This window comes from Malania oleifera, chromosome 6 (genome assembly GCF_029873635.1).
Source record: "Malania oleifera isolate guangnan ecotype guangnan chromosome 6, ASM2987363v1, whole genome shotgun sequence".
NCBI classification, from domain to species: domain Eukaryota; kingdom Viridiplantae; phylum Streptophyta; class Magnoliopsida; order Santalales; family Ximeniaceae; genus Malania; species Malania oleifera.
This window is the reverse complement of record NC_080422.1, coordinates 44,506,400-44,650,578: the sequence shown is the minus strand read 5'-3', so window position 1 is coordinate 44,650,578 and position 144,179 is coordinate 44,506,400. Positions and strand designations below refer to the sequence as shown.

The following is a 144,179-nucleotide window of genomic DNA, read 5'->3' as shown; positions in this document are numbered from 1 at the left end:
GGGTCCAAAACTAATTCAGCAGGCCTCTGCCAAGGTCAAGTTGATTAGGGAGAGAATCAGGACAGCTCAAAGTTGGCAGAAGAGTTATGCTGATACTTGTCGACGAAAGCTGGAGTTTGAGGTAGAAGATATGGTGTTTTTGAAGATTGCTCTGATGAAAGGGGTGATGAGGTTCGGAAAGAAGAGAAAGCTAAGTCCTCAGTATATCGGGTCTTTCTAGATTCTGAAAAGGATAGGTTCGGTAGCTTATCGAGTGGCTTTACCCCCAACACTATCCAGAGTCCATGGCGTGTTCCACGTGTCAGTGTTGAGGAAGTAAGTGCCGGATCCTTCCTACGTGCTGAGTTACGAACCTCTAGAGATCAGTAATGCCTTATCATATGAGGAAGTACCAGTACAGATATTAGATCGGAAAGTTTAGCAGTTACATACTAAGGAAATACCGCTAGTGAAGGTAGTGTAGGGGAACCATGCAGTGGAAGAAACTTCATGGGAGTTAGAAACTGAGATATGTCAGAAGTATCGTTAGTTGTTCAGAGGCGGTTAAGTTGGTCAGGTAAGTGAATGTATGTGTGTTAGTATATTTAGTAAGTAGATATGATCTTCGGGAGAGTTTTGTATGTATATTGTAAGCTCTCGAAGCTTTACGTTATAACCATGATATTCCTCTGTCATAAGTGAGCGTAGGTAATAAATTCGGGCCAGAGCTGCTTTATGAGTAGCTGCTGACTTTTCTGTAGGTCTCCGACATAAGGTAAAGTAGGTTTGGTATCGGTTGGTGAATTTCAGGGACGAAATTTTTATAATGAGGGGAGATTGTAGCGACCCGAATCCGAAAAATAAATAAAGGAAAAAATAAGAGAAATTAAAAAGGATAAAACAATTGAGCTCGTCGACGGGGCTTCATTTCTCGTCGATGAAGTCTCTTCTGTGGTTCGGCGATGAGACGTAGGGACCCATCAACGAGAAGATACTAAGGGATTTTCAGAGATTCTGAAATCTCAAGCTTATCGACGAGGTCACTTTCTAGGCCACGAGCGACCTTCTTCGGCTCGTCAATGAGAACTTCAACTTGTCAACGGGACTGGCCAGGTCAACCTAATTATAAATAGAATATTCATTTCTTCCATGCTAAGTTATCTCCATTCCCTCTCCCTCTCTTTAGAACTTGAACCAACCCTTTCTCTCTCTCTCTCTCTAAGATTTCATGTCGTATTCTGTCGGAATCAACGATCCGACGTCGCTATGTGGATTAGGAGGAGAATCTATACAGTTATAGTGGATCAAATTTACGATTTAAGGATTTTTGGGTTTTTCCCTAAATTGAGGTAAGGATTTGATTTCTTTTTTGGTTTGGTAGATTTATAGTAGTCGAGATTACAGTGAAGTATTGTTCTTCTATTTTTAGGTTTTGGGGATCCCGTGTTGTTGTTTTGGATCGATTCGTTCATGTTTCGATTTTTGGGATTAAGGTAAGGGGATTTGTTTGCATTAGTATTTTTGAAAAACTAAACCGCTAGAAAGTTAGCTTATGTCTTTATGTACGTTTTGACTACTTATTTGCAAAGTTTTATCGGGTATAAATGTTGTTTCTTACGATTTTACGGTTTTGGAAAAAAATGAGATTTTGGCACATGAACTCCAAACTTTCCAAAGCTACTTTATTTTTTAAAAAACTAAAGTAGGAGCTGATTTTCACCCATGTTTGCGGTCCAAATGGTATTTGTTAGAAGTCCCAACCCAGAGTATATAGTCTAGAAGGGGGGTGAATAAACTCTTTTCGCGGAATACGTATTTTTCTACAAAATAAAAACTCTTGGCAAGATACAAGAAATTATATCGCAATATAAATATAAATCATGCACAAGATATAAACTAAAGAGTGTAAGGAAGAGAAAGAACAACACCGGTATTTTTACGTGGTTCGGCACCAAGCCTACGTCCATGCCTTAGCACCAAGTCAAGGATTCTACAATCCACTATAATCGCTACGTCCATGGTGGAGCAAGCCTTACAAATTCGGGAACAAATCCCTACCACTCACAAAGAGTCTTTACCGATTCGATTCACAAAGAACCTTGGTTCACAAATAACCTTTCACAAGAAGATGGAAGATTACAAATAATGCTCCTTACAATGAGCAAATATGATTTACAACTCAAACCTCACACTATTCTCTCAAGAATTGAATCAAACATAATAAGTGAGCAAGAGAGAATGAGCACATATAATGAAGAACTAATATGCAATGTGCTAGGTTTTGTATAAAATGATGTTTTTTTACTAACAATGATCAAAGACCTTCAAAACCATGTTAATACAAGTCTAATAACTTGTATTTATATCCCAAGAGCCAAAGGAGCCGTTAACTAGCCTTTGGGGGGAAGAAAAAATATTTTATTTGGTAAACTAGCCTTTTTCAGCCCGTTGGAGCGGTTCTGCCCGTTGAATTCGTCAACTAGGCCCTGCACTCATCGACTAACCATACACTGCGCCTCATCAACGAATCCCCTGTTTTCGTCAATGAGGTCCCTAAATCAAAAAAAGTAATCAACATGAAAGTTGTGGAATTTTGTCTTAGCTTTCCAAGGACACCAAGATCGTCCTATTTAGACTTTTCTAGCAAAAGTTATGCCCAAAATACCAAAGGGTGTTTAGGACTCAAGGCTGCACTACGGTAGTGACGATTGCTTTCTTTTTCCTTGTCAAAAAGCGTTTTAATGACTTAAAACATTCTTGGACAAAATTATACGAAATATATTGAGTTTAATGAAGAGTAAAACTTGTCCAATTGAGTTTCCCCTTAAATATAAGATATCTTGTTTTATGAAAACATATTTGAAAACTCGTTTCGATATCTTATATCCTTAGTATGTCCTTTATTAAAAATACGCTTGACTTTTAGGACTTTAGGACGTAGAGGTAATTTTGTAAAATCGGGACCAAGTTTTGAAAATGTTTATAACTCATATATTACTTAACACATGTCCCATTTTGAAAACTTAATTGATTATAGGATTATTTTGACAACCTCTTTGTTTTTACTTTGAAAACTATGAATTGTGAGTTTGTTACTTTTGTGCAGATCCTATATGCTCATGTGTCCTAGTATGCTTATGAAATGGCTCTACTCTTACTCATAAATCATGCAAGACACACACCACAAGAGTTATAATACGCACTCACTCACACAACCCTTATTACAATTAATTTATACACAATAAAAACTCCGAGATGTGCTTTGGTGCTTCTGAGTTAGTGTCCTTCCGATCTTTTCTATATGATGTCTACTAGGTCCGATCTTTGCTTCTGATTTGGTACCTTTATGTATCTGACATGTTGTACCTATACTAGATAAGATCTGCAAGGATGGAAAATACTAAAAACAACTAATAGGTTAATATCATCAAAACATATAAACCAAGATAGTGTAGCTGACAGGGCTAACATTCTCCCCCTTTTTGATGATGTCTAACCTATTAAGAATCTACTTAATCTTTTCATTTGTGTTTGTTCTTACTAAGGCTTATTGTGCAAAGATAATCTTACTTAGAACCACTTATGGGTTGTTATCATTAAAACAAGACAATTAAGCCTACGTAACCTCCAAGGCTAACATTCTCCCCCTTTTTGATGATGGCAAACCATTGGTGTTCTATATAGGGTATGTTTTAAAGCTACCTCTGTGTATCTGACACGTTGTACCTATACTAGATAAGATCCGCTAGGATGGAAAATACTAGAAACAATAAATAGGTTAATATCATCAAAACATATAAACCAAGATAGTGTAGCTGACAGGGCTATCATTCTCTCCCTTTTTGATGATGTCTAACCTATTAAGAATCTACTTAATCTTTGCATTTGTGTTTTTTCTTACTAAGGCTTATTGTGAAAAGATAATCTTACTTAGAACCACTTATGGGTTGTTATCATTAAAATAAGACAATTAAGCTTACGTAGCCTCTAAGGCTAACATTCTCCCCCTTTTTGATGATGGCAAACCATTGGTGTTCTATATGGGGTATGTTTTAAAGCTCTCCCTTAATTTATGCGCTCCGCCTTAATTTATGCATAATGTTAAATGATATTTATAATTTGCTCCCCCTTACTATATGCATATGAGGCATAAAAATAATTCATATTCATTTGAACTTTTAACATGCATTCCATATTTTCCCCCACACATACATCATGTTTTCCCTCACATATATAACACCATAAATCGTATCCCCATGGATAACTTCAAATATCTTCTCCCCCTTTGATCATCATCAAAAAGAGAGGTGCTAATCATTTATCTTAAAATACTCTAAGAGCTTATTAAGACTAGCTTCCATGGTGGTGAGGTGAATGTGTGCTAAACACATATACCAAAATTTTGGGTGCTAAACCATAATATTAGAAAAGCCTAGATTGGCTTCCTTCCAAACTCATGAATGATGATTTAGAAGTTAAACCATTTGTTGTAGATCAATCATTCAATGATCATTCAAGAATGGACATTTTCAAAATAAGCACAAAATATTCATGCTTATAATTTAAGCATGGTAAATGTGTCCAAACAACTTGGTAAAGAGCAAGTGTATAATTTAGAACATTCTAGGAAAATTCAAAGGATCATTGAAAATTTTGCATGTTTTTCAATATAGCATACAATGTTCAGGATTCAACATGTACCACTACCTATTCAATTATTCAGCATGCATTATAAAAAATTCATAAAGTTCAACCCACATGCAATGGATTTCAAGCCATGATCATTTAACATGCAAAGACTTATAATTACCAATGAATCTTCATGCAAATGATATTTTTATCATGCATCATTTATAAATATTCATTAATGACAATGTACATGAACCAGTCTAAGTGACCACTTAAGGTTAAAACACTAAGTTCAACTTGGTCACCATACTAATACTACATAAGACTTTCAAAAGTATTTAGAATTTAAAAAATAAGTCTTATGAAGTCATAATTTCAGTTGACTAACTAGCATGTATGTCTAAAATAGATCAATGAATTCAACATGTCAGACCCTAGTCAATTACTAGCATGCAATGCACAAATCTGCATCAACCAAGTAGATTATGTTCAAATCAAGCATGCAGTTCAGTATATTCAATCAATATAAACTATTCATCGAATAATATAACATTTAGAAAGTAATGGATAGTAAGCATTCAGTTCACATGAAGCATCCAATATAAAAAAAAGATATTTCCAAAATTAGCACAATACACTGAAGTATTTATTGGATGAACTTTAAATTTGCTACTTCCCTTCAATTATACAACCCAAGCACAAAAATTTTATGATCTTTTTGAATATATTAATCATTTAAGCTTCAAGATGAATTTAGGATTATATGTGCAAAGTCTATAATTAATTCGCAAAAGCTCAATTTTGTATGATGGACAAAATATACTATATTTTAAGATATTCATACAAAAACATATGTATATAGCATTTAAAAAATTATTTAACTAGTTAAGATCCTTTGTCCATTTAGGGGGTTTACTTAAGTATGCAATAACCAATACTACCATATAATAACTAATCATAATGATATATATATTAAGCGATATAGATTGGATGTTTCACTAAAGTTCTCATATTGGCTTGATTTTCCTAAGGTTATTAGTATAATAATAACACAACAACAACAACAAAACCAAGCCTTAGTCCCACTAAGTGGGGTCGGCTATATGAATCCTTTTCTGCCAATTTATGCGATCATGAACCATTTCTTTTGATAGATTCAAAGATATTAAATCCTTACTCACTATCTCTTCCCAAGTTATTTTAGGTCTACCCCTACCCCTTCTACTGCCCCCCACAGTAACTAAGTCACTCTTCCTCACAGGTGCACTATAAGGCCTACGTTGCAAGTGTCCATACCATCTGAGTCGTCCTTCCCTTATCTTATCTTCTATAGGAGTTACACCTAACTTACCATGAATATGTTCATTCCTTAATTTATCTTTCAATGTTATACCACTCATCCATCTAAGCATCCTCATCTCGGCAACTTTTACTTTTTGGATATTATGTTTCTTCGTCTCCCAACATTCTGATCCATATAGCATAGCTGGTCTTATAGCTGTTCTATAAAACTTCCCTTTCAATTTTAAGGGTATTCTACGATCACATAGAACACTTGAAGAACTTCTCCATTTTACCCAACCTACTTTAACTCTATGCATTACATCATCTTCAATTTCTCCTTCAGCTTGCATAATAGATCCAAGATATCGAAATCTACAAGTGCTATTTATTTTTTCATCATCAAGTTTAAATTTGTCTCCAATATTCCTCCTATCATTACTAAAATTACATTTCATATATTCTGTTTTATTTCTACTTATCTTAAAGCCTCTAGATTCCAAAGCTTCTCTCCATAATTCTAACTCAGCCTCTACTCCATCCCTAGTTTCGTCAATTAATACAATATCATCTGCAAACAACATACACCATGGAACCTCCTTTTGAATACTCTTAGTCAATTGGTCCATCACTAAAGCAAAAAGATAAGGACTCAAAGCAGATCCTTGATGTACACCTATGGTAATTGGAAATTCTCTAGTTTCTCCATCTATAGTCTTTACACTAGTCATTACTCCATCATACATATCCTTAATGACATCGGTATACCTACAATATACACCCTTTTTTTCTAAAACCCACCATAGAACTTCCCTAGGTATCCTATCATATGCTTTCTCAAGGTCAATAAATATCATATGCAAGTCCCTCTTCTTTTCTCTAAACTTTTCCATTAATCTTCTTAAAAGATAAATAGCTTCTGTGGTAGATCTCCCAGGCATAAAACCAAATTGATTTTCTGAGATCTTCGTTTCTAACCTTAATCTTTGTTCAACTACTCTTTCCCATAATTCATCGTATGACTCATAAGTTTAATTCCACGATAGTTATTACAATTTTGAATATCTCATTTATTTTTGTATATAGGTATTAAAGTACTTTTCCTCCATTCATCTGACATTTTCTTAGTTTTTACAATTGTATTAAATAAATTTATTAACCATATAATTCCGTTATCACCCAAGTATTTCCAAACTTCAATTGGGATGTTATCTAGTCCCATAGCTTTCCCATTTTTCATCTTTTTTAGTGCAAACTTAACTTCGTTAACTCTAATTTTTCGAATAAATCTTATATTTTTAGTCTTTTCCTCATTTGACAATTCTAAATTTAAGTCTTCTATTTGGTTTTCGTTAATCAACTTACTAAAGTAACTTCGCCATCTTTCTTTAATATCTTCGTCCTTAACCAAGACAATATCATCCTCACTTTTTATACATTTTACATTTCCTAAGTCCTTGTTCTTCCTTTCTCTAGCTTTAGTAAGTTTAAATATATCTCTTTCCCCTTCTTTTGTACCTAATCTATCATACAAACTATTAAATGTTCTATATTTTGCTTCACTAACGGCCCTTTTTGCATCTTTTCTTGCCTCCTTATATTTTTCAAAGTTATCGCTGTTTCTACATTTTTGCCACATTTTATACCAAATTCTTTTTGTCTTTATGATTTTTTGTACATCTTTATCCCACCACCAACTTTCTTTGTTATTTGAGAATCTTACCCTTGATTCGCCTAAAATCTCTTTTGCTATCTTTTTAATAGAGCTAGCTAATCTATTCCAAAGAGTATTTGAATCTATCCCATCCTCTAAGGTCCAATCCCCATCTTTGATCAATTTATCTTTAAATTTTATTATATTTTCTCCTTTTAAGTTCCACCATCTAGTTCTCCTACACTGGTTTATTTTATCTTTTTTCTTCCATTTTTTAATACATATATCTAACACTAAGACTCTATGTTGTGTGGTTAGACTTTCACCTGGAATAACTTTACAATCCTTGCATGATACACGATCTACCCTCCTAGTTAAAAAAAAATCTATTTGACTTCTATTTTGTCCACTTTTAAAGGTTATTAAGTGTTCTTCTCTCTTCTTAAAGCAAGTATTCATTATACTAAAATCATATGACATAGCAAAGTCTAAGATCATCTCCCCAGACTCATTTTTGTCTCCATATCTATATCCTCTATGTATCCTTTCATAATTTTTATTATCTCTTCCAACGTGTCCATTCAGATCTCCTCCTATAAATATTTTTTCAGTCCCTGGTATGCCTTGTATAATACTATCCATATCTTCCCAAAATTGTCTCTTAAGATTTTCTGCTAAGCCAACTTGAGTAGCATAAGCACTAATGATATTTATTATCTCTTGTCCTAATACCATTTTGATTTTTATAATTCTGTCCCTTACTCTAATTACATCCACAACGCTATCTTTTAAGTTTTTGTCTATAATAATGCCTACTCCATTCTTATGTTTTTCTTTTCCAGTGTACCAAAGTTTAAAACCTGATTTATCGATTTCTCTAGCTTTCTCCCCCACCCACTTAGTTTCTTGAAGGCAAATCATATTAATTCTTCTTCTAATCATTGTATCCACAATTTCCATGCTTTTACCCGTAAGTGTCCCTATATTCCAAGTTGCTAATCTAATCCTAGTTTCCTGAACTAACGTCTTTACCTGCCCACGTCCAAAATGATGTAAAAACCCTCGCATATTTGACACCGTACCCGAGCGCCGACATGGCGCGTCGCTTTGGGGCGACGACCTAGCCCACCCTCGCCCACTTTTCGCTACACCCGGGTGGTTCAAGTGCAACGCGTCGCTCGTAGGGGACGCCCCAGCAAATATTCGGTAAGGATTCATATCATAGTGATCTAACAAATTTTACGCTGGCTGTCAGCTACCTAACACAACCCTCCTCCTTAACTCGGGCTTGGGACCGGTTGTGTGTGAAAAAATTAGGACATTTAAGTGCATCACAGGCGGAGTTTCTTAGTATAATAATAATAAACACTAAAATTTAAAATTTTAAGCACAAAACACTATTTAAGCTTTTAAAACATTACTACCCCTTATAGCCTAACAAGAATCTTATGAGTAAAAAAATTTCTTTTAAGATATCTCATAAGATATCATGCAAATATAACCCATGATTTGTTAATGAATTTAACATAAGATGTAAATCATGAATCATGGCATGAGATAAAGTAGAAGGAGGAAAATATACCTTTTCAATTAACTTGGTTTTATTTGACAATGCTCTTAGAAAATGGGAGACATGTTCTCATAATTTGCCACAAATGGGAAGGTACTCCTCAAACATATGATATCACAAATAAATGCTTCATTTTAGAATGACACTTGTTGTTATGATTATTTTTACTAAAACTCAATTTATGAATGTTATGTTTAAATATTCTACTATGTATTCAAACAAGAGCATATATCATCAAAACAAATTATGTGACTAAGAAATACATCTCTTTTCCATAAGAGATGGATTTACCTATCATAGCATGTCTTTGAACTTAAATTCAAAATCTTAGAAACTTAAATGAGAAAAATAAGGTATTTCCATTTAATAAACTTAGAGCACATGCTATTTATCCCATAAATAATAGCCAACATTTTCAAAAAGGAACCATTTGATAATGACATATACAATTAAAGCATCACATTGGTTTTATAATTTGAACTCATCAATATTGGCATGTTTTTCAAAAGTTCCCAACAAAGTAATTTAAACAATTCAAAATTTGGGATTTTTCGCTCATTAAATACTTTTACCTAGGTGGGGTTTAAATCTACCTAAACCTAATTCCTAATCCTAGGTCCTAAGGAAACAATTCAAAGAGCTCATGTGTTTCCTTTTGGTACCCATTCCTCCTTGGGTTCCAATGGATTTTCCTTCACAACCCATTTCATTTTTCTTTCTTTGCCTCTAACTCCTCTAAATGGGCAAAAATATCTACATAACCATTTATTTCACAATATAGACAAATCTTGTTTTCATGTGAGGGTCTTGACTTATTTGCATTATTTTTGCTTGTTGAGGCATAACCTTATGATTTATAAAAGGTTATGTTAAGCAACATGGAAAGGGGTGGTGGATTTTATCACTTGTATTGTATTTACATATTAAGTTATACATGATTATATGAAAACAAATTTTCATAATATTGTAACTCATTTGCCACACACTAGTAATAGCATATTTCGTCTTATTGAGCGTTGACTCATCCTAGTGTTGAATCATTTTTCAAGTGATCCAGGTAGGCGAGCAGACCACGCTCGCAGATAGAGGGGCTTCAATAGTGCCCTATCAGTGAAGTGAGTATTGTGGAGGATTTTTGTTTATCCCAACATAGTTGAGGGTATTTTGGGGAACATATATATGTGTATATTTTGGAAAACATGTTAGTACTCTGGTATTGTATTGTATATATTTACATATGGTTATGTTTATTTGATTTATGCTTCTGGCTACTTAGGTTTATGGTTGGGTTTACCCCATTATGGTATCAAAGCATGTTAAATGTCATAGTATAAAAATATAAAAAAAAAACATAGAAATTAAGCAGGTCGTTACAGTTTGGTATCTGAGCCTAGGTTGCTAGGTTCTGTAGACTACAGAGTGCAGCAGAAGCAATACCAGAATATAAGAAAAGGATTTGGGGTTTGTTCTGTGTCTGGGTAAAGGATTTTCGTGGTGGTTTCTGTGTTTTTCCTAGGGTAGCGATTTCAAGAAAACCATAGTAAACTATTGTCGGGTCGTGTGTCTAGGTGACAAAACTGGATATCGAGTTAAGGTTAGGGAAGGTAATTAGTTTTGGAGTTGGTACGGGATAGGTTCGTATAGGAGACAAAGTGCTTAAGTGTGTTTCTTGTTTTCAGGATGGACCCAGGAAGTAGCAGCACGAATGTTGGGGAGGATAGGCCAGGACCTTCCAGCATAGGTGGAGGAGACACTGATGCTGTGCTGCGTAGCGTCACTCAGCAGGTGATGGCTAAGATGGCCAGGAGTTCTGGGGAGCGTGGCTGTTCGATTGAGCAATTTACGAGTATGAAGCCCCCATCCTTTGCTATAGGAGATGACCCGATTGTAGCTGAGAATTGGGTCCAAGATATTGAAGAAACATTGGCAGTGCTTCCATGTACGGATGAACAGAAGGTAGCATTTGCAGCGTTTAAGTTGACAGGGGAGGCGAAGCGCTGGTGGAGAGCAGCGCATCTAATAGAAGAGCAGAGGCCGGTTCCAGTTCCAGTGACGTGGGACTGATTTAAGGATCTATTGTTCGAGCGGTATTTCCCTGTTATCGTTTGGAGTGCGAAGGCAGAAGAGTTTCTGCATTTGGTACAGGGGCAGATGACTGTATCCCATTACGCGGCTCAGTTTGTCAAGTTGTCACGTTTTGCTCCACATCTAGCACTTGATGAAGAGAAGAAGGCAAGGAAGTTTGAAGAGGAACTGAGGCAGAATTTTTTTGAGTAGGTGATTGGTTTCAAGGCTCAGACATTTACAGAGGTTGTAGATAGAGCTGTGATCATTAAGAGTGGTATTCAAAGGGGTGTAGCAGCTCAGAGCCAAAGTAAGAGGCCTGCGCCTTAGGGTTTTCAGGCTAGCTCCAGTAGGGGTCCTTGGAGAGGAGGTCGTGATAGGGAGATCAAAGGCAGATGGTAGGACCTCGTAGGAACCAAGGTGCACCGACCTACCCGTTGTGTCAGACGTGCGGGAAATATCATTTGGGAGTGTGCCAGGTAGGCAAAGGTGTATGTTATCGTTGTGGGAGACCCGGTCACGTGGTACGTGAATGTCCAAGTTAGCCGGATCAAGTCCCAGCTCCCAAGCCCTATCAGGGAGGACATCAGGCAGCTCGGGAAGGATACCAGGCGCCCCGCGGTGGCTAGCAGAGGAATGTGGCCTCAGCGCGAGTATACACTCTAACGCCAGGAGATGCAGAGGTTGCTACAGATGTGGTGACAAGTACATTTACTGTTTCATCATATCCAGTTATTGTTCTCTTTGACTCAGGTGCTACTCATTCATTCATTTCTGCATCTTATGTTAAATTATCTGAGAGTGAGACCCAGTCATTAGATATAGCGCTATCGGTAGCTACACCATCAGGATCAGTGATCAGATGTCGGAGGGTACTTAGAGGCTATCCGATAGAAATTCAGGGGAAAGTACTACCAGCAGATCTTATTGTGTTTGATATGTGTGAGTTTGATATAATACTGGGTATGGACTGGTTGACTGTCAATCACGCCAGCATTGATTGTTTCCAGAAAGAAGTAATTTTCAGACCACTTGGACAGCAGGAATTCAGATTCGTTGGTTCATAGGTATGTGCTCCAACACAGTTGGTATCCGCCATGCAGGCGAATGGATTACTCTTGGATGGAGTTCAGGGGTTTATAGCATTTGTGAAAGAAGCATCTGAAAATGAATTGAAGATTGATAGCACTCTAGTAGTACGAGAATTTCTAGATGTTTTTGTGATTACCCAAAAATATATATATATATATATATATGATTAAAGCACAATAATAATAAAATAATAAAAATGGTCATTAAGTTAATATCAGTACAGAAGTGTTTTTCTATAGGATCCTTGATTCCATGTTTGATGCCTAAGAAAAACCTTGTCTTAGCGAGTGCTCAGAGACCATTGCGGCTCAGTCACTCCCTGGAGGTCGGCCTAGTCAAAATGGAATTTCATAGGATAAACAGGGTAGACACTGTTTATATATGTAAATAAGTACATAAAATAATGTTTTGACTGACATAATTTGTAGAAATATATGATAAAATAATAATAATATAAGTATCATATGCACGGCCCACAAGACTGTGTGGGACCCACTTGAGTTCCGAAGTCGTGAGGAGGTTTACACGAGTTTCGAAACTATGTAGGGCTCATAAAATCGTATGAGGATTATTGGAGTTACGTAGGATCCGTTTGGGTCTCGAAGTGGTGTGGGGCCCACATGAGCTTTCAAAATTTAAATTTAATTCTTATTCAAAAATAAATAGATACTAAAAATGGTTTAAAATTAATAACAATGATAATAATCATGATAATAATGATTAATAAAAATAATAAAATAATAAAATAATTAATTAACTAATTGATTAATTAATTAGGTAAGTGATTAATTAAAAATTTATTTAATGGAAATGGTGGCAAGCACTCCCACATGGCTTCCATCCTCATCCCATACCTTGCCTATTCTTTAATTTTTAAAAATTTTAATTTCACCCATCTCCCCCACACTTTTACAAATTCCATTTCTTCCCCAAAATTTTCCTATAAATAGAGAGCTCTCAACCTTCATTTTTCACAACAATTTTCTAAGGAAGAGAAGAATTAGTGAGTGAAAGAAATTGTGGTGGAGAGAGAATTTTTGAGTAAGTTCTCAATCACCCACTCTTTCCGATTTCATTTCTTAGAGATAGTTACAGTATTCGTAAGGAAGAAGGTAAGTAAATTTGATTATGTTAGTTTATTTTTATTTAAAATTCATACCCGAGTTTATTTGTAAATAAATTTCGTTTATGTTACTTAGTTTCGTAAAATTTTCCTGAGTTTATTTTTATGCATATTTAATTATACTAGTTTTAATTTTAATATTTTTGTATTTATTTTTGGGTTAAGAAATATTCTAATCCACTTGGGTAATTTTCAACATTTCTTTCTATTCAAAAATAAATAAATAAATATTTTTAACACAAAAATTGTGTGGTATGAGTTTATTTCTACGTTGCATGTATTTATGAAAATATGAGTAAAGATGAGATTTTCACAATATTATTTTAAATTGCATAAATTATAATAAGATGATTTTAAAACCCCTTATGGCAACTAAAGTTCAAAGTTACAGATGTTCGGTACCGCAACTTAAAGTTTAAACGGATCAGAGTGCACCCACACTGTTTACAGAGTGGTTATTTATGTTAGTGGATTTCTCCTGAGTGCACACTTGGTTCCGGACCAGGACTTAATTAGGAAAATCTCACTTAAAGTTTACGTACGTTGATTTAGTTTGGTCGGCCAGCCAGTTAAGTCCAGTCTTCGGACCGCACAACCCAGTCATAGGGGTAAACAGGACTTACGACAAACAGGCTTAAGGGTGATTTTTACAATATATGTTTATACATATTTAATTACGTGTACAAAGTTACTGATGATTCGAAGGAAAAGTATAAGTTTACATTAAAATGATCATTCTAGTGCTTAAATGACGATCTAAAGAAAACGTATAAGGAAAAGTATATGTATATTTATCATTAAATATTTATACAGTTTTAAAGTTAAAAGTTTAATTTAACAATTATAGTATATGATTATAAAATTTTACTGTTATAGTTGATGGTAAAAGTTTTATGTAGAAATTTTTAAATTTATATTTATTCTAGAGACAGTTTTGAAGTAATAATATTAAATATTATTTTACGAAATTTTTAAAAAGCTCATTTTGGCCACACACTAATAATAATCTTATTTACTTACTGAGCGTCGTCTCACTCCAATCATATTTTTATTTCAGATAACTCTAAAGAGCATGTTGGAAATCAGGCTTAGCAAGCATGCGGGTGGGGATAGAAAAATAAAGATTGTTTAGAAATATTAGTATGATGCCAGATATTTATGCTTATGTAATTTTTCTTCTTTTGAAATAAATGATTATAATATGGATAATTAGTGCTCTGGTTTAATAATAATTGAGTTTATTTGCTTCCGCTGTAAATCAATGGTAAAAAGTTAATATCCCAGGCCCTTCGGGGTTGGGGTGTTACAGTTTTTCCAGAGGAGCTACCAGGGCTGCCTCCTGTGCGCGAGGTGGATTTTCCTATAGATTTACCTACAAAGACTGCGCCAATTTCTAAGGTTCCTTACCGTATGGCTCCAGCTAAATTGGGAGAATTAAAGGAACAATTGTAGGATTTGCTGAACAAAAGGTTTATACGACCCAGTGTATCGCCGTGGGGAGCTTTAGTGCTGTTCGTAAAGAAGAAAGACGGGTCCATGAGGATGTGTATTGATTAGAGGGAAATTAACAAGGTTACTATTAAGAATAAATATCCTCTACCCCGTATAGAGGATTTGTTTGATCAGCTCTAGGGTACACGGGTATATTCCAAGATCGACCTTAAATTCGAGTATCATCAAGTGAGAGTAAAAGCGGAGGACGTCGCGAAGACAGCCTTCAGGACCAGGTAAAGGCACTATGAATTTCTCGTTATACCGTTTGGTCTGACCAATGCCCCGGCTATGTTCATGGACTTGATAAACAGAGTTTTTCACCGGTATCTAGATCAGTTTGTAATAGTTTTCATTGATGATATACTGGTGTACTCGAGGAGTTTTGAGGAGCATGAGGTACATTTGAGGTAGGTGCTGTAGACACTCAAAAAGGAGACGTTTTATGCTAAGTTTAGCAAGTGTGAGTTCTATCTTGAGAATGTAGCATTTTTAGGCCACGTGATCTCAGGGGACGGTATTTCAGTGGATCCCAGCAAGATCGATACAATGGTAAATTGGGCCAAGCCGAGGAATGTGCAGGAAGTTAGGAGTTTCTTAGGACTGGCAGGTTATTACCGTCGCTTTGTTGAGAGGTTTTCGGCTTTGTTAGGACCTCTCACACGTTTGACCAAGAAGAATGCTAGATTTGTGTGGGATGAAGAATGCGAGCAGAGTTTCCAAGAATTAAAGCAGCGGCTCGTCACTGCACCAGTTCTGACGATTCCATCGGGAGGCGATGGGTATGTTATTTACAGTGACGCGTCTTTGAAAGGGCTCAGTTGTGTACTAATGCAGCATGGTAGGGTGGTGGCGTATGCGTCCAGACAGTTGAAAGAATATGAAAAGAACTACCCTACTCACAATCTGGAATTGGCTGCGGTTGTGCATGCACTAAAGATCTGGAGACATTATTTATATGGTGAGAGGTGTGAGATATTTTCTGATCATAAGAGCCTCAAGTATTTCTTTACACAGAAAGAATTGAATATACGACAGAGGAGGTGGTTGGAACTCATTAAGGATTACAACTGCACCATTAGTTACCACCCAGGTAAAGCAAATGTGGTAGCCGATGCACTGAGCCATAAATCAGGAGACACAGCATAGCTAGCAGTAGTAGTTCAGCATCTGTTCTAATGGACTTAGAGAGACTCGGTATGGAATTAGAGGAAGATGATTCCCAGGCGCTTATTGCCAGTTTGGTTGTACAACCCATATTATATGAAAATATTAAAGCTGCTCAGAGAAATTATCCAGAGTTAGTGGAGGTGATAGTCAGAGTACAGGATGGTCAAGGGGAAGAGTTCAGTATTTCTGATGATGGGGCTTTGAGATTTCGCACCAGATTGTGTGTGCCTGCAGATGATAGCATCAGGAGGACGATTCTAGAGGAGGCATGCAGGTCTCTATACACTGTTCATCCTGACAGTACAAAAATGTATAGGGATTTGCGAGATTATTTCTGGTGGGGTGGCATAAAGAGGGAGATAGCAGAGTTTGTGCGGCAGTGTTTGATGTACCAGCAGGTTAAAGCTAAGCACCAGAGGCGGACTGGTCAGTTACAGCCACTTTTTATTCCTGAGTGGAAGTGGGACCACGTGTCCATGGATTTTGCTACTGGTTGTCACCAACGTCGCATGGTCAGAATGTCATCTGGGTAATAGTTGATAGGTTGACAAAGACAGCGCATTTTCTGCTTATTAAGGTCAGCTACCCTATGAACCGGTTAGCAAAGATATATATACAAGAGATTGTTCGATCCTATGGAGTGCCGATATCCATAGTCTCGAACCGTGATCCACGTTTTACATCATGGTTCTAAAGGAGTTTACAGGTGGCACTAGGGACTCAGCTAGCATTTAGCACAACTTTCCACCCTCAAACCGATAGTCAGACTTAGAGAACAATCCAGGTATTAGAAGATATACTTCGTGCTTGTATACTAGACTTTGGAGGTAGCTGGATTCAGTTTTTGCCACTAGTTGAATTTGCTTATAATAACAGTTATCAAACTAGCATCGGCATGACACCTTACGAGGCATTATATGGTAGGAGATGCCGATCTCCTCTTTTCTGGGATGAAGTAGGCGAAATGCGAGTTTTGGATTTAGAAATAATTCAGCAAGCATGTGATAAAGTCTGACTTATTCATCATAGGATCAGTGCAGCACAGAGTCGGAAGAAAAGTTACGCAGATACTCACTGCCAAGAACTAGAATTTGAAGTGGGTGATCATGTATTTTTGAGAATATCTCCACTGAAGGGGATCTTGAGATTTGGGAAGAAGGGTAAGTTGAGCCCTAGGTTTATTGGCCCATTTGAGATACTAGAGAAGATTGGGTCAATAGCCTATTGGTTGGCTTTACCACCATCTCTATTTCGAGTCCATGACGTATTTCATGTTTCTATGTTAATGAAATACGTCCCAGATCCTTCCCATATCATCAGCCATACAAAATTGGAAGTCAGTGATGCTTTAGCATATGAAGAACCTCCAGTACAGATTTTGGATAGAAAAGAACAAGAATTACGCAGTAAAAGGATACCACTAGTGAAAGTTCTATGGAGAAACCACGCGATTGAAGAAGCCTCATAGAAGCTTGAAGATGAAATTAGAAGAAAATATCCCTATTTATTTGATGAATTATAGTATTGATGTATATGCTTAGATGGTAATTTTATTTTGTTGAGTCCAGTGTAATTGTAATGTAGAGTATATGTTAGGTAGTATTTTGGTTTTGCGGGAAATTTTCTTTTATGGTTGTAATCTCCCAGAACTACTCACGTAACCATGGCATTCCTACGCCATAAGTGAGGGCAAGTAATAAAATAAGTAGACCATTTTCCTTTACTGAATGATGAAAAGTATAGATAAAGATATAGATAGTAAATTTCAAGGACGAAATTTTATAAGGAGGGAAGAATGTAGTGACCCGAAGAATAATAGTGTTTAAATAATAATGAGGGAAAGAAATGAAAATAGAAACAGGAGGAGGTAGTAGGCTTCGTCGATGAATACAGGATTTCGTCGACGAAGGTCTTCAGGATTTTGTCGACGAGGTCCCGTTTCGTCGACAAGAAAAGACCAAGCAAAGGTTTTGGACTGCTCTGAATTTTGTCGACAAAGGGCAAGGTTTGTCGACGAATTTACTGAAAGACTCGTCGACAAGGTGACATGTCTTGTCGACGAATCTGGCCCTATAAATAGTGTAAACTCGGATTTTTAACCCATTTTCAGTGCTCTCTCTCTCTCTCTCTCTCTCTCTCCTCTCCTCTCTCTCTCTCTCCTACGGTCTCTCTCCCTTCTCTTTTCCATTTCGGCCCCGCCAGTTGCCGGATTGACGATCCAAAGCCACCAAGCTCTTGGCCAAGTTCTTTACAAGTCTACCGGAGCGGATCGTTGGTGAAATAAAATTGGATTTCATCCCAAATTCAAGGTAAGACATTTTAGTCCATTTTTTGCCTTCTGACAGTTATAGGAAATGATGTAGGCGAAGAAATACTAATATTTTGTTCTGACAAATGTTGTTTTCAAAGTGTTATGCAGGAGGCCCTACGGGTGTTAGGCCAGTATACCATATGGGCTTTTCAATAGTCGGATAAGAGAAATATGCTATGTTAGGTATTTTTAAAATATTATACAGTTTATTAAATTATGAAAATTATGTATTAAAGTATGGTGTGGCTTGAGAATATGAATATAGTACGGAGATATGTTTTACGAATTTCAGTACCATGATTTTATGGATTTTAGTACCATGATTATATGAATTCTAATACCATGATTATATAAATCTCAGTACCATGATTATACGAATCTCAGTACTATAATTATGCAGTTTTCAGTGTTATGATTATACAGTTCTTAGTACTATGACGTATGGAATACAGTTACAGTTTATTCAGTATCATGGTTATTACGGTTATTTCAGAATCATAGTAAATCAGATAGTTGTATATAGAGATATATTATATAGTATCAGACCTTGTTGGACCCTACAGCAGAGCATAGTACCGTTGCTACAGATATTATGTTATGTTATGAGTGCAACCACCTATTTAGATAATACGTGGTAGTAGGTCGATCACCTAGGCCCTTGACGTGGACAAACTCCCCATCAGATATGGGTTGAGGTGGGCAGATCAGACCGATGGAGTATAGTGATTTACCCTGATCGGCCAACCAGTGTAGATCCTGCCTACGGGCCACACAACCCTGTTATGAGGGGTTAAATCATGACACACAGTTATCCACAGGGAAAGTTTTCAGTTACTATTACGTATATACAAATTTACAGAAACAAGGAACATATGTATATACACTAGAAGTATTTTGAATAGTAACCTACAATACTATTATGTTAAACAACATGAAAAGGGGTGGTGGATTTTATCACTTGTACTGTATTTACATATTCAATTATACATGATTATATGAAAACAGATTTTCATAATATTGTAACTCATTTGCCACACACTAGTAATAACATATTTCGTATTACTGAGCGTTGGCTCATCCCAGTGTTGAATCATTTTTCAGGTGATCCAGGTAAGCGGGCAGACCAGACTCACAGATAGAGGGGTTTCAGTAGTGCCCTGTCAGTGAAGTAAGTATTGTGGAGGATTTTTGTATATCCCAGCATAGTTGAGGGTATTTTGAGGAACATATATATGTGTATATTTTGGTAAACATGTTAGTACTTTAGTATTGTATTGTATATATTTACATATGGTTATGTTTATTCGATTTCTGCTTCTGGCTGCTTAGGTTTATGGTTGGGTTTACCCCAGTATGGTATCAGAGCATGTTAAATGTCATAGTATAAAAAATAAAAAAAAACATGAAAATTAAGCAGGTCGTTACATAACCTATGTATGGTAGCACTCTGGGTTCGTACAAAGGGTCGGGGCGTTACATTAGAACTCACTGCCAAATGGATAAACACTGTCATGCTTCCCCCCATGACGAGTTGTGTGACCCGTAGGCTGGACTTAATCCTGCTCGGCGTACCAGAGTTAAATCAATAACAACCTCTTCAGTCTGTATGTCAGATTGGCTGTTCCCATATTGGTCTAGACTCTAGAGGGACTCTACCTTCTTAGTACAATTAACCATCCCGTCTCCACACTCTCTCTAAGATGTGTGGGTGCACTACCTCTTCAGAAATCACGTGCGATAGTACTATGCCTACTATGGTCCACCGTAGTTCTCAAACCATAACTTGTAATTTAACATTCACACTTAATTCTGTTTTAAACAATCACACACAATATATATTCTCAACACATTTCAATATTTCCAACGTCTCATAAATATATCATAATTCAACACAGTATATTCACTTTACTCATGCCACACGATTTGAATAATACGCATAATTATATAATCTGAAATAATAAGGCAACCCATGTTCATCATCTATTTTACTGAAAATACACATTAAATTATCTCCACAATTTATCTAGAAAATCCATTACTTTAATCATTCCATTTTCGCAAATAATAACTAATAACACAACTCTAAGCTCAAAATCACAGTTCAAACGATTGACTTTTCAAAACCCACATGATAATTATACACACACACACACACACACACACACATAATTTCCATTTTAACCGGTTGAATTACAAAATTAATGGCTTAATCTATTCCCCTTACCTGGTTTCTTGAACTACGCCTATAGTAATCCAGAAATTATACCCATGACGCTCACCCGAATCCTGAATTCATGAACCCTAGTTTATCAATACCACCCCAAATAAAATACCATTCTTTTCCACATTTCCTAAACTCATAAACTTCAAATAAATAATTAAATTTCAAAAAACTACAAATTTGCTTAATTCTCATAACCTTACCCTAACTTTAAAGTGGTGCCTAAGAAACTCAAATTGAAAATCTGCTCCAGCCAACATGATGAGGATTGGAGCTAGGACCCCATGGTGGTGTCCAATCATCAATTTGGCTAAAGATTTAAGGAGAAATTGAGGAAAGAGAGAGAGTATACTTTACCCCAGGAGTGGTGCCTACGTCGCTCCTACGACAAATCCATTCTAGTAAAAATGTCGGTGATAGAGATAGGATCTCAACGGTATTTTATGTTTTTCAATCGACTGAGTATTGGAGAAGAAATTAAGGAGAGAGGGAAGGAGGGATGGAGGAGAGACTGGCGAGTAGAGAGGGACGGTGAGAGAGAAAGGGGGTCTTCTGTTCGCAATTTTAAAATCAATTCCAAGCTTCTTTGAAGCTTTAGGTTGTATATCATTATATATACAATATTATTATATTATGTTATATAATTTAATTATTAATTATTAATTAATTAATTTTAGGATCACTATAGACTTAGCCACGGTCGACCGAACACGTGGCAATATAAATGCCATGGTCGACCGAACCCGTTAAAAGTCAACATTTTGACTTCGCGCGGTCGACTGTTCTAAAAAGAACGTATCTTCCTAGGTCGACTGAACTAAAACGTGTCAGAGCCCTAACTGTTCAACCGACCAAATTTGTAGTTCATTTTGGCCACGATGGACCGAACCAGATGAACGGTCAACCGAACCTTGGCCACGATCGACCGAACCCACTAAGGGTTTCAAAATTGCCTTGAGACGGTTGACCAAATCCGTAGTTCAAAATTGACACGGTCGACCGAACTCGGAATACGATCGATCGAACCTCTCGGGTTGGCGAGATTTTTACTGAGAGTAAACCAAGTTATTTTTTTTTAAACTTAATTTAAAATTTTTAAAAATACCCATTAAGACTCAAACGGTTATAATTTTTGGAGTGTCTATATATACTCCTTCATTTGTTCGGATTAGCATTAGATTAGCAAACTTAATTAACAAAAATCCTTTGAATTTCCAAATATACTCATGTTTCCTCCTATAATATAAAATCCCATTCTTACTTATCCTTCTTGCTAAAATCCTTTGGTAAGAGTGGTCTAAAGATTACCCACATAAGCTTACACTCTCATACTATTTGATTGAGATTGATTTTTACTGAGTAAGCTTGAGTTTTCCCTTGTGATTTAATTCACAAGTCTTCTTTGGGAAAACTCTTTAGGGCATATGAGTCTTGCATTCTTGTTGCAAGATTCATGGGCTTGTATTGTACTATTGTGAAAAATATTTTTAACAAGCTTGATAGGAATGGTGTATTCCCAAGAAGGGGGTGAATTGGGTATTTAAAAATTTCTTCCTAGGTTAACTTCAAATCACAATCAATATAGCCCAACTTAAGGTCTTTCTAAGAGATAACCAATTCGAATATTAATATTTGGAAGTATTTAAATCATGCATAACATTCACAATAAATCAAATTTAAACATACATGTGCGGGAAAGATAAATAGTGAAGAGAAAGAGAGACACAACATTTATTATCGGGGTTCAACCAATCCTGCCTATGTCCCCGCCTTGAGCCAGCAGCCCAAGGATTAGCTTACTTAATGGGTGGAGCGACACCAATTACAATCAAGTCAATTAGCACATGACTGACCTTAACCTTTACAACCAGGTCAATTAGCGGGGCTGACCACAACCTACACCTTACCAGGATGGTGCACCTAGCTTTCCTAACCGAATCTAAGCAAATCTAGAACTTTCTTAACTGGGTCTAAGTCTATCCGAGACTCTTCGCAGGGCGAGTCTCCCTTTTCAAGCCACGCCTGGAATACAAATATATTTAATAGAATTTGCATACAAACAAATGCTTCTAAACTAAACAAGGGTGTACAACATTAAAATCTAATATGCACTCTCATATGATTTTGAAATGAAGCTCATGTAGAGTATGAGTTTTCTCCCAAAATATTTTTCAAGTAAAACTTGAGAGTTTGGAAAATGATTTTCTTTTCTAAAATGATTGACATTTTCAAATTCAAATCAAAAAGGCTACCAAGTAAAAATGAATATATGCTTTAGCCTTTTTTCAAGAAGCTTTTCAAGCCAATATATATTAATGAATATATACTCAAAGCACTTGAATAACTCAAAGAGCTTCTCCGAAAATATACTTCAAGATAAGTAGGAGAAACTAGGATTTTGCTATCAAAATGATTGACCTTTATAAAATAAAAGGGGAAGCCTCTCAAGCAAGTATATATTAAATTGATATATGCTTAAGGCTCCCTTTTGTATAACCCAAAGAAATTCTCCAACAAATATATTTCAATATAAGAGTAGGAGAATATTAGGGTTTTCTTTAAAATGATTGACCTTAGTAAAATTAATCCCAAGAAGGCATTCAAGCAAAATATATGAACAAGAATATTAGCCCAAGCCTTCAAGACATTATTCACAAGAAATTTCTCCAAAAAATATATTTTTCCAAATAAAAGAATATGAGAGAAATTTAATCTTTGAAAACATGAAACATAGAGAGGCCTTCAAGCAATATACATATAGAGAATGTTATATGCTCAAGCCTCTTCAAATATAACCCCAAAAATATTTTCCCCAAAAATAGTTTTCAAAAGAAGAGTATAGGAGAAATTTTAATCTTTGAAAATATATCACAAATGAAAGAAGAAGGCCATCAAGCAATATATATGTATATGATATATGCTCAAGCCTCTTCACATAAAACCCTAAGAATATTTTCTCCCAAAATGATTTTTAAATAAAAGAAGGAGAAAAATGAGAATTTAAAGAACAAATGGGGTATAGAACTATGGGAGAATCAAATAATGATAAACTAAATTAACAAAGGGATTCTCCAACATTTTTCAAGTGTTTTGAGGTTGTATTTATAGGCAAAAACCCCTTGTGACTGTTATATAGCCGTTGAGACCTTAAAATATATTTTTATTTTGAAAACTAGCCATTTTTCGGCCGTTTGGACGCTTTCCTGAGAAATTTGGTCGACCAAGCTCAAGGTCCGGTCAACCGAGGCTTGAAATCCGCGAGCTTCGGTTGACCGTAGTGAAGGTTTGGTCGACTGGCCTTGAGTTTTTTGCGTGGACACTATTCAATGTTTTGGCCATAACTTTTTCTATACAATTCCAAATTAGATGTTCTTGTTATCAATAGAAAGCTAAAAAAAATCCCACAACTTTTATGTTGAACACATTTTAAGATAAGAAGTTTTGGATTGAAAAAAATATCCATCAATGATATGGAAGAAACATGAAGGGAGTTTTTTCTATTACAGACACCTTTCAGTGTTTTAGTCATAACATTTTCTATGTAACTCCAATTTAGACGTTCTTGGCATCAAACAAAAGCTAAGGGAAAATGCCACAATTTTCATGTTGAACATAGTTTGAGATGAGATCCAATTGAGTGAAATTGTTCATTTCTAACGTTCGATCAACTAGCCGGTTGACCTACCCCTTTGAAAAATTTAGTTTTTACATTCTTTTAACTTTAAAACCATTTAAAAACCTTTGTATAAGTTAGACATTTTATGAAAAGGGTTTTTCATGTTACTTGGAGGTCTTATGGTCAATCTAAGGTCAGGAAGAGTTTCAATTTAAATCATGTAAGATGCATGCACATTCAACCCTAATTTCTATTACAACCTAGGAAATAAATAAAGTCTTTGTGTCTTCTGCTCCTCAATGCTCCATGGAATACGCCGATTGGTGTTCTTCTTAGTGCTTTTTACAACTTTTATTTTGCATTCATTACTTGTGCTTACAAAAATATAAACCTATTCACACTCAGTTACACAAGTATACTGTGGTTTGTCATTATCAAAATAGGGATCAAACTCAAAAAGTCAACAAAGCTAAATTCGAATATTTCTCATACTTATTTGAAATTTTTTTTTTGAGATATTTGCTTGTACTTTTGAGATATTTGAGTTTGCAACTTGTGATTGGTACATACATACATATCTTGACTCAAAGGTTCATTCATAACACAGTCTCACATATTACTAGATACATTGACTTTATCTTAAGAGTAGTAATATTAAACTTTATTGAGCTTATAAATCCTATCAATTTGAAGTGCATTGATTGTATTGGTACATACTTGTTTATTGGAGAAGCATTGATATTGTATACAAAATTTGTATTGTTTATCTGTTGTATTCTAGGCGTGGCTTGTGAGGGTGTTGATATAGCCCATAAGGATTGTTTGTAAAGGTTGGGATCAACTCTGTGAATCTGACTTGGGATTTCCCTTATTTAGTAAGGAAAATGTATTGTATTCGGTGTCGCTCCACCCACAAGTGAGCTTTAGTGGAATCCTAGGGCTTGCGAGCAAGAGGCGGGGTGTAGGCACATTTGCCGAATCTCGATAACACATCTGGTGTCATTTTTACTTTACCTGCTTTGCTATATTGTGCTTGCTTGTTTAAATTTATCTGAAGTAATTTAATTGTAACTACTTCTATTTGTCTTGCATTAGATTGACTCTAGGTTTGTGAAATACTGTTGTTGGATAATCGACCTAGGCAGAAATATCTTAAATATCCAATTCACCCCCCTTTTGGGTTTACACTAAAGTCAACAATTCTCTGTCACGCTATTCGATTACAGTCCAAAGATGAGCACAACTCATTAGGCAAAGAAAAACTAGCCCAACTGATGAGCAATGCTCATGAGATCTGAATACAACCCAAAAGATAAGCACAACTCATTAGGCAAAGAAGAACCGGCCGAAATGAGGCCCAAAGACGACCCAAAATATGAGCACAACTTATTAGGTAAGAAGATGACCCAAAAGATGAGCACAACTCATTAGGTTAGAAGACAACCCAAAAGATGAGCACGACTCATTAGGTGAAGAAAAGTAGGCCCAAAAGATGAGCGCAACTCATTACACCAGAGGAAAAGCCTTGTGAAGAGTTGCTCTACACAAAAAAAAAAAACTCATAAAAAGCTGCTCAACACAAAGAGTCTCACAAAAAGCTGCTCAGCACAAAACAGCTTTGAAGAGCTACTCGGCACAAAAGCCTCGCGAAGAGATGCTCGGTGTAAAAGCCTCGCGAAGAGCTGCTCGGCACAAAACGCCTTTGAAAAGCTGCTCAACACAAAAGCCTTGCGAAGAGCTACTCGGTACAAAAGCCTCATAAAAAGCTGCTCGGCACAAAACATGCAATGTCTTTGACTCAACAAGTCGTATAAGCGGCTCTGGCCAGACATTGGCTCGGCAAGTCGTATAAGCGGCTCGAGGCAAACATCGGCTTGGAAAGCCGCACACATGACAACATTAGCTTGGATGAGTCGACAACACAACGACTTCGGCTCGACAAGTTGTATAAGCGTTTTGGGATAGACATCGGCTTGGTAAGCTGCACAAGCCATGACATTGGTTCGAATGAGCTGACAATGTAGCGACTTCGACTCGACAAGTCGTATAAGCGGCTCGGGGCAAACATCGGCTCGGCAAGTCGCACATATGGCTACATAGGCTTGGATGAGCCGACAATGTAGCGACTTCAGCTCGGCAAGTTGTATGAGCGGTTTGGGGCAGACATCGTCTTGGCAAGCCGCACACACGACTACATCGGTTCGGATGAGCTGACAACATAGCGACTTCGGCTTGGTAAGCCATATAAGTAGCTTGGGGCAGACATCGGCTCGGCAAGCCTCACACGCAGCTACATCGAGTCGGATGAGCCGACAATGCAGCGACTTCAGTTTGGTAAGTCGTATAAGCGGCCGCACACGCGGCGACATCGACTCAGATGAGCTGACAACGCAGCGACTTTAGCTCGGCAAGTAGTGTATAAGAAGATAGCTCCAAAAAATAAATAATAATAATACTATAACTTTTGAACTTTGGAAGCTATCTTCAAAAATTTGAAACTAGAGGGGGGGGGGGGGGAGGCAACTGATATACACCAAATATATCACCTACCATAAGTCAAGAGGAGACCAAAGCATATCATTAACAATTGTCCGGTTGGAGCAATTGACGCCTGCTCTATGATGGCTAGAGTGATCCACGCCAACGCTATAATGACAGGAGTGATCCACGTCCGGCGCCATAATGGTAGATCTCCCTAGGGTCAATCTTCATCAATATAAAAGGGGGCACTGCGAAAAGGCTAAGGTGTCTCGTTCTAACCCAAATTTACTGTTACTTACAACCTCTCAAACCATTCCTTTACTTAGGCATCAGAGAGATCCCCCATAGTACACCCCAGGTCCTCCAAGCCACCCTTATTTTCGTCCTTTTTAGGTGATTAGGATCGGAGAGTCCATCGGAGGTCATTCGACATTTTTATTCCGCAACAGTGTTAATATAAATCATGTATGACACTTGACTTAGTTTTAAAGAGGGGGTTAGGCTAATTGACATTCTAACAACCTAAGTCACTTAGTTCATAGTAATTGAAAATGTGTACTTTTTGACTTATTTTTTAGGAATTGCAAGTGTATTACGAAATGTGGGTGAAATATTATTCGTATGATGAATTAAGCTCCAAACAATGATTGTTAGTGATTTATAATAAGGGAATTAAAAAAGGTCAAATTCGTCCTTTTAATCAGTATCTGAATGCTGAAATATAATGCCTATTTTAGATTTCAATTATTAGATAAATAATGAAATAATTTTAATGGATATGTTTAATAGCGTAAATATAAATCATGTACGCAGGGGAACAACTATCATAAATTGTATTTTAACTTAGGATTATGTTATGCATATTAGGTTATTTGACTTGCAAATATTCTTTTAGGTGTGGTCTTGTGGATAAAATGATTAAGATAGTATTTCGAAGATGAATTTTGAGCCTTTGATTTGAATTTGTGTGAATTTTAAAGAAATTTAATACAATTTTATGTTATATGCTTTCTAAATGCATACAAATCCAAATGTAAAAGTTCGAAATCTATACTCCCAAATGCAAGATATGCGGAATTACATATATATTTTTATTATGCAGACTAAGAGAAAAAGGAAGAAAACCTTGAAATAACTATAAAATTTTTATAGATAATAAATTTAAAATTTGTAATGACATTTTGATGTGTGAAATCATGTGTCACAAATTATCTTTCTCGATAAAATTGCAAGCAAAATTTTCCTTTTTTGAGGAAGATGACAATTTATTTTTTTTATGATAGTATGAAAGGCTTAATGTTTTTAAATTTTTTTTAACAAACTATTTTTACAATTTCATGACAGAAAATTTATAAAATATTAATTTTACTTTCCTAGTATACCTCTGGCTAAATTTGTAATGTCATTTTGGTAATTAAATACTTACACAAGTGGGTCATATTAATGTTTCATCATTTTGCTGACATGGCTTTGTCTCATTGGAAAGGTTGAACCCCTGCAATTGCGTGGCAGAATCTAATAGGATGAGGCACACCTAAGATTGTAGACGTCCAGATGGCAGTATAAGAAAGCGAGTAGTAAGCGAGCTTTAGACGAGAGAGTAGGGATGTTGCTGCTCAACAGTCAATGCACCCATACAGTGCCGTTATCGTATTGGTGATTTCCAGCAGCGTGGCTCTCTGCGCGCAATGAGCAATCAGCATAGTAAATTCTCTCTCTCTCTCTAAAAAATTCTACAAATTCTGGGGAGAGCTGTTGGAGCCCTAGCAAGGTTTCATTCATGGCGGTTACGGGAGCTTTATTCATTCATTGAACGGTAAAGTAGCGATGAAGTTGAACTCTCATTTTCGTTTTTGCACCATTGATTTCATTTCTGTTCTTTACTATCCAGATCTTCCCCGAAAATTTTCTATTCGGATGTGGCTGAATTTGTGCTGAATTTGTAGTGCCGAATATATGACCAAAAGCTAGTTATGAATGGAATAATTAAGTAGTTTCTTAGATCTTACTATTTTGATTATCTGTTCCTGCCGGTTGGAACCAGAACTTGCAACGCATTTAATTTAATCCCCCCAATCATAATAAAAAAAGATCTTAGGGCTTTGGTGCATTCGTGAATATATGAATCCTAATGTCGATATTGTAAGTTTGTTTATTTTATAAATTTAGTTACTTGGTGAATGGTTTTTTTGTTTTTTTTGATTGAAAAAGAAGAGGTTTTTGTTGAGAAGAAGAAGTATAACAAGGAGCATAAGAAATCCTCAAAATATGCAATAATAAAAAACGAAAAAAGTCAAAATAGATTAAAAAAGCATAGCCAGCTGATCGCCATAAATCAGAAAAAGAAAAACCTTTAAAACATCCTGCTGCAAAACCCACAAGGAGGCCAGATACTGAATCCTATCCCAAAGCATAATTGAAGACATCCACTTCCCCATAAAAATACAAGCATTTTGCTCCAACCATATCCCCTACAAAACTGCAAAAATTGCATGCTAAACCATATGTACCCCATCCAAAACCTGGAAAAGAGATAGCCAACAAATCCTTCACCTACTCGGCACACACTCAACTCTCTCCAAATAAGATGAAAAGATTGTTCTACATCCTCCAAGAAAGGAGCGAGGAAGGAACAGGTGAGAAGCAGATTTTGAATTTTCAAAACAAAGAGTGCGTATATCTGGAGATAAAGCCTTGAAAAGCCTCCCACCTTGCAGCAGATTGTTAGTGTTAACTCTATTAAGAACAACCAACCAAATAAAAGCCTTATTCTTAGAGGGAACATAAACCTTCCAAAAGAGATCTATGAAGTGGAAACAAAAGTTTTTATTGGTTAAATGCTAAGAAAAAACTTGCAAGAATACTCCCCAAAAGAATCAAGAATCCAGGATTGATAGTCTAACAAACTTAATAAGGAGGTGAGCTCCAACATCTCCCTATCATTAAGAGCCCTATGAAAATGGAAATTCCAATAGAAGCCAGCACAATTAGAAGTAAAGAAAGAAGAAATAGATTCATTGTGCTCTTTTAAATGTATATGAAATTGATTTTGATTTCAATTTTGTTTTTCCGTTTTTATTCAACTTGCCATTCTTTAATTTTTTGAGTGTATTCTTATGTTGTCTCTGGGAGCATGGAGTTTGAGCCTTGGATTTGGCATTGTGTGAAATTTGACAATATTCAAAACAACTTTGAATTGTAGTTCGTTCAAATCAACAAAATTCCAAATCCAGGGCTTGAACTCCATCCTCTCAAACACAAATATTCCATGTAATTTTTCTGTGTTCATGACTACAACCTTTGGACTTTCTTCTGCTAGTCAGTATGCAGTGCAGGCAGCTGCCTCGTGCTGACTCTGTGCATAAATTGCTACTTCAAGCAATATGACTCTCTCTTTAGACAAATATTATTTCCCTTTTTTTGATGTAAAATGATATATCATTCTTGGTTTTATTATGTGGGAATTTTGTGATCTTGACATTTTGCAATTTTTTCCCCAAAAAGGTTGATTGGTGCTGGGGGATCCCAAGAAAAAATTTCTTTACATATTTCTAAATTTTGAGAGGGAAAACAAGAGCCAAAAGAAGTTGGGGAGCATAGGCGATACTGAGATATCAAGGAGCCAAAGATACAAATTAAGGATTGATGGTTTTTTTGTCTCTATGAGGATAAAGTTAAGACGGATTTACAGTCTGAATAAGAACATTCAAAATTCAGCGACCAGGTTCAGGGGGTGACTTGCCCAAAGTTGGCGAGTTCAACCCTTTCCCAGTAGCTCGGAGGGCAAATTCCTCCCATGCTATGATGGATGATGACATTGAGAGTGGTGCTTTGGGGCCGCCTTACCAAGATAGGCCAAGGACGTTCCCCAACATGCGCAGTAAGCCTTATACCCCATTGGTAAGAATCCCTTCGGTCATCTGTTTCTAGCAAACTTCATTTTCTTGTATGCATGCTGTTTTTTTTTTAATTTTTTTGGAATGAACAATGATTGCCTATATATCAGTAGAAACATGTTGCTGTCCCTTGTTATGGATTTGATCGTATTTGCTTTTGGTTGTCCAACTGTTTATTAGCAATAATTTTGGGGACTGTTGAGGTTATGTTTGGTGCATGAATTATTGTAGAATTTCTCATTTCTAAAGTCAATATCAAACTTAGTTAATTTAATTTCTATTTTATATTGTCTGTGTGTGTGTATCATTTTTGGCACCTTTGCCTATGTGTGCTCTCTGAATGTGATTGATTCATATATCGCAGTGGAAACATACTGCGACAGATGATGGGATTTGATGATATTGAATGTTGGCTCCAGTTAATAATTTGCTACAATATCCTTGTTGACACCAAGAGTGTCCTTGTGCATGATACAGTGGTGAGCAGCAACTTGGTAAAAAAACTTAAGCAATTAGATCTTGTGTCTGCCATGTATATAAGCCACTCCTCCAGCCTCTTTTCTAATGTGGAACAACTCACAAGTGGGTATTTCCAGCACACTTGCTATTGAGTATTGATTATTGAGGTAGCATTAATACTTGGAATTAAAATTATGATAAAATTTCACATTTCTAAAATTTTATCTACTTAAACTTAAAATAACTTATATTATTGATATGCTTACCTAACTAAGTCTAAGATTCACATAATGCAGCATTTTTAGATTCTAAATTTGATATGTGAACAAAAACATAAAATTTTTTTCTTTGAATTCGTCGATAACTGCAAGAATCTTATAAAGATTTTGCGAACTAAATGGTTCCTGAATCTATTGTACTGATCATGTTATGACATGCAAGGGCTCTAGGAATGATTCATTTTTACCATAATTGTTTTAATGCTTTCTAGGAATGGAATCTGGGACAGTTTGGGCATCGGTACCCTTCTGCCCTACTTTTTGCTGAAGCGTCTCAAACCTTGATGTCATAGGATTCCTGTCCCTGTCGATTAGTTCAAACCTGTCCCGGCATATCGGATCCATATAGAATCACCACAATATCTAACCTAAATACTTACTCTGTTTGAGGTCCACAAGGATTGGCAATGAGATTGTAAATTGCTGGTAGCATGATAAATATGCACTGAACCCAGAGACTGAAAATTTAAGTTTGTGGATTTACAGGCAAACTGATTGTTTTTTGATAAACAAAAGATATATTAGGAGGAAGGAATTACAATCGAGATAGGACAAGAAATCTTCAGGAAGATAAAAAACATACAGAGAAATAGGGAAAAAAAATTAACCGAAGCTAACCGAGGAAACCTCTTTTCAATCCCTTGCGTCATAATTAATAGAGCACTGCAAATTCGCCAATTCCCACTGTCCCTTCTCTGCCTTACTTTTACAGCCATTCAAACACATATGGGTGATCCATATTCGTGATTTTTAGTATGAACTATGAACAGGAGAGTTCAAGGAGAATAGAAGTAGAACTAGAACCATGACTGTTATATGGAGGTAGGTATATAATTGAACTACGCATGATTTTTTCAATGTCGCTGTACCTTAAGTACTTCAAATTTGTTAGCTGGCAATGGATAATTTGTTCTGATTATAATTATATGTAAATGCTCTGAACATGCTCTGGGCTGTATTATATTTACAGGATTGTTGCTCTCTTATCTTTGGTCTTGCTCCAATTCTTGCTTTTGCTCCTGTCTAGGTATTCTAGTTTCTAATAATTGCAACTAAAGCTAGAACTTGTTTGGAACAGTGAAACTGATTTTTTTTTTTCCAGAAATTCATCAAGTATTTCTCCCATCTTTTGAACAAAAAATGGGTTTAAATTTGTTACTATAGTCAAGCTAATTCCTTCCTGTACGAGTTCAGTGATCTGAAACGTAAAATAGCAGGGTTTTAGTTCATTAACCATATTAAAGAGCACATTCAGAAACTTGAATACGATAGTGCAGATATGGGAGATACCACTACACAGGGACGATTGGTGCCAAAGGTGATCTCCCTATCTAATTGTGCAAATGGGTTTTCACCAAATGTTTGAATTTTGAAGTTGATAGGAAATTTTCCTTTATATATATATATATATATATATATGTATGTATGTATGTATGTATGTATTCTATTTGCTCATTTGTTTTCAATTTTGATTTAGGTAATGCTTCACCTACACTATGTATTACTGATTTTTCTGGTTGTAAATCCTCCTTTCTGTATGTGGAGGAGGGTAAATATAGATGACTGTTGGAACCATTGAAATTGTTTTCTTTGGGACCATACGGTAATGGGGAAAATCTTTGGGTGAAATCCATAAAGGTAACATGTTTTTTCTTTCTTTCACAGCTGATGATGAATAATAAGGGTAGATTTCTCTTTCTCGAGAAGTTCAGAGTCTTTGCTAGGCTGCCATTCTATTTGTAAAGGGGTAGATGCATCAGGTTGGTGGTCAATTTATTTGTCTTTGGAAGCCTTGATGGTTGACATGAAGAGCAAAGCAGATGTTCTTAAGGGCAGTGCATTGGCGAAATGTGCTAGTTTGCAATGCTAAGTGTCTAGTTGGGGGAAGTAGGGAAGATGGAGTTCCTAGCATCTGTTAGTTTCGAATCAATCTCATGGTGCTGAATAGGATAAAGACAAATCCTTTTGCTGCATGTTTTTGGTTCGAAGTCAATTTTTTTTTATTATGAGAATTTAAAATTCATTTCTAACAGTCATGATGCATCTGTGAAGCCAAAATTTGCTGTTCTTTTAAAAGATGGTGGTGCACCAGTGCAAACATGGAGTTTTACTGGCCAGCCTGTCATTCAGAAATCATAATGTGCGTGGTCAACAAGGAGGGATTTTGAAATGGAAGATGGAATTTGTCTGGGCACTATATGGAAAGTGGAATTTGTTTGGGCGCCTTCTTTCACTCAATATTCACAAGAGAGATGTTTCTTAAGATTATAATTTTTATTCAAATTCGAAATTGTTTGGGCCAAAAAGAAGGGGGCCTCAGTCCTAAGGTTTCTACTGCCTATGGGTCCAAGAACTTGTAAGGGCGCTATGATTCCTAGTTGCTTAGAGTATTGTGAAGAAGATATTTTCTCTTTGTTTTTTCTTTTTTTGGGGGGGGGGGGGGGGGGTGGGGGGAGAAGGTGGGAGTAGAGGGATTTGATTAAGAGGCTTATCAAAGTAAGATGGGAAGTGGGTGATTGGATGGATCACTTTGACCCAATTTGGAAACCAATTTCAAATAATTGGGTCAAGGAATTGTTGGGTCTTAAACCCAAATGTGTTTAGTTAATTAGTAGCACACTTATGTGCATTTGGGGTTTGTACTAAATGTTTCTTTTAGAGGTTTAGTTGCAATATCTTGTTTCGTAAGGGGTGTATCTGCAGTTTTTCTTTTTCTTCCCATCTCTCCTTATTTCCTTCTGGGCGGTACCCGTGCTGTTCTACATCTCCCCTGTTGCTGTTTCTGCACTACTTCTATATCTATGTTGCAATCATTAGGAGATGGAGGATTTGGTAGGTGGCCTACTAAAGTTTGAGAAGGGCTGCCTCATTGATCAGTTGATGGAGGAGTATGTCTTTGGGGATCTCATTGCTTCGACAAATAGAAGCGTCACACCAATTCATGGACTTGGGCAGGCTGCAAGGCTTCTTGGTAATAGGTCTTGGTTTCAATTCAGTGTGAAGGCCAATCCTTGACTTATTAGGAGGGAGCTGTGGGGTTGATGGCAGCTTCCCTCGGTTTGGAGCCAGGTGGGGGGGGGGGAGGGCTGTGTTCCGAAGGGCCCATCTAAGTTGATTTCAGGTAAGAACTGGAAGAAAAAAAAAAAAAAAAGAGCATTTGACTGAATTTGCCAATTCACCTAAATGCCAAAGGGAAGAAATCAGCAGTGTCTGCTTTTGCGATTCTATTTTCTCTTTTATCTTGATTGAGGACTTCTTGTTCTCCTTCATTGTATTTGTTTCTCTTTCTTGTATCAATAAGTCTTCTATTTCAATTAAAAAAAGGGTTTTTGGGGTGGGGCGGGGTGTGTGTGTTATGAACCATTACCATGAACTTATTGTGTGTGGCAAAGACAATAGTGACCTTCAAGCTCTCCTTGAGGGTATGGTTATTAAGTTAGTTGGTCCTCTGGGACAAGTGATTAGGGATTTTGTTACTCTTATGACTTGTTTAGTTTGCAGAATAGCTATTACTTGGAATAAGATAGAAATATAGTGAAAATTTTGAGAATGTAGGTAATATTATGTTCCTTATTATTTGATTCAATATGTAAGACAAAAGGAATATAAATTCCCATGGTGAAATATTCCTTGTATATTCCTTGTTATGGACTCATAAAAAGTTTCTCATTTTTATTTGCTATATGGTATCAACATAATTTTTTGTATAACTAATTGCAACTAACCTATTTCTACTAATCTATTCTTAAGAATAGACATTCCATGAACCAAATGTAGCGGTAGGATTTATGGAAGGAAAGAAGAAAATGGTCAAAAAGCTGATGCTGAAATCGGCATGTAATATTAGGTTTTTTTTTTTGGTGGGGTTTTCCCATTTTCTTTCCTTTTTTCTTTGGGATAGCGTAGAGGAAGGAATAAGGTGGGTAAAAATTTTATGGTATAAGGATTCAATTGGAAATGTCTTAGGGTTAGGGGATCATAGGAAATTGAAAATGATTTGGGAAGTTTTTGTTAGGTTTTCTCCAACGTTTTTTAATGCAAGATACACTGCTTGATCGGTTGAAGGGATGTGGTGGTCAAGGGTATTGGTATTTGGGTTTCAATGAACGGTATTATCTCCCATCTTCTAGTTTTCTTGGAGAATAGTCGGGGATGCTTAGTGTGCTTCTGGAGTTGATTGCTAATTTGCTAGTAGTGGTTTCCCAGTCCATGGTTCTTATAGGCTTGCTTCCCTTTGGGACAAGTTGTATGCTATGTATGTTTTTGCTCAACTATGTAGTAGGTTCTATGGGGGATTCTAATGTTGTTAGGATTCTTGAGAAACAAGAAATGTTCCAAGTTTAATTCTAGTTTGTATGGCTTTAGTATGTTTTTTAAGGAATGTGGGTTATGGGAAATCTTGTTGGATGACACTTTGTTTACTCGGTTGACTAAATGAGTGCGATTTGTGATTAATTGTTTGGATCGTTCCTTTTTCTTGTGGGGAATGGGAGGGCGAGTTTCCTAATCTCTATTAGGAGGTGCTTTTTGCAGCTGTGTAACATCATTTTCCTAAAACTGTAGAGTCCTTTACAGTTTGGTGGACCTACTTTAACATGACACTTTTTTCACGATTACTCGGAGACGGTATAGAGCGAGTCGATGAAGGTCTTTTAGGAGTTTTATGGTAATGGGGTTGTTCATAGGAGCATTAAATATTTTTTTGTTACTTTCATTCTAAAAAAGAATCTTTCTATCACGATGAATGACTTTTGGCCTATTAAGTTGTGACTAGTCTGTATAAGATTATTTCTAAGTTTCTTGCTCATAAGTTGAGTTTGGTTTTGAGTGATACTATTTCTTATTCTCAAGAGTGCTTTTCTTAGGGTAGGTAAATTTTAGGTGTTTTGGTGATGAATGGGTGATTGAGGATGTGTGTAGGAGCCATGGTTGTAAATTTCTGCGAGATTGTTGAAATTTCTGCTTTCTATCACCTTTACAATCGAAATGGCAGTCGAATTTTGTCTTACAAAATTTCCATCGAAATTTCAAGGAATCATCCGAAATTTATTGAAATCTCTAAATTTAAGTGCAACTTGCCAAAATTTAACTCTAGAATGAAAAATTATTGGAATTCAAATGTGACATTTAAACACAAAGTGAAATTGCTCTCTCAATTTATCCTTTTTTTATCTAAACAAAATATTATTAATATTAACAACAGCATTTTTTATTTAACTATCTATGTTTAAATTATCATTATTTTTATAATAAATAATATTTAAGTTATTTAGGAATTTCATTTATGTTAATTGAAAATGTTTAATACGAATATTACAGTACAACTATTGCACTTCATATAGAACATGTCTTTCATTGATGTATTTAATTTATAGTATATTAGTTCTAAAACTTGCATTACTTTGTATACTAACAATTTCTTAATTACATAAAAGAATTCCATGCTTTACTACTAATTTCCATCATTTTTAAAAATTGAAATAAAAATTGTCACCTGAATCAAAGGTTCCATCAAAATTTCTGTGCTTTTGAAGCTTCGAATTTTAATTGAAATCTAAATTTAATACCTTGGTAGGAGCAAGAGTAAGGAAGTTAACCTTTAGTTGGGTTTTTGAGAAGCATATGATTGAGTTAGTTGGAGTTCTCAAAAAAAGTTTTTATTAGGAAGAGCTTCGATTATCGATGGAGGAGTTGGATTAGGGGCTTCTTGCCTAGTTCTTTCCCTGTCATTATTAATTTCTTTGTCATTAATCATTATTAATAGGGAACATATTAACCTGAATAACCTGAATAAAGCCATCTTCTACTTTTCCCAATAACCCAAAATCTCACCAACAAAAAAATCATATGCAGTTTGTGGGGCCAGATCAGGCCTCCTTATCTGTAGCAAGGCATTCATATCATATGCAAGGAATTCATGTCATGGTTTTGAAAACAGGACCGGTGACTGCCTCAATTAGTTAACTGGGTCAGTTGGACTGGTTGGTGAACTGGCTAGTTGAATCCAATTTGGGCTGGTTCGCACTGATTCATTGTTTAGAAAGCAAATGATGAAATGGGAAGAGAGGGAAAGGAAAGGAAAATGGGCAATTTGTGGAAGAATTATCAGAGTTCCTCACAAGCTTCTCTTGCGCAACTGCTAAGGTTGAAATTAATAGATTAGAGGCTACTTGTTGCTGACTCATAAAAAAGAGACATTCTAATAGGAAAAGTAAAAATAACATATTGTCTTCTAACAATATTCAAAAACACATTTTGGGTGTTTTGCATTAAACTTGCGTGCTGCCTAACCTATATGCTACAGGTTTATGAATACATCTGATCCTCCAAGATGTGCAAGGAGATCATGAAACATCTCACCATCTCACCTGGAAAAGTAGTGCTCGCTAAAGCTCACTGCCATTCCGAAAATCCTGCTGTTCAGTCATTCTTATTTTTCACATTTTCTTGAAGACATTAAGCTTAAGCCTCATGAACAGAGGAAGAATTTACTACAAAAGTCAAACTTTGGACTAAGATTTGTGTAAGAGTTTGACTGATGATACACTGCCTAATTTTGAAGGTCTTGCAAAGTTCTCCTTGCTTTAAGATGAACTATGGACGAGTTGCGAAGATACTGGAAAATATTTTTAGTAGTTTTGCCAATTTGCTGGTGATTTTCGAAGACAGAATAAAGCAAAATGGAAAATGTCATATACAATTGTTGAGTTGCTTTTGAGTAATTGGATCTAGGTTTGGTTACCTGAATTGAACTAGCAAGTTAACTGCGATGGCTTGTTTGTGGGTCTACTGTTATAGAATTTTTTAGATATGGTCTCATAAGCACTCTCCACTGTCATAATGATTGAGATTTCCTAATGCATTGTGGTTTTATTTGACCTAGTACAAATGGGAGCATGAATATATGATTTGAGAAAATTGGCAGAGGCACTGCTTTCTTATGTCACCAAACTTTTCAGTATCACCTCTGAATGGTTCTTGCAAAATGCTGTAGCAGATCAATTTGAGATTAGCTCCTTCTTTATCTTCCGATAAGGGTTGATAATTTCACAACTTTAGAACTGAGTATGAAGCCCTCATGATCAAAATATCAAATACTTTTGTCTTGAAAATGATTTTTTTTTATCCAATCTCTCTCTCTCTCTTACATTTAATTTTTTTTTTGGTTTGGAACTAACTGCAATCTGTCATTTTCAAAGTTACATGGGCTGACTATAAAAACTTGGGGGAAAGCAGTTGTTGCCGAGTAACTTGAAGCTCTAGTTGCAATGGTTCTGTTAATGCTTTTCAACAAAAAAAAACTTTCGTGTGATAGGCTTGTACTGCCTTACATGCCTTAATACACTTTGCTTTTGCCTGTCTCTCTGCTTCTAGTTTATCTTCTAATGTGTGCATTTCTTTCTTATCTTCTCTATCAGTGTGCCCATCTCTCTCTTTGTACAAACACCTGTGTGCACGAACATACATACACAGCCTTACTTGGATAGGACTGATTAGTTGTTTTGTGCAGATTTTTCGAATTCTGATGGGGATAAATGTTCGTGTTCTTCTTATACTTCTCCTCTTGGGCCTTGGAGTTGTCTTTTATATTGGAGCAAGAACATCTCCAATTATTGTGTTTGTCTTCTCAATTTGCATTTTCAGCTTCCTTCTATCTATATATCTTACTAAATGGGTGCTGTCAAAGGATGAGGGACCTCCTGAGATGGTCCAGGTATGTCTATTTCAATGTTTGGAAGTTCATATTTTTTTTTTATTTGTTCAATGTAAACACATACTGTTAAATTGCATTGTTCTTCATCAATTGTACTTTGATTTCACGTTCTTTATTATGCTATTGAACTATCTATTTATAAAAAAAATATTTTCCTTTTGGTTTTTCTTGCCGATTTTTGTTAATAATTTTTATGGCATCAAATTGTCATCTATTTGCTTTCTTATATATAATCTTGGGTCATAGTTATAGTGTAGTTGAGGAAACAATGAGAAGGTACAGAAATCTGTAAACAAGACAAGTTTCTTTCACTTTTTACGCAGTTGTGTGCTTCTGGAAACTTGCTATAAAAGCCCTGTTCACCACAATGCATGTTTGCCTGGGATCTGAGGTAGCATTGATGGATGGAATAGCATGAAATGATTAATGCAGCCACTCCCATGAAAGTGTTCCTCCCCACCCCACCCCCCCCCCCCGGCGCAGTTATTTTAAGTAAAGAGGAGAAATACAAATGCTAGGGGACAAAAATTCGAACGACTAGCAATAAACTATTACAAAGGAGATGCTGCCCAATCCTTTTGTGGATCTGTTAAAGAAATAGCCAATAGCCAAAACTCTGCAGAAGCCAGAGCCAAAGGAGAAGGAAGAAAGACAAGTCCATCCTGCAACAAGGAAAGCTTGATCGTTAAATATCATCCACAAAGCCCACATAATTGCAGATCTCGTGTAAAGCTACAGAAGTTCCCCTTTTTACTCTGCCAAAGTCCTAATCCTCAATGTCAAGATGGCATCGACAAAGACAACCTGGGGAGACGCCCAAGTCTCACCAGCGAGGATGAAAAGATTACGCCAAATCTGTCTGGCCACTTGCCAACAAAGAAACAAATATTTGCTTAATTCATTAGAATTGAAGCACATGATGGAAATATATCAGACTAATTGCATTATTAGGCCTCCTCAAATGTAGAATTGAGGTAAGACTCTGTACATCGTGCTCTCCCTATATATTTGGTTGCCATGGGAGCCTTGAGCTTTGGGTGTTACACATGCCCTTTCACACAAAAGTCCAGATGAAAGCTTGAAACTTAGAGGGAACCTTGGCCTTCCAAAATTCAGATCACTTTCTCCAAAGGAAAAGGAAGAGAAATTGCATCTTTCTTCAAATGAGTCAAAAAGATTATGAAAAAAAATACAAGAATTATACCTAAGCCAAGAACGACTATCACTCTTGAGCATAAGGATCAAAAGAATCAAGAATCACCACCAGTTAACGAGTTCATCCGCTTCTTTCATTAATATTATGGAGAAATTGGAAATCCCATGAGAGAATTTCCCTCCAAAGTTAAGCAAATTACTTCTCCCTCTCCCTCTCCCTCTCTCTCTCTCTCTCTCTCTCTCTCTCTCTCTCTCTCTCTCGTGGGAGGAGATGAGAAGTGCACGACAGTGATCAAAAGGAAGACTTTTGACCTGGTTCTTGAAGGCGGGAGTGTCGACCTCCTTAGAATTGCGGAGCATAGTTGTTAGAATCATATGATTCATGATTATATTCATATGATTCGTATCAATTGCACTCCAAATCAATTCAAGACTTACAAGAGAATCTAAAAACAACTGAATTGTTGCTGAGTCTATCAATTACCTTGTGAATCTTTCAAATAGATCCAAATCCGTCAATTCACTCGATTCTAGACTTTTCATATCCCACAGTCCTAACTAGTCTAAAATCCTTAAAACAACATTTTTTTTTTTATTGGTTTTACATTTTATTATACACGATTACCTTCCATTCCTTGTCTACATCAGTTCTGTGCTAAAAAAGAGGAGAAAATAAAACTTTGCCTTATGTTGCGTTCAAAAAACCATTCTTCACTCTTGGAAGAGTATGGTTTTCACTCATGAGTAGTGTTCAACCATTGAGAAGAAGGGGTAGATACTCTTTGGCTAAGGCGGTATTAATGTTTCATTGTGTTGGTAAGATTCAAAAGTTGTTTTTTTTTTTCTTTTCTTTTTAGTAGTTTGTTCAATTATTATCAATTTATAAAGCTATTTTTTTTTTAATTCAAGAAAGAATACGAATGAAAATATTATTTTTTATGAAAATATTATTTTTAAATTGTCGATAAACACTAAAATTTCAGTTTTTTTTATTACTTTTTCTTGATTCCTTCCCTTAAATAGCGTAAGGTTCATTCTTTTATTAATATTTCTTGATTCATTCCCTTTTCATTTGTCTAGGGAAAGCATACACATGAATTATGATTTTTTTATTGTCAAAATTTAAATGTATTTTACTAATTTTCTTGTTTATGTAACAATATATGCTTTTCATTTAGATTTGATTTTGGAAATTTGTATTGAATCCTACGATTCAATTTGTTTCTTGATTCTCAATTCCAAAATTGGAATATTTCTTGTCATGATTCAAATCTCAATTTGACTACTACGTCGCAAAATGTTGAGGGCTAAGAGTACTTCAATAATCATGGAGATAGGCTAGAATGATCAAGTGGTTCCTTGCACCTTGGGAGCACTTTTGGGTGTTGAGAAGCAAAAGACCCACCATGATGCCTTGGTATCATCAAGTGAGGAGCAAGGACAAAACCTTGTTGTTGCAACTGAATGTGAACAAACATTGTAATTACCTTACCTTAACATAAACAAACAGTGGCAAATGGAGAAACATCACCTTTCCAAAAGGTTGCGACTCGAAGGGTTTGCAATATCTTGCCTTCAGCATTTAAGCTTGGTTGACAAGTGATTCTCTCTTCAAAGAGGAAGTCCAATGCCTCTGCACACCGGGAAGGATGATGTGAACCAACTCACAAATGGAGAAGAAGAAGGTGCCCTTCTCTCTCAAAGCTGTCCTGACTTTGACTCGACAAGAAATTGTGTGTTCCTGCCCCATTTTGGTAACTCCATGGGGATCTCCTTGGTTGTCAAATAGAAACATGATTGTAAGGGTTGGGGACGATGGCTGGAGTTATGTACTGCTCTTCTGACCATTGGTTTTAATTTTCTGGGCCACAAGTCAGGCTCAAATATTTCTCTGCCTTTGGAGACCTTGGAGCAAGCTTCAACTCGAGGTTTGGTAGCATGACTGTTGGCTTTTCTATTTGGTTTCTCACCCCCTCAAGCATCTAACCCTGGGCCTCTTCTCGACCCCAACCCACTTCCTTCACCTCTTTCAAGCTTCACACATGCCTATTTTGTGCTGCGAAGAAGACGTTCAGTTTTGGGGAGGCTGCTACTCTACAGGAACCCCTCACACAACAAGATGGAACTCAGGAAGATGAGGATGACTTGAAGTTGGAGTCCACCAATTCTCAGGCTGGCTATGAACCAGGTGTTAAATTTTCACAAAATTGTTGAAATTTCCGCTCTCCATCACCCTCGAAATTTTCATCGAAATTTCAACGAATCATCCGAAATTTATTGTTATTTTTAATGAAACAAAAGATTATTACAAGGGCTTTTGTAATTAAACTTACAATAACATTTTATTTAATTATTCATGTACAAGTTATCTTTATTTGTATAATTAATATATATAATTTATTTATAAATTTGATTTAATATTAATATTTAATGCACATATTATAATACAAATATGTTTAATACTCATTATTTTACAAATATGTTTAATACACATTATATTACAATTACAACTATTGCACTTCATACACAACATAGATGTATTTAGTTTGTAACGTGTTAGTTATAAAACTTACATTATTATGTCTATTAGCCATTTCTAAAGTTTCATAAAAGAATTCCATGCTTTACTATTAATTTACATCATCTTTTAAAATTGAAGTTGAAATTGACATCGAAATAGAATTTCCATCGAAATAGAATTTCCATTGAAATAAAAATTTCCATCGAAATTTTCATACTTGAGCTTTGAAAGTTTAATCAAAATTGAAATTTAAGACCTTGGTTATGAAGGCGTTAGCTTCAGCCTCCAGCACTTGCTTGGAAGTTATGCAGGACAGCCCCCCTTCACCCAACTTTGAGATGTTGAAAGGTTTAGACTTAGAGATCACTTGTTTTAAGGAGCATGTATCTGATTGGGTTTTCCAGAAGATGAAGTTGGTTAGTTAAACCATTGGAATGTCCTTTATGAAACTGTTCGATGAAATTGAAAAAGGAGAATTATCCTAAAAAAACCATGGGCAGTAATAAGACGATGGTCACCAACAGGGAGTTAAAACGATTGTACATTTAATGAATTACAAAAAAGTAGGAGGATACAATGATATGGCAGATGCCAGCGGGGTCCTATGGTGAACTCATGTTAAGGAAGCTCATCTCATGGAAGGGGTCTCAATTACAGAAAAAAGGGACTTTAATCATGTCCTTTTTTCAAAGACTGGAGAGATCACATTGTCTTCACTATTTGATTGATGGTTGCATGCAAGTAGCTTCTTTGATGACCTCCCTCAACCTTCCTCTCCCTCTGACTAGTTTCTCTGATCGGCGGCTGACCTTTTCTCCACTGTATCGACCCTCAAAGATTCCATTGTGTTTGATTCTCTCCAGGATGATGTTGTGCAAGAAGCGCAAAGGGCTGAACTGTTAGAATTTGGGTCATGCGAAATTTTCTTGGACTTCTTTGACCCTCTCAAGCAGCATGCTTTATCCTTATTGGCTGGAAGAGAACCCATTAGTAATGTTATTTCCTTGGAAAGGCACGTGGCTGTGGCTTTTCCATTTATAGGCAAAGACAACATGAGTTATATGAATTGGAGTTTTACATTTTTATATAGATGATTTCATGATTTATATAATAAAATTTATTGTTTATGATATGTAAAAATTATTTCTATATATTTTAAAACAATGTTTTAAAAGGTGTTCCTGCCTTGATGCGTTTTAGGCATAAAACATCCTAAGGCGTAACTTAAAATGCAGGACTCTTAAAATGCGTTTGCCTCTAGGGCTTGAGGCGTACGCCTCTGGCCAAAAGGCGCGATTTTTACACCTCAGAGGGGAATATGTATGCCTTTTGGGAGCAGACATAATAATGTTTTAAATATTCAAAAAAAAAAAAAAAAAATCAAATAAGATCTGTTAGGGCTTGACGAGCGTCAACCCCTCCCCCTTGATGACTGAAGCTTTTGCACAGAGTTCTTCTCTCTTCCAACCTTTCATCTGTCTTCGACAATTCCCTCCAACCTTTAGTCTCTCTCCGACGACTTGGTACAACCTTTCATCTCTCTCTGGCGACCCCCTACAGCCTCTTAGCTTGCGCAGAGGTCTTCTTTATTCCAGCCTTTTGTCTGTCTTCAATGACTCTTTCAAGCCTTTTGTCTCTCTTCGAAGAAGCTTCCACGGACGAACGATCCTGTCTCACGACCTTTGAAAACATTTCAGATGATCATCTTCGCGACTTCTATTTCATTCCATTAGCGACAACTGTTTGAGGACCTATCTTCCACTGCATGACATCTCTCCCATTTCATTTGATGATTATTCGACAAAAGGAGATCACGGTGTCCGAGAAAAAAATATGAGAGAGAGAGAGAGAGAGATGAGAAGATTCAAGAGATGCTGAGAGACGAGAGTCAAGAAAGACAAAAGACCAGAGAGATGTGGGACTGGGAGCTGTGGAGTTTATATATAATATATATGTAGGGACACGTGGTTCTTTTGAACGAAGAAAAGCACACATGCTGAGATCTGAACTTGAAATACTGACTTTAGCCCCACTTTAAGTTATATAGAGTTTAAAACTATATAATTTTTTTATTAAAATAAATTTTATATAAAGATTAATATTTATAATTTATTTATATATATTTTTAATAAAAAAATAAATTCCCAAAAATCTTACGCCTTAATGCCTTGCCTTATCAGGGGTAAAACGCTTCGCCTTACGCCTTTCCCTTTTAAAACAATATGTTAAAATAGAAATTAAACTCCCAAAAGGCTTATGCCTTGCCTCAAGTAAAACACCTCGCCTTATGCATTTGCCTTTTAGAACACTGCCTACCACTGACTCCAAAATTTCAACAAATCTATGCTAGCTCTCCTATTTCAAACTTGTTGGTATGAAGATAGAATACCTTTTCTTATTCGAGCGTACTTCCAACTCCAAGAACTTTCCTTTGTGGTTCATTTTAATTGCCACCCAACATTTATATATATAATTTTATTGAATAAAATGCTCCAGCCTATAGAAGATCAAGGACAAAGTACACCCCATCTCACAGACAATACAGTGCGGTCCGCTAACTTTTATGTTAGTATCCCTCCTTTCATGAACAATACCCCCTTTGTCAACCTTTTCCAGACGTAGATTGAAAGTCTTGCTTAGTCTTGCTTTCAATCCGCATAGACATGAAGAGATTCCCCTCCATGCCTACCATTGATGAATTCCATGGGAACAAAAGAGGAAAGAACAAAGAAGAGAGCAAGAGTGTGTCATTTCTATGGAGAGAGTTGGGTATGCTCAAACTTGATAGAGGCGTTCTTGCTTATACTTTTGAGGCTTTGGGAGGGGCAAGGTCCATAAGGATGCTTACATATTGTGGAATTATTTTTTTTTTCGCTTTCTTTTGGGGCATATCGTTGGAAAGGAATGGATGCATTTTTTGTGGATGCTCTTTGACTTGACATTCATTTTGCTTTCGGATATACGTGATTTCTTGCATCACTTCAGGCTTTCTCCTTTGGTTGCTTCAAGGGGATTTGTTTTCTAGGTTTTCAAAGAGATTGGTTCTTTGTCTACCTTTTCTTTTTCTCTAAATATTTTTTGCCCTATGATTTTGGAGGATATCTTGTCATTTTTATTTTTATTTTGTTTTTAAGGATAATTTGACCTTTCCTAGGTTGTATTCTCTTATTATTCTTTCTTTCATTGTAAAAAAAGTATCAAAGGGCTTAAATAGAATTTGAAACAATCAGTCAATTAGAAGCTTGTTGATTTGAAGTATGTTATAGTTCTTCATCATACCTTGTGGTGATTTCCTAAATTTTTAGCAATTTCTAACTAAATAATTTTTTCATTGGAAAGATGCCCATGTAAATATATGTTGTTTTCAAAATACATGTTAGAAAACATTAATTTGTGCTGGATTTGGGAGTATGGAGTTTGAACCATGGATTTAGTATTCTCTGAATTAAATGAAGTACGCAATTGTTTTGAATTTTGTTGAAATCTACATTAACCCAAATATAAAGCTTCACAATCACAACCATGCTCCTAAATGCAGCAGAGATGTATTTTATCCCAAAACATCAACATACAACTGATACATTAAAAAAGGTATTGGACATGTGATATGTCATTAACATGTCAAGCTACCTGCTACCTTACTGAAGTATGTGTCACATATTCAATGAGGATCTGACATGTGTTGCTATATCATACGATAATACCCTTTGGAATTAATGAGCTTCATAGCTATTCTTGCACTTGTCCTAAGGTTATTTTAATGTGCTAGATATCAGATGCTATACGCGATGGAGCTGAAGGTTTCTTTAGGACCCAGTATGGGACGATATCCAAGATGGCTCTTTTGCTGGCATTAATTATCCTAAGCATATACTTGTTTCGTAATACAACTCCTCAACAAGAATCTTCTGGCCTCGGAAGGTGGTAACAAATTTTAATTTCATATTTAAAGCAATCTTCCCAATTCTGAAATTCTGTCTGATTCTTTGTTTTGATGGTGCTGTTGCAGGTCGACATCTGCATACATTACTGTTGCTGCTTTTCTTTTGGGGGCCTTATGCTCTGGTATTGCTGGATATGTTGGGATGTGGGTGTCAGTGCGTGCAAATGTTCGAGTATCTAGTGCTGCAAGACGATCTGCAAGAGAGGCATTGCAGGTTTTATCTCTTTCAAGTTCTTCATCAAGTGGAAAATGTTCACTATGCCAAAATTTATGATAAAAAAATTATTTGCAGGTGGCTGTTCGTGCTGGTGGTTTCTCAGCCATTGTTGTTGTTGGCTTGGCTGTGTTTGGTGTTGCAGTCCTTTATGCCACATTTTATGTTTGGTTGGGGGTTGATTCACAAGGTTCCATGAAGGTTACTGATTGTAAGTATTGCTTTTTCTATATTCTATAATTTATTATTTCTGAGACCACCAATTTTGATATAGTAAACAAATTTATGATTTTTTCTTTAGTGTCATATATTTGTTAGCATTGATTATTTTTAAAATAGGTCTTATGAAGTTGGTGATATGCCAGAATTGACTGTATTGTCTTTATGAATGGAAATGAAAAACTCAATTAGCGAGGCATGTTGCTGCACTTAGAGAGTTGTTTAATCATTTATTGCATATTGACTGAACTTTTGACTGAGATAACTAAAATGTTATGTATAGAAAACGAAACTTTATTAAGCGAAGGAGGAATGTACAAGGAGCAAGGACTAAATTTTTGAGATAGATAGGAATTTTTAGGGTTTCAATTTATGGAAAGTTCAATTTTGATCTGATGAAATATTGGAAACTCATAATATATTATGGGAATTATGAATGAAACAATGGTAAATATTGGAATGGATGATTGTGAATAATTTAGGACAAAATAAAAAAAAAGCTTCCAATTTTGCTTCTTTTCTTTCCAATTTTTATTTCCCAAAATTTGGCTCGTGTTCACAGAATTTCACATTCCAGAAAATTTATGAATAGGCTGAAATTTTTGCAAATAATAGACAGAAACCCAATTTGTTTAAGGCTATGACAAGGAGGGAGAGTATTCTTCCATGAAAAAACAAGAAGGAAAACAATACCTCAATGAAATACGAGAAATCAGTAATAAATCCATCCAATCACGCTGAACATAGAGAAACAAATGACACTAAAAATACCAGAAGAAAATGCCCATAACACTGCAGGAAAAGAGCAAATCTTCTCCCAAATCAAATGAACATGTAAAATATGATCCTGAAAAATGTGAGCATTCTTCTCCAATTAAACCACTAAAAAACAGCAAAAAGTGCACATCGTCGTAACCTCTGAAAGATATCAATAAGAGGGCCTCCACAAAACTAGGGCACACAGTGTACTCACCAAACAAACCAAATAGTTTATTCCATAAAATTCCAAGCCATGGAACAATGCAGAAATAAGTGAGGACGAGACTCATCACTAGCATAACTCATCATACACTCAAGATATGAAACCTTGTAAGTTCTTCTAATCTGCAGCAGATTGCCGGTATTAACTCTATTTAGGATGGCCATCCACACAAACCTTAAACTTGGAGAGTGCCTTAGGCATCCACAAACAATTAGCTATTTGAAGATGATAATTGAGTAACTCCATTGTGCTTTTGACTGCCTTTAATTGGGACCATAATACATTTAAGAAGTATTTGTTGGCAGTCTTTATGTAAGTTGAAAGAGAAGGAAAGAGTTAATAGTTTATCCTTTATATTCTTAACGGAACTTATGGAGATGAAATTATGTTACATACGTGATACAAGTCATAAAATTAGTCCTGTGAGAGCCAAAGTTCTCATGAAAGTCCTGATCTTGATAGGAGCCTTAGTCTTCCAAATGATAACTATATTAGCGAAAATATTTTATGTGACCTTTTATGCGTAGAATAGTTTTATTTGCATAATAATTTATATTTAAATGATCTATGAACTTCATTTATGCTAATTCAAATATGTTTAACTTGATTATTGTTTCGTTATTGCACCTTATATACACATACTTGTCATTGATATATTTTACTACAATATTTTAGTTCTAAATCTTGCATTATGATATTTGTCAACAGTTTCTGAAATTTCATAAAAAATTTCATGCTTTACTACTAATTCCATCATTTTTTAAAATCAAAATCAAAATCGAAATTGAAATTGAAACTGGCATTGAAATTTTCATCCAGATTTTTGCACTTTTGATTCTTTAAGCCTTGAAAATTTAGTCAAAATTGAAATTAAAAGCGGGATAGTAACTGCTACAGTAATTGGGCAGTAAATCTGTCCTAGTTGGCCTTCGATTTTTTTTTTTTGGATTTGGATGCTTCTGCTTCACATGGACAATTATTTGTTAGAAAATATGATGGGGCTCCTATTCCACTTAGAGATTCCCATGGAAAGTCTTGCATTCAGAAGTACCAGATTCTAATTGAAGAAATTTTCTCAGGTGTGCCTAGGGGTGCAAGTTGCACCCAGGCACCTGAGCTAGTACTTCGGGTATCATTAAGCTATGCAACCTGCATTAGATGCATGCCTTTGGACTAGATGTCAGTGGATAAAAAGCATGTCTGATGCATATTGCCCTTTTTTTTGTTTTTGTTTCTGTATCCAGCAAAATGATTAGATTTACTTGTAAAATCATTCAAATAACATTTCGTTGAGAATTTACATGTAAATAAGGAAACACTTCCCATTTAAGCTTAATGAAAATACCTAAAAAAGTCTCTATCTAATATACCTTCTTTTATTATTAAAAAAAAAACTTAAAAAATTTCCCAAAGTATAGAAAGTTTTTCCTTTCAAGAGCAAACTTAAAATTTGGAATTTCTAACTCTCAATTTCAAGTTTGAGGTATCCTTAGGCTTTAGAAAAATTTAATGTTCTTTAAAGTGATTAGAAATTAAATGCTTAAAAAAAACAATAGTTCTGAAGGCCTTTGCTAAACTTTGGTCAACTGCACATGTCAGTATGTTACGAAAAATTTTGGAGTTTGGATTTGGTCAATCCTGCAGATTTTGGTGCCAGCCAGAGCTCTGGCATGTGTTGAGCGGCTTGAGCCTGGTGCTGTGGGTGTGAAGTCCTGAACTGCATCAGTAAGCCAGATCATGCAAAATAAATTTATTTGAAGGCTAAAGCCAAGAAAATTTATCATTACATTATAAATTAAGAACATGATTTTGGATAGACAAGCTAGTCATCATTGTGCACTGATCTAAGTGATTGCACATAGCTAGAGCATAGTGTGGTAGAATTCGAATGTATCATTTATATAGATATTTTGTTAATTTTTTATGGATTTGAAATTTATTTTTTAGGTGTCATACACTTCTAGAATAAATGTGCACCTCTATGCATGCTTCTGCCTTGTTCCCGACTCCTAGGCCCCCAAAACCCTTCGCGTGGAATGGTGGGATACTCTCAAGGCTGTCTCACATTGTGCATCATAATATTGGACCTCCGGGGCCATAGGAAAACCATCATTTAGTTTTAGTTTACTCAACAGGTTAGGTTATGTGAGCTTCCTACATTTCCCATGGTGGCTAGCCTACATTGTGTCATGCTGTAGTACAAGGTCTTAAATTTCGATTTCGACTCAAATTTTGAAGCTCCAAAAGTACAGAAATTTCGATTTCAATGTCAATTTCAATTTCAATTTAAAAAAATAATGGAAATCAGTAGTAAAACATGGAATTCTTTGTGAAACTTTAGAAATAATTAACAAACATAATAATGTAAGTTTTAGGACCAATATATTACAAGTTAAATACATGTATGTTGTGTATGAGGTGGAAAAGTTGTAATATAGTATGTGTATCAAACATATTTGTAAGATAATATACAGTAAACATATTCATCTAATACAAATAAAATTCATAAATCATTTAAATATTATTTATTACACAAATAATGATAATTTAGACATAAATGGTTAAATAAAATGCTGTTGTAAGTTTTTTTTTTCATATAATTTCAAAAGCATTTGTAATAATATTTTGTTTTGATAAAAATAAGTAAAATAAATTAAGAGAGAAATTTCATTTCACTCCAACAACAACAACAAAACCAAGCCTTAAGTCCCACTAGGTGGGGTCGGCTATATGAATCTTTTTCCGCCAATTTATGCAATCATGGACCATTTCTTTTGACAAGTTCAGGATATTAAATCCTTACTCACTATCTCCTTCCAAGTTATTTTAGGTCTACCACTACCCCTTCTACTGCCTCCCCCCTATAGTAATTAACTCACTCTTCCTCACTGGTACATTATGCGGCCTACGTTGCAAGTGTCCATACCATCTGAGTCATCTCTCCCTTATCTTATCTTTTATAGGAGCTACAACTAACTTTCTGCGAATATGTTCATTCCTTAATTTACTTTCAATGTTATACCACTCATCCATCTAAGCATTCTCATCTCAACAACTTTTACTTTTTGGATATTATGTTTCTTCGTTGCCGAACATTCTTATCCATATAGCATAGCTGGTCTTATAGCTGTCCTATAAAACTTCCCTTTCAATTTTAAGGGTATTCTACAATCACAGAGCACACTTGAAGCACTTCTCCATTTTACCCAACCTGCTTTAACTCTGTGCATTACATCATCTTCAATTTCTCCTTCAGCTTGCATAATAGATCCTAGGTATCGAAATCTACAAGTGTTATTTATTTCTTCATCATCAAGTTTAACTCTGTCTCTAATATTCCTCCTATCATTATTAAAATTACATTTCATATATTCCGTCTTATTTCTACTTATCCTAAAGCCTCTAAATTTTAAAGCTTCTCTCCATAATTCTAACTCAGCCTCTACTCCGTCCCTAGTTTCATCAATTAATATAATATCATCTGCAAACAACATACACCATGGAACCTCCTTTTGAATACTCTTAGTCAATTGGTCCATCACTAAAGGAAAGATAAGGACTCAAATTAAATTTCGAGGAAATTTCATTGTATAGTTAAAATTTCAACAAGTTTCACCAAAATTTCGAGATTTCGATAAATTTCGGGATGATTCATTGAGATTTTGACAGAAATTATGCAAGATGGAAATCAACAGCCATTTCGATTTCAATGGTGACAGAAACCAGAAATTTTGACAATTTCGTGGAAATTTAAGACCATGCTGTAGTATGTATGTGTTCAACCAGTTTGAGAAATCCCTTATTGTGTTGCAGGTTTTTCTTCTTCGCTGAGGTAAGGGAGGTTTTATAAACAGTTTATACCAGTGGGAAGGGTGCATTTGGAGCTACTTGGTAATTGCTATTTTCGTATAATAAAAACTGACAATAGAAATGCATGTTTTATGTTTTCTCCTTTCCTCCCAGGTCAGTCATTTTAACAACTGGGTGCAAGGCTCCCCCTCAGCAAGTTGTTTTCTGAAATCCAAGCGACTAATGATGGTAGAAGCCTTGGCTTCAACCCTTAGCTTCATTCTTCACAGACCCTAAAACCATTAACTCTCCTAGGAAAGAAATTGAATATTTTGAGTAATATACTTTACCTTTACCGATAAAAAAAGAAAGAAAGTGAATATATATATATAGAAAAAATAAAGAAATTTATTAGAAACAGTGAAAGAATACAACAAGAAAAAAAGGATAATGGCAAGGAGCAGGGATTGTTTGGGGCTACTTATGGAAAAAGACTTCCCTGAAAATATTATGGAATTGGGGAAGTGCTGATAGTAAGTATTGAATTGGAAAAATGCTGAATGGCACAAGTACTATTTGCTTGTGTCAAAAAATTAGTGTTGATTACAAGTACCCACAAAATACGTGGTGTTTGGATGCTCACTTTTATTATAGGTGCTGTATGAATTTATTGTAATATTTCAACATATAATTAATATTATAATACATAACTAAAAAAATAATAATTATTATATTTTGTTAATAATATTATTAGCAAATAAAATTACATTTGTAATTAGTATTTTTTAATAAATGTTTTTCTTTAAAAATTTAATTATTTCTAATTAAAAAATTAATTAAGATTTAAACTAACAATTTTAATTAAAATTACTGTCTAATTAACAATTAAAAATTTTAATTAACAACATTTAATTAATTTGGTAATCAGTCAAATTGACGAATCTAGTAGACCAACCAGATTTGACACATAGATCTGGTAGGAGGTTGGCGAGGGTGGAGGAGGCCGGCTAGGGTGGAAGCAGTGGTGGCCTGAGGATGCTGGCAATTTGGTAGGCTAACTAAATATGAAGCGAGTCTTCTGACAATTTGTGGTGGTGAAAGTTAGGAAGAAGCCGTGCGAGGCGGAAAGGCAAAGGCCATGGTGAAGGGGGAGGCAATGATGGAGGCGCAGAGATGTGTGCAGGATGTGTGCAGGAGCAGAGTGGGAGAGGGGCAGAGACGACAATAGCTTAGAGAGAAAAAAAGTTCCATCATGCTCATAAGTTCTTAAGATTTACAAACTTGCCATCGCCTTTGAACAATAGCTACCTGTAAGTAGCCAAATTGCTTTTGAAAAGTTACCTTTTCTTTTTCCCCAAAAAATGGCTTCGAAAAAGTACTTTTTACCAGTGTTTTAAAAGGCTCGATCGAGGCTTACCTCAAGGCAAGGCATGCTCAAGACGCCTTGAGGTTCAATCTAAAATACCAAATTCCAAAAAGGCTAATGTGTTACATACTGAGGCTTACACATTTTACAAAAAGCACGCGTTTTGCGCCTTTTTAGTTGAGGCTTACGCATTTTGGGTGTGTGATTCTCAAGTTAGAATTGGTTAGAAAATTTTAACTACATATTTGTACAAAAGGCATGTCATAATATGAGTTTATTTCTAAAACTCTTGAACATCAACCTTTCCAAAATAACTGGACTTGTATCTTATGTCATGAAAATTGTTTGAACTTTGTAATGGTATAGCTATCTCTTGTCATGATTTAAGTCATGTATTCAAGTTAGCAATTTCTGAATGGGCAACAAGTATTTTGCGAAGTACATCTAGTTCTTCTTTTTTACATTAGATTTGTGATTTTATAAATTTTTTACTTTATTTTAAATATATATAATTTATTTAACAAATTTTTATCTTAAAAAGCAAATTCTCAAAAGGCGTACGCCCCAAGGCCTTAAGGATTATGCCTCGCCTTTTGAGGGTTAAAACGCCTCACCTTACACCTTCGCCTTTTAAAACATTGCTTTTTACAAAAAGTACTTTTTTGTGCAAGCCAATGATACTTTTTTGAACAAGTATTTATTTTAAGTCATAAGCACTGTTAGTGCTGTTGTTAGACTGGTTTCAAATGGGTGCTAAGATATCCTCTCAAAACAACAGAAAAAGTACAAACCAGAAAAAAAAAAGTTTACAAATCATCTGAGCAAAGCAACCCAGTCTACTCCATAGCAAGTTAGGAGGAGCACCCAAGTTCTTAAAGATTCTGATATTTCTCTCCATCCAAATGCATCAAAAGATGACAAAAAGTGAGCATTGCAGCAAAGACTATCTCCTTCCCATCCAAACTCCAAACCCCTTAAAATGTCAAAGCATAGAATGCCTCTAAGGAGGGATTATACACCCAATTCTCTCCAAAATACCAAAAACTTCGCTCCAAATTATCCTTGAGAAATGACCATGTAAGAACAAATGTGATCTGGTCTCTACTCTTAAAACAGAGAACACAAACACTAGGTGATAAAAACTCAAGTCTGCATTTCAGAAGCAATTCATTGGTATTTATTTTTTCCATGATCTCTGTCCACAAAAAGGCCTAAACCTTAGAAGGGGATTTGGTTTTCCAAATGAAAAAGTAATGGGAAAAAAGGAGTAGCATTAGGAACATGAGTCAAATAAGAAAAGAAAGATTTACAAGAAAAATCCCAGAAGAATCTAAAGTCCAAACGACTGTTTTGTCACTCCCCAAGTTGGAGTTGAAAAGCCTGAAATAGATGAAGCACATTGAGCAAAGGGGAAAGCATGTAGGTTTCTCTCTCAGTAAAGTTCATGTCAAAATGAATCCCAAAATGCCTACTCTCTTGGGGGTGTAAGTGCAAATGAAAGGAAGTAGAGATTGGGGAATTGTGAAGAGAAGATAATTTTTAGAGACAGGCATTTGTAATAGCCAAAGGAGCCTCCCCTATCCAATGATCCTCCTAGAAATTAGATTTTCTCCCCATCATCAACAGAGTGTTGAAATGAAGGAAAAAATCGTGATAGCTCGACACAAATTTTCAAGGACTAGAATAGGTAATATTAACCCAACTTTAGCATCTCACCCATTTTGAGGCAGTCCAAATGTACTATGAATTACCTTGTGCCAAAGACAATGAGATTCTAAAAGGAAGCACCACAAGATTTTCCCCTGCAAGGAATTGTTTTTAAACACCAAATCTCTACCTCCATCCCCTTTGGATCTACTAGTAATCGCTCAGAAAACAAGATGATCTCTATCACGCTCATTGACTCCCTACGACAAGAAACCCCTCATCAATTTCTCTAATCTATGAGCCTACCCTCACAGGAATTTGGAAAAGGAACAGGTAGTGTAGGTGGAAAGTAGAAACTAGAAAGACAAGCATGAATAAGAGTAATGTGGTCCCTAGTTGTACTTCTTTTTCTTCTTAATAAAATCTTTTCTTTTTGGATCAAAAAAGAAAAAGAGTAATGCGGCCCCTAAGAGTGAAAAAGCCTCCTTTCGACCAATCCAACCTCCTAGCAACTCCCTAAAAAATCTGGTCTCAAAAAGGATCAGGAGCAAGGTTACCACCTAAGGGGACACCCAAATAAGTGAGATGGCAACTAAAAAGACTAGAGTCAGCTAATCTAGCAAAAATGACTTGGGTTGATTCCATTACCCACAATGCCACTGTTAGAGAATTAATCCTAAGACTGACACTTTTTCAAACACTTGCAAAATAGTTAAAATATTGGAAAAGCTACCATATCTTCCGAAAGAAAGAGTGGTGTCATATGCAAATTACAAATGTGATATTAGAAAATACTTGTGGCCTACATTAATTCCTTCCACCAAGCCTCTATTAATCATTCTACTCAAAGCATGAGCTTTAATAGTGAAAAGGGGAAAGAGGATTTTTCTGGTTTATATCCCTAGAGGGCACTAAACCAGGGTTTTGCCTCCCTGTTCACTAGAACAGAGAGACCATAGGCGAAAAGCTACCAAGATGATCTTTCTCATAGTCACCGACTCCCGACCACAATAAATTCGTCATCAAGTTCTCTAATCTATGAGCCACTCTCACTGGCATTTTGAAAAGGACAGGTAGTACAAGGGGATGGAAGAAAGACAACAGCGAATAATGCAGCCCCCAAGAGTGAAAGAAGCATCCTTTCTACCCATCCAACCTACTAGCAACTCTCTAAAAACTGGATCTCAAAAAGATTCAGCAGTTTTCAGTAGGTTTACACTTACACCAGTTACCACCATCTAAGGGTACACCTAAGTGAGGCCAACTCAGAACAGCACAATCAACTAACAGCAAAAGGAATCAGGTTGATTCCAATACGTACAATGCCACTCATGGAGAAATTAATCCTAAACCTGACACTTTTTTGAACACCTGTAAAATAGTTAACATATTGGAAAAGCTACCATATTCCCCAAAAGATATAGAAAAGGTGTCATCTGTGAATTGCAAATGTGATATGGGTATGTTCTTGAGGCCCACTTTAATTTCTTCCACCAAGCCTTAACAACCCTTTTATCAGTCGTTCTACTCAAAGCATCAGCCACAATAGAGATGGAAAGAGGATCCTCCTGTTCTAGATCCCTAGAGGCACTAAACCAGGGTTTATCCTCCTCGTTCACTAGGACAGTGAAGACTATGGATGAAGGCGCTCCATACCCTCCTAATCCAATTCTTCCATCTTGCTCCAAAACCTTTTCTGTCCAGCACTCTATCCTAGAAATCCCAACTAACATGGTCATAAACTTTTCAAAATCAAATTTCAAAATTAGTCCCTTCTTATTTCTTCATCTTCAACAACCTCATTAGCTTCTAGAGCTGCGTCTAGAACTTGTCTATTGCCAATGAGTGCACTCTTATGAGAAATAGTGTCCACCAAGACAGTAGACAGTCTCTAAGATAATACACTTCTGCAAGGATCTTATACACACTAGTAACCAGACCAATTTGTTTGAAATCCTTGACTCTAATAGCAAAATATTTTTCAAGAACCAAGGTAATTAATGCGGAATTAGTGCCCTACATACGATCTCATTATGGAAAACTCATGAAAAAATTTGAGAAGACCATCCTTCAAAAAATTCCAACCATTCTGAAAGAAAGCCATTTGTGGATCCACTTGGACCTGGAGTCCTCTCTCTATCCATATTGTATAAAGTGCTTCTAATTTCATCCTCCTCAAAAAGCCTTTCAATCTGCACTGCTTTCTCTATAGAATAAAGTCCAACCCATCAATCACAGACCTACCTCCCTCCTTAATCACTCCTGTATCTTGTTCTAATTCTTTCATAAAATTTCTCCCCCTCCCCCCACCCCACTTGCCACCCGATGAAAGAGTCTCGTATTACAGCCTCCCTCCTTTACCCAATTCAATCTTGACTTCTACTGCCAATTAAATTCTCTCCTCAGAAGAACTTGCTTAAACTCATTAGACAACTGAACCCTTCTCCCCACTAAGTCTTCTAAGAGAGGCCCCTCAGCTAACTGATTTTTAACACCAAGATCCTGTAAAATGTCATTTTTTTTTTTTTTATTTCTTCTTTCTTTCTTCTTCTTCCCTAGAATGCTCACCAAACACCCTCAGACCCCAAGTGTTTGTCGACATGGCGACAATGATGATAATGTGGTGGTGGTGAAACAGTGATAGGGGTAAAGTTAGGGATGTCAAGTACAGGGGAGACATAAATAATGCTGAAATGAGATTTGTTAACTTGTTGCTCAAACCATTGGCATCATTATACCATTCATTTTTCTGATTGCCTGAATACACAATATAACCAAATGAAAGCTGATTCAATGAAAACCATCTAGGTGAATATGATTGAGAGCTTTGAAAATGTGAATAAATCATCTGCCTGCTACATATCTCAAATTGGTGAAACTTAATCTTTAGAAATTTACCCCAAATGGTATATGCATTCTGAATTTGATCCCCGAGTCAAATTTAAGAGATTTCAGAGTGCAACAGAAGGTGTCTAGGAACTGCCTACAACTTTCTATTCAAAATTGAAGATGGTGGGGGTATGAAATGTTTGTGTTTATAATTTTATTAAAATCGCTGAGGCTGAGCTAAAAAGCTGGTTGTACTGTATTTCCTAGATTGGTTTATCTTAACTATTTAATTTCATGCAAATAAATGAGTATGTAGCATGAGTTAAGGAGGTTTGATATATTTATTTTATTTTTTAAAGTTAATAGTCAGGATAACATTTTGTATTAGACAATGAGGTTTGTTTAGGCTTTTGATGCTCAAGTGAGATGCACGGCAGTAAGTTTGCATGTACATATGTATGGATATGCAGACATGTTGGTTTCTATGTCAATATATGCACAAAGGAACATGTGACAATTATATATATATATATTGCTAATTGTCAATCTATGTTTTGACAGCAACCATTTGCTTGAACTAGCATATTTGTTGCACCATTATGTGGTGTACGATTCAACTAACCCCTGCTGTCTTGATTTTATGTGGAGTTGTGCTTGACATGGGATTATTTTTCTCGTAGTGCCTCTTCTTCTTGTGGGATATGGCTTTGGAGCTTCATTTGTTGCCCTTTTTGCTCAGTTGGGTGGTGGAATATACACAAAAGCAGCCGATGTTGGAGCTGACCTTGTGGGAAAAGTAGAGCAGGGAATACCCGAGGATGATCCTCGGAATCCTGCTGTTATTGCAGATTTGGTACGTTATTTATTAATTTTTTTCTCTTGACTTGTCTAAGAGCTGGTGCAGTAACCTTGTTGTCTAGCATGTGAATTGATCTCAATTCCCACAATATGGTCCTCACTACTTGATGCAGAATTTTGCGAGGATATTACACAAGTTAACATTGAAGAGTATAATACACGAGTTAACATTGAATAGTATAAGTAGTATAATATTTTGTTATGATATCCATCAGGATTAATTATTTTTTCTTTGGTGAGGAAAGATTGCAGACTGGATCTAGCATGTGATTGCAGTTGATTAAGGAACTCTTTTTTTTTGACACAAAAGTCATCCTATAATTGAGCCTCTCTCCCTCCATCCATCCATGTCCCTGCTATTTCAAGGAATTAGGTCATGCTCATATCACAAGTTTCCTCAGTTTGTCCTTTCCTAAGTAGTGGAATGTATACCTTCGTTTAACCTCAAATTTGAGGCATCCATGATAATCAGCATGCAATCTCAATTTATGTAGACCAATTTTGTTGTTTGTTGCAACTTTTCTAGTTAACCTTGCCGGGGAAAAAAATTAATAACTTTTCCTTCGTTTTCTGCCCTTTATTTATCTCCATGACCAAATGAATTTTTTAATTGGATACTCAATTGAATCTATGTATAACAGAGTTCACTGGCCAGAGAACATTATTTTTTACACTGGATGTAAGTATACAGATGGGTGGCAGAGCAGTTGAGGGCTTTTTGGACATCCGAATCAGGGAACCCATGGATCAAAATACACAGGGTCTGAGGCTACTTATTACTTGTCAGGCTAATGACAAATAACATCGGTCATCTCTTATCTATAGGGCTACAAATGAGCCAAGCCGTTCACGAGCTACTTGGTGCTGTGCTCAATAATAGCTCATTTGAGCTTGTTTGTTTAGATAAATGAGCCAAGCTTGAACTGAGATTTTGACCTCGAAAACTAAATGAGCTGAGCTTGAGCTAGACCATAATCGGCTCACTAAGCTTGTGAGCCAGCTCATTTACCTAGTTCGCAACTTAAATTGTTTAAAAAATTCAAATAATAGGATTGTCCTACTCAGGAGTTAACTAATGAAGTAATTTCATTGACTTCTCAGTCTGTAGGATAAAAAATAGACTGGTCTATTTGCATGTTAGGAGGCTCATTAATTTATAGATTTGATTTAGAGTTTATTTTAAACTTACATTATTTTACACATATATATTTAAAGTATTTTCTATTTAATCATCACTACTCACGTTGTGTTTTATCTTCGAAAAATTTTTAATGACATAAGATAGTAAAGCACAAATTGAAATAAATTTTTAATATTTCAATAAGCAATTTTTAGATTTAATTTTAAAGTTCATTAATGATAATCACAATTTTAACCATATTATTCTTGGCTCATTTAGGCTCGTTTTAAACTCGATTAGTAAATGAGCCAAACATGAACAAGGCTGAGCTCGGCTCGTTTAGTTAATGAGTCTAGCTCAAGCTCGGTTTTAAGAGCTCGTTTATTAAACAAGCCAAGCCTAAACATGCTAAAACTTGGGTCGTCTCGATTGCAGTCCTACTTATCTATCTGGAAGTTTCTGGGATCAGGTAATGCTCAATTGATAAAAATCCCAGATTAGAATGAAGCAACAGGATGGTGGCTATTATTCAACCCTCTGAAACTCTAATCAAAGGGAACCCAGAATTGTGGGTCTGAGAATGAGGTACAAAATAATCAGGAAACAATGGAAGTAGGCTGGAGGTTAATTTTTGAGAGATTGGCCAATGAAAATGGCCGAAATATGCTCATATTTTGATGCAAGATGTGTACTCTGAGCAAAATTGGATATTTTTTGGTGACCAGGGCTGGAGAGATCAAGTAATGGATGGGAAAAAGATAATTTTGGTAATAACTAATAGGAGATTTCATGAACATCTTTATTGACCTGAAATGAGCAATGTGTCTATCTTGACTTTGAAAAAAATAGGCTTTATAGAAAGTGGGTTGTAAAATTTTGAGTTTAATCATATGGTTGGCTCATATTGGCCTTCAAGTTTTTGGGTCCAGCCTGCATATCAAGTTAAGCAAAGTGGGCTTATTTTCACAAAAGGAGGGCTCAGTTGATAAGGCCAACATATCTTTCCCTATGCAGCAATGCTCTAACTCAACAAAGGAGAAAAGCTCAGAATAGAGAAACAGCCAAATGACAGAGAAGCCCATGGCCACTACTTTGACACTTCAACTCTTGCTTCGATGGTTGTAGATGGCTCTTCTATTTCTCTTCACAAATTCCTGCACTATCAAAGGCTCTTTTGTTCCAGAAGGACATCTAGACTTCCAGTTAGAGCTGGGAGTGAAAAGGGAGATGTATACTGTTTGATCTGAATCTAGAAGTGTGGGTAGGTGGGGTAATTTGAGAGAAATAAGAGAGGGATCCTTGACCACTTCCAAGGCTTGTGAGAGGCTTTGGGTCAGAAATCTTAAAGTTGGCGCAGATGTAATCAGAGGCCAATTCTGAAGTTGATGATGAATATGAAGTTTATGATATAGAAGATGATGGACTTTCATTAGTGAATTGACAGAACATTACAACATAAATAATACTGTTGGGACTTGCCAATCGTTCTTTAAGGCTGCAAATTTACTGAAAACTGAGATGTGGGACACCTTAATGAGAGGGAGCCGAATGATTAGTCCTTTTGTTGAGCATTTTTTAATCTTTTCATCCTTATTTTGGGGGGAGAGAAGAAATTTTAGTTTAATTCTTCTTGGGAGTTGGGAGTATAGTTGTCAAATTGAGATTCGAATCATGAATTGAAATTCCAATTTTGGGAATCAAGAATCGAGTTAAATTGTAAGTTTCTGTGCACATTTCCAAAATCAATTCTGAATGACATGCATATATTGATATATGAACAAGCAAAATATAAGACACATTTAAATTTTGACAATAACAAAATCATATTTCATGTGTGTGTTTCCCAAAACAAATGAAAAGTAATGGAATGAGTCAAAAAATATTAATAAAAAATTAACTTTATGCTATTTAAAGGAAGAGATCAAGAAAAATAATAAAAAACTGATCTTTGGTGTTTATCAACAATTACATAAACTAATGTTTCATGCTTATTCTTTCTCAAATTAAAAATAAAAAAATTGTTAACTTAAAAAGTGAAAATATTGAACGAATTGCTAAAATAACAAACTTTTGCGTCTTAACAACACAATGAAACATGACTACCACCTTAGCCGATTAGTGTTATGCTCCTTTTTTCTATTGAAGAACAATATACTCCAAGAGTGAAGAATGATTTGTGAAGGCAACACAAGACCCGAAGTTCCATTTTCTCCTTTTTTAGAACAAAACTGACATAGGCAAGGAATGGAAGGTCAAACAACAACAAAAAAACCAAGCCTTAGTTCCACTAAGTGGGGTCGGCTATATGAATCCTTTTTCGCCAATTTATGCGATCATGGATCATTTATTTTGATAGATTCAAGGATATTAAATCCTCACTCACTATCTCTTCCCAAGTTATTTTAGGTTTACCACTACCCCTTCTACCGCCCCCCCACAGTAACTAAGTCATTCTTCCTCACAGGTGCACTATGTGGCCTACGTTGCAAGTGTTCATACCATCTGAGTCGTCTCTCCCTTATCTTATCTTTTATAGGAGTTACACCTAACTTACCACAAATATGTTCATTCCTTAATTTATCTTTCAATGTTATACCATTCATCCATCTAAGCATTCTCATTTCGACAACTTTTACTTTTTGGATATGATGTTTCTTCGTTGCCCAACATTCCGATCCATATAGCATAGCTGATCTTATAACTGTCCTATAAAACTTCCCTTTCAATTTTAAGGGGATTAATTTTGTAAAAATAAAAGCAATAAAAAAGGGGAAAAAAAGGAATGATGTTTTTTGGGGCTTTAAACCAATTGGGTATCTTAGGATATGATAGATCTAATATCATGTGAATAGATTTTTTCAAATGGACTTGTTAGATTCATGAGGTGGAGCTATAGATTTGACAATGTATCGGTTGTTTTTAGATTTGTTAGTAAGATTTAAATTGATTTTAGCATGAAAAATTGATATGAATCTTATGAATTGAGTTGTGAATCATAAGATTCTAGCAACTATGCTTGGGAGATTTTTTTCAGAAGTCCTTTATTTTTGTTTATTTAACTTAGGTTCCTAAAGCCACTCCTTTCTTTTTACATTCTTTTATTTGGAAAGCTAAAGTTCCTTAAAAAAACAGCTTTTACTTTGGCTTTGATCCTTAACAAAATCAATGGTAGCGGTTTGCTTGAGAAGCGAGGACTAAATAAGACCATATCATCAGATGCTTGTTTCTTGTGTTTTATGAATGGAGAATTGCTCACATTTGTTTTTACATTGTTCTTTTGCATGGATTATTTGGAATAATTTGTTGGGAGTTCTTGTGGAGAATTGGGTGTGCTGTTCATTGCTTGTTGGTTTTTGGGCTATTAACTTGAGAGGTTTTGGCAGTGGGAAAGAGAGGAAAGCTTTGTGGAGGTGTACAGTTGTTGCCATCATTTGATGCATTTGGCTAGAGTGCAATGTCAGAAATTTTAACCGAACTTCTGGAGCAGAGTATTTTTCCTTTCCGCATCACTTTGGTGTTCAGAAAATGGATTATTCTGAAACATGTTTTTGGAAAATTTGCAGAGAGATTAGATGATTTGCTTCACTGGAGTTGTATTGTAGATTTTTTTTGTTTCTTCTTTTGTTCTGTTCTTTGACTTGGAGGATGCCTTGTTCTCCATGTGGTCTTTCTGTTCTTTTCATGTAATTGTTTTATCTTGAGAATAATTTCTTTTATTATATATATATTAAAAAATTTCCTTTGCCACCCTTTTTGTTTACTTCAGTTGTCAATGTCTTGAGCAGGACACACTCTAACTGTGGAACTTTAGGTTTTGTGGAGGAGCTTGGTGTGGGCGGAGAGAAGCTTGTGTCTCATCTTCAGTTTTCAGATGATGCTGTTTTTTTATTTGGAGGAGGGCGATGAGGATTTTAAAAATGCTTTATTTGTTTAACAGATTTTTAAGATTGGTTGGAGTCTTAGGATTAGCCTAAGTCTAGTTTGGTTGGTTTGAGTTGAGTTTGCAGGATGTTTCTTGTCATGCCTCCTTAGTGACTTATGTGCTGGAGTGACTTATGAGTTATTTCAGGTCTCCTTCTTTTGGGGAGCGGTGGGGAGTGGGGGTGGGTAATCCCCTTGCTACTTTTTGGGATCCTGTTGTAGAGAGAGGGTGGTAGCATAGGTATATCTCTTTAGGTAGTTGCATTTATTCTTTTATTAGCTTGTTTGTTTGATGTTCCTATTTATTTTTTCTTTTTTCAGTATCCTTGTTCATGTGGCTTAGAGATTAGAGAAGTTGATGAAGGTTTTCTGTGGTTTGGGGTGGGGAAGGGGGTAGGAATGATCATTTAATTGGGAGCTTGCTTGGAAGCCTAGTCTAAAGGAGGATTCAGTGTAGTAAGTTTAGTATCAAAAACCATCTCTGGAGGGGATTAGTGATCGCAGCATCTCCCTTTGGCATAAAGTAATCAAGATTAAATATGGGCTCAATTGGAATGGTTGCCATGGTAAGCCATTTTTTTTTTTTTCCATTTTTTTTTTGGGGGGGTGGGATGTTGCTCGTCACCCATGCTAGTCCTTGAAAACTCATCTGATTTATCATTTTCTGGCGTGCTATGGGTTGGGGGATGGTTCTAAGATCTGGTATTTTGGGGGGATATTTGGCAAGGGGATGTTCCTCTCTCTGTTACTTTTCCATGTTTATACTGTCTTTTAACTATTCAGGACAGTTCCTATTACCGATTTTTTCGTTGGGGATGACTCTTACACATCTTGGAATCTTCACTTCAAAAACCTATTATAGGGAAATGATTGAGTTAGTTTTTTGAGTTCCATTCTTGATTCATGTCAGGCTCTCTTTTTATTCACAGGTCAAGAAACTGGTTTTCCAATATTATGGTAATTTTCCATGCAAATCTTTATATTATTCTAATCTAATCGACAGAGAGTCCGTCCCATTTGGAAAAGTTTATTTGGAAGGCCAAGATTCCTTTTAATCTTAAGTTCTTGGGTTTGGTGCATGGTTCTCGACTGGATAAATACAAATGACTGTTTGTAGGCAAGGAGTCCTAATAGGGTGATATCACCGGTTACGATGTTATGTGTAAGCAGGGTAGTGACACTATTGCTCACTTTTCCTGCACTACCCTTTTGTTTGGAGGTTGTCAAATCATTTTTTTAGTATGGGGAGGCATGTTGGGTGCGTGTAATTCTGTAGCGGAGCTGTTTCTTTGGAGTTTTCATGGTTTAGGGCATGGGAAGGACTGAGGAGTTTTATGGGACCTTGCTTTGTTGCTATGGTGAGGTGTATTTGGTTGGAGAGAAATTTGAGCATCATTAGGGGTGCTTATCTTTCCCCTTTATTTGCTCTGGGATAGGGTGGCCTTCTTTGTTTCACTATGGTCTTCAGTGGCTGGTGCTTTTGCTTCAGAGATAATGGAGCTGATTTATCTTTTGTTATCTGTATTTGAATTTTTACTTTTGGTTTTTTGTGTGCGCACCTCTTGCCCTCCATCTTCTGTATTATTTCTCTGAATAGAATCTTTATTTTCTTACTGAAAAAAAAAACTCTTACTGTATTGGAAGGTTGGGGACAATGTGGGTGATTGTGCGGCTCGAGGAGCTGATCTATTTGAAAGTATTGCAGCTGAAATTATCAGTGCTATGATACTTGGGGGAACGATGGCGCAACGTTGCAAAATTGAAGGCAAGTTCAAGATTCATTTGATATTTAATTTGTATGTATGAAAATCCAATGTTTGGTGTCTATTTATCACATATCCCTGTATATCTTTCAGGCATTTTGTAGTACAATTTTGTGTAGTTATCAGAAGTAACTTGTCATATGTAACTTTAAAGGATCTGGCAAGAGCTGGTAGCGCCACTGCATGATGTTACTAGAATGATACTATTTAGGACCTCATGCTAATAAAAACAAAAAAAAGAGTCTCCGAGCCATAAGGCATCCTGCTTTACAGGGGTAAGGGGAGGGTTGTCACGTTGTACACAGCCTTACTCCTGCTTAGGACCTCATGCTGATACATACATAAAATGAAAAGATAAAAGAAAAGTTAGGAAAAATTATATTAATATTTCTCATTGCCCATTGTCCGGTTAAGTGTTAACAGCCATGACTCAACTGAAATTCTTGAAATTCACTGCATAGGTTGACTAGGTGTGGGGTGTGGGCTATGTATCAATCAAAATCAACAATATGATCTTGTCAGCTGGAAAAAATGTTATTATTTTTATTTTTATATTTATTTTTATGGTGGGGTTTTTCTTTCCCAAAAGAGATGATTTGTAATTACTTTTTCTAATTTCAATGTAGTCCAATGCCAATAAAAGCAGAAGTATTTTCCCTCCAGACAAGTTATCAGTGAGTGGGTGAATGCCAAGGAGGCATCATCTTTCTCTCCAGTGAACCAAACACACGATATTCTAGCAAGAAATTTAGAATGCTGTCCTCTCTGCACCTTGTTCTCTGGGAATGAATCATGTAACGCAATAGGGAGCAGGTTGATCCATCTAGGTCCATTATGATTGATGGGAAAACCTTAGATTTGAGATTGGACAGGTTCAAAGAATGTAAAAGGTTTCATGCTTATTGCAAGGTGGGAAAAATTGTGGACTGATGAATTTGCATTCCTGTTACTGCAACAAAGCAGATGCTTCTGTTGGATTTGAAGGGTTGGAGGGTTCTCATGAGAGGAAGTTTGGCATTTCCTTCACAGATGGTTTTCTGTGATTCTTGGGGTAGTTTTCTTGAGTGAGAATCAGACTAAGGAGGGGAAGGGAATTGTAATTGAGTTGAGCATTTGGGCCCAATCACTGCTAATGCCCAAGAGATATATGAAGTGCAAGAGAACAAGCACAAGCTTGGTCATCGTTAAGGAGATTAGAGATCATTGATAGTGAAACTGGTCTGAATTGAAGAACAACGATGTTGATGGTGCTGAGTGGTTTAAAGAAAGTAGAATTTTATCTAAGTGATTTTATATTGAAGAAGATTGTTTGCTTACAATTGAATGATTCATTTGCAGGAAGTTCAATGGGAGGTTCAGGTAAATTTCTCTGGCTAGAAAGATAATCCCACCTTCTTTCAATGATGATTGCTTGCAGTTGGAGAAAGGGAATTAGGTAGTTGTTTTTGGCTAGTGGGCGACCAGCTCTGATAGGTGTGATGTGCATGGCTCTGATTGTGCTGCTTCTCAGCTGACTGTGGTCCATGTATAAAAGAGATTTGTGTCATCATTTTGTGCAGAGGAATAAGCTCATAACTTGGTGTGTGCATAAGGATTTCAAGAGAAATGTTGATGGTAGTATTTCTATTATGGATGCCCAATCTGCTATGGTTGGTGGTTTATCTGGTGTGAATACAGGGGAGTGGTAACGCTGCAAGTGAAAAAATTGCAGCAATGAATCTGAAGAGAGTGATTTCGCGAGTCTTATCAGCTTTATAGGGGGTTATATCATTGGGAAATTTAGGAGCTGATTGCGGTTATAATGAGGAATCTTCTATAGCAAAGGCTTTTCATGTTTCTGAAATTCCTTCAGTCTCTGTGGAATGAGCCACTATTTTTTAATGATGAAGATACTCCTAGTGAATGGATTAAGGCAAGTATGGATGAATTTGGAAGCATGTAGGGCGCTGGGAATCCGCAAAGCTTTAGAGGTGATGGCCATCTTCCAATTCCTCCTTAATTTTAAGAGAATTCCTCTGTTCATAATTAGACCAAGTAGGGGAACGGAATTGGTGGCACGAAATTTCAGGATTTGTTGGACAAGATGGGTTTAGAGTTGGTTTATCTTGCAACTAAGAAGTTAGAATCAATAACATGCAAAGAAATGCACTAAGAAGTGGAATTTGCAGGGGAAACTAGCGTAAAGTGGGCTTTTTGGTTTGATCTAAAGAAGAGTTTCAATAAAAAGGGAAACTATGTGATTGTGGTGCTCTAATTTGCAGCCACAACCACCATTGCAGACTGATACACCCCCAGGTTTTGCATTATCTAAAATAGTTTTCAATTGCATTCTTTCTCCAAACAATTTCAAGCTTTTAGAACTTAAAAATAATAATAAAAATTTAACTATATTAATCACACTTTGTGCTTAAAAATTCTAACATTAAAACTCTAAAGATTGAGATTAAAGTGATGTCATTCAAAATCTTTTGTTGGTCATAATTAAAAATAGTATTTTTCATTATGATTTTCTTTGATTTCATTTAGGTGCTAGTTTTGCTTTTATTTACAATGTTATTGCTTGCCCTGGTTTTTTATATATGTGTGTGTGTGTGTGTGTGTGTAATCTTCACTTTATAATGAAAAATGGCATTAAAAATCGAGGGAAGGAACCCAAGTGGAGAAAAAATCAATGCTTTCTAGCCAGAAAAAAGAACATCAAGATTTGCATGAGGAATGAGTGAAAGGCTTCCAAATTATATAAGTTTCCTTGTTAAAGGAAGAAAGTAGAGCTAGGCTAGGTCTTCTATGAGTGAAAGAGATGTGAATTGGCACAGTTTAGTTACCCCAGGGTAGGATTTTGCATTGTAGCACTTTCCCCTCTTCCATCACACGCGGCAAGCAAAGTCACTTAGCAATTGATGAGAGGAAGCAGTGCAGCAGGAAGTATGGTAGTATTGATTGTTGTGCTCAAATCAATGGCATCAAATGCAAGCTGTTACTGAACCGCCTTACCATCTGGAAGTGAAGGCTTAAATTTCGGCTGAAACATTGAAATTTTGGTCTTCTTTTTTGGGAAATTTTGGTAAATATCGAAGAAAATTTCAGTAAATTTCAAAAAATATCTCAAAATTTTTAATAAATTTGGCACTGTAGCTCAATTTTTGATGGAAAAAATTGGGAAAAAAAATGAATTTTGAATGTTATTGTTATTGTTGTTGCTGCTGTTGTTGTTGTTGTTGCTATTATTATGTAATTAAAATGCCCTCTCACATTTGTTTTACTATTTTGTCCCTCCCAATTCCCAATTAACCCTTAGTGAATTACATCACTTATCCAACTACTTAATTTTTGATTATTATTATTGCTTTGAGATATGCAATTTATATACCCTGTACACTAAAAGCATGTCATGTATGCATCTAAATTTATTTTGATTCCAAATTATGCATAATCATCTATTTTAATTTTTCCCAAAGTTTCATCGTAAATTTCCATTATTTACTCCGTCATTTCTTTAAATTGAAATTGAAATTTCCGTCGAAATTGAGACCATCGAAATTTCCATCAAAATCGAATTTTAAGTCCTTGGTCTCTGGTAGGTAAATCATTAGGAATAGGCAGAAAATATCCAATAGGGTCTTTGGCTGTTTCATAATATGTCGAATGGTGCTTGACAAAGAATTCTACATGGGCTTTTGAGCTGCCTGCTGTCATCCCTTGCCCCATGAGGTATGAATCTATAACCCTTCAAGGAATAGACATCTGCACGGGGAAGATTTTTCTTAATGTCTCTCTCTCTCTCTCCCGCCCCCCCCCCCCCCCCCCCAAAAAAAAGATTTTGCTAGTGGGGTGCCAAAAAATTTTAAGAGTGTAGATAAATCTAGAATTCTAAAAGTTGAAGTTTGTAATCTTTGTTTCAAATGATGAGTTACAGTAGCACTCACTAGATTTGGATTATAATTCGTGGTATTACTCATGACTTTGTGGCGTTTACTGCTAGTGGTAAGGATTGTAGCTTTCTCAAACTAATACGGGTCACTATTTATTTCATTCATGCAGATCCATCCGGCTTCATACTGTTTCCTCTTGTTGTCCATTCTTTTGATCTCCTTATATCATCAGTTGGAATATTTTCAATAAGGGGCGTCCGAGATTCTGGAATGAAGGCTATAGAGGATCCAATGGCAATTCTTCAGAAAGGATATTCTATCACAATAGTTTTAGCTGTTCTGACATTTGGTGTGGTAATAATTTTTTACACTTGTAAATTGTTGATGTTCCTTTTGTAGTTTTGTTGCAGCTGATATTTGTAATCCATGATCTCTTATGAAGTCATCTTTGCATCTCTAATTTGATTAGGAGTTGGGACCTGCAATTCTTTTTTTAGCTTCCGATTTATTGCATACTGATACATGATGTTTATTGGTGGCTATTTGAATTGCTTCTGCAGTCTACCCGATGGATGCTTTATACAGAACAAGCACCTTCTGCTTGGTTGAACTTTGCCTTGTGTGGGTTGGTTGGAATCATGACAGCCTATGCTTTTGTCTGGATCACCAAGTACTATACTGACTACAAGCATGAGCCTGTAAGATCATTAGCTCTTTCTAGCTCCACAGGGCATGGCACTAACATAATTGCAGGCATCAGTCTGGGTCTGGAGTCAACTGCTCTTCCTGTTCTTGTCATTAGTATATCAATTGTTTTGGCCTTTTGGCTGGGTCACACCTCAGGACTGGTGGATGAGGCTGGAGATCCAACTGGTGGGCTGTTTGGGACAGCTGTAGCAACAATGGGAATGCTGAGCACTGCTGCCTATGTTCTCACAATGGATATGTTTGGTCCAATTGCTGATAATGCTGGTGGGATTGTGGAGATGAGTCAGCAGGTAAAACTCATCTGGTCAATTCTTCAAAAATATTGTCCCAATACAACGGAGATTTTTCTTTCTTCGTTTTTTATTTATGTGTATCAACTACATTGCCTCTTACAGCCTGAAAGTGTTCGGGAAATCACTGATGTTCTTGATGCGGTTGGAAACACTACAAAGGCAACTACAAAAGGATTTGCTATTGGATCGGCCGCACTTGCATCTTTTCTTCTCTTTAGTGCTTATATGGATGAGGTAGCGGCATTCGCTAGTGTGCCTTTCAAGCAGGTTAGCTGATACAATATTTCTGAATTGAATATTTCTGACTATTAATGGGGGTAAACTCAATGTAAAAATAAAATCTGTTGAGGGAGAGCTTAATGCGAGAGAGACCAACTGGAAATCACCATTGATTCTGACAAGTTTCTTTTGTCTCCAATTGATCAATTGACTCAGAAGTTTTTTAAGAGGTGAGAGTGAGGTGACAGGAGGATGAAGCACGATAATCACACTGGAAACCCCATTTCTTTGTGGTGTATGGTGTAATCTGGATAACCCTTTTGAATGTTATAGGTTGTAATGTTGCGGAAGGAAGCTATGCAGGTCTTAAACTTGATTAAGTTAATATGGGTTTCCACAATTATTTTAAAGTTTAAGGGAAAATTTTTAACTTGGATAATTTGGGTATATCAGAGTTTGCACTTTGCAGGAAGGCACACTTTACCTGCTTCTGGTTGCGAAGGAACTTCAGTTGCTCTTAATCAAATAGATGATCTTTGGTCTGGACCTTGTGAATTAGATAAGGGTTCTGCAGGCGGGGCAGGTGGTAGTTTTCAGGAATGAAGGAGGGTTTTTTATTGTTAAATTTCTGTTCAAACATAGGAGTTGTTTCTTGTGCCTGGAAAAAGTGGAGGAGATAGGAGCAACTAATTCTGTAAGAAATAGAAAGCAGCATTGGTTGGTGGAATTTTTGAAAGGCTTTGGTAGATGTTCCAACTGGTGGGGGAGGGGAGGTTAGGTGAAATTAGGGGAATGTCTCTTTCTGTTTTGGTTGTAGCTTGAGGAACATCAGCAGCTATGAGGAATGGAAAAAGCAGACTGTCTTTTAGTGTCTATCTTACGCCAATGCTCTGTGCCAATCTCTGGCAGAGGATTTCAGGGTCGCCAGCAAGGATCCGATCAAATATGGTGGTTGGGACTGGAGTGGCAAGATTTCAGGGGAGTATTTTGGGTTTGAAGGAGAGAATTGTTGACAGGGGAGTATATGGTAAGAATTTCAAGTCAAGGAGATTTGTGCCTTCAAAAACTGGGCCCATTTGGGGTGGTTATAAGCCATGGGCTGCAAAATAGACGTCAAGGGGTTGTTTGGGTGAGCCCTTGCTGAATGGATATAAAATCTCATCGATGAAAGCATGTGTTGATCTGGAACTGAATAATATATAAAGGTTTGGCCATAAAGGGTGATTGCAGGATAATGAGGGAGATGTTGGGGAACGCAATAATGATGCAGCTGTGAGGAATGGAGAAGGCAGATTGTCTTTTAGTGTGTATCTTACACCAATGCTTTGTGCCAACCTCTGGTGAAGGATTTCAGGGTTGCTGGCAAGGATCCAATCGGATATGATGGTTGGGACTGAATGGCGAGATTTCAGGGGAGAAATCAATGGAGTAATGATGCAGATGGGGCGGTAATTTAATGGTCGTTGGGTTGGGGAATTTAAGTGAGAAGGGTTTGGGTAATCTCTTTCAAGTTTGGTGTGTTAATATGGGGGAAGGGTTGGGAGTTGCAGAATTGAACTCGCGGCTGATGCAGATTCTAGAGTATCTGTTGCAGAAACAAAAAAAAACTTGAATTTGGAAGTTAACAAGAAAACAATACAAGCGATGAATGAGGTTGGCCAAGTAATGGACTTATGGATCAGAAAACACGAGGGTTTTGGATTTTGACGAAGGGAAGATTCAGAAATTTGGGGTACTTGCGAAGTACAGTGATGTTAGTAGTCCTAAGGAACTTTTGGCTGATGTTGGTACAGTTGGTCATTCAGGTCTACATCGCATAAGAGTACTATCCTAGTTCAGCAAGCTGTGTCTTCATTATTGTTTACTATGAAACAGCCATGAGATGGTTTCAGATTTGGGGGGATGTGATGATAAAGAGGGTTTAGAATCAGATAACGAGTTGGAGAATTTAAGTGAAAATTGTAGGGGTCTTTTACTGGATCAATTGATGGAATAAAATGGATAGATGATGAGTGTGAACATTTAAGTTCTCCTTTGATAATATTTGAGAGGTCTACAGAGTGCATAATGACAGTGGGGGATTGTGCTTTGTTTGAGCAAGAGGAAGTGAGGGATAATGGAGATGACCAATAAGAAAATGTAACTAAGGAGGGATCTTTGGCTTTTTCTCATTTGAAATGCTGTCTTACTGCTATCTCTAATGTGTCTGCCTTGGGAAATGATGTGGATGTGAGAAAGAGAGGGCTCATTGAAAAAGTTTTGGGTGTAAGTGCTCCTGTTATTGTTTAAGAACCTAAACTTGAGAAGGTGGATGAGGGGGTGGTTAGGGGTATTTGAGACAGGAGGTTTAAGGAGCGGGAGTTTCTTCCTTCCCTAGGGGCACACTCATTCCATTTGTAATATTGATAATCTAGTGGGTTTCTTTTCCTTATTAGTGTTGTTAGATATTAGAGGTAGGTTTTGGTGGTCGGTTATTGCCAAGGTCTTAAATTTTGATTTCAACTCAAATTTCGAAGCTCCAAAAGTACGGAAGTTTCGATTTTGATGTCGATTTGAAAAAATAACGGAAACTAGTAGTAAAGCATGAAATTCTTTGTGAAACCTTAGAAATGGTTAACAAACATAAAAATATAAGTTTTAAGACTAATATATTACAAATTAAATACATCTATGTTTTGTATGAGGTGAAAAAGTTGTAAAATAGTATGTGTATCAAACATGTTTGTAAGATAATGTACATTAAACATATTTAGTTAATGCAAATGAAATTCATAAATCATTTAAATATTATTTATTATACAAATATTGATAATTTAGACATGAATGGTTAAATAAAATATTACTATAAGTTTATTTTTTCATATAATTTCAAAAGCACTTGTGATAACCTTTTGTTTCAATAAAATAAATTAAAAGAGAAATTTACTTCACTCTCAAGGTTTCGATAAATTTCGACAAATTTCGCTAAAATTTCGAGGTTTCGATAAATTTCGGATGATTCGTTGAGATTTTGACAGAAATTATGCAAGACGGAAATCGACTGCCATTTTGATTTCGAAGGTGACGGAAATCAGAAATTTCGACAGTTTCGTGGAAATTTAAGACCATGGTTATTGCCATGTATGGTTCTACTAGGCCAGCACTAAGAAACTTGTTTATTTATTTGTTTATTTGTTTTTTTTAAGAGAGGGGGGGGGGGTGGTTGTCTGCAGTTTTTTGGGCTTTGTGTTCCTAGGTGGTTATTATGGGGTGATTTGAAAGTTTTATAGGGAGAAGGAAGGGGGAGAGAAGTTTTTAGCATGAGTAATTTTGATAGGTTTATTCGGAAGTGTTGGTTAAGAGGCTTTCAATTGGATGATGATTTATTTTCTTGGTCAATGGGTAGGTGGAGAGCAGTTTCTAGTTGATTATAGGTTCTTATTTTGCATTGTGTGGGAAGATGAATTTCCAAACCCTTCTTGAATGGCTTTGTCACCTGTGTCTGATCATTTTCCAAATTTGTTAAAGAGTCTAGAAAAGTTGGGTGGGGTTTACTCCTTTTAGGTTTGAAGATATGTGGTTGGATCATAAGTCTTTTCCTCATTTAGTGAGAGATACTTGAAGTGAGGAGGTTGATGGGGTTGTGGTGGTTTTAGGTTTTTGAGAAAGCTCAAAAAGCTTAATTGTTGAAGAAGTGGAATGTCGAAGTTTTTGGAGACGGTAGAATTAAATAAAAAAACGGCATTTTAAGGGGATGGTTTAAAAAAGAGTTACAGGCACATTTTAGGGAAGTGAAGAGTTAGAGGCAGGGGCAAAGACAAAATTTAAGTGGGTTAGGGAGGGTGATTGTAACACTAAGTTCTTTTAAAGTTTGTATAATGGTAAGAGGAGTGTTATTAGGGAGGTGAGGTTACTTCTGATCTTGTTGTGATAGCAAGTGAGCTTACTGATTTTTTTGCAGATCCATTTTCAGAGGAATAAGTGTTAATTTTGGTCTGAATGCCCTTTCCATTGGGTTTGCTTTCATTATATATAGAAGATATTTACAAAGTTGTCGCCTGATTTTCAGCGCTTAAATGCTGCCAGATTTTCAGCATTATTTACAGCCTAATTTTCTGCTATATACAATTTAAATATAAACTAAAATATTTCAACTAAATTATTTACAGCCTAACTATCATAAATTATCTCCGTTACATCCCCCTTCAAATTGATGCTTGTAGATCAAGAAGCATCAATTTGTCAACCAAGAACTGATGCCGGTGCTGAGAAAGGGCTTTAGTGAATATGTCTGCTGTTTGATGTTCGGTGGAAATGTGAGGAAGAGTAATCACTTGTTTGTCAAAGGATTCATGTATGGAATGGAAATCGACTTCGATATGTTTCATACGCTCATGGAAGATAGGATAAGCGGCGATCTGAATAGCACTGGTATTATCAGCATGAAGAAGAGTGGAATGAAGCATGAATAGCATTGCCTAAGAACATGCACCAGCCAGTAACAGAGTGACGAGTATCAGCACATCCGGCCCAATCAACATCACTATACCCCACCAACTGTAAGGAAGATTCCTTAGGAAAGAGCAACCCGCGTGTAGATGTGCCCTTCAGATATCGGATAATGCAGCGGACAACAGCTAAATGAAGATGTCGGGGAGCCTGCTTAAATTGACTGACTTGCTGCACTGCAAAAGAAATATTAAGACGAGTAATCGTTAAGTAGTTCAAACTCCCAACTCGCTGCTGATACAAGGATGGATTTGATAGAAGCTCGCCTTTCTCCTGACGTAGCTTAATATTTACCTCCAAGGGAGTAGGAACAGAGTTACCCAATTGGAGACCAACCAATGACATCACTTCCTGTGTGTATTTGTGCTGGTGTAACAACATACCAGTCAGAGTAAGCTGCACCTCAAGGCCAAGAAAGTACTGCAGGGGACCAAGATCTTTCATGTGAAAAGAGGCCTTGAGATGCTGGTGTAATTGCTTAATTAAATCAGCACAAGAGCCAGTAATCACAATGTCATCAACATATACTAGAAGCAATACAATTCCTCCAGAAGTCTTGCGAAGAAAAAGAGAGGAATCAAATTGACTCTGAGTAAAATGAAAAGCATGCAGGGTAGAGCGAAATTTATCAAACCATGCATACGGAGCCTGTTTCAATCCATACAAGGATCAGCATAGCTGACAAACCTTCGAGGAAGGTGTAGCAAACATGCCGGGAGGTGTATATATATAGATTTCTTCCTTCAAATCCCCATGTAGAAAAGCATTCTTCACATCCATTTTCCGGAGAGACCACCCCTGTGACGCAGCAAGTGCCAAGACAATCCGCACAGTAGTTATTTTGGCGACAGGTGCAAAGGTCTCTTAATAATCAATACCATACTTTTGCCGGTTCCCAAGAGCCACGAGACGGGCCTTATATCTGTCCAGTGACCCATCAGACCGAAACTTGACTGTGTACACCCATTTACAACCAATAGGTTTGACACAAGAGGGACAAGTCACAAGATCCCAAGTGTGATTATCTTGAAGAGCTTGGATTTCTTCTTGCATGGCCTGCTGCCAACATGCTTGGGTGGCTGACTATGTATATGAATGAGGTACAAAAATAGTGTCAAGAGTGGCAGTAAGCAAGGTATGAGGAAAACCATACCTATCCGGTGGATGTGTAACCCGAGTGGAGCACCGAGGAACCGCAGAATCAGATGATGAATCAGTGTCTGGAAGGGGTGTTGAAGAAGGAGGAGGACGTCGATGATACACCACACTTGGTTTAAATTGCTTAATAGAAGAAGACACATCATCAAAAGCGGGAAGAAGAGTAATAAGAGTATTAGAAATAACCTGGGACTGAAAGAAATATTGATTTTTGAAGAAAATCACATTCCGAGATATCCGGAATTTGTTTGCATGAGCATCATAACAAACAAATTCTTTCTAAGTAGGATTATATCCCATAAAGGCACACGCGACAGACTGGGCAGCAAGCTTGTGATGCTCAACAGGTGGTAGATGAACAAAACAAACACACCCAAAAGTATGAAAGGATTGATACTCAGAAGATATGCCAAATAATTGAAAATAGGGAAAATCATAATTTAGAGTGGCAGTAGGCAAATGATTGATCAAATAGACAGTAGTAGATAAAGTTTCTACCTAGAACTTAGAAGGTACAGAAGAATCAATCAACAAAGTACGAATGACATCTAAGAGATGACGATTCTTATGCTCATCAACTCCATTTTGTTGAGGGGTATAAGGACAATAATGTTGGGAAATGACCCCCTTTTGCTAAATTAAAGTCTGAAAAGAATGAGACATGTACTCCCCCTTGAGTCGGAGCGTAAAATTTTGATATAAGTACTTAATTGGGTCTTGACAAACGCAACAAATTTTCGAAAGATAGAAAACATGTCAGCTTTAGAGTGGAGAAAATAAATCCAAGTGAATCAATTATAATCATCAATAAACGTCACAAATAATGATATTGATCATGAGAAATAACAGGACTCACACCTCAAACATCAATATGCACAATCTCAAAGCAATTAGAAGCACGATCACCATACGCAGGAAAAGGTAAAGTTTTACTTTTACCAAGATGACAAGTAGCACAATCAAAAGATACAGGAGAAGAAGAAAATGAATCTTTATTGCCCAAAAAGCCATGTTTCATAAGATGAGCCAAGACAGCAGAATTAGGATGACCCAATTTCTTATGCCAGACTTCATTATTATTGGTAGTAGTCGTACAAGCAAGAGAAACAACATTAGGAATAGAGAACTATTAAGGAAATATATGTCCCACTTTGGCCCCTTCGCGATCACCGTCCCAGACACCTGATCTTGCACAAGACAACCACCATGAGAAAAATGAACTTCACAATTATTGACTACCAGTTGTCCAATAGAAATCAAAGTGGTAGACAATTCAGGAGAGACAAAAACCCTGCAAATTGAAGAGCCCAAATTACCTACCTCAGGAATTGGAAGAGTATTGCCATCAACAATCTGAATATTTTGCGTGCTTCTGTACTTACGAAAATCATGGAGACCCGTCATATTACCAGTCATATGATTAGAAGCGCCCGAATCAACAATCCAAGAAGTTGAGTTAGTAGCTGTACCATGCAGGCCTAAGGCCGTAAAAGCAGACGCAATCATCCGTTGGACCATTGCTGGTGTGAGAACAGACGAATTTGAGCTTACAGTGGGTGGTGCAGAAGAAGAAGAAGAGGAATGAATAGCAGCCTCAAAAGCTTGGGATTGGTGATTTTGAGGCCGCACTTGATAGTCTTTGATGATACGACCTTCTTTCTTGTAGTAGTTACAAACTTTCTTAGGGCAGTTGTGAGCAATATGACCAAACTCCTTGCAATTAAAACACTGCAACTTGTTCCTCCCTCTCCCTTGTGATGCATATGCTACATTCACAGCCTTAGAAATTACCTTCTCAAAAGTCATACCCATCTAAGTGGATAACCAATGTTCTTCACGCAATAAATCTCCCAAACAAATATCCAAAGAAGGAACCGGATTACGGTTCAATAAACTGACTCGAACATACTCAAATTCAGGTCATAGTTTCATTACAAATTAATCACGTTGACTCTCAGCATGAACCGCTTGAAGAGTCGCGAGTGCCGTAGAGGGAACCTTAGCATGAACAATAGCATAATACTCGTTCCAAAGATTAATAAAACCAGAATAAAATTGTTCAATACGTAAATTACCTTGACTATAATTACTAATTTCCAACTCCAATTGGAACTTCCAAGCACTGTGATCTTGGTGGTAAATACTGTGGAGATAATCCCACATAGCCTGAGCTGTAGTAAAACAGCGAAGATTGGTCACAAGGTGAGACTCAATCGTCCCCAACAGCCAAGAGATCACCTTAGCATCCTTGACCTCCCATTGTGCAAATTCCTTTTCATCAGTGGGAACTTGACCAGAACTATTGATATGGTTTGATAATTCATTCCCTTCCAAGAACATTTTAAATTGGAATTCCCGTGTAGGGAAATTCTTTCCAATAAATTGAACAATAGTCTTTTCAATAGGCATGATGAAAGGCACTAAAAAGAATAATCCCAAGCAGTCAACCAAATAAACAGCAAGCCTAACTCAAATCAGGTCCAAATCCAAATAATAAGAGGTCCACAGACACAACTAGATTACAAAAGCCCAGCAGAAATAAAAAAAACCCAGATCAAACAAGGAAGCCTAACTCGAAATACCTGCCCTGTGTGAAAAACGACACAGCAGAGGGAGAAACACAGCACCTTCGTCGATCACACCAGGATTCGAAGCTGCTGACCACCACAGAAACTGCCAACAGCCACAAAGATGCCCAGCCACCATGAGAAAAACACCGAGATGAGTAGCCTGCAACCAAGGACAGTGTGCACAACTTAAAAAAAAATTCCGGCAGCCCCCAACAAAACTCAAAACCACCAAAGTGGACACCATGGAGAAGGTCGATGTCCATGAAAAGCAAGAAAGAACTTGTTGAAACCGAGAGGGATTTGTCAAAAAAATAAAAAAATAAAATAAAAAACAGCGATGAGAATTGCACCCAGTGATTAAGATCGAAACGATAGAATCAGAAGAGGGGCTCAGATACCATGTTAATTTTGGTCTGAATGCCCTTTCGATCGCGTTTGCTTTCATTATATATAGAAGAGATTTACATAGTTGTTGCTTGATTTTCAGTGCTTAAATGCTGCCAGATTTTCAGCATTATTTACAGCCTAATTTTCTGCTATATACAATCTAAATATATATTAAAATATTTCAACTAAATTATTCACAGCCTAATTATCCTTAATTATCTCTGTAACAATAATGTAGGCAAATAATTGAAGGGTAAGAGTGGAATCCTATTTTTTTGGATCAGCAGTTCTGTTGGAGAGACATTTTGAGGAAAGTTAGGTTAGGTAGGTAGGGTTTAGGATTGAAAGGGATTAAGCTCCAGGTTCAAATGGTTTTATGTAGCTTTTTTCCAATATTGTTGAATTGTGGTTAGAGTGGATTTAATGAAGATTTTAAGGGGTTCTTTAATGGAGTTTTAGACATCACTTTTGTGCCTAAGAAGAGTAGATCTATTCATGTTGCTGATTTTTGGCATACTAGTTTGGTTACTAGTTTGTATAAGACTATTGCAAAGGTGCTTGTGAATAGGCTGAGTTTAGTAGTGATATGATTTTTCTGGTATCAAATGCCTTGTGGGGCGCGGGGGGGGGGGGGGGGGGGGGAGACAAGTTGCGGTTGCCATTTTAGTGCCTAAAGAGGTTGTGGAGGACGTCCAGAGAAGGAAAGGGTGGGAAATGTGTTTAAGTTGGATTTTGAAAAGGCTAATGATTTGAGTCAATTGGAAGTTCCTAATAAGGTTTTGGAGAGGGAAGGGTTTGGGTTTAGGTGGAGGACTTGGATGAAGGGTTGTTTGTCTAATGTTTTCTTTTCTATCATTATCAATGTTTTAAAAGGCGAAGGCGTAAGGCGAGGCATTTTACCCTCCGCGTGGTGAGGCGTAAGAATTTTGGGACTGTATTTTTTTAAATAATTAATAAATAAAATCAATTTATATATAGTAAAAAAAATGAGAAAAATTTAGAACAATGGAGAAAAAAATAGAAACATAATTTTTAAATATCATATAGGCCAATTTTAGCTAACAAACACACAATACATGTTAAAAAATAAGCATGAGCCATAACATTACAAAAAGAAGAGAATTGAAAATTGAAACAAACCAAAAGCGAGCTGCAGCTACCTTCAGTTTTAGAGACAGTGGCTGAGAGTCTTGTGGGAGTCTGCTGCAAACAACACTGGAGAGAATGAGAGTTGAATACTCGAATTAGTTCAAGCAAAGACCTCAGACTGAGAATAAATCTTGAAGTAGAGAGGTTGTAGGGGGTCGTGGAGAGAGACAATAGGCTGTAGAGGGTCTCTGGAGAGAGATGAGAGGTTTGAATGGGTCGTCGGAGAGAGATGAGACGTCGGAAGGGGTCGTCGGAGGCAAATCAGAGGTTGGAAGGGATCGTCAACTCGTTGGAGGATCACAGGAACCTTTTAATTTTTCTTTTTAATTTTGAATTTTGAATTTTTGAATTTTTTATTTTTAAATATGCTCACCATATTGCGACTTTTTTGAGTGTGTTAAAAGTAAAATTCAGGGAAAATTGGGATTGTAGGTATTAATTTAGGAATTAACAGATCTTCGAAGTTGGCTTCTTTAGTAGTGCGTGTTACCCTAGATCGGCCCTTGAGATACTTAGAGGTTCTTTTGGGCAGTTGTCCTAGTTTGGTGCGCTGATGAGGGGAAGGGTTCTCTTTTTTCCTCATGTGGTTGGGCCACTTATTCAGTATTGTCTTGCTTAGAAGTTCTTGTGTGGGTTGCTAGGACTATTGAGAGAATTGAGAGACTTTCTTTGGTTTGTCGTTGGAGAGAAGAAAGATCATTTGGTTGGCTGGGAGGTGGTGTGTAGGTCAAAAAAAGGATGGGGGTTGGGTTTAGGATTTTGGTGTCTGAAAACATTGCCTTGAGGTTTCCTTTAGAGGATAACTCTCTTTGCAATAAAGTAGTTAAAAGCAAATTTGGCATATAAGAAAGTGGGTGGGATACTAATGTGAGTTTTAGATCTTCTTTTGAGAGTCCTTGGAGATGCATGTCCCATCATTACCCATATTTTATTGCTAAGTCCAAATTTGGGGTGGGTAATGGGCTTCACATTCATTTTGGGAAGACCTGTGGTGGGCAATTTGGCTCTTCATTTCCTAGTCTGTATCGTCTTTCTTAGCAAAATAATGGGGCTGTTTCTTCTTTTTTGCTATCTAATGAAGACAATTTTTCATTGGATTTCCATTTCCGTTGATCTTTTAATGATAGAGAGGTGGAGGAGTTGGTGTCTTTGTGTCCTAATAGGAAGTCGGTACTGGATTCTTCCAGAGACTTTTCTTGCAAATCTTTATTTGAGTTCATTTGGGAGAACTTGTCATTCTATCAAAGTATTTGGAAGGCCAAAGTTTCCTCTAAAATTAAGGCTTTTATTTGGTTGGCTGTTCTTAATAGAGTTAATACTTGTGATCTATTGTAGAGTAGGAGGCTTTCTACGGCATCATCTCTGGATGCGTGTATTCTTTGTTTTGATAGTTCTGATTCTGCCTCTCATTTATGTATTATTCTTTCTCCTGGAGAATTTGGAGCAAACTTTTGAGCTTTTCTGGGGGAAAGTTGGGTTTGTCTCGAGGGTTGGTGGAGGGTATTCTGGTCATTTCTTTTACAGGTTTGGAAGTAGCAAAGACAGACCGGCTCTCTGGAGATGTGTTGTTGGGTATTTGGATTGCAAGGAACACTAGTATCTTAAAGAGGAAGAAGAATTATTGGTCTTCAGTTTGGGATAAGATTCAATGTTTGGCTTCAATGTGGGCTGTTGCTGCTGGTTGTTTCAAGGGAATGTGTTCTGAAGATGTTTAGTGTGACCGGTTTGCTGTTTTGTATCAACTTTTTTTTTTTTTCTAGTGTATATTTTTGTGTTCTTATTACAAGGATTCATTATTCTCCTGTTTTGTACATTCTTTCTCTATTAATAATTTTTTTATTTTTTGATTTAAAAAAATTCCATTACTAATAAATGTTTTTTTTTTTAAACATTTTTGTCTCTTACTGTTTTTGATCTGATATCGCCCATCAGGTTGATATTGCCATTCCAGAAGTTTTTGTTGGTGGATTGTTGGGATCCATGCTTATTTTCTTATTTAGCGCATGGGCCTGTTCTGCCGTTGGTCGAACTGCCCAAGAGGTTGTTAATGAAGTAAGAAGACAGTTTATTGAGAGGCCAGGTATCATGGTGAGTATGAGTCTTTTAGTGTTTCCTCTATTGCTTTATCAATCTGGTTTCAGATGATGCAAGAATTTATTTCAACATATTGCCACAGGACTATAAAGAGAAACCTGACTATGGTCGCTGCGTTGCCATTGTAGCGTCTGCATCTTTGCGGGAGATGATAAAACCTGGTGCTTTGGCTATTGTATCACCTATAGTTGTTGGTAGGTTATCTACTCTTATTTCAGCTATGGTCTCATGTGTGTGCTAGACGAAAGTATTTACTCTTGCTAAGGAATGCACAATGCACATGATTATATGAAAAGCATGTGATTAATATTACTATTTACGATATATACAGATTGCAGCATGTGATAAAATCAATTTCTTTTTTGTGAAATGCTGAGTGTCTATTGTCTCTATGTCATTTATGCATGTTAACTTGTACTGTTCAGTTTCTTTCAGAAGGGACCACTTGTCTTTATTTATTTATTTTTTGGAGCATTTAGAGATATATTGAAAATTTAATGTTAAAGTTGGACTTTGAGTGAACTGCAGTTTTTGTAAACTTGGAGTGCTTGATACATACACATTAGTGCATCAGACGTGTAATTAAAAGTTTTTGAAAATAAGTAATTTTAACTGTGCAAGCGCATTTCTTTTTGTCTATTTTATAGCAAAATATTGCAAAAAGCTTTTCAAATATAAAGTTATGCCCAGACTTTGAGAAAGCTTATTATAGAGTAAGTTGGAGATTTTTGGATGAAGTCTTTGCGAGGAAGGGTTTTGGTGAGCATTGGCGTTGTTGGTTTAAAGGCTGTCTTTCTAACGTGTGGTTCTCGATGATCATTATTGATGAACCCAAATCTTGATTTAGCACTTCTAGTTTCATCCCCTTTTTTATTTGTTCTTGTAGCTGATGTGTTGAGCAGGGATGGCAGATAGGGCTGTGGAGAGGGGGCTGGTTAGAGGCGTAAAAGTAGGGAGAGTGGATGTGGTGGTTTCCCATTCTCCAGTTTGCTGATGATTCCTTCTTCTTCCTTGATGATCACAGTCCCTCTTTCAGAAGAATTTTGGGTATTCTCCAAATCTTCGAGAGGGTGTCTGGCCTCATAATTAATATGGGAAGAGTGGTTTAGAAGCTCTGAATGTACCTGAGGAGCGAGTCAGGGAGTGCGCCATTGAAGTCGGGTGTGTTTTTTGGATTGGCCTTTGACTTACTTAGAGGTTCCTTTGGGGATGTAATCCTGGAGCAGTGGAGTTTTGGAATCCAGTGGTTGAGAGGTTGACAAAGAGGTTAGATGGGTGGAAGGGGGCTCTCCTCTTTAGGGGAAGAATTACTCTGATTCAGGGTTGTCTTTCTAGCATCCCCCATTATTTCTTGTCTGTTTTTAAGATTCTGAAAGGGATTGCTAGTGAACTTGAGAAAATCAGAAGACTTGTTGTGGTCTGGCATGGAGGTTCATAGGGATTACTTAGTTACATTGGATGAGTGTTGAAGGCCCAAAAAGGAGGGAGGGCTGGGTCTAGGTAAGTTGGTGTCTAAGAACATTGCCCTTTTAGCTAAATGGTTGTGGTGCTAAGCAAGTTTGGGTTGGATGAGAATGGGTGGGATATCGGTAGTCATTTAAGATGTTCTTTGGGGAGTCTGTGGAGGTTCATTCCTTCAGACTTATCCTTTCTTTATCCCTCATACAAAATGTGATGGGGTGGGGGTCATATATCCTCTTTTTGAAAGACCCTTGGTCGTGTAATGTAGTTTTTTCCACTTCTTTCCCTTGTCTCTTCCTCTTGAGTGCTGAGCAAAATAAACCATATCTTTTTTTGTTGGTGATTTGAGTGGTTTCCTGGAATCTTCATTTAAGGAGACCTTTAAATGACAGGGAGATGGAGGAGTTCTCTTCTTTGCTATCTTTATTGAAAGGATGTAATCTTTTGTCGGGGACGGGTGTCCGCTCTTGGTCCTTGGATAGTCAAGAGTGTATTCTTGCAAATTTTTTTTGAATTCTTGATCCGTTCTAATTCCTCATTTCCGCTCTTTCCTTTAATATGGAAGGCCAAGGATCCCTAAAAAATTAAGGCTTTCACTTGATTGGTTGTGCTTAATAAATAAATACGAACCCTTGTTGCAAATCAGAAGACCTTTGAAGGCTCTTTCTCCTGATGTTTGTGTGCTCTGTTTCAAGGACTCTGAGACAGCTTCTTGTTTCCTTCTACACATGACTTTGCCTGGAGGGTTTGAAATGAGCTGTTTGGTATTATGGAGGAGAGTTGGGTATGCCCTGTATCAGTGGAAGACTTACTAGCCATTTCTTTTACAGGTTTTGACAAAAGGAAGGATAAGGCAGCCTTATGGAGGTGTTGTTTATTTGCAGTTTAATGGGGAATATTGATGGAATGTAATGCACAGATACTCTCTGGGAAAATATTAATTTGGGATTTGGTCTGGGATAAGATCCAGTTTTTAGCATTACTGTTGTGTGTTGGATTTGGTGTTTTCAGAGGAAATAGTTTTCAGGAGATTCAAAGAGATAGGAGGATGTGCTGGCTTGTTGAGTTCTTCCTTTTCTTGTAGGTTTAGTTGTTTTTATGGTTTGTTCCAGATTTTCTGTGGGAGATATCTCATTCTCCTCATGTAAATTCTTTTCCCATTAATATAATTTTCGTTTGTCACCAGAAAAAAAAAAAGTTTAGAACTGAATTTCTGATTTTTTAATGTTCGATGAGAATGATATGGTACATTATATCTCATGGAACTGAGCATTTACATGTATATTATGCCCCTTGGGTACATAATTGATTGGAGTATTGACACTAGAATAATTTTGATGACTATGTATTTATGAGGTATATTCTCTTGAGTTTCATTGATAGATGTGAGTTGTGCATATTTGATATTGTTAATCCTATATAATTTCATCTTCATATTCCGTAGCTGTAAAGTTTTTGTTATTTGATTTTGGCAATCTTCCTTGTGCTTCTACTTTTTTTGTGCTATTGCTATGTTTAAATTCTTTTTATTTAGACCTCAGTTTGCGTTTTTATTATTGGTCATGAATGGTAAGGTGAATCTGTACACATGCCTTGCAGGTTTTGTGTTCCGTATACTGGGACATTATACTGGGCATCCTCTATTGGGGGCTAAAGTTGTGGCTGCCATGCTGATGTTTGCAACAGTTTCTGGAATTCTTATGGCCCTTTTCCTGAACACAGCTGGTGGTGCCTGGGACAATGCAAAGAAGTTCATTGAGACAGGCGCTCTTGGGGGCAAAGGAAGTGATTGCCATAAAGCTGCAGTCACTGGTGATACGTAAGTTTTCTGGACAGATAGCTTCCCCTGAATTTTTACTTGATAATAAGAAAATCAGGTTTGAAAATTTGCCACAATAAATTTGCCTTCTGTGATTGTTGAGTGTAGTTCTATATCTGGGTCTACAATCTTAAGTCATTTTGCCAGTGTCTTATGCTTTTTTTCCCAGGCTTATTTGATTTCATTTGTGCAACCAATTAACAAGCTCTAGAGCAGTAAAATGCTGTCTTTCCATATCTAAAATGGTTTCGAGCATCCGGCTTCACCTCTGCTGCCTGCTCTCTTTTTGTCAGCACTTCCTAGTCCACAAGAAACCTGATCTTCTCGTGATCCATCTGAATCACACCCGTGCAGTCTAGGAACACTTTGTGGTGAACACCCATTCTAACGTAGGCTTAATAGTTTAGCATTTAGGTCATAACATTTAATAACAAAAAACATTAACCCTGGAATTGACTCAATCATCAGATTCTAGATTCTAAGTTCATAACCTTGCCCATTCCCATGTTGGGCAGAACAGATCTACTAATACTTTGATTCCAGTTAGTAAGAGAGATCTTGCACTATACGAGGCAGCGATTCTTGTTATGCCGCTGTTTACAATTGAGCCCCAAAATCCCAGATACAATACACCTACCACCAACCCCTCGTTGTCGTGATGGTGAATAGATGAGCCTATAACCTAACCAATAGTACTCAGGCCACCACTCTTTTGGGTCCGGACAACCCAAGACCCCCAACCAGCGAACAGCCAAGAGTCTATGAAGGCATCTGCTCAGGGGGTGCCATGGGTCCAACCAGGTGTTGGTGTTTGATCCATCGTGAATCAAATGAATGATACAAGGATAAGTGATCGGCCTTCTATTTGTAAGATATATAAGTGATCTGGACTCATTTTCTAGGCAGGACTTTGGTGGATTTTGAAGTTCTTTCCTTTTGGCTTTATTACATGTTAAAACTTGATATACATTTTTGGCCCACAACCTGACAGCTTAAGCTTCTAGGTGAAGTGGTGATCTAGTATGGTATCAGAGCTAGATACTAGAAGGTCTTGAGTTATGATCTTGTTGCCTGCCTTTATTGTGTGGTGTTTAAAAAATTATTGTATTCTCTATAATGGGCGTTATAGTAGCTTGTTTATCTCCCCACCTGCTATCGAGTTGCGCATCTTGGGGAATGTTGTTGTTGGCCCACAACCTAAAAACTTAAGCTCTTAGGTAAAGTGGTAATCTAACGTTATAAAATATAGATGGACAAGACATTTGGCTATTAATTCTCACATTTGAATTTTTTTACTCATTTCGTTGGATAATTTCTCAGATTTATTATCTTTTTCTCCTTTTCATCCATATAGTAGCAGCAACAGTTATTGTCTATGAACACGGATGTGGACACGGGCATCCAAAGTGATATATGTCAGACACATTAGCATGTCAAATATTAAAATTCAAGACATGGCACGACAAGAACACGGAAATTAAAGAACATATATATTTTTTATACATGACTGTTAATGATTTTTTTTTTATAATTCAAATATCGTCCTAAAAAGAATAGTAGTCAAACATCATTGAACATGCATCTAATGTTGACAAATTCATTTTATGATTGATGCAAAATTTTTTTAATATTGTGATTGGGACAAGTTACCAGTTTGCTTAATTTGGACTCTATATCTTTTTTTTTTTTTTAAATATAAAAATCTCTCAAAATTTGAAAATAATACAATATAACCCCGAATTATTATTATTTTATTTTCCTTATAATAGTACTCAATGTTTTATGTAAGTGTTGGACACTTCATGTTGGCTGTGCCTTACACGTCTCAAGAAATAAAAATAAGTTCAACATGTTTGAGAAGTGTCTGATGTGTGTCAAGGCTGTCAGAGGAGTCTTTTCGGGCATTGATACTTACTCCTTGTTGAAATGTCAGTTCTTTAGAGGCTATTGCCTTCTTGTTGTGGTTTTCATTGTTTTTTTTTTTGTTCTTGAAGTCATAATACTAGTATTGGCAATGGGTTGTGGAAATGACTGCAATCAGCACTACCAGCGCTGCTATCTTCATCATATTTTTGTTATTTGTTGTTAGCAGTGATAGGCATACAATGTTGAGGCTTGTAAATAATGCTCCCAAACAGAGAACGGGGAAAAAGGGAAAAAAAAAAGGCAGAACATTCCTAACATTTCTCTTATGGAATAAAAGATATTGTATAGAAATATCAATGTTGAAAGACTTCTAAAAGTGTGTGTATAATATATTGAAGTTAAACCATTAGTAGGTACAAGGAAGCTTTGTGTATGAGAGGAGCAGGTGCACTAATTGTTTTATGGGATATTAGAAGAATATTTTTTCGGAATCATGCTTAGAAACATTCTGATTTGATCTTCATTAATCATGTGATGATTTTAATCTATGGGCTTTGTTTCTTTAGGTCACTGTGGGCTTGTTCCTTAGCAAGGGAACTTGAAGTTCTTGGGTGTTGATTTGGTTATAAATCCTTAACATAATTTCTGTGGTCACGGATTTCATTTGAAATGGTGATTGGTTTCTCCTTTATTTTTTTCCTTCCTCTCCTTTTTATTTATTTATTATTATTATAAAATCCTTAACACCTTGCTTCTCGCATTAAACAAAATCCCTCCCAACTACTGAACTTAATCAACGTGATCATTATCCTCATATAATTTGAGATTCCTAGCACAGATTCCAGCTGCCCAACTCATTGCATAAATCAATAAGAAAATGAATTGCAGGAACTCAAATTTGTAATCCAGTGAAATTCTGCATCCAAAGGGAATGAAGTCTTTGTTACAATCTACTTTGCAAAAACCTTGCTATATATTTCCTTTGAAACTTTACATGTGGAGAGTGTCAAATATTTTGTGAATGGCCGAATGAATTGGCCTTGAGTTCTGTATATTATATATAGACTTTACAAGAATGCTATACATGGAAAGTAAATAAGGTCTAGCATGATTCTAAAGTAAACTATAATCTCTCAAGCCCTATACATGTAAACTAAATATATGCTAACTATACAAAATAATGAATTGATATATAAGGAAATAAATGTGGGCTGAAGTAAGGAAAGAAATCTTTTGCTTTGCTGTTTGCTGTTTCGTTCACAGCCCCCCTAAAATTGATGCGGGTTGATCAACAAGCATCATTTTACTACTTAGGAAGCAATGTCAGTGATGAGTGAGAGCCTTGGTGAAGATATCCCCAATTTGTAATTTAGTGGAAATGTGTGGACGAGTGATAACACGAGCATCAAATGCTTCACGGATGGAGTGACAATCGACTTCAATATGCTTCGTGCACTCATGATAGATAGGATTGGCTGTGATCTGGATAGCACTCATATTATCAGCATGTAGGTGTAGGATTAGTCTTAGAAAAATCTAGCTCAACAAGCAAGCCTCGAAGCCAAATAGTTTCAAAACAAGCAAGAGACATTGCTCGGTTTTCAGATTCCATCAATGACTTAGAAACTTTGTCTTGCTTCTTACTCTTCCAAGAGATCAATGTATCACCTAGGAACACACACCAATAGTGATGGAGCGACGTGTATCCGCACAACCAACCCAATCAGCATCGCTATAAGCAGCAAGGCGAGTAGAATTGCCTGCAAGGAAGAATAAACCACGAGCAGAAGTGCCCTGAACATAGCGTATGATCCTACGGATAGGAGCCAAATGAAGATGATGAGGAGTTTGAAGAAACTGGCTGACTTGCTGTATAGAAAAAGAAATGTCTGGTCTAGTAATGGTGAGATAGACAAGACTACCCACCAACTTCAGGTATAAACTAGGATTAGCTAGTAAATCACCCTTCTCTTTGCGAAGCTTGACATTTAATTCCATGGGAGTATCAACAGAAGTACCCTTCTAAAGGCCAGCTGTGGCCACCAAGTCACTAGCATGCTTATGTTGATTGAGTGAAATACCCGAGGGACTACGATTCACCTCAAGACTATGTGAGAGACCCAAGATCTTTCATATGAAAGGATTCTGAGAGATGAGTCTTGAGCTGAGCAAGTAAAGCGGAATCGGAACCAGTAATCACAATATCATCAACATAAACCGAAAGAACAACAATACCCATGTATGATTTCCGAAGAAACAATGAAGTGTCATACTTGCTCTGCTTGAATGAAAATTGTAATAAAGTGGTGTGAAATTTATCAAACCAAACCCTTGAAGCGTCTTAGAGACCATAAAGAGAATGACAAAGCTTACACACATGTGAAGTTAGTGAGGGAAACAAGCCTGAGGGTGGCTTCATATAAATACACTCTTTAAGATCCTCGTGAAGAAAAGCAATCTTGACATCCATCTAATGTAGTGGCCACTCACTGGAAGCAGCAATAGCCAGAACGTATGAATAGTAGTCATCTTAGCCACAGGAGCAAAGGTCTCTTCATAATTGACACCATATTCCTGATTATTCCCAAGTGCAACAAGGCGAGCTTTGTAATGGTCCAAACTTCCATCAGATCGGACCTTGACTGGGTAAACCCATTTACAACCCAAAGGAACAATGGTGGGAGGATAAGGCTCAATGTCCCAAGTGTGATTGGCCTCTAGAGCGGCAATTTCTTCCTATGCAGCTTGTCGCCAACAATCATGCTTGGCAATGTGTGAGTAGGAATTGGGAATATCTAAATTGGACAATGCAGCAGTAAAAGCTGAAACAAGGGGTTCCACCCATACCTCTCGAGGGGTACAGACACTCAAGAAGAGCGACATACCAAAGGCTCTGGAAGTGCTGCAACTGACTGAATCTGGAGCGTGGTAGGATCAAATATCGGATGAGCTCTCGGAAGAGACTGTGGGTGGGGGTGCCACGTATACACAATACCTGGTTTAAAATGAGAACTGATTGGATGAGGATCCGAGAAGTGCTCCTCAAAGGAGGGGAGAAGCACAGTAGGAGAGGAGGGTATTGAGGATACATGAAAGAAATATTGATTTTTAAAGAAAATAACATTCCTAGAAATGTGTGTACGATGTAATGTAGGATCATAGCAAACAAATCCCTTTTGACACACATTGTATCCCAAGAATGCACATCGAATAGATTGAGCAGATAATTTATGTCGCTCATGAGGAGGTAAATGAGCAAAACATACACAACCAAAGGTATGGAGGCTATCGTAACTAGGTTGCTTAGCAAATAAACGGAAATAGGGAGACTCAATGAGTAGGAATTGAGAAGGTAAATAATTAATCAAGTAAGGAGCAGTTTTAGAGCCTCAATCTAGAACAAGGATGGAACAGAGGATTCCAACAAGTGAGTACGGACCACGTCTAGGAGATGACGATTTTTTCGTTCGGCTACTTCATTTTGTTGCGGAGAAGTAGGACATGAACGTCGATGAATAATGCCTTTAGAAGTCAAAAATGCCTGAAACTCATTTGACACATATTCACCACCAGAATCTGTGCGTAATTTCTTAATAGAAGTAGAAAATTGATTGTCAACATATGCTAAAAACTCAGTGAAAGTACGAAAAACCTCAGATTTAGAGCAAAGAAACTAGTCCCAAGTAAATCTGCTATGATCATCAATGAAAGTAACATAATATTTAAAATTTTCATGTGAACTAACTGGGGAAGGCCCCCAAACATCACTATGGATAAGCTCAAAACATTGAGAAGCTCTACTAGCATGCAAAGGGAAGGGAAGAGTTTTACTTTTACCAAGTTTGCAAGAGACACTCAAAAGATAAAGAAGAATGTTCTTTATTACCAAGTAAACCAGAGTTCAATCCATGAGTTAAGATCTGAGTATTGGGATGGCCTAAACGACGATGTCACACCATACTAAATTTGAAACATTATTACATGCAAAAGACTTGATGGAAGAAACTGGAGAACGTGCTGGAACAAGAAAAAGAAGTGGAAACAAGCGCCCCACTTTAGGTCCCTTCGCGATCGTTTTCCTCGTTACCTAGTCATGCACAACACAACCGTTACTAGAAAAATTAACAACACAATTGTTATCAACTAATTGATCAACAGAAATAAGATTTGTGGAAAGCCGAGGAGCAAGAAACACATCAGTGAACTTAGAAGAGGCATCTCTGATAGAAGCTATTGGAAAAGAACTACCATTGGTAGTTTGAATAGCAGATTGACTAGCGTTGGGCCGAACATGACACAGGGTAGTGGGATTATTCGTCATGTGATTCAAGGCACCTGAGTCCACATACCAGAGATTAGTAAAATTGTTATCTTGGAGCTCCATTGCCGATAATGCTGAAATTAGCATCTGTTGCACCGTTTTGGGTGTGCAGTAATTCGCTAGAGGAGGTGGAAGAACAGAGAAGTCACTTGAAGAAGAGCTAGGAGCTGCAAACATCACTATGTGGGGGGGGGGGGGGGTACACTAACAGAAGTCTGTAATGCCTGGGCCTGATGATTCTGTGTGATAATGTGACCATTCTTCTTGCAATAAGAGCAGAATTTCTTGGAACAATTAGCAGCGATACGTCCAAATTCTTTGCTTCAAAAACACTGCAAAGTGCTACAATGCGCAGGTGGTCCTCGTCGTTGAGCAACATAAGCCACAGGGACAGACCCGAAACTACCATGAGATTGTGCTAGAGTAACTTGAGTACTAAGAGTAACTTGAGAACTAAGTCATTGTTCTTCATGAAGTAACTCACCAAAACAAACATCCAGAGAAGGAACAAGAGAGCGATTTAGCAGAGATGAGCGAACAGATTCATTCTTGGGGCAGAGGTTCATAAAAAAATGGTCACGACGACTAGTCTCGTGAAGACGTTAAATAATGGGAAGAAGAGTCACAGGAACATCCGCAGTAACCAGATCAAAATATTCATTCCAAAGAGTTAGAAACCCAGAGTAATAGTCTGGTTCATGAAAAACTTGTCATGACGACTAGTATTGTGAAGACATTAAATAATGGGAAGAGGAGTCACAGGAACATCCGCACTAACCAGATTAGAATATTCATTCCAAAGAGCTAGAAACCCAGAGTAATAGTCTTGGATGGAACGATTATCATGTTGAAACATGGAGATCGCATGCTCTAATTGAAAACGGCTGGCATCGTTATCTTGATGATATACTGTTTTTAAATAAGTCCACATGGATTGAGTGGTGTGATAAGGTCGCAAGTTGGGGACGATATGTGGCTCAACCGAGCCAAGAAGCCAAGACATAATCCGAGCATCAAGCACAGCCCATGAAGGACAAGCTGCGGACTCCTTGAATTTATCAAGATTGGGTGTACAATCTGTGCCATTAATATGACCCCAAAGATCTTTTCTGTTCAGGAAAAGTTCAAACTGAAAATTCCACATAGAATAATTGTTGCCCATAAACTTGGCACGCACAGGTGTGGAGTCCATGCTAAATAATGGAGAAAATCAAGAAGCCCCCAAAAAACAGATTGTGCCGAAAGAAACAGACCACCAGAAAATCTAGAAGCCCAAAATAAACAATGCAGGTACAAAGAAAAACTAAGAATAATGTCCCTGCAGTAAATATTAAATCTTGAACCTGAAAACTGCACTAAAAATTAAATCTTGAACCAAAAACCTGCTGTGCCGAGAAGATAAGTGCCTAAAACAGCAACAGAAAGCTGTTGCCTGCTTGCCAAGAGCAACAGAAACTGGAGAAATAAGTGGCAAACCAGAAACCTGCTGTTTCTGCTTGCTGAGAGTCAAACAGCAACAGAAACTGGAGAAATAAGTGGCAAACCAGAAACTTGCTGTGCCTGCTTGCCGAAAGTCACAAACAGCAACCGAAAACTGTTGCCTTCTTGCCGAGAATCACAAGGACATATACTGGAGGAATAAATGGCAGCCCAGAAACCTGCTGTGCCGACAGCCACGCAGCCACAGAAGTACCAAAAGAATAGAGAAAAAATTCCAGAAGAGAAAACAAAACCCCAACAGCCATGAAACCGAGAAGACAAAAAATCGAAGTGGGGAAAAAAAACCTAGCAGTCGGCTGGCTCTGATACCATGTCAAATATTTTGTGAATGGCCGAATGAGATGGCCTTGAGTTCTGTATATTATATATAGACTTTACAAGACTGCTATACATGGAAAGTAAATACGGTGTAGCATGATTCTAGCCTTACACAAGTAAACTATAATCTGTCAAGCCCTATACATGTAAACTAAATATATGCTAACTTTACAAAATAATGAATTGAAATATAAGGAAATAAAGGTGGGCTGAAGTAAGGAAAGAAATCTTTTGCTTAGCTGTTTGCTGTTCCTTTGACAGAGAGAAGGTGATCTCTGCTCTCTGATTATTCCTTGCAGAAAATAAAAGTTGAAGAATCCTTCAAATCGCTTTTGACAAGTTTATCAAAAGTGATAACCCTGTTAAGAATCCCCAATCTTCAAATGAAGAATGTCTGGGGAACGTGCTTTTTGAAAGCCAAAAAACATTTACCTGATGAACCATGGGAGTTTTGTATTCCCAACTTGTTTTAAGAGAACTCCCCAGGGGTATTTACTTCCTAATAATTTCTTTCATTATCTTCCACATCAGTAATGGGTTGAGGTGGAGTTTTAGGACAAAAATCCCTGAGAATAGAACTAGATAAAACTGACCAAGCCCAAGAATTATCCATCACATCAACAACCCTTGTATCTATTGGGGAGACAGAAAACCCGCAGAATCTGGGAAGCATGCCTGGAATGAAGTATTGTCAGAATACTATTGTGTAAAAACAGGGAAGAATTCTTATCATTCCCAATATTATGCTTTATGCAGGAGTAGATTCCATATCTAGTTGCCAAAATTTCCCTCCGGGTTAAAGCACATGTCTGTAGAAGTTTAACACAAAGTTATTGTTTTTACCTTAGATGAATAGATCCAAGCTACAGAAAATAGCAAAGATGTTCCATACCAACCTTTAAATAGATGTTTTGTTCCATTCTGCAAATAATTTTTTCTTGATCCCCTCCGTTGTATGGCTTGCATATATCAGAATATCAGACCATTTGACCTTTCATGCACTTGTGTACCAATCATTTCTTTTCCACGAGCAAGCCCTAAACCTTTGCTCTAGACTGTCCACAACTGATTGAGAAAGAACCAGAGCTGAACAGCAATGAACTTGTATACCATAGAGGACATATTTGATTAATTGGTGCCTACCAGAAAAAGTTAAATATCTGAGTTCAAGAATAATTTGTGTTAGGTAATCAATGGAGAAGTTACTGTCAGATTTAGTAATTATCTTTTCATTCAGGTGTGCCCAAATATTTAACTGGTAATTGACCCTCAAAAACTCCTAATGTTTGCAGAATTTTGGTCTTTGTTAAATGTAGCAATGCCAGTGCAAAAATCTTAGATTTGGATGGATTAGTTTTAAGACAAACTTGATAGAAAACATTAAGGACATTTGTAATAGTTAATACTGACTGCAGAAGCTGAGCAACTATAAGGAAATATTTGTAGATCAGCTGCAAAAACTCAAGTTTGCAAGTCCAGTCTCTCTATATTTGCAATGGAATTTCTTATTTTTATCTATAGATTGTCAAGTCCCTACTTTTGGCGTGTGACTGGCTGTGACTACATCTAACATTCAATGGGGACACGAGGCCCAGACAAGAATTTCTTTTGAAAAATCATCATTTGAAAGCAAGTTAGAAGCCAATTGAGAGTGAATATTTGTTGAACACAAGATACGTACATATATTTCATAGAGCAACCAAAAAAAAGTTGTACTTTCATTGACAAGCTCTTTACAATGGGTTGTACTTAACATGCAACATTTTTCACATGGACTAAATACATATCCGCCAACAAAATACATGCTTAGTATATCTAGTATCTCCTTGCCAATTGGACATGTCAAATTGACAGTCTATTAAAAAACTTAAATAAGTGGGGCTCGCTTTCAGTTCGAACCTGAAATTGTTAAGAGTATGCTGAGCTACCATGAGCTCAGTAGACATTCATAATTCCCTCTTATTCAAATAAAGATTTCAATACTATATTATTTCGTATATGCTTGCAGAATATATGGTGCATGAACACATTATTCTAAGCAACATGAGTGAGCACACTCTTTATTCTAAGCAACCTCTTCATCTAAGGTTAATACCACAAAACATTCAAATAGCAAGCACACATTTCAGCATTTTTTTCAACATAGTGATGCTGTCCCAAACTCTGAACTATGTGCCATTTTTATCTCAAACTAGTGCCAATGTCGAGCTTGGCCAACCACAGCTTAATGTGGAAAACCCTCCGGAGGTTTCGGGCCTTTCACCCAGGGTAGAGATACTTCCTACTTGCTCAAATCACAATATCACAGCCATGAACAACACATGGTGCCAGCTATTTCACATAATAGCAATTCAATATATGCAAATACAAGCTATGCCATAGCAAGTAAAACCATCATCCTTACCCAACTAAACAAAATATGCAGCTATGATAACCAAAGAGAACATATATGCAGATATATCAAGCAATTAGAGATAACAAGCTTAAATCTTGTTTATTAGGAATTAATGCCATGCAAATTTCTATCCTTATTTCATTAAAAAACCCAAAATCTCTAGATGAATAAATGAAAATTAAGAACACCTACCTTGATTTTCAGCTTTTAAAATTTTCTTCTAATTTTTCCTAAATTTCCCTGAATTTCTATAGAGTTTTCTCTCTTTTCCCCCCTCTATCTCTCTCTAGTAGGGTTTATAGCAGTTGGTAAGGTGTATTTTGTTGTTGTTAGCATGTCTAATATTGGAAACATATTAGAACAGCAGCTGCATTGTTGCCAGCTGTGTCAGGTGTCTGCTTATGGTCTGCAGTGCTGCCAGGTGTCTTCTTATGGTCTGTTGTGCTGACAAGTGTCACACTTGGTTTAAGCCTGCCACTGCTTTTTTTTTCCCCACCCTTGCTTTTATGTTATTTATGTTTTAGCATGACTCTCATAACTTCCTTTCTTTTAAGCCCCCCCTACCACTAATAGATTAAACGTAATTTCTAATATCAACATAACTTAACTAATGAAGAACATGGTTAGTATGACTTGTTCAATACAAAAACAAAGCAAAAACCATGCAAATTTATGAAAGTAATTCATATTTTCAGTGGGGTGAGGCAGACAGCATAGTGTGTTCGTCCTTGGGGTGGGAAGGAGTCCCCCATGCCTCGGGGAGGTGAAGGGCCTCGGCTTATATGGGGATTGGATCCCTCTCTTGTGTAGGTGCCTTTTGAAGAAAGAAAATTAAGAGGGGTTTTCAGAGCCTGGTCCCGACAGGAAATGTGACAATGATGCTGCCGAGGATAGCAGGTCCCGATAGGTGGGTGGTACCCACTATGTCAACAGACCTCTTCAGCAGGTGAGGTGGACAGCCCTACATGTTCGTCCCTTGGTGGGGAGGAGTTATCACTCGAGGAGTTGAAGGGGCCTCGACTTATACGAGGATTGGATCCCTCTCCTGTGTAGGCATCTTTTGAGGAAGGATAAACTTTTTGTGGAAATGGAGAAAAAGTAGAAATGCACTACTTAATCAAGTTCATAAAATTTAACACAGGGTATCAACAATTCAAGAAGCATGAAAAGAAAATCCCACTTTATTGAATCAAAAGCTTTTCTAATATCCACATCTAATGGAAATCTAGGAGTATCTTTGTCTGCATCAATGTTTTGAATGGATCAACAAAGCTTCACATTGAGGCTTGCCTCAAGGCAAGGCATGCCCATAATACCTTGAGGCACACTCTGAAGTACCGAATATTGAAAAGAGACGTATATTGTGGGCTTGGACATTTGTGCCAAAGGCATGCCTTTTTCTTTTATAGTTGAGGCTGGTGCATTTTGGATGTATGAATTTTTGTCTAGAAAAATCTAACCGCGTGTTTATGTGAGTGGAATGCCCTAGTTTGAGTCGAGTCATAAAATTCTTGAGCCTCAAATTTTTTAGAACAATTGAGAGTTGCATATTATATCATGAAAGCAATTTGAAATTTAATGTTTCTATTTTTGGAGATGAAAATTTATATTAACAGCAAACTGAGCAAAAATGCAACAGGAGAACAAGATGTTGTCCAAAGAGCAAAAGAAAACCATCATAAACTTGCAAAACACTGCCTGCCAATCCCTAACAAGATTGGGCAGGTGCGAACCCCAAAGTTATCTGGCAGATTCAAGGTCAGTGGGGCATGTTAGTTCAAACGTGCTAACTTGCACCCTAAGAATCACTAACTTTCCTGTCTAATTATAATATTAGAGTTCAACTTTGCATCCATAGATCTTGTTTACTGCTAAGCGTAAGAATTAACAAATCTTGTGTTTCGATTTGATTTTCACATCTCAGCCCACAAAATTGAGATTTTGATTCACAATTTGATTCTCGATTTAATGCTGCACCAACAGTGCTATGCTACAACCTGAGTGTACCGAAATCTTGGAACATAATCGCTTTCAACTCACTTCTCATGAAAAGTTTGGTTATATGTCAAGATTCTGGACACTGGCAAATGTTGCCTAATAAAAATATCTACTATTAGTTAAACAGTTTTTCAATGTGGCATCTAGTTGCTTCCTCATTTATTACCATGATATGCTGAGGCCTGCCCGTACTGAGTTCAGAATCTAAACAACGAAAGGGTACTTTGTCTTGCAATAAATCAATGTGATGGTTAGCGAAGTTGTTCTTTAGCAAAGTTGTTCCCACTATAACATGAAACAGGTACAACACTACTTGTTGTGAACATGGATGAGGCCACTCTAAGTGTATGTGGGAGTTTCCACTTAATGCTAATTTTTGCTACCTGCTAACTGCTTCAGATCACCATTATGCACCTGCATCATTGTTGCCACTTTCTTGTTTTATGTGAAGCTATTAAACTTTTCTTTTTCTTGAAAGATTTAGATTTCAATATATATATATATATTTAGGAGTTACGGTCTTGGTCAACATTGAATGTCAGATATCTGTGGTCAATTTAAAGATAAAAGAGAACTTGCATTTGCCGTCTTCTATTTCTGGTTACTTTTTGTGAAAGGATTTATCCTTGTCATATAAATGTCTTCAATATCATTGGAAATTGCCTACACTCCCTGTGGTACTTCTGCTTGCATAGTATTTTCCCTTATTAGATACCATTTTAGTTGGATTGGATATTGGATCTTTATCATCACCTTTAACCTGTTCTTTCTTTTTGCTATGCCTATTTTCAGCTCGGATGACTGAATGGTATTGTTTTCTGTTGAGTTTGTCTGTTAGTGAGGACAGGTGAAAATCCTGGGCCTAGATTAACCTTTACAGCGTACACCATCATTTTCTCCACTGAATAGTGGAAGTAGCATTGCTGCATTCGTTCTGAGCCCATTGTCCACTGTTTGATCCTTTGGCATTTATATCGCTCTAGGGTATGTCCTATTAGGCGTTTCTCCATTATTGTGAAGTTCGGAAAAGATCTTTTTCTTTTGCTCATTTCCCCTATTTTCCCGATCTCAGTTTGGATATGCCAGAATACCACATTGGGTACTGCCAGAATATGATGCAAATTGTTCTCTGCTATTTTGAACTTGATCCAGTTTATGTGTTCATGGTTTTGCCCTTAGTTGCATTGTTTCTTTGATTATTTCAGTTCCTCGACTCTGAAATCATTATATAATTTTTGCTGTACTTGGTTTGCAGTGTGGGAGACCCATTTAAGGACACAGCTGGGCCTTCCCTTCATGTCCTCATAAAAATGCTCGCAACGATAACGCTCGTTATGGCTCCCATATTCTTATGAGAGTTGTATGTACCATTTGAGGCATGTCCAGCGGCATACGGATACCCATCTGCACAAATCTTTCAATATGTTGCCATATATATAGAGAGATCAGTTTGATGCAATATGTGGGTGCCCGACTTATAAGCCTGTACTGAATTTTCAATTTTCATAAGATGGTCTTAAATGAGTTATGATTTTTATGTAGAAATGGTTAAAAGTTTTGTATTGTTGCATGTGCATACAATAAACAGTTCTTTTCTTCTATAAAACATGACAATTTTGATTATTGGGATGAATCTGTTCGTGCACCCTGGAGAGCCCTAAAGCCCTATTAACCAAATTCCCTTGGTCTTGGTCGGATTGAAAGGTGTTGAGCCAATCCCATGGTTTTAGAAATGATTTCACATTTCCCTCCCCATATAATTATGATACAATTTATTCTCCCATTCTAGATTGAGTTAATAATTAAATCTCTTATCAATAACTTAACTTGGAAGGTGATACTGCACAAAAATGTAAACCTAAACTTCTCATGCAACAATTCAACAATATTAAAAATTCACAAAAATTATCTAGTTTATGTAAACCAACAATAAAATTGGCAATCCAATTGGTTTGAACTTGAGATTCAGTTTCAAATACATTTGAACTTTGTTGGCTGCTTACAGTGGTTCCTATTCAATTAGTAGATAAGGTATAACAATTTGTTTGGTGTAATAATGGAATGGAATTAGACAATAGTTGCATAAATTTATCGTATAATTTTATTTTATTTTTATTTCATTATATATTTCAGTACAAAATATGTGCGAGGATTGAATGGGTGAATTCAAATCGAGTCAAGTAATAGTTCATTTCTCGAATGGAAAAAAAAAAAAGAAAAGAAAAGGAAAGAGGTTTTTATGAAAATATTGTATTTTTATTTGAAAATATACAATGAATATATTTTTAAATAAAATATTTTTTTTGAAAAAACCTCGAAATGGAAACTAGGCTATAACTAGGATTGGTCCACTGATTTGTGGGTACTTGTTTAATGGCGTCTAGGTTCTCTTTCCCTCACCCGGGGGGGGGGGGGGGGGGGGGGGGGGGGGGGGGGGGGGGGGGGGTGGGGGGCGGGCTGGGGTTTGGTCCTCATTTGAAGTACCTAACCTTGTTATTTATTTGTAGATTTTTACCCTTTTATTTTTTAAAAAATTTATTAGTTCGGTTTCCTTGTAAAAGTGGCAAGTATGGTCTAGTAAAGTGTAAACCACACTTTCCTAATGTCTGTTTTTTCCATTTAAAGATGACAAAAAACCTAAAATTGGTTTTCTTTAATTGCAAATTTTCAAAATGATTTTCTTTACAATGATTCCATCTTCTTTGATTTTAAAATCCTAAAAAATATTTGAAATTCATTTTCTTGGTGTTTCTTTAGCTGAAAATCCCAAGCTTTTTCCAGTTTAATTTTTTTTTTTTATACTCAAATTTGTTCTTTCGTAAAACTAAAAAAATTTACAAAAAATGATTTTTTTTTCCAATAAGTACTTTTTCTATCTTGCCAAATTTCTAATTTTTTAAACTCAAAAAATCCATTTGATGATTACAAGAAAATAAAATAAAATTCCTTTAATTTTCTTTCATAGTTAAAAAAGGTATTAAAGTTTTGGAACCTAGGGTTTTTTTTTTTTTCATTTATCAAGGTTCTCATGCCCCCAATATGGTCTTTCTCCTTCTACACCTCCCTTGAGATTTGGTAAAAAGGTCTACACCTCCCTTAATGTTTCAAAAACAAAAGACATTCCTTGAGGTTTGCATTTTCCTAATGCTTATATACCTTATGTTAATTGATCATTATCTATAAAAATAAAATTTAGTAGTATGTTAAATTACTAATAGTTTTGGACCATTTTTACTGATAACATAAGTTGGAAGGGATACGACAAGGAACTAGACCCCATAGTTAATCGTGCAAATTTCAAATAGTTGTACCGCTTGATGGCACAAACAAATTGACAACTATTGACTTCAGTGCCATTCAATGACAACCAATGCACATTTTCACATGTTGCTTGGGAAATAACAACTATAGTGAGGCTTATATTCCATGATTTACAAATGAACTTTAAATTGATGATTTACATGATGGTGAAAAAATTGAATTCCTAATAGATGATGCATAATTGACTAGAAGTTAATCATGGAGCATTCCACTTGCACCAAAGGGGTGCCAAGATCAATTGCCACCTCAAATTATGGTAATGCAAGTAGGTGGGAGAAAGAGTTAGTTGATGCTAATGGAGAACGGAGCACGAAAACACAATTTGGAGTTTCAAATAGTTGTGATTATTATGGTTTTCACTTTACCAAAGTCAATTAAACCCCATTTGGATTTGAGATTTTTTAAGGAAAAAAAAAAGGAAAGGAAAATAAGAAGAAAATATTTGTTCTATTGTATTTTCTCTCTACATCAAATAATATTAAATGAAAATTGTTCTAATATGAGTGAAAATTTGGAAAGAAAAAAAAAACAAATGTTAATCATGTGTAAAATAAAATTCTATTAATTGATTTGTCATGTATTTTATTTTCCTTCTTATTTTCCTTGATAACCAAATATTAAAAATGATTTCCCCTCTATTTTTCTTTCCTTTCTCTCATATTTTTCAATTTCCAACACAAGCCCTTAAAGTTGGACACGAAGTTGATTATGTTGTTTAAAACCCATCTTCAGCATATTCATAGTGGCTAGTTTTATACCTCACATCATACTTAATGGTAGAACACAACTATTGGTCTAGTTAGACACCGAAGGGGGAGTCAAGGGAATAGAATGACATGCAAAATTTATAGTGATTTGGTCACTTGACCTATGTCCACTCAAACTAATCAATTTAAGCTTTCCACTAATATATTTAGTATTGTAATAACCATCACAGTCATCCTACTATTGTTGGACAACCACCAATAATACGTGCCTCATCACTAGGGATGTCACAATCCTCCGAGGTCAACAATACAACCCCAATACAATACAACTCTTTGACCAAACTCAGTGATGCAGCACTCGAGACACCACAATCCCATCGACACCACAGTTCCACTAACACTACACCAAAATTGTGTAGCAAGTACAACAAGCTTTTAAGGTCATTTCTAGCTCACACATACAGTCTAAATATTAGAATATGTGAACTTAGAGATTCTTTATCAAGGTCTCACACTATTAGGAAAAATAAAATATTAAAAACTTTTGAATGCAAAATTATGAACATAGTGGATAGTAAGCACAAAAGAGCAATAATGTGATAATCCTCAAGATAGTGTAATTCAATACATTTTGTTTATGCTAGTCATGTTCGTATTTATAGATATAGCCAAGTTCCTTTTCGTGTAGCACCTCTGACTTAGCAATTAATGTTCAATGTTCACGAGGATTCATGCACTTGATATGAGCTTTAATCTGCTTTGGGAGTGTTTGTCAAGAAGTGCCAGCATTTGTTTAAGATTTCAATCAACATAAATAATATAGGAAATAATTTAAATATAAACAATTCAATGAGTTGATTATTGCTTATCTCAGAATGAACACTAGTTCGTATTGTATCTATAAATGCATCTATTAGCTCATTTGTAAATGCATATGTAATCTTGTCTATAATTGCATATATAAATGCATTTGTAAATGCATATGCAATTTTATCTGCAAATGTATATATAAATGTGTCTATAGATGTTTCTGTAGATTAATTTGCATTTATCACAGGGTTAGAGCACAATATATATCAAACATATTTAATCAATCATGCTTATAACCAATTGTATTACTCATAAAGACTTAACCCCAACATGCTCCCTCTTACTATGTGCTTAGCTCCCATTTATTGTGTGCAGTTTTCAAACTTATTAATATGTTTGCAAGAATGTAACATGAGCATGCGGGTGCAACAAACATAAGACATGTATGTGAATTGCATAAAAAAATGGCACACACACACACACACACATATATATTCTAGAGACCCGAAGAATTATAGTAACTAAATAATAAAGAAAGGAGAGAAAAAGAAAATTCCAAGGGGGACTCAGTAGGGGCTCGTCGACGATCGCAGAGTGTTCGTCGACGAGCAGCCTACTTGGGCTCGTCGACATGGACATGTGTCTTGTCGACGAGAACTTACCGGGAGAGCTGATTTCAGGGCTTGAAGTTCGTCAATGAAGTTATGTGCTCACCGACGAACCACCTTCTTGGACTCGTCGATGAGGAGGCGTGGAAAGCACTCTATATAAGGCCAAAAATCACATTTTTGTGAGAAATTTGCATGTTAGTCTCTCTCTCTCTCTCTCTCTCTCTCTCTCTCTCTCTCTCTCTCTCTCTAGAATTTCATCTCCTCTACCTTCTCTCTAGATTTTCGGCTTTGTTCTTTACCGGTTTGACGATTGGAAGCCACCACGCTACTCCTACGAAGAATCTTTACAAGTCTGCTGGAGTAGATTGTTGATTAGGCCAACTTGAGCACCATTCCAAAATTTGAATTGGTTATTTTAAGTTTTATAAGGTATTTGGTATTTCTGGATTAAGGAAAATGTATTAGGTGAGATAGTACTGGAGTTTCAGGGTGTTGAGCAAGGAACACACACAGTAGCAAGTTTGGTTAATTTTGTGGGTTTCTCAGTAAGTCAGGTAAGGGGATAAATTAAGTCAGTATTTTTCATGGAATTATTATTTAATGTACAACATTTATTTTTGGAAAATTTGTATGTTTAGTATAGTGCTTGAGAATACTACCGTTTAACAAGAAATTGGAATTAATACATTTTAATAGAAAATATGATTTTAGATCAAATTTTATGCATAGAATATTAATTGCACAGGTGTAGCATGAGTATGATTTTTTATGAAAATTATGTTATACCAAAATGTTATGATTTTTTGGAATAAGCATGTTATAATAGTTTTAAAAAAAAAATCATAAAAACAGTACAAGAACTATGTTTTTTAAATAATATGTTAACAGTACAGAAATATCAAGATTCAGTATGTTATGTTTTATGCTGGCGTAGATGCTGTGATTTATATGATACGATATGTGCGCAGATGCCGTGATTTACATGTTATGATATGCCGTGATTTATGTCGGTGTAGATGCCGTAAATATGCACGTTATGTTAGAATTCGTGAAAATATGATCATGTTGGATCTTTCTATGAAATATGAAATAGTTATGTATCAGTATTATGAACTGTATTATATGTTATCAGAATCCGATTAGTTTAGTTTAGTTTCACGAAGCACGGTACCGTAGTTATATGTTCAAGATTATGTTTATGTTAGTGTTACCACACATCTCAGATAGCGTGTGGGAGATGGTAATCGATGTGGTTTCATGGTAGTGTATGTATCCCACTAGCAGTCTGGACCAGGTGGGGCAAGCTCATCGTACTTACAAACTTATGTTTGATTTAGCGTGGTCGGCCAGCCATTGCTAGGTCCCGCCTTCAGGCCGCACAACCCTGTTATGTGGGGGGTAAGACATGACATCAGTTAGCTATCCATCCTAGTTATTATTTCAGTATTATACAGTTATATAAGATGATTCACTTGTACAAAAATTTAATATGTTATAGTATGTTATGTCAAATCATGTTTTATTCATAAACTGTACAGGCAGTTTTACATGTTATACAATTAAGTACAATTCAAGTTTATGTCACGATAATACTCATGTTGTCACACACTGATGTTAGTTTATCTCCTTTACTAAGAGGTGTCCCACCCCAGCAGTATAAACATTTCAGGAAATCCAGGTAGGAGGGCGGATAGAGCCCTGCAGCTGTAGAAGTTGACTGAGCTACCCTGTGAGAAGGGTAAGTAGTTAAGCTAGGGTTAGATGAGTTTTTGGATTGAGACCCTAGGATAATTTTTGGTCTTTTTTTTGGTGATTGTATATATATGACAGACTCAGTAGAACTCTGGTATTGTGTTTGGTGTTGTATGACATGTATGTAATTTATGTTTTTCGCTATTTAGGTATTAGAGAAGTATGATATGTATATCCTTGGTACCCACGGGTCTAGATTGATCATGATTAGTTCAGCTTTAGCAGGTTATCATGATTATTATAAATGTTGTCATGTAGTAAAAAAAATATATGGTAAAATAGGCAGGTCGTTACAGTTTGGAATCAGAGCCTAGGTTGCTAGATTTTGTAGACTCTAGAGTGCAGCGAAAACAATATGAGAGTATAGGAAAAAGATTTGAGGTTTTGTTCTATAGTTTGGAGGCAGGACTTTCGTGGTGGTTTCTGTGTCTTTCCTAGGGTGATGATTTTAGGAAAGTCATAGTAAACTATTGTCGGGTTGTATTTCTAAATTGTAGGACTAAATCTTGAATTAAGATAAGGATGTCAAGATAGAAGGGATATCATGAGTTTTGGTTAGATACGTAAATTATAAGGGTAAGGTCCCTAAGTCATGTTTATTGTCTTCCAAGATGGACCCAGGTGGTGGCAATGCTCATGTGAGCGATAGTGAGGGTGCAAGGCCCTCAGGTGTAGGTGGAGTTGATTCAGATGTAGTATTATGCGGTGTAGCTCAGTAGGTCATGGCTAAGATCGCATGAAGCTCTAGAGAGTAGGGGGCCCATCTGCAGGCCACGGGTGTATGATAGAGAAATTCACCAAGATTAACCCTCTGACATTTTCAAGAGGAGCTGATCCTACAGTCGCCGAAAATTGGATGCGGGAAATTGAGAAAGTTTTGGAAATACTGCAGTGCACGAAAGAGCAGAGAGTCTTATTTGCCACCTATAAACTGACAGAAGAGGCTGAAAGATGGTGGACTGCGGTAAAACTATTGGAAGAACGGAGGGCGGTGCCTATAGCTATGACTTGGTGCTGGTTTAGAGAATTATTCTTTGACAGATATTTCCCAGCCATTACTAGAGAAGCCAAAGTAGAGAAATTCCTAAAAACAGGGATAGCAAACAGTCCCAGCAGTACACCCCATATATCATTCCTGATGAAGCAAAGAAGGCGAGAAAGTTTGAAAGAGGTCTAAGGCGAGAAATTTATAAGCAGGTAACAGTGTTGAGAGTGCAGAACTTTGCTGAGTTGGTAGATAGAGCAGTTATGGCTGAGGCTAGTGAGCGGATGGGTGCAGAGGAGCAGAGACAGAAGAAGAGGTCCACACCTTTTGGCTTTTAGCAAGGATCTAGTCAAGGCCAGTGGAGGAGAGGAGATTATGGCAGAGGACAGAGGCAGGAGACTGGGGGCTGTGAGGTTTAGGGAGTGCAGACCTACCCTGTATGTTAGATATGTGGAAAAAGACACTTGGGAGAGTGTCAAGTAGGAAGAGGCATCTGTTATCGTTGTGGTAGACCAGAACATTTGGTATGAGATTGCCCTATACCACCTGGTACCGCTCCTGCTCCCAGACCTTACTGGGGAGGTTATCAGGCGCCCCGTGGAGCCCAGGAGAGGAATATAGCTCCGACAAGGGTATATGCTTTGACGTCGGGAGACGCGGAGGTTGCTGGCAACGTCGTGATAGGTACCCTTATTGCTTTATTATATCAAGCTATTGTTTTATTTGATACAGGTGCCACCCATTCCTTTGTGTCTATGAGATATGTTAAATTGTTTGGTATTGAAACACAGTTATAAGATGTTAAATTGTCTGTAGCAACACCGACATAATTAGTGGTGAGGTGTCGTAGGGTGCTTAGGGACTATCTAGTAGAAATTCAGGGGAGAGTATTACCAGCTTACCTAATTGTGCTAGATATGCATGGATTCGATGTAATATTGGGTATGGACTGGCTCACTACTAACCATGCTAGTATCGATTGTTATTTGAAAGAGGTGATATTCAGATCATCGGGGAAGCAGGAATTCAGATTTGTGGGGTCACGGGTGCATTCCCTGCCTCAGTTAGTGTCAGCAATGCATGCGAGGAGATTACTTCGAGGTAGATGTCAGGGGTTTATGGTCTATGTAAAGGAGATGATAGAAAATGAATTGAGATTTGTTAGTACACCAGTGGTAAAGGAGTTTCAAGACATTTTTCCAGGGGAACTACCTAGGTTGCCTCCCGACCGCGAAATAGATTTTGTTATTGACGTACTTCCAAGGATGGCACTGATCTCTAAAGCTCCTTACTGGATGGCTCTAGAAAAATTGAGAGAATTAAAGGATCAATTGCAGGATTTATTAAATAAAGGGTTTATTAGACCTAGTGTATCGCCTTGGGGAGCTCCAGTTTTATTTGTGAAAAAGAATGATGGGTCTATGAGAATGTGCATAGATTACGAAGAAATAAGCAAAGTAACAATTAAGAACAGTATCCTCTACCCCGTATAGATGATTGATTTGATCAACTCTAGGGGACCCAAGTCTATTCCAAGATCGACCTCAGGTCAGGTTATCATTAGGTGAAAGTTAAAACTAAAGACATCTCAAAGACAACTTTCAAGACTAGGTAAGGGCATTATGAATTTCTAGTTATGCCTTTTGGTCTGACGAATGCTCCTGTTGTATTCATGGATTTGATGAATAGAATCTTTCACCAGTATTTAGACCAGGTTGTTGTGGTTTTTATTGAAGACATACTGGTCTACTCGAGGAGTTTTGAGGAGCATGAGACGCACCTAAGGCTGGTACTTAAGATTCTCAGAAAAAAGAAATTGTATGCCAAGTTTAGCAAATGTGAATTCTAGTTAGAGAAAGTTGTGTTTCGGGGGCATGTTATATCAGGGGATGGAATTTTAGTGGATCCCAGCAAGATAGAGGCAGTTGTGAATTGGGTTAGGCCGAGAAACGTTTAGGAAATCAAGAATTTCTTCGAACTGACGGGATATTACCATTAGTTTGTAGAAGAATTCTCAGCATTATCAGGGTCTTTGACACGACTAACCAAAAAGAATGTCAGGTTTGAATGGGATGACAGTTGAGAGTAGAGCTTCTAGGAATTGAAACAGAGGCTCGTCACTGCACTAGTATTGATTATTTCATCAGGAGGTGATGACAGTGACGCATCATTGAAAGGGCTCGGATGTGTGTTGATGTAGCAGGGTAGAGTTATAACATATGCTTCCAGACAATTGAAAGAATATGAAAAGAGTTATCCCACCCATGATATAGAATTGGCTGCAGTGGTTCATGCATTGAAAATTTGGAGGCATTATCTGTACGGAGAGAGATGTGAAATATTTTCAGACAATAAAAGTTTAAAGTACTTCTTCACGAAAAAGGAATTGAATATGCAGCAAAGAAGATGGTTGAGCTCATCAAGGATTATGATTGTACTATCAGCTACCATCTAGGTAAAGCAAATGTGGTGGCTAATGTGCTAAGCCGAAAATCCATGATAGCAGCATTGTCAATAGCAGAAATTCAGCGTCCGATCTAGATGGACTTGGAGAGGTTTGGCGTGGATTTAATAGAGAGTGATCACCAGGTATTTATTGCCAACCTGGTGGTGTAGCCTACCCTAGAGGAAAGGATTAAAGTTTCTCAAAGGGATGACGCAGAATTAGCAGAGCTGATAGCTAAAGTACAAAACGAACAGGGAGAGGAGTTCAGTATTTTGATGATGGAGCTCTGAGGTTCCGTACCAGGCTGTGCGTGCCTACAGATGAGGATATCAAAAGAATGATCCTAGAATAGGCTCACAAATCCTTATACACGGTTCATCCAGGCAACACTAAAATGCATAGGGATCTGTAAGAGTCTTTCTAGTGGAGCGGCATGAAGAGGGAGATTACTGAGTTTGTTGAGCGGTGTTTGACGTGTCAGTAGGTAAAGGCTGAGCACCAAAGGCCGGCAGGCCAGCTACAACCACTTTACATCTCGAAGTGGAAATGAGATCACATTTCTATGGACTCCGTGACAGGTTTACCATCGATGCGGTAGGGGTAGAATGCTATTTGGGTGGTTATAGATTGACTGACAAAGACCGCTCACTTTATCCTTATCAAAGTAAACTACTCCATGGATAGATTGGTAAAAAAATATATTCAAGAGATAGTACAATCACATGGTGTGCCAGTGTCTATAGTATCATACCGAGACCCACATTTCATGTCACGATTTTGGAAGAGCATGTAGGAGGCTCTATGGTCTCAGTTATCATTTAGAATGGCATTTCATCCTTAGATGGACGGGCAGTCAGAAAGGATGATTAAGATATTAGAGGATATGTTACGGGCATATGTACTGGATTTTGGGGGTAGTTGGACCTAGTATATGCCGCTGGTAGAGTTTACATACAATAACAGCTATCAGGCCAACATCAGCATGACACCCTTCAAGGCGTTATATGGTAGGAGATGCCATTCTCCACTATACTGGGATGAGATGGGTGAGAGGCGAGTTTTGGGACCAAAATTATTACAGCGAGCGTATGATAAAGTACGTCTCATTAAAGAAAGAATCAGTGCAGTTCAGAGTTGGTAGAAAAGTTACGCAGATACTTGCCGTCGAAAGTTGGAATTCAAAGTGGGAGACCATGTATTTCTTAAAATAGCGCCACTGAAAGGAACTATGAGGTTTGGGGGGAGGGGTAAGCTGAGCCCTAGGTTTATTGGCCCTTTCGAAATACTTGAGAGGAAGGGATTAGTTGCCTACCGGCTAGCTTTACCACCAGTTTTATCCAAGATGCATGACATATTTCATGTTTCCATGTTGAGGAAATACGTCCCAGATCCCTCCCACATGGTCAGTTATGCAGAGATAGAGCTAAGAGAATTACTAGCTTATGAAGAGACACCGGTACCTACTTTGGATAGGAAAGAACATGAATTGCGCAGTAAGAGAATTCCATTAGTAAAAGTCTTGTGGAGGAATCACGCAGTGGAAGAAGCTTCATGGGAGCTTAAGGAAGAGATACGATAGAAATACCTACACGTATTCAGTGGGGACCAATGATAATTAGGAAAAGACTCAGGTAAATATATAAAGTTTCTTTTGTGCACGTTAATCAGTACATGTAATAATTTTCTTTTAGTAGGTAGTGTTTTGGTTTTGGGATAATTTTATCCTGTGTGTTTTTGTAATCTCCCAGCACCCTGAATGTAACCACGATATTTTTTTGCCACAAGTGAGGGTAAGTAATAAAATAAGTAGACTATTTTCCTCAAAAGATGGTGTTTAATACAAATAGTAAATTTCGAGGATGAAATTTTATAAGGAGGGGAGAATGTAGAGACTCAAAGAATTATAGTAACTAAATAATAAAGAAAGGAGAGAAAAGGACAATTCCAAGGGGGACTCAATAGGGTCTCGTCGACGAGCGCAGAGTGTTCATCGATGAGCAACCTACTTGGGCTCGTGGACGTGGATACGTGTCTCGTCGACGAGAACTTACTGAGAGAGCTGATTTCAGGGCCTGAAGTTCATCGAAGAAGGCATGTGCTCATCGACGAACCACCTTCTTGGACTCATCGACGAGGTGACGTGGCTCGTTAATGAGGAGATGTGGACAACACTCTATATAAGGCCAAAAATCACATTTCTGTGAGAGAGTTGCATGTCAGTCTCTCTCTCTCTCTCTCTCTTTCTCTCTCTCTCTCTCTCTCTCTCTCTCTCTCTAGAATTTCATCTCCTCTACCTTCTTTTTAGATTTTCGGCTTCGTTCTTCGCTGACTTGACGATCAGAAGCCGCCACGCTACTCTTGGGAAGATTCTCTACAAGTCTACTGGAGTAGATTGTTGATTAGGCTAACTTGGGTACCATTCCAAAATTTGGGTAAGTTGGTTATTTTAAGTCTTATAAGGTATTTGGTATTTCTAGACTAAGAAAAATGTATTAGGTGAGATAATACTAGAGTTTTGTGGGGAAAATATGAATTTAAGGGTTTGGAGCTGGGAACACATACAGTAGCAAGTTTGGTTTATTTTGTGGGCTTTTCGGTAAGTCAGGTAAGGGGATAAATTAAGTTAGTATTTTTCAAGGAATTATTATTTAATATACAACATTTATTTTCAGAAAATATGTATGTTTAGTATAGTTCTTAGGAATACTGTTGTTTAACAGAAAATTGGAATTAATACATTTTATCAGAAAATATGATTTCAGATTAGATTTTATGTATAGAATATTAATTGCACTCGTGTGGCATGAGTATGATTTTCTATGAAAATTATGTTATACCAAAATGTTATGATTTCTTGGAATAAGCATGTTATAATAGTTTTCAGAAAAATCATAAAAATAATATAGGAACTATGGTTTTTAAATAATACGTTAACAGTATAGAAATATCAAGATTCAGTATGTTATGTTTTATGCCGGTGTAGATGCTATGATTTATACGATATGATATGCCGGCGCAGATGCCGTGATTTACATGTTATGATATGCTGACGCAAATGTCGTGATTTATATCGGCGTAGATGCCGTAAATATGCGCATTATGTCAGAATTCATGAAAATATGATAATGTCAGATATTTCTATGAAATATGAAACAATTATGTATCAGTATTATGAAATGTATTATATGTTATTAGAACCCGGATGTCTTTGTTTAGTTTCACGAAGTACGATACCGTAGCTATATGTTTAAGATTATGTTTATGTTAGTGCTACCACACATCTCAGGTAGAGTGTGGGAGATGGTAGTCGATGTGGCTTCATGTAGTTCAGGTGTCCCACTGGCAGTTCAGACTTGGTGGGGCAAGCCCGTCATACTTACAGACTTATGTTTGACTTAGCGTGGTCGACCAGCCATTACTAGGTCCCGCCTTCAGGCCACACAACCTTGTCATATGTGGGGTAAGACATGACATCAGCTAGCTATCCATCTTGGGTATTATTTCAGTATTGTACAATTATATAAGATGATTCACATGTACAGAAATTTAGTATGTTATATTATGTTATATCAAATCATGTTTTATTCAGAAACTATACAGGCATTTTTACATGTTATACAATTAAGTACAATTCAAGTTTATGTCATGATAATACTCATGTTGCCACACACTGATGTTAGTTTATCTCCCTTATTGAGAGGTGTCTCACCCCAACATTACAAACATTTTAGGAAATTTAGGTAGGAGGGCGGATAGAGCCCCCCAACTATACAAGTTGACCTTAGCTACCCTATCAAAAGGGTAAGTAGTTGAGCTAGGGTCAGATGAGTTTTTGGATTGAGACCCTAGGATACTTTTTGGTCTTCTTGTGGATGATTATATATATATGACGGACTCAGTAGATCTCTAGTATTCTGTTTGGTATTGAATGGCATGTATGTAATTTATGTTTTTTGCTGTTTAGGTATTAGAGATGTATAACAGGTATATCCTCGGTACCCATGGGTCTGGATTGATCATGATTAGTTTAGTTTTAGTAGGTTATCATGATTATTATAAATGTTGTTATGTAGCAAAATATATATATATATATATATATATATATATATATATATATATGGTAAAATAGGCAAGTAGAAACATACAATTTCTTCTTTCTTTTTTGAAATTGATAAAAAGTAAGTAGGGAGGCAATCAACAAAATAAAAAAAGTAATTTTTTTTTTTTAAGTACAAACCAAAGCATTGTTTGAGAAATAGAAATGAAAGAGCATTAAGGGTGATCACTATGGAAGAGGGGATGTGGTTGCACTAGGCCAAGTATTTCCTTATTTAACAATTTCTCCATCATGTCACCATTGCTAACTGCCAAAACCTCAAAATGATTGGCATGGTCAACTGAAGAGTCCAAATTGGCTTCAATAGGAATAGAGGCTGAGGAAGAGGGCATAGTGTGCAGAGACTCGGAAAATAAAAGAAAAATTAAAAAGGAATAAAAGCGGGGTTTGTTGACGAACCCCCTAGTTTCGTCGACGAACGCCCATATACGGCTCATGGAGGAGCTTCAGTGCCTCGTCAATGAAGAGATACCGAGAGGGGGATATTTAGACCCTTTGGTTCATTGATGAACTCATCATCCTCATCAAAGAACTCTCTTCTTCTGTTCGTCGAGGAGTCCACGTGTCTCGTCGACGAAGCCACGTGGCCAACCGTCTATAAATATGCGAAAAATCAGATTTTGGTGAGAAAATCAGCTTCCTTCACTTTCTCTTTCTAAAAATTCGGTCTCTCCACCTTTTCTTTAAGATTTCGGCCCTATTTTTCCCCGATTCGACGATCAGAAGTTACCACTGTAATGAGGTGTAGTAGGGTGCTCTGAGGTTGTCTAGTTGATATTCAAGGAAAGACTTTGTCTGCTGATTTGATAGTACTGGACATGCACGGGTTTGATGTTATATTTGGCATGGATTGGCTAGCGGCCACTTTTGCCAACATAGATTGCCGAGCACGAGAAGTGATATTTAGATCTCTAGGGGAAGTAGAATTCAAGTTTGTAGGGTCGCGAGTGCAATCCCCACCTCAGCTAGTTTCAGCTATTCAGGCTAGAAGATTACTGCTAAGTGGTTGTTAGGGATTTGTGGCTGTTGTAAAGGAGATGTCAGAAAATGAATTAAAACTTACTAACACGCCTGTAGTAAAGGAGTTTATAGATGTTTTCCGAGATGAGTTAACAGGTTTGCCACCCGATCGTGAGGTAGATTTCCCTATTGATCTACTTCCAAGTACAGAACCGATTTCTAAAGTACCTTACCAGATGGCGCCCGCGGAGTTGGCAGAATTGAAGAATCAGTTGCAAGATCTACTTGATAAAGGCTTCATACGACCCAGTGTATCTCCATGGGGAGCTCCAGTTTTATTTGTGAAGGAGAAAGACGGGACCATGAGGATGTGTACAGACTATAGGGAGATTAATAAAGTGACAATCAAGAACAAGTATCCTCTACCCCATATCGATGATTTGTTTGACCAGCTCCAGGGTACATGGGTGTATTCGAAGGTTGACCTCAGATCCGGCTACTATCAGGTAAAAGTGAAAGAAGAAGACATCTCGAAGATGGCCTTCAGGACCAGGTACGGGCATTACGAGTTTCTTGTTATGCTGCTTGGTCTGACAAATGCTTCTACGGTATTTATGGACTTGATGAACAGAGTCTTCCACCAATACATAGACCAGTTTGTTGTTGTTTTTATTGATGATGTACTGGTCTATTCGAGGAGCTATGAGGAGCATAAGACACACCCGAGGCAGGTTTTGCAGACACTTTGGGAAAAGAAGTTGTACACCAAGTTCAGTAAATGTGAATTCTGGCTTGAGAAGGTCGTGTTCTTGGGGCATGTTGTATTCGGAAACGGTATTTTTGTGGATCCTAGAAAGATTGAGGCAGTAGTGAATTGGGTTAGACCGAGAAACGTCCAGGAGATTAAGAGTTTCTTAGGGCTAGCTGGCTATTATCATCATTTTGTTGAGGGATTCTTAGCTTTGTAAGGACCTTTGACACGACTGACGAAGAAGAATTTCAGATTTGAGTGGGATGACAGCTGTGAGTAGAGTTTTCAAGAACTGAAGCAAAGATTAGTCACAACACTAGTATTGGTTATCCCATCAGGGGGTGAGGGGTATGTCATTTACAGTGATGCCTCCTTGAAGGGACTTGGCTGTGTGTTGATGCGGCATGGTAGGGTAGTGGCGTATGCATCCAGGTAGTTGAAATAATATGAAAAGAACTACCCTACACATGATCTTGAATTGGCTGCAGTGGTACACACGTTGAAAATTTGGAGGCATTACCTATACGGCGAGCAGTGTGAGATTTTCTCCGACCACAAGAGTTTAAAGTATTTCTTCACGCAGAAGGAACTGAATATGAGGTAGAGAAGGTGGTTGGAGTTGATAAAGGACTTTGATTATACCATCAGTTATCACATGGGGAAAGCAAACATGCTAGCTGATGCTTTGAGCAGGAAATCCAGGGAACCAGTGTTGGCAACTATGGAGATCCAGCGTCCGATCACGATGGATCTAGAGAGACTCGGCATAGAGTTGGTAGAGAGTAATCTTCCAGTGTATATTGCCAGCCTAGTAGTACAACCTACTCTGTAAGAAAGAATTAAAGCTTCCTAAAAGGAAGACCCAGAATTAGCAGAGGTGATAGATAAAGTACAAAGTGGTTAAGGGGAGGAATTCAGTATTACGGATGACGGAGCCTTGCGGTTTCGTTCTAGATTATGCGTTCATGCCGATGCTAAGATCGAGAAGACTATTTTAGAGGGAGCTCACAGATCTTTGTATACAGTTTATCCCGATGGTACGAAGATGCACAGAGATCTGCGAGAGTCGTACTAGTGGAGTGGTATGAAGAGAGAGATCGCCAAGTATGTAGCCTAGTGTTTGACATGCCAGCAGGTAAAGGCTGAGCACTAGAGGCCAGCATGGCAGTTGCAGCCATTATTTATCCCAGAGTGGAAGTGGGATCATATATTTATGGACTTCGTGTCCGGACTACCGACGGCATTACATGACCATAATGCCATTTGGGTGATTGTTGACCGTTTGACTAAGACCGCCCACTTTATACCTATCAAGATCATCTACTCTCTCAGCCGTTTAGTGGAGATCTACATTTAGGAGATAGTTCGTTCTCATGGGGTTCCAGTATCGATTGTGTCAGATCGAGATCCACGATTCACGTCACGATTTTGGAGGAGTTTGCAGGAGGCTCTGGGGTCTCAGTTATCGTTTAGTATGACATTCCATCCTCAGTCAGACGGGCATACTGAGAGGACGATACAGACATTAGAGGATATGCTCTGTGCGTGCGTATTGGATTTTGGGGGTAGTTGGACTCAGTTTATATAATAATAGTTACTAGTCCAGCATTGGCATGACACCATTTGAGGCTCTATATGGTAGGAGATGTCGATCTCCTTTGTTTTGGGATGAAGTGGGTGAGCGGTGAGTAGTGGGGCCAGAGCTTGTGCAGCAAGCGCGTGATAAGGTTCGGCTTATCAGAGAAAGGATCAGTGCAGCTTAGAGCCAACAGAAAAGTTATGCTGATAATCGCCGCAGGAATCTGGAATTCAAAGTGGGCAATCATGTGTTTTTGAAGGTAGCTCCGTTGAAAGGGGTTATGCGATTTGGGAAGAAGGGTAAACTTAGTCCTAGGTTTATCGGTCCATTTGAGATTCTAGATAAAGTGGGGCCGGTAGCCTATAGATTAGCTTTGCCACCTGTGTTATCCAGGGCCCATGATGTATTCCATGTTGCGATGTTGAGGAAATACGTCCCAGATCCTTCTCATATCATCAGTTATGATGAATTAGAGCTTAATGATTCACTAGTGTATGAGGAGGTACCAATATAGATTCTGGATAGGAAAGTATAGGAGCTACGTAACAAAAAGATTCCTCGGGTAAAAATTTTGTGGAGGAATCACCCAATTGAAGAGGTTTCATGGGAATTTGAGGAACAGATGAAACAGAAGTATCCACATCTAGTCCAAGAAATTTGATTGGGTAAAATATAAGTAGTTAGGTAGTATTTTCTTTTGCAGGTACATGTAATGGCCTAATTAGTGTAGCATTTTAGTTTTAGGAGAAGTTTTCTTTTGTGTATGTAATCTCCCAGGACTCGAAATGTAACCACGGTATTCCTCCACCATAAGTGAGGGTAAGTAATAAAATAAGTAGACCATTTTGCCTAATAAGGGATGATGAATTATACGAATAGAAAATTTTGAGGACGAAATTTTATAAGGAGGGGAGAATGTAATGACCCAAATTATAATGGAATTTAAATAATAAAGAGGAAGGGAAATGGAGACCATAACAGAAGGAGGAAGTCGACTTCGTCAACGAATACAAGGGATTCGTTGACGAAGGTATAAGAGAATTTGTCGACAAATACAGGGGATTCATTGAGGAGGATATAAGAGAATTCGTCGACAAATATAGGGGATTCATCGATGAGAAAATACCGAGAGAGGTTTGAGCCGACTGAATTTCGTCAACAAGGATTGAATTTCGTCGACGAAATTACTGAAGGATTCATCGACGAATGACGTGGCTCGTCAATGAATCCTCTGCTTTATAAATATCAAAATCTGGATTTTTAACTTACTAATGAAGCTAACTCTCTCCTCTCTCCTCTCTCTCTCCCCTGCGGTTCTCTCTCTCTCTTTCGTCGATTTTAGGCTAAATTTACGCTGGATCGACAATCCGAAGCCACCATGATGCTCCTAGGGAAGTTCTCTTAAAATCTGCCGGAGCGGATCGTTGGTGAAAGCAAGTTAGAAATCATCCCTGAGTTGAGGTAAGGCTTTTTAAGCCAAATTTGGTCTTACGATAGTTATAGGAAATGATATACGCATGAAAACACTGAATTTTAATTCTGGGAGTTTTCATTTTCAGGGTATTGGTCAAGAAATCGTACGAATGTTAGACTAGAATATTTTGGGGGCATTCTCAGTAGTCAGATAAGGGGATAAACTAAGCTAATCCTTTTTAAGCAAGTGTGTGTATATATATAACATTTGATTTCTAGAAAGTAAGTAAGAATGTTTATATGTATGAGTTATATTTTGGAAAATACTGTTAAATTGACGGTATGTTGAATATGTGAAAATCTGTTAGTGTGGCATGAGTATAAAATGTTATGAAATACTGTTTTCCGGAATGTGATTATGATATGGATTTTTATAATAGGAAAAATCGGCGTATGGGCTGTGCTATGTGTATGATGTGCCAGTGTACGGGCTGTGCTATGGATATATTTTGCCAACGTACGGGTCGTGCTATGATGTGATCTGCTAGTGAACGGACTGTGCTATGATATGTTTGCCGACGTTCGGGCCGTGCTATGATGTGATTTTCCAGCGTACGGGCTGTGCTATGATTTACCGGCGTACGAGCCGAGTTATGATAAAATGTGTAATACCGGCGTACGGGCCGATGATTTTCATGATACATGTATATATGCAAAATTATATGATTGATGTGAAAATTAATGATATGAAATATCCATGTATCACAGTTTCAATATATGTTATATGGTATTAGAATCTAGTTGGCTTAGTCTATGCTAGCACTTGCACGGTACCATTGCAATGTGTCCATAGTCTTCGTGATCATGATATTTGTGTTAATGCCGTTGTATGGAGTGGTGTGAGATTGGATGGTCGATGTGGTTTTTAATAAGTGTGTGATCGCCCATGGTGTACGGACCAGGTCAGGCAGACCCATCAGACTTACAGACTGTACTTTTGACTTGGCAGTGGTCGGCCAACCATTGTTAGGTCCCGTCTTCGGGCCACATAACCCAATCATGTGGGGGTAATACATGACAACAACCAGCTAACCTACTAGGAATGCTTTTGTATTATTATCATATGAGATGAAATATGTTTATGAAAATGCAGTATGTTTTGCCACGTTTTGGTGATATATATATATGTTTTCCTAGATTTGACAAAACAGTTACAGAATATGTTATGTATGGTATATGTAGAACACGGATGCTTATGTTGTCATACACTGGTATTAGTTTATTTCCCTTATTGAGAGGTGTCTCAACCCTAAATTTTATAAAATTTTCAGGAGCCCCAGATAGGAGAGCGAGAAAAGCCCCGCTGAATTAGAGCTGTGGTCTGCCCTTTTTGAAGGGTAAGCTTTGGCAGGGTTAGTTGGATTTTTGAGGGAAATGTCCCTAGATTTTATTTGAGATGTGTATATACTGAAATACAATGGTATAGTGACTTTGGTATTTGTAGTAATGAGATGGATGTTTTTGTATGTATAATATTGTGATTATATGTTTCCTGCTACTTAGGCTTCCGTGTTGTGTTCTGATGTATTCCTGGTACCCACGGGTCCAGGTAGATTATGATATGCTAATCTGAGATTTGTGATATTGATTTTATTTTAAAAAAATGTGGAAATTAAGCAGGTCATCACAACCACGATGATCCTGGGAAGATTTTCTACAACTTAGCCGGAGCAGAATTTTGGTTTGAGAAGTTCAGGCACCATCCCGAAATTAGGGTAAGTAGGTTATTTTAGGGTTTATATGGTTAGTAGGGTTCGAACCCAGGTTTTGCGCTAGATGGAAATATGCTGGAATCTGAGTTGATTATATTAAGGTGTTGTGATTTCAGGGTTTGGGTTTCCAAATACCATAGACATGGGCGTAAGGATAAAGTTGAGGTCAGACCTCCCAGTTAGTTAGGTAAGGGAAATATGCTATACGAGTAAATCAGATATTTTTACTAGAAAAATATAATATTTGTTTATAGGTTTCTAGAGTAAGAAATTATACAGTTTTACAAATTATAGTTTATAAGTAATATTTACTTGTGTGGCATGAGAAATATTGGTATAATACAGTATTCTACACAGCTTTTAGAGAATTACGTTTATATAGTTTATAGAATTATGTTTTATAGAATGTACAATTTTATTTATAGAGCTATAACTATTCAGTGTTTACAGAATTATGGTTTATTACAATTTATACAAATATTATAGTTTATTCAGATATAAAATTATATGCAGATTTACAGTTTTACTCAAATATACAGTCTTATTCATATATACAGTTTTCACAGTACCATGATATATAGATATTACAAAACCATAGCATACAAATATTACAGTTTATACAGATAAGTTTTACAGCGTTATGGTTAATATAGCTTTATAGAATCATAGTTATTATAGTTATACACAATCATGGTAAATTAGTATGATATATATAACAGTATTATATAGTATCAGACTCTGATATAATAGTATTATATAGTATCAGACTCTGATGGAACAGATCAGATTATAGAGCACGGTACCTTAGCTATTACAGTATAGAGTGCAACCACATATCTTAGATAGTGTATGGATTTTATGAGTAGTCAACCGTGCCTTGGGAAAGATTGCAGACTCCCCAGTACTCTGGCTTAAGGCAGCTGGTCTGACGATAGAGGTTTCAGTTGACTTATCCTTGTATGCCAACCAGTGTTAAGTCCCGCCTACAGGCCGCACAACCCTGTCTTGAGGGGTTAAATCATGACATACAACCATCCAAGGAAGTTTCTATCGTTATATATATATATATATATATACAGATTTACAGAAAACAACAGATATATCTATAGATACTAAAAGTATGATTAAATAGAAAGTTCAAAAATAGTTGTATTTTAAGCCACATAGGTATGAGTTATATTGTATTATATTTTGTATGCTATTTCAGTTTTAGTAGATTAAAAGTATATTGTTCATATAAACTCAGTTGCCACACACTGGTAATAACATATTTCGTCTTACTAAGAGTTGTCTCATCCCAGTAATTTAATACATTTCAGATGATCTAACTAGACGAGCAGATCAGGCTCGGAGATGGAGGGGATATTTATACTGCCCTGTTAGAAGGGTAAGTGTATTGTGTAGATACTAGATGATCTAGTGGGGAAGACTGGAGTGATGAATATATATATATATGTGTGTGTGTGTGTGTGTGTGTGTGTGTGTGTGTGTGTGTGTGTGTGTGTGTGTTTTGGGAAGATATCGAATTCTGGTTTTGTAATTATGGTTATATGATTTTATGTTTTCCGCTACATAGGTGTGTGATTTTATGAACAGGTATTCCTCGGTGCCCACTTTGGGACTGAGATGTTATAGTAGGTGTTATTAAGGGTATCAGAGTAATGTAATTTAGGAACATAATTTTAGTGAGTTAATGTTGGGAAGTTAAGATAAGAATTTAGGGTTCTGTTCTATGGTTTGGAAGCAGGAACTTCGGGGTGGTTTCTGTGATTTTCCTGGGGTGACGATTTCAGGAAAACCATAATAAACTATCGTTGGTTTCTATTTCCATATGGTAGGGCTGGGCCCTAAATTAGTAATAGGTGGTGTGGGGATATCTTAGTTAGATTAATGTAAGAATAGCATTATGAGGTGCAGATTCTTAGAATAATTTTAGTATTATTACAGGATGGACCCTTGAGGTAGTAGTGCTCACACTAGCGACGATGATGGTGCAGGGCCTTCTAGCATGGACGGCGAGGATTCATATGCTGTTTTGCGCAACGTAACTCAGTAGGTTATGGTAGAGATCGTGCAGAACCCCAGGGAGCAAGGAGGCCCGTCTATAGCCCAGGGGTGTACGATAGAGAAGTTTACCAAGATGAACCCTCCAGCGTTTTTAGGAGGAGCAAATCCTGCAGTTCCTGAGAACTGGATGTAGGAGATCGAGAAAGTACTAATGGTTCTCCACTACACCGATGAGCGTAGGGTCCCTTATGCCATGTATAATTTGATAGGTGAGGCCGAGAGATGGTGGACAACTACTAAGTTATTAGAGGAGCAAAGACCCATACTAGTGGCTATGACCTGGAGCTGGTTCAAGGAGGTATTTTTTGACAGATATTTTCCCGCTACTGTCAGAGAGGCTAAAGTAGTAGAATTCTTGAATTTGATTCAGGGAAATCTCATGGTTCAATTGTATGCAGCGAAGTTCATTGAGCTGTCACATTTCGCCCCTTACATAGTACTGGATGAGGCTAAGAAGGCAAGAATGTTTGAGAGGGGCTTAAAGTAGGAAATTTTTAGATAGGCGGTAGTTTTAAAGATGCAGAATTTCTTTGAACTGGTAGATAAGGCCACAGTAGCAGAGGAGAGTTTATCGGGGGATGCTGAGACGCAGAGCTAGAGGAAAAGGCCCACACCTTTGGGTTTTTAGATGGGTTCCAGCTAGGGCTCATGGAGAAGAGACCGGTACAGTGGAGGCCAGAGGCAGATGTAGGGACACCGTGGTTTCCAGGGCAAGCAGATTTATCCCACTTATCCTAGGTGTGGCCGAAGACATACGAGAGAATGCTGGTTGGGAGAGAACATCTGTTACCGGTGCTGGTCATATGGCACGATCATGTCAGGGACTTCCGACCTATGTGCTAGCTTATAGACCTTTCTGGGGAGGTCACCAGGCGCCCCGTGGAGGCCAAAAGAGGAATACAGCTCTAGCGAGGGTTTATGCGTTGATTCCAGGAGATGCTGAGGTTTCCAGAGACGTTGTTATAGGTATTCTTATTGCTTTACCTTATAAAGTTGTTGTTTTATTTGACTCAGGGGCCACCCATTCCTTTGTGTCATCGGGATATGTTAAATTATCTGGGGTTGAGGCACAACTGTTAGATGTTGAATTGTCAGTAGCTATGCCGACTGGATCAGTAGTGAGATGTGGAAGGGTACATAAAAGTTATCCAGTGGACATTCAAGAGAAAGTATTGCCAGCCGATCTCATGGTGTTAGACATGCAGGGGTTCGAAGTGATATTGGGTATGGATTGGCTGGTAGCTAATTATGCCAACATTGATTGCCATAAATAAGAAGTGATCTTCAGACCCCCAGGTAAGCAGGAATTCAGATTCATAGGATCACGTGTATGCGCCTCACCACAGTTAGTGTCGGCCATTTAGGCGAGGAAGCTGCTTCAGGGTGGTTGTCAGGGGTATATTGCTTATATAAAGGAGATGTCAAAAGAAGAATTGAAATAAGTTGATATTTCAGTAGTTAGAGAATTTTCAGATGTTTTCCCGGAAAAATTACCTAGTTTACCACCAAATCAAAAGATAAAATTTGTTGTGGATTTATTACCAGGGTTAGCACCGATATCTAAAGCACCCTATAGGATGGCTCCAGCTCAATTGAAAAACCAGATATAGGAGTTATTGGATAAAGGATTTATCAGGCCTAGCGTGTCGCCTTTGGGAGCACCAGTCTTGTTAGTGAAGAAGAAAGACGAGACTCTGAAGATGTGCATTGATTTTATAGAGATAAATAAAGTAACAATCAAGAATAAATATCCTCTTCCGAGAATTGATGATTTATTTGATCAGCTCCGAGGGATCCAGGTCTACTCCAAGATTGACCTTCGGTCGGGATACCACCAATTGAAAGTTAAAGTAGAGGACGTTTCAAAGACAACTTTTCGAGCCAAGTATGGGCACAACGAGTTCTTGGTAATGTCATTTGGTTTGACTAACGCACCTGCAGTGTTTATGGACCTAATGAATCAGATGTTCCATCGATATTTAGACCAGTTTTTTGTGGTATTTATTGATGGTATATTGGTCTACTCGAAGAGTTTTGAGGAACATGAGGAGCATTTGAGGCTGGTATTACAAGTATTAAGAGAAATGAAGTTATATGGTAAATTTAAGAAATGTGAATTCTGGTTGAGACAGGTCACTTTTCTTGGGCATGTGATTTTTAGGGATGACATATCAGTAGATTTGAGTAAAATAGAAGCAGTGGTGAATTGGGTGAGACTAGTGAATGTTCAAGAGATTAGAAGCTTCTTAGGTCTGGCAAGGTACTACTAATGTTTTGTGGATGGTTTTTCCAGATTATCAAGTCCACTAACACAACTCATGAGGAAAAATGTGAGATTTAAATGGATCGATGAGTGTGAGCAAAGTTTTTAGGAATTGAAGCAATGACTGGTCACTACACCGGTATTATCTATTCCATCAGAAGAGGATGAATTTTTTATATAGAATGACGCGTCCCAGAAGGGACTCAGATGCCTGTTGATGCAACATGGGAGGGTTATTGCTTATGCTTCTCGGAAGCTTAAAGAGTATGAGAAGAACTACCCAGTACATGATTTAGAATTAGTTGCAGTGGTATATGCCCTAAAGATATGGAGGCATTATCTTTATAGTGGGAGATGCAAGATCTTCACTGACCATAAAAGTTTAACGTATTTCTTCACCCAGAAAGAAATGAATATGAGGTAGAGAAGATGGTTGGAACTCATTAAATATTATGATTGTACTATCAGTTACCACCTAGAGAAAGCAAATGTGGTGGCTGATGCTCTGAGCCGAAAATCAGTGGGAGCAGCATTGTCAGCAGCGGAGATTCAGCATTCGATTTAGATGGATTTGGAGAGGCTCGGTGTGGAGCTAATAGAGAATGATCACTAGGCATTTATTGCTAACCTAGTGTTACATCCTACCTTGTAGGAGAAGATTAAATTTGCTTAGAGAAATAACGCAGAATTGTTAGAGCTGATAAAAAAAGTGCAGGATGGACACACAGGGGGAGGAGTTTAGTATTTCAGATGATGGAGCTCTAAGGTTCCGTACTAGGTTGTTCGTTGCTGCAGATGTTGAGATTAGGAGAACTATCCTATAAGAGGCACATAGATCCCTTTACACAGTGCATCCTGGAGGAACTAAAATGTATCAGGACCTTCAGGAATCTTTTTGGTGGAATGATATGAAGAGGGAGATAGCTGAGTTTGTAAAACAATGTTTGATGGGCCAGCAGGTAAAGGCTGAGCACCAAAGATCGGAGGGACAATTGCAGCCACTTCACATCCCTGAGTGGAAGTGGGATCATATATCCATGGATTTTGTTACGAGATTACCGCCAGTGTTGCATGGGCAGAACGCTATTTGGGTGGTTGTTGACCGACTAGCGAAGACTGCTCATTTTCTCCTTATTAAAATCAACTACTCTATGAGCAGACTGACAGAGTTATACATTTCGAAGATAGTTCGACCTTATAGTGTGCCAGTATCCACAGTTTCAAACCAAAACCCACGATTTACATCGCCATTTTGGAGGAGTTTGCAGGAAGCTTTGGGGTCTCAGTTAATATTTAGCACAATCTTTCATCCTTAGACTAATGGGCAGACAGAGAGGACGGTCCAAATACTTGAGGATATGCTACGAGCGTGCGTGCTGGATTTCGGGGGTAGTTGGACCCATATATGTGGTTGGTTGAGTTTGCTATAATAAAAGCTACCAGGCCAGCATCGGGATGGCACCATACGAGACATTATATGGTAGAAGGTGTCGTTCTCCACTATACTGAGATGAAATGGGTGAGAGGCGAGTTTTAGGACCAGAGTCAGTGCAGCAGGTGTACGATAAAGTCTAACTAATTAAAGATAAAATCAGTCCAGCTTAGAGTCGGTAAAAAAGTTACGTAGATGCTCACCACCAAAAGTTGGAGTTTGATGTGAGAGATCAAACATTTTTTAGAGTAGCACCGCTTAGAGGAGCTATGAGGTTTGGGAAGAAGGGTAAACTGAGCCCTAGATTTATTAGCCCATTCGAGATACTTGAGAGAGTGGGTCCAGTTGCCTACAAGCTAGCTTTACCACTAGATCTATCCAAAATTCATTCCCTCCAAGAACGGTTGACAGAAACCATCCACACACTATCTAAGATGTGTGGTTGCACTCTGATCTATACTAGCTACGGTAGCGTGCTCTGCTAACTGAACATAAGTTGATTCATCAAGGCCTGATACTATAGATACTATTTCTATAGATATCCTACTGTTTTCACCATGATTCCAAAATTACCATTATACTATAAATCTAATCTGAAAATACTATAATATCTTACTAAAATAACTATAATATCTGACTGTAATAACTATAATATCTGACTAGATAATCTATAATGCCCGAGTATTATGATTTTGGAAAGCATGACATTCTATAAATACTGTAAAATACTTTTCTATACAATATTTGTAAAATATATTTGTCAGGTAAATATCTGTCTATAAAATGTATCTGTCTATATATACACTATAAATCATGATATTCTGAAAAACTATATAATTCTATATCAAGCAAATATCTACTGAGGCCACACAATTAATACAACTCGTGTTCTGAAATCTGTAAAATTGTATAACTATACCCTATAACTTAATAAACAAAAACTATAATTTACTAATAATATTTCTAAATTTCCTATCATAGCATATTTCCCTTGCCTAACTAGCTGGGAGGCTCGCCTCCAATTTAATCCTCATGCTCACGACATACTATTCCCAAAATCCTGAAATAATATATATTTCCAATAAATCAACTATATTTCTCTGAACCTACATACTCGTAATCTTCTGAGTTATAATTTACCTGGGCTCCTAGAAATATTCACTAGGGTCCCCAACCCTTGTCTGTAGGGTCCGAAAAACACCTGAGTTCTGAAAATATAATATCCTAATTTATTTCACAAAACTCTAGTATACTCCCATATTACTCAAAATTTGAACTCAAATAAGCCTAATAAAACTGAAAATACCCAAATAATCTACTTACCCTATTTTGGGATGGTGTCCAAGTTGGGCAAACCAACAATTTACTCCAACAGACTAATAGAGAATCTCCCTAGGATCAACGTGGTGACTTCGGATCGTCAAAACGGGGAGAGACAGAGTGAGAAATGTAAGAAAAGTGAGAGGAATCGAGCAGGAGAGAGAGAGAGAGAGAGAGAGAGAGAGAGAGAGAAATGAATAAAATAAATTTCTCTCGCCGAATCCTGATTTTCTGCTATTTATAGACCTTTTTCCACGTGGTTTCGTCGACGAGCCATGTCACCTCATCGACGAGTTAAAGAAGGAAGTTCATCGATGAGCACCAAACCCTTGTCGATGAGTTTCAAGTCCTGTAAATAGCCCCTCGGTAAACTCTTGTTGATGAGACACGCATCCACGTCGATGAGCCCAAGAAGACTGTTCGTCGATGAACGCTTCACATTTGTCGACAAGGCCCTACTGCGTCCCCCTTTAAAATTATTCTTCCCTCTCTTTTCTTTATTATTTAATTCCCATAATTATTCGAGTTACTACATTCTGCCCTCCTTATAAAATTTCATCCTCAAAATTTACTATCTATATTGAACACCATCCTTTGAAGAAAAATAAGCTACTTATTTTATTACTTACCCTCACTTATGGCGGAGGAATATCGTGGTTACATTCAGGGTTCTAGGAAATTACAAATATACTCATTAAAGAAAATTCTCCCAAATCCAAAACAATACCTACCCTATAATCTAAAATACAACTATACATTCATCATTCTCTACTAATTAAAATAAAATTGCTGTTATTTGAACAATACTGACTATTACCGTATCCCACTAAATAGGTGTGGGTATTTCAGTTTGATTTCCTCTTCAAGCTCCCATGAAACCTCTTCTATGGCATGATTCCTCCACAAGAATTTTACTAACTGAATTTTCTTAGTACGAAATTCCTGTTCTTTTTTTTCTAAGATCTGCTCTAGTGCTTCCTCATATGCCAATGATTCTCTGAGCTCTACCCTTGCATAGTTGATCACGTGGGAAGGGTCTAAGCCATATTTCCTCAACAGGGAAACATGAAATACGTCGTGAATTCTAAATAGGGCTGGTGGTAGAGCTAGCCTATAAGCAACTGACCCCACTCTCTCAAGTATTTCAAATGGGCCAATGTACTTAAAGCTCAGTTTACTTGTCTTTCCGAATCTCATAACTTTTCTCAGTGGAGCTACCCTAAAAAATACCCGATCTCCCACCTAAAACTCTAACTCATGGTGGCGAGTATCTGCGTAGCTTTTCTGCCAACTCTGAGTTGCACTGATTCTATCTTTAATTAGTCAGACTTTATCATATGCTTGTTGTACCAATTCTAGTCCCAAAACTTGCCTCTCACCCACTTCATCCTAGTACAGTGGAGAACGGCACCCCCTAGCATATAACACCTCGTATGGTGCCATGTCGATGCTGACTTGGTAGCTATTATTATATGCGAACTCAACCAGCGGCAGATACTGGGTCCAGCTACCCCCAAAATCCAGCACACAAGCTCGCAGCATATCTTCAAGTATCTGAATCGTCCTTTCGGTCTGCCCATCAGTCTAAGGATGAAAATTTGTTCTAAATGCTAACTATGACCCTTTAGCCTCTTGAAAACTCCTTCAAAATCTTGACATAAATCGGGGGTCACGATTAGAGACTATGGACACCAGAACTCCATGGGAGCGAACTATCTCTTGAATGTACAACTTTGCTAGCCCGTCCATAGTATAGTTGAATTTAATAGGGATAAAGTGAGTGGTCTTCTTCAATCAATCTATGACCACTCAAATAGAGTTTTGTCCTTGTCGCGCTGGTCGTAGCCCTGTCACAAAATCCATGGAGACGTGATCCCATTTCCACTCAGGAATGTAGAGTGGCTGCAACTACCCTACGGGTCTTTAGTGCTCAACCTTTATCTACTGGCACGTCAAGCACTTTTTTATGAATTCAGAAATCTCCTTCTTCATACCGCTCCACTAGAAGGATTCCTGTAGATCCCAATACATTTTAGTACTACCTAAATGCATGGTATATATAGATTTGTGTGCCTCCTCTAAGATAATCCTCTTGACCTTAACATCTGCAGGAACACATAATCTAGTACGGAACCGCATGGCTCCGTCATCTGATATGTTGAACTCCTCCTCCTACCCGTCTTGCACTTTCTCTATCAACTTTGCCAACTCTAGATTAGTTCTTTGGGCAGCTTTAATCCTTTCTTGCAATATAGGCTATAACACCAACTTGGCAATAAACGTCTAGTGATCACCCGCTATCAGTTCCACGCCTAGCCTCTCCAAATCCATCTGAATAGGGCACTGAACTCTACCAATGACGCCATTGCTCCTGCCATTTTCTTGCTCAGTGCATCAGCCACCACATTTGCTTTCCTTGGGTGGTAGTTAATAGCACAATCATAGTCTTTGATAAGCTCTAACCATCCTCTCTGCTACATATTCAAATCTTTTTGGGTGAAGAAATACTTTAAGCTTTTATAATCAGTGAAAATCTTGCATTTCCCACCATAAAGATAGTGCCTCCAGATCTTCAGTGCATACACCACTGCGGCTGACTCTAGGTCGTGCACAGGGTAATTCTTTTCATATTCTTTAAGTTTTCTAGATGCGTAGGTAATGACTTTTCTATACTGAATTAACACACATCAAAGACCCTTCAAAGATGCATCACTGTATATCACAAATCCATCCTCCCCTGATGGAATAGCCAGTACCGATGCTGAAACCAACCACCGCTTTAACTGCTAGAAGCTCTGCTCACAATCATCAGTCCAATCAAACTTCACATTTTCCTCGTGAGTCGTGTTAGTGGACTCGATAATCTAGAAAAACCATCTACGAAGCGTCAATAGTAGCCTGCCAAACCCAGAAAATTCCTGACCTCCTGAACATTTCCTGACATTACCCCGCTTACCACTGCCTTTATCTTACTCGGGTCAACCGATATACCATCCTCAGAGATCACATACCCGAGGAAAGTAACCTGCCTTAACCAGAATTCATATTTCTTGAACTTTGCGTACAACTTTCTTTCTCTTAATATCTACAACACTAGCCTCAGATGATGCTCGTGCTCCTCAAAACTTCTTGAGTAGACTAGTATATCATCAATGAAAACCATAACAAACTGGTCCAAGTAATGATGGAACACCTGATTCACTAAATCCATAAATACTGCTAATGCATTAGTTAACCCAAATGGCATCATCAAAAATTCGTAATGCCTATATCAGTTTCGGAATGCTGTTTTCGAAATATCCCCTACTCTAACTTTTACTTGATGATAACCCGACCGCAAGTCAATTTTAGAGTAAACCTAGGTCCACTAGAGCTGATCAAATAAGTCGTCAATCCTGGGAAGAGAATATTTATTCTTGACTGTCAATTTGTTTATCTCCCTATAATCTATACACATCCTCATGGTCACATCTTTCTTTTTCACGAACAGGACTGGGGCCCCCCACAGCGACACACTGGGCCTAATAAATCCTTTATCCAGCAACTCCTGTAATTGATATTTCAATTCCTTCAATTCGAATGAAGCCGTACGGTATGGTGCTTTAGATATCGATGCCTATCCTAGTAGTAGATCCACGGTAAATTCAATCTCTCGGTCTGGTGGTAAGCCAGACAATTCTTTTGAAAAAACATCAAAAAATTCTCTATCTACTGAAATATTAGTCTGTTTTAGTTCTTCTTTCGGCAATTCCTTTATGTAGGCAACATACCCCTAGCCACCCCATATAGTAGTCTCCTCACCTGAATAGTTGACACTAGCTGTGGCGAGGCACGCACACGTGAACCCACAAATCTATATTCTTGCTCACTCGGGGTTTGAAAATCACTTCTTTTTAATGACAATCTATGTTGGTGTGATTAGCTGCCAACCAATCCATACCTAGTATTACATCAAACCCCTACATATCCAGTACCACGAGATCAGATGGCAGTACTTTCTCCTGAATTCTTATTGGAAAGTTTTGAAGTACCTTCCTACACCTTACCATAGATCTCGTTGGCGTGACTACAGACAACTCAACATCTAATAACTGTGCCTCTACTCCAGTTACTTTAACATACCCCGCCGATACAAAGGAAAAGGTGGCACTTGTATCAAATAAAACAATAACTTTATATGGTAAAACAGTAAGTATACCTGTAACAACATCTCCAGCAGCCTCGACATCTCCCAGCATCATAGCATAAACCCTCTCCGGTGATGTGTTCCTTTGCTAGCCTCCACGGGGCTCTTAGTAAACACCTCCAAATGGTCTGGGAGCTAGTGCATAGTATGATGGTCCCCGACAGGATCGAGCCATATGGCTAGGTCTCCCACATCAGTAACAAACATTTTCACTCAACCGGCACTCGCCCGGATGTCTCCGACCACACCTAGGGCAGGTGGGATAAGTCTGCCCACCCTGGACTCCACTATGTCTTATCATCTACCTCTAACCCTCACCAGCTCTTCCTTCTCTCCATGGACCTCGACTAGGCTCGGTTTGAAAACTCGGAGGTGTGGGCCTCTTCCTTTGGCTCGGTATTCCCACTTCTGCTTGCTCACTCTCCTTTTCTACCATAGCCCTATCTACTAATTCTGAGAAGTCCTGTATCTTAAGAAATGCCACCTATTTATAAATGTCCCACTTCAAATTCCTCTTGAACACCTCGGCCTTCTTAGCTTTATCTGGGACAATATAAGATCAGAAGTGCAACAACTCGATGAGTTTCTCTGCGTACTGTTGAACTATCATCGATCCAAGGGAAAAACTCAGAAATTCCTGTACCTTAGCCTCTCTTACCGAGGCAGGATAATATCTGTCAAAGAATATGTCCCTAAATCGGGCCCAGGTCAACTTCACTGGAATTAATCTTTGCTCCTCCAATAATCTAGTGGCCATCCATCATATCTTGACCTCCTCTGTCAGCTTATACATGGCATAGAGGACCCTCTGCTTATTAGTGCAGTGGGGCACCGTCAAAATCTTCTCTATCTCCTGCATCTAGTTCTCCGCAACCGCATGATCAGTTGCTCTTGAAAATGCTGGTGGGTTCATCTTCGTAAAATTTTCTATCGTGCACCCCTGAGCTGTAGATGGACCTCCCTGCTCCCTGTAGCTCCGAACAATCTCAGCCATGACCTTCTGAGCCATACTGCGTAAAACAGCATCTGAATCTCCGCCTCCTACACTAGAAGACCCTACTCTGTCATCGCCACTAGCGTAAGTGCTACTACCTCCTAGGTCCATCTTGCAATATTACCAAATTGTTCTGAGAATCCAAACCTTATAATACTAGACCAACTAAAATACCCCTTACCTCTTATTACTAATTTAAGGTCTAGCCCTACCATATGAAAATAGAATTCGATGATAGTTTATTACGGTTTTCCTAAAATCGTCACCTTTTTTTTTAAAAAAAAAAAAATGGTCAATGCTTAAAAAATTGGCTAATAACTTAGCTTTATTCCCATACTTCATTTCCACAAACCAGAGGAACAATTGTAGGGTTAAATGCACCCCTCAAAAACCCTAAATCTAATTGTAGTAATCACATTCTAAATATCTCAAAACCAAAAAAAGCCCTAAATCTAATTGTTTTTGTTTTTCATAATTAGATGGATAATCATTTCATCCTCTTCTTCTTTCTCTGGTATGTGTGATTCGATGCCTTGTACAATTAGATATACATTTTGTAGGTCGGGAATGGTTCGATGTAGGTGCACATATTTCAATGTCGAGTACGATTTGATGTCCAATACGGTTCCTTGTACGGTCTTAAGTGGGTGCTTTCATGTGCTTCTAATTAGAGAAAAATGAATATGTGTGTGCTAGGATGGGACTCAAATTTCCATGCGAGCTAGAATCAACTTCCAACTCAATGAAAAGAAAGATTTTGAAAAAAATTTATGTAATTAAGTAAACTTGGTGCATAAAAATAAAATTTAGGGTTTGTTTGGTGCCATTGTCGTTTTCTATTTTTTGTTTCCGTTTCTCCATAGTGAAGAAACAAATTATAAAAATTTGTTTGCTTATGTTATTAGTTTTCTATTTCTGCTCCTAATTTTCAGCTATTTTCCAAAAAACTAAAAATAAAATTTAATGGTTTTTAGTTATTTTAGCAACTTGTTGCCGAAAATTTTAATATCTAGTATGATTTTAGGTGTATTCCCAAGAGGGGGATGAATTGGGTATTTAAAAATTCTTCCTAGGTTGCGTATGTCCTTTTTTTAAACTTCACAATTAGAAATTCACAACCTAGGGTTCTTTCTAATTGATCAGAAATTTCACAGATATTCAAATATATAAATATTTAAAAACATGCACAGTGGATCAAATATACATAATTGCGGAAATGTAAAGAGAGATAGAAAGAGAGCGTAAACACCAAATTTTTAATGAGGTTCAACAAAACCACCTACTTCCTCGCTGTTGACATTTTGAGTCCAATCCCTGGTTTTGATAATGACAAACCGCATGGTACTAATGTGTGTGCCTAAGTACTTAAATAGGTTAATCATTCAGATCACACACATGAAGTGAAGTGGAAGCTAGAAAGACCTTACACGAGCACATGCTCTTAGCATATTCCATAAAAATATGAAGAGCTAAAGAAAGAAGAAGAAGATTTTTATTGTAAATGCATTTATGTTTTAAATTTGGTCTATAATAATACATTTCATGCATGATATGGATAAAAGCTCAGTGATGACCATAGACTGACCATAGGAAGCTGCAGGACCTTAGGGATCACCCTTCAGTCGACCGACACCAGAGCTCAAAGACCATAGACTAACTTTGGGTCCCAATTTTTCACATGAAAAATCCCCTATAACTTAGAAATAAGAATTATGTGAGAAAAGGTGACTTTAGATAGAAATCTGGACTTGATTGCACAATTTTAGTATGTTCGGTCAACCGAACCAGAACACACATAAACTTTTGATCGACCAAACCTCCCCAGGGTCAACAGATTGACCATTTGGTCGACCAATCTTGAAATGAACTTCAACGCTCTGGGTTGACCAAACTAGCATGTGGGGAATTCCTAATGCTCTGGTCGACCGAACTCCTAGTTATAAAATGACCTAGTTGACCAAACTTATGAAATTGGTCAACCAAACTTGAGCTGGTCGACCGACCCTCGGAGGGTTCAAAATCGCCTTAATCTTGTTGACCAAAACCTTCGTTCAAAATGCCCCGATCGACCAAACCTAGTGATATGGTCGATCGAACCTCAAATCCAGTTGATCGAACCTCTCGGGTTAGCTAAATTTTTACCGCAATTAAATAGGGTTAAATTTTGTTAAACATGTTTAATCATTTTCAAAAATATCCAGCGTGCCCCCAACGGTCATAAATTTTCAAAGTATACTCCCTCATAACTCAAAATTAGCAAGATGAGCAGTTAGAAAATCCTCTCAAACTTTCATATCATATTTTCATTTTCCTAAGCTTGCTTTTCATCCTATCTTTGTTATTTATTCGAAAAAATCATTTTCAAGAGAGTATTCTTTATCTTGGGCATTTTATTTTTTACAAATTATATTGCTTATACTCTCATATCCCATTATTTTCAAAATCATTATCTTGAGAGTAAATCCTAAGTTTTCTCCACATATTTTTATTGATAAATATCTTTGGAGAAAAAAAAAAACTTATTTATTGCTTGTGAATCTTGCACACATATTGCAAGCCTTCAAAGGCTCATATATTCTTCATTGCAAAATTACTTTTGAGCAAGAATCCTAGTTCATCTAAGCTTTATTTAAAAAACTAGTTTTTGGGAAAACTCTTAACATATTGAAAAGAGTACCTTGAGCATATTCTTATTTTAATATCTTTGCTTGGAAGGTCTCTTACTCTTGTTAGTAAGAAAATCATTTTTCACACTCGGTCTTTATTGAGAAATATTTTTTTTAGTGAAAAATACACATTCTCACATCGAGGCTTAATTCATATTATACATAAGTGTATTTCTGAACTTATTGTTGTACACATCTGCTTGTATTAGAAGCAATCTGGTTGTACGAAATATTTCATTTGAATATCTATTATATTCCCGACGTGTGGTCAGAAAAGGGAGACTTGCCCTATGAAAAGTTCTGGACTGGTTCAGACCCGGTTAAGAGAACTAGGTGTACCATCCTGGTAAGGTGTTGTAAACGGTGTTGCTCCACCCATGAAGTGAGCAACTAGTGGAATCCTCTTGCTTGTGAGCTTGAGGCGGGGACGTAAGTAATATTGGTCGAACCCCGATAACATATTGTGTCACTGCGTTTAATTTATTACACTTTATATTCCTGCACATATATGTTATATTTGATATATTGTGAATATAATAACCCCAAAAAGGGTTATAGAAGATTAGTAGAGTGATCCAAAAAAAAATATAAATAATTAATTAATTAATTAATCGAATTTATAAAAAAAAATAATAAAAAAATAAAACTTATTTTTATTTTTATTAATAAAATATATTATTATTAATATTTATTATTATTATTATTATTATTAACCTACCTGAAGAATCTTGAGTTGGCGCAGCCCTCCCCCCCCCCCCCACCTTTTCTTCTTCTTCTTCTTCTTTTATTTTCTTTCTTTTCTTATTCCTACGCAGTTCTGAACTCTCTCTCTCTCTCTCTCTCTCTCTCTCTCTCTCTCTCTCTCTCTCTCTCTCTCTCTCTCTCTCTCTCTCTCTCTCTTTCTCTCCCTCGATTTCATGACGGATTTTCACCCGATCGAAAATTCAAAATACCGCTAGACTCCATTCTCCGCTGCCGTCATTTCTACCGAAACGGATCGGTGGTAGGAGCAGCGTAGGCGTATCCCTTGGGGTAAGTCAATTTCCCCTTTTTCTTTAATTTCTTGCAAATTATAAGCCCAATTGACGAACAGACACCACCACGAGAATCTAGGGATGATTCTCTACAAGTCTAGCGGGACAGAATTCTCGTGGGGGTGTCGAGCCAAAACCCCAAATTTGGGATACAGGGGTTATTAAGGGGCTTATTTTTAATTAAATAGCATTAATTTAGAAATGCTAAAATATTGAGCATTTGGAATTAAAGTAGGATTTCTAGAATTTAGGGTCTGGGTGAGCGCCGTGGGTGTAATTTTGGGACCCGCAAGCAAATTTAGAAAATTAAGTGGGGGTGTTAAATAATAGTTTAAATATTAATTTGAGGTATATGGAGCCTAGGGAAGGCTAGATGAGTATTATTTTGGTGAAATAGGTTAATTAACTTGGGGAAAATGCAAGTTGCAGAAGTTGAATTTTGGGCGCCAAGGGCTTAGGATTTGGGATTCTAGCGAGATCTGAGTAAGCCAGGTAAGCGGAATAAATTATAACAGTTTTTTTATGAAAACTATGGGTTGAGAAATATGTGAAAATGGCGTATGTTATTTTACCTGAAATTTATTATGATATAAATATCAGATGAAATTTGTGTGGTATATGATTTATATTGAGAAATGTTTAGACCGAGTTAGATGATTTACCTTGTGAAATATGTGATACTGAAATGTGTTTTAATATGAGAATTGAAATGTGGGAAAATGATAAAAGTGAAATGTGCAAGAAATGTATTCTCTGAGAAAATGAAGAAATTTGAAATAGGGAAATGTGTTTTGAGAAATATTGAGTAATTGTGAAATAAGATATGTATATGATAGTATGAGATGAGATGAATTATGAACTGAGAAAATATCATTTAAATGATGAAATGTGTTGAGAATACTGATATTGAAATGTGAATATGTGAAATGAAAATATTACAATGTTAATTCTGCAATATGAAAATGAGAAATGTGGAAATACGTGAAATATGAATGATAAAATGTCAATACTGCATAATGATTGCGGGTATGTGGTGGTAAACCCTGTTGGATAGTTATGATATTGAGTACGGTACCCTTGCTAGTGGTGTTAGTGCAACCACACGGACTCTTGGAGCGTGTGGCGTGACAGTCGACTGTGCCATTTTGTAGGGTTGTTGGGCCCCCTGAGTCCGGATCAGGGTTATAGGCCGGCCAGTCGTACTATAGACGCGATATGTGATATGATATTTGATCTAATCAGGTCGACCAACCACGGTTAGATCTAGCCTTCAGGTCGCACAACCTTGACCATGGGGGGAAGCATGACGTGGATAGAAAGATCCTCAGGTGGCCACGAGTTACAGACGCGATGTTGATATTTGATATCGAGGATACTCATGAGCCGAAAAGTAAAATGGAAACCAAAAGTAAAAGAATGATAACATTGGCTAAAATGAGAAATGAAAGAAAGAATGAAAATTGAGAAATAAAGAATATTAAATATGAGAAATGAACTGTGTGAGTTAATGACATATATAATTGAGGCAAAGTGAAACTCTCCGCCTGAGGGCTTACTGAGTAAGGTAAGTGCCTTGATAGGTATCAGATGTGGCCATACCCAACTGCATAACGTGTTAGGATAGAGGGAAGCTACCTGTATGAGCGAGTAATCTTCCTTATTCTCAGGAACTTCGTAGGTAAAAAAGTGTTGGAATGATTGATTTTGAGAAATGATTTTTAAAGCTTATAAAAGCTCGTGTTATATATCTATATGATTATGAGAATGTGTATATCAGCGTATTTTCTAAAATGAAATGATGATTTGAAAAGTAAAGTGTATTATAATTGAACTCATATGATCACATATTGTAAATAATTTATTCCTTCTTACTGAGATGTGTCTCACCTAAATTATCTAATTTTTCAGGAAACAGGAATAGATAAGGTGATAGAGCTCCATGATAGTAGGGAGCTGGAACCCTAATATACAAGGTGAGTTTGGACTAGGGTTGTATTGTTTTTGGGTATGAAATAGTATTGTGTATATGTGTATATTGATAGTTTGGGTGTTGTATTCTGATTGATATGTATATACCATTCCACTGTTAGGTTGTATAATAAAATAACTTTTTACTCGGTACCTAATGTGGGTCGGGTCGTACGAATGATAGTAGGATTGTTGACGTGGCCGATTTGTGAATGTTATGGATGACGTGTAATTATTTATTATTATTGGAAAAAAAATGTACGAAATCGGGGCGTCACAGTTTGGTATCAGAGCCTAAGTTGTTAGGTTCTGTAGACTTTAGTAGACAACGAAATACAATACCAGAGTATAAGAATGAATTTTGAGGAAATAGGTGATGAGTAGACTGAAATGTGAGCTAGTGGTTGTTTGAGGATGAGGTGAGAATTTAGGGTTCGATCTTGCAACCTAGAGACAGGGGTACCGGGGTTGTTTTTGTGTTTTTCCTGGGGTGACGATTTTAGAAAAATCATGGATACTACCTCTGGGTCTTGTTTTTGAGTGGTAGGACTGAATCTTAAATGAGGATTTAGGATGTGGATAGAGGAATAATTTATGAGTTATTGTAGTGTATGGGTTGCGTAATAGTGATTGTATATTGAGATTAACTGTTTCCTTTACAGGATAGATCCGAGGAACAGTAACACGAATGCGGGAAGTGATGTAGTAGGACCTTCCAACTCCATATAATAATTTTTTCAATGTATATTATTTGTAATGTTATTATTTTAATCATATTTTTATAATATTATTTGAATTTAAAGATGAAAATGAATATTTTTTAATTAAAATTTTAATTTATATTAATTTTATAAATATTAACCAAAGAAGTTGTTAGTTTTTAACTTTTAATTTCTCTTTCTAATTTTTGGTTTCGATTTCTAATTTTTGTTTCTCTAATTTATGACCGTGATACCAAACAACCTCTTAGTAATGTCATGAATTTGAATGAAAAAAGTTTAGTAATCGGTGACTAATTCAAAACTAGTTGTGTCACTATTATTTTAGCTTAACTTTTGTTTAAAGTAATTTACAGTAGCTGAATTAAAAAAAAAAAAAAAAATCAGTTTAGTAAAGAATGCACTTAAATGCATTTTCACTATTCTCAACCTCTTGCAACTTTTGTTCCTTAACCCGACACCAATCAAGGTTTGGGCGGAACGAACAAAACCCTAAACTTCAAGGCTCCCTTGAAGCTCGTCTTTTTCCAATTAGGGTTCTTCCCAAACCCAAAACGTCCATCTCCAGACTCCAATTCTCGGGACTTCGGAGCCGGATCGATGGGACAACCCCAAAGCCCAAGTGCTCTTCCTCCATTCCCAACGCCACCGCCCAAAGACAGAGAGACCGCCGGCGCGGCGCAGAAGAGAAAACTGCCGACGGCGCGGGAGCTGATATCTCACTACGAGTCCCAAGGGATGGACGCTCAGGAAGCCTCCCTGAAGGTTATCGATGACCTCCAGAACGCGCTCTTCCGGGTGGTTACCTCCGGGCGAGGGAGGAAGGACAAGTTCATGGCGGAGACTTCGCGGAAGCTCGATACGGCCAATACGCGCCTCGCGATTCTGGAAATGAAGGTGGATTCGAAGCCTGGGTATGGCGAAACTTTCGCGATCGGCGTGGCGTCCGGGGCGGCGCTGAAAGGAATTGGGAGTGTTTTGCCTAATATTGTTGGGGCCGTGGGCCAAATATGGGATGCTGTGAAGAGTACCACCAAGTCTTCATGAATCTTCTCTTACGCCCATTTCAGTTTCTTGCTTTCCCTTTTCTTAATCTCTCCAATTTTGGGGTTTGAGTGGAATTTCATTTTGCCTGTAATCCTTGTGCTCAACGAAAGTGAATGAATTTGGAATACTTCTCTTAATTCCAATGTTTTGTTGCTTATGCCGCAACAAATGTTTGCGAATTATATCGTATTTATATTCTAAAATATATAGACTCTAATTAGGTTTTAATGAATGAATTTGATTGTAGGAAGATAGTAAAAATAAATAGTAATATTGTTTGGCATCATAAAATGATAAATTGTTGCAAACCAAAATGTCTATTTTTATCTTATTTTTTATTTATAAAATAGTATTAATTTTTGTGGGAGGAATTTTTTTTTTTTTTGAAGTATTAGATATCTATAATTTCCTTATTAAACTCTCAATTGTGATTAAAAGTATAGATTTTACACTTAGACTTGAAAAAAAATACATCAAAATTTATCTCAATAACTATTAATGAATATTTCAAAATATTTTTTTAATCACCCACAATTATATCAAAATATCCTAATAATTGTATCAAATTTGTTTATGTAACTACTCACAATTATTCCAAAATATCCTTATAACTATCTATATATGCCACTAAATGCACTTATACTATTTAATTTGTTGTTATTTTCTTCATAATTTTTAAAAAGTTTAGAAAAATAGAATCATGGGAAAATTTAATATGATTTTATTTTATATTTTATTTGAATCAATGTAAATTCAAATTCAAAGTCTCTTCTAAGTATAAAGATAATGCATTCTAAGTTTTTCTTTAATTAATAAATATTTTGTGAATCAAAAATAGTCTTAATAGTTTATATATATATATTGTCATCAAGAAATCAGTGTAAAATTTTTTATGAATCCATAATACATAATAGATTCTCAAATTTTACCATATGAATGTTAATTCATATTATATTTCAAGTTTGATAGAATTACAAAAGTTTTAGCATAGGTAATTTGTTTTTCTAATTTAGTATTTTTGGATAATTTTTATGATTTTTTTATTATTGAAATTTCATTTTATTTTTAAGAATAGAAGGGGAAAATACACTTACTCTTTAAACTATACCAACTACTATAAATACCCTTTTAAACTAAAATAAAGTGACACTTATACCCCCTAAATTATTAAAGGAGGATAATTAAGTTAATACCTCTTAACTAAAATAGTTAAAATATTTTAATATCCTAATTTTAATTTCACTCTATAAGATTGTCAAACCTCAAAGGTCTTTCTCCGTTTACACACACAACATTGCATGTCATGCTTCATTCTATCTCCATGTTATGGTTCTTGCACTACTGCAAAGACTAGTTTTTTTTTTTTTTGTAAAAGAGGGTGGCACCTCATTTTTTTATTAAAAAATCCCTCATTTATGGCGAAAGAATACCGTGGTTCCAACCTTGAGACTTGGGGATAACAAAATCAAACCCCAAGAATCTAAAACTAACTTAACCAATTTAATCAAAACTAATAAACTAATGACCAATAACTAAACAAATAATAAGAATTATACAACTATAAGTGGAAAACAAACAAAACTCCGGAAGATCTCGAGAAATGAACCATCCACTACAACCTTCACAAAACACCAGCACAAAACATCACAAGCGCAAGGAAAGAAATCTCAACAAATCCAATTGAATCATTCCCTCGACTTGCTATGGAAGTGTAATGACCTGAAAATTCATACTATTTAAAAAAAAAAAATCATATATATATAACCTCTAATACCTTGTATGTAAATATCTGTCATCATCATGGCCCGGAGTGGGAGCCGTGGTAACCTGTACATATCCTGTATAATACCTATGCAGCGGGGAAAACATAGACATTCAAACCATATTTCAAAATACATAATACCAAAGTGCTACAAATCCACCTATATATACACATACACATTGAGAAATAAGGCGTAGTCCCAAGAGGGGGGTGAAATGGGTTTTAAAATTTCTTTTAATTATCTTCAAGAATCCTTAACCTCTTTTAAGTCCTTTTTAATGAATTCTTGTTTTCTTGTTGTTTTATCAAATACACAATAAATATTTAAAACAAAATTCAATCCACAATCATATACCAATAAAGTATCTAAACAATCAATCAACCAAACCAATCAATTTTTCAATCAACCACAATATCCAATCAAGATGGTTATTTTGTTTACCATCCTGCGTATATGAATTTGTAATCCCTATAGAGAATGTAATTTGTTTCTCAATTTAATATTCAACAAACCATTCACACTCTTCCCAAAATTCAGAATTCAAATAAACTCTTAATTAATTTATTTTTGGGTGTTTAACCAAGTAACGTACTCCCTTATGGTTTCCGCAAAATATGATTTAACCAACATACTCCCTTTAGGTTTCCACAACCCAAATCAAAATTAGACTTTAAGTTTACTTGATTTCCAAATATACGTAGTATATATGATTACCAATTAAACCATCCACGCAATTTATATGTGATGAAAATAAAGAGTAAGGGAAAGAGAGTGAGACAAGGATTTTTACGAGGTTCGACTTATCCCCAGCCCACGTCCTTGCCTTTGGCAAACCATCAAAGGATTCACTAAAATCAGTTCCTTTGCCAGGAGGAACAACACCGTTTACACACTCCTTCAGTAGGCTAGAGCCCGCTTCTCCAAACGATGTACCCTCGTTCGGTCACTCCTTCAAATAGGTTAGAGCCCACCTCTTTAAGTGATATCCCCTTGTTTAGCCAACGATCCAAATAACCTTGAACCATCAATATCTACAAGATATAACTCAAATAGATGTGTACAAAGAATGCTCACACAAAGAGCTGATTAGTACAAGTTAACTCTATATACTTCAATCAAATTCACAATATGGAAATATGAAGCTCAAGAAGATATCACCGTAAGCCTTTTTTCTAGGTTGAAAGAACTAAGAGTAGACTCAGAATTTTTTTAATAAATTCACAGCAAATCTTAGTAGTGAAACTCATAAATTGATTGCACAAGAGAGCCTTGAGAGAATTGAGAGATTTGAGAGTAAGAAAACTTGTTTGTTGTATTTTCTTGGTGTAATTAATTCTTAGCCTTGGAGGGTTATTTATAGCTGATAAATCAAGTTTATTTTGTGTTCCCCAAGTAACTTGAAGTGTCCCTCAAATTTATAGAAAGTTTGGAGCACAAGAAATATAAGTTTGAATTTAAAAACTTTTAAAAAATATGACCGTTAACAGTGTTCAGGCGACTGAAGTTTCAGAAAAATGTAATTTTTGAAGTCAGTAAAGTTTAGGTGCCTAAACTCACAGGTTCAGTTGCCTGAGGTTGTTCTATTTATTATTTAGGCGCCCGAACAGACAAGGTTAGTCACTTGACAACTTCGACCCCCCTTCAGTATTTTGGTCATAACTCTTTATATACAACTCCAAATTAGGTGTTCTTGGTTTCAAAAGAAAGGTAAGAGAAAATAATACAATGTTATTGCTGACCCTTCTTAAAATAAGGAGGTTTTGATAGAGAAAAATGCACCTCCATGCGGATGTAGAAAAAATAACAGCATTTGGAAAATCCTATTTTTTTGTGCTTTTCATTCTAAAAATAATTTTAACCTTTTTGAAATATCTTTTGACATTATAAAAATATTTTCCAAGTATTTTAAAAGGTATCTAAGTCCAAGAAGTTAACCTAAGAGTTTAATGTATCCATATTGAAATCGAATGAAGTACTTACGTAAAACTTCTTTAAGATTCCTTCAACTCTTGAAGTCTTCATGTATGTCCTTACTTTGAGTCCATCTTTTCTTCAAGCTTTCAATGTACTTTAGGCTTTTAGAAAGTTCCCTTTAATATGTCTGCTCTCATAATCTTCAAACTTTATTTAAATCATCATGTTGAATCAGGTGTAATCCCAAGAGGGGGGGTGAATTGGGTATTTAAAAAATTCTTTGACACTTATTGCCGCTTAAACCCTTCTTATATATATACCAAAGAATTATTGTTACTCAATTACTTATGTGTAAGGCTATCCAACCTATACATGCAATATACACAATTTAAATGCAGTACTGTAAATAAAGAGTAAAGGGAAGAGAGAAGAAAAACACAATTTTTACGAGGTTCAGCCAACTTAGCCTACGTCCTCGCCTTGAGCAACCACTCAAGAATTTCACTAAATCCCTACTCTTTAAATTGGTATGGAGCTTCCCTTACAATCCGTTGCTTACAAGAGGCACAACTCCCTCCTACTCCGCTGTTTACAAGAGATACAGTTCTCTCCTTACACAACGGTTCACACACCGAACCGTGTATACAATAGAATCTGAAAAACAACACTCAAAACAATGCTTCTAACAAAAGCTTATGAGTACAATTCAATTTCCTAACACATTATCATATGATTAAACTTGAAGCTCATGAATGTATGAAAATGATACAATCGTTTTATTTACGATATGCCTCAACACACAAACCCTCTTTGATCAAAACTCCCACGTAATGATATATTTAAAATGCTTTGGAGTATACTAGGGTTCTAGTTCTCTTTGTAAAGATGCACACATATATATAATGTGAACTTGATAAAAGCCTTATCTTGAATATTTTATCAATATATATATATATATAAAACTTTCTATCAAATATTTAATCCCAACTCGATCTTTGTAATATGTAAATGTATATGATATGTAATTCAAAGAACAAAATCCTGAGTATAAGATTTTGCAAACAAGATATCCCTTAATAAAATAGATATTTTTGAATACCAAGGATATATATTCAAGTGTTTTAATATATCTAAAATATAAATATTTTATCTTAACACACACTTGAATCAAACCATTCAATCAATCACACAACCTTAATCAAGTAATGATCTTGTTAAAAAAAATATGCATATGTATAAGCAATTTCAAGGTCAACCTTTTAATACCTAATCAAAAATAGATTTTTCAATAATATGCTCTATGAACACAATTTATATAAATATATATACTCTTGAATCAATAACAATCAATTATTAGCTAAACAACTTTCTCAAATAATGATCTTTTCAAAAACAATTTTTTATATGTATGAACGCACACAAGATCAAACTTTTCTAAAGATAATCAAGAACACGTAATGAGATGAGAAGTTCTTGAAAATAATAACTTGAATGATCAAACCTTAATACTAGATTGAAATATAGTTGAATGAATGAATGCCCTTTGATTTTCGGAGTAGATTTGCCCAAAGAAGATGAAAGTAGAATGAAGTGCAGACAATCGGCTCAAG

At 36.9% G+C, this 144,179-nt stretch overlaps 2 protein-coding genes across 3 annotated transcripts; both read left to right on the top strand.

The window, feature by feature from the left end:
* The first annotated feature begins 28,276 nt into the window (after positions 1-28,276).
* On the top strand, positions 28,277-99,595 carry LOC131158005 (pyrophosphate-energized membrane proton pump 3). 2 transcript variants are annotated; one of them, XM_058112548.1, is made up of 15 exons: positions 28,277-28,498; positions 30,187-30,582; positions 38,826-39,029; positions 46,475-46,626; positions 46,715-46,862; positions 46,941-47,073; positions 58,375-58,547; positions 65,238-65,358; positions 69,398-69,582; positions 69,789-70,226; positions 70,332-70,496; positions 82,133-82,288; positions 82,377-82,488; positions 85,355-85,574; positions 99,228-99,595. In XM_058112548.1, the coding sequence occupies exons 2-15, from the start codon at positions 30,484-30,486 to the stop codon at positions 99,325-99,327; spliced, it is 2,406 nt and encodes an 801-aa protein (XP_057968531.1). In that variant the 5' UTR covers positions 28,277-28,498; positions 30,187-30,483; the 3' UTR covers positions 99,328-99,595. The 2 variants fall into 2 exon arrangements, with proteins under 2 accessions (XP_057968531.1, XP_057968532.1); XM_058112549.1 differs by lacking the exon at positions 30,187-30,582 and having other exon boundaries at positions 28,346-28,498.
* A 38,674-nt stretch (positions 99,596-138,269) lies between these two features.
* On the top strand, positions 138,270-139,029 carry LOC131158027 (uncharacterized). Its single transcript, XM_058112574.1, has one exon. It carries the CDS (start codon positions 138,446-138,448, stop codon positions 138,890-138,892), a length of 447 nt encoding a protein of 148 aa, XP_057968557.1. The 5' UTR covers positions 138,270-138,445; the 3' UTR covers positions 138,893-139,029.
* Positions 139,030-144,179: the final 5,150 nt, after the last annotated feature.

What these genes read in the sequence shown, in the direction of transcription:
- LOC131158005 (XM_058112548.1), top strand. Translation starts at nt 30,484, where the DNA reads ATGATGGATGATGACATTGAGAGTGGTGCTTTGGGGCCGCCTTACCAA. An exon ending in GACCTCCTGAGATGGTCCAG is followed by an intron (nt 39,030 to 46,474) that starts GTATGTCTATTT and finishes TTAATGTGCTAG; the next exon opens with ATATCAGATGCTATACGCGA. An exon ending in TTGAGAGGCCAGGTATCATG is followed by an intron (nt 82,289 to 82,376) that starts GTGAGTATGAGT and finishes ATATTGCCACAG; the next exon opens with GACTATAAAGAGAAACCTGA.
- LOC131158027 (XM_058112574.1), top strand. Translation starts at nt 138,446, where the DNA reads ATGGGACAACCCCAAAGCCCAAGTGCTCTTCCTCCATTCCCAACGCCA.